We start from the raw sequence: 111,542 nt of genomic DNA, 5'->3' as shown, positions 1-111,542 counted from the left end.
CCTGAAATTGGGAACACTCTTGGCATGATCAAGAAATAGCAAAGAGTTCAATATAGCTGAATCAGAGCAAATCAGTCAAAAAGGGAAGAGGTGGGTTGAGAAAAAGCTATCTTGGGCCTCGTTGGTCATCTTATAAGTGTTGCCCTTTCCTCTCTGACTGAGATAGGAATTTGTCAGGTGATTCCTAACAAAAGTGACTCGGGTTTTAACAGGATCACCCTACCTGCTGAACTAAGAATGGGTTGTGGGGCAGCAGGGAAAAGGCGTGGAAGCTGTGGGGTTTTGTAGGTGGATGGGAATGCTCTAGTGGAGAGACAAGAAGGGATGCCCCGAGGAAGAGAAGGTATAACCGCTAGAGAAATGTCCTTGAGTAGGCAAGAGGGGCATGGCTCTCATGCCCTAGTGAAGGGGCTGGGAGCATGACAGGGTCACTGGGCGGTCATAGAAGAAGCCAGAGCTTATGAGCATAGACGAACCCAAGGGAGCCGACGTGGTGGCAGGAGCTTGTGTTCTCTCCGATTTGCCTCAGCTTCCCAATGAAGTAGGAAGCAAGACCACCAACTGAGAATGAAGGTGAAGCAGAAGGTATTGCAAATGTGAGGAGAAAAATGATAATCCCTACATGAATGCATCTTTAAATAATCCCTGAAAAACTCCTAAAACAATACACATAATGCTAAAATTTTGGCTATAGATGTGGTTCCAGAAAAAAAAAAAAAAAGACCAGAAAATATTTTTACACATACAGCATATGTAAAGCCATCTGAGTACAACAACATGTACAGACGAAGTGACATGATTTGGCACATTTCCATGAAGCAATGAAAACTGTAAGTCAATTCTCTAAATTCTATCGAGATTTGAATCAGGCAAACATCTCTTTATTACTGGAAGTCATTTAAATGTAGGTCACTGCATCAGGAATTAAAGACTGTTGAGTGAAACACGTGTCCGGAGTTGAGCAAGTGAGAAACACCAGCTAAAGAACATGACTGTAGGCTTTATTTCCTGCCCCCCCACTAAATTCCAGCTGCTTTTCTCACTGAGGTCTGTGTCAGACCTCCCACGGAGACTGGGAACCTGGAATTCCCAGGATTTTCTCAACACTGCCTTCTCTGTTCCACGATAGAAGAATACACTCAGCATCACCTCTAGGTTTCAGCAGCTGGGTGAGACAACTTCGGAGCGCAACACACAAACCGTTAAGGTGAATTAAAAACCCAAACACAACTGTCTATTGGGGTCTTTTTTAAAACTGGAACATTTTAAAGCGTGGTGCACTTTCTTGGTATCTTGGGAGCCTGTCCTCCAGCTCAAACTTGGACAACATCGTTCAGCATCCAAGGCTGGCTGATGGTGCACCGGGCTGGGCTGCATGCCGCTGCTGTCCGGGGTAGGGGAGCAGAGCCGTCCCACAGCACAGACAGCATCTAATCAAGTGGACAAGGGGACATGGGGGGAACGAGCAGGGGCAGGGGCAGGCAGGAGGCTCTACATCCTGGCACTTGGCCGTCAGCAGTCTGGGACTCACCTTGGAAGTGAGTAGCCTCATCATGGAAGCTTTGGAGGTATGGAGGTATGGAGATGTTAGCCCTAGAGTTGGTATCTCTCATCCATTTTTACTTTCATTTTTAACTCCACGGATTTCAACTTTTTAAATTTTATAATCTCGTGGCTTAACCGCCTCCTCCTAACATACTATGTTATTTATCTTCAGAATATCTTCCGGCCTGTCAAGGCCTTCCTTTACCTTAATCATACTTCATCTCTTTTGGCTTCCTTACTATTTAATTTTTACATTTGAATATTTGGAACAGTACTCAGAAACCTATATTTTACCTAGTTTTCTAGTCACTTTCAATTTTTTTACCCCTTTTCATAATAGCTATATTTATTTGTTCTCTCTCTCTCTCTCTCTCTCTCTTTTTTTTTTTTTTTTGCTTTAACAATACTGCTTCTGACTACTTAAGCTTGTCCAATGGCTCCCCTATTTTCTTCCGGTTTTAGCAGCTCCTCCCCCCCACCCCCGACTCCCAGCGAAAGCCTTTAACCCAGACCCAGACAATTCAGGAGATCCGACAACCCCGATTCCTTCCCCGGACCACAAACTTCCTATTCTAGCTGCACATACTTGCCCATTTGGAATGGGATTTGTTTCTCACACCAGGTTGTGATGTCCCTCTGTGACGTCCTTCTAGAATCCGTGGTCTCTACTGTACAGACCAATGGGTGGAAGCAAGAGAATCAGTATATGCAGCAGGAGGGGAAGGGAGGCGCCAGCTTTCTTTCAGAGAGGAACCTGGACCTGCTGTCCTTGGACTTACTTTAACAAGGGGGTTTCAAAACTTGTAACCGCTGTCCTAAGAAGGAGCCACATAAAAACCCACCAAACCCTCAAACTACAAACTCCCTCAACTTGCTGTAACTAATAGCATTAATATGTTTTCAAGTTTTGATGTAAAAAACTCTGCTGGTGAGCAGGTCTTCCACCTCCGTATTTAAGTTTCCAGGAGTAATGAGCTCTGGCAGGAATTATCCCAAACGGGGTTTGGGTTTGGTTTTGGGTTTGATGTTTCATAGGTATACAGACCTAGGTATGTATGTATGTATATTAGATTCAGCTATTCTTTTGCTTTGAATAGGAATCACTTGGAGACCAGAATCTTAGTAAGCAGCCTGGGGGTGCTGTGAACCCCAGGGCCCCACAAGAATGTATCATCTGCTTCTTTCCTCGACTAAAAAATGAGTCATTTTTCGACCAAGGAAGGACTAAGGCAAGATGCTTACTAGCCTGTGCTCAGTTCCCTAAAAGAAAGCAGGATGCCATCTTGATTAGACCTGACTTTCTAAAAACAACCTGATTAATTATTAGGACCTAGATCATGTCCATTATTCCCCTAAACTAGGGGAAATTTCACCAATTAATTTTCTACTTACTTTGCCTGAAGAATGTGTTTAAGCAAGAACCCCTCTCCCCCCACCCCTACACGACGCACTCAACCAATAGTGTTAGCCACGTATTTCCTTTCCTTGCAAAACTTTGTTTTGGGCGTAGAGCCTCAGCCTTCTCATGCCGACATGTGACTCCTGCCTCCGCTACTGTCTCGGTTTGTACTGCTGTGGTTCTTCTCCAATGGCTGGTTCAGGGTAAAGGGACCGCCCCTGGGTGCCTACTCGACATCCACTGGTCCCTGGTCTTCACCTCAGTGAACTGTTCATTCGTGCTCTGCCTTATGTCCCTCAGCCGCGATGAGCCAAGTCTAGCCAGTTCTGATTCCCATTCTTAGCCGGCAATGAAAGATCTGTGCAGCCCTGGGCTTCATGACACTCCACTCATGGTCATCTCCTGCCAAGCTCGAGAGGTCCCCAGGAGCATGCCCACAAATGACAGAGGTGTCCCTCCTATAGTGGGACCAGATGCCTTGTATGTTTTAGTATGTCATGCCATTGACCAATCCAGATTCTAGGGGGGAAAAATTCTCTCATTTGCAAGAATTGCAGCCTTTTTAATTTTCTTACAGAAGAAAATGACAGAGAAAAGAGTCTATCTAATTTAAAGCCATGTTAAAGGGACTGTCACTCATCTCCCAGGATCGTTTATCGACGCCTGATTCTGCTCTCCCATGACATGAGCATGATAGGCCTTGTGTCTGTTCTGCCGGGATGCACAGACTGCTCAGGTGCCTAGCCTCTAACAGATGCGAGAATTCTCTCTGAAGTCTGTCATGTCAAAATTGGCTCCGGAAGATGGGTTGGGCCAAAAGGATTATTTCCACATGGCATGGGCTACTTCTCTACAGAGCAGTATTTTAACCTAGGTGAAAAAATCCCCTGCCAAGCGCATCAGTTTCACCAAATATTGCAGAAGGGTAGTCTCTGGTAATGAGTTTAGTATAAATTTTTCACTTACTTCTCAAGTCTCTTGCATTTGGGAAGGTAGAAGGGAAAATGACTAAAATATATGGCAGGTGAAATTTGAAGTGTTACAGCCTTTTGTTGTTGTTGTTGTTGTTGGAAAGCAATCTGGCAATATCTTTCAAAATGAAAATTATGCATACTCTTCAGCTCATCAATTCCATTTCTAGGAATTTATCCTTTGGAAATAAAAGTGCCAATATAAAAGGATGCCAAGAACTGAAAACAAAGTGGAAATCCACCAGGGAGGGTGGATGGCCAAATATGGTGTGGTAGGCTTGTGGAATACCACACAGCCATGAAAAAGTATGAAGTAGAGCAGTACAAGATGATCTGGAAGGATCCCATAAGCAACTTTGGAAGGAGAAAAGCCAGAAACACAAAAAACTAAAAACAGAAGAAAAAAAACCGGAAACACAAAAAAACTAGAAACAGAAAAAAAATGTGTAGAATATAATTTGTTCCCATTAAAAAAAATTACCTAAAAAAATCTATATGTTACAGATACACTGAGAGATATGATATACCTATATAGAATTATATGAATGTTGATAAATATATAAATAGACATTTGCTAGGGATTTACATGGGTCACTCGGAATGGTCAGTGATGAGAAATGGGATACTAAAGTCTAGACAGGGTAGGATGATAAGTGTCCATGATAAAAGCAATATATGATATAATACTGTTCATGTAAAGTCATACATATATTTTTAACTTTTATTTTTATACATATTCCTAAAATAACACGTTAAAAACAATGATCACCAAAGGGAATACTTATCTCAGAGTATTAGAATTTTAGATGAACTTGACTTCCTTTTTTTTTGGTTTATTTATTTATTTGAGAGAGAAAGTGTGTGTCAGTGCATGCACATGCGCGTGAGCGGGTGGGAGGGGCAGAGGGAGAGGGAGAGAAGCAGACTCCCCACTGATAGTGGAGCCAGGCGGGCTCAATCCCACGACCCTGAGATCACATCCAGAGCTGAAACCAACTGACTGACCCATCCACGCACCCCTCTTTTTTTTTTAAAGATTGTATTTTTTTTTTTTTTGTAGCTTGAACTTACAACCCTGAGATCAAGAGTTGCATGGTCCACCGACGGAGCCAACCGGGTGCCCCCTTTTTTTGTTTTTATATAAAGTTGCTTGAATTCTTTAGGGAGAGCATGTGCTAGCCACTTATATTTTATACAAATTTATTTATATATTATATCTCTGGAAGCAAAGACCAACCAAAGTAGAAAAGCAAAGCCTACTCACTCAGAGCTTGCTCCAGCAAGGGAGACAGCCACCAAGATGAGCATTTTGGCAGAGTCAAAGGCAGGCAGAGGGAGTGGGGAAGCTTTATAGTGGAAAACAGGGAAGGCTTCAGGGTGTGTCCTGATTGGAGGCTGTTGGCATAGGGTAACGGTAGACAGGCTAAGCAGAGGGGAGCGTCCTATGTGATCGGTTAGGAGTGAACATTTGGCTTTCTTTGGTTGGTGCCAAGTTGGAAGCAGGGGACAAAAATCAGGGAAGCTGTTAGTTATTAATCGAGTCCCCCCTATTCTAGAGTGATTGTTGCAGAAGTTATTGTTTCGCTTCACGGATCTAGAGATAGCAATCTGGCCTCCTGTGAGTCTGACTTACAGCAGGCTGGCTTCCTGGGCTGATTTTATAGATAAGTGGGTTGCTTCTCTGAGCAGGTTCCTGCAGGTTGTGGGTCAGCGTTCTATTTTTGTAGATGGTCTGGCCATTCGTTGTCCGTATATTCAGTCTCTCATATTTTATTATATTTGTAAGTAAATGTATTTTTACATACTGACAAATAGGTTTTGTAGTCTATAATTTGTATTTCATATAAAATGGCCAATTTACATTTTACATAAAAATAAAGTTATTTAACTGTGAAAAACAGAGCACAGAAAAAATTTTTAAATAAGTAGGCTAATGAATTGTGTAAAAGAAAACAAGTCCCGTCTTCTTAACCCTTGTCATAATGGGGTAGTGGTTCCCAAACCTGTTTGTGCACATTATTGTACCATGTAAAATAGGAGTTTAGAGGCTCCTGGGTGGCTCAGTCAGTTAGGCATCCGGCTCTTGGTTTCGGCTCAGGCCATGATCTCAGGGTCATGAGATGGAGCCCTGCATCAGGCTCCACACTGAGCATGGAGCCTGCTTAAGATTCTGTCTCCCTCTCCCTCTGCCCCTTCCCTGCTCCCATGCACACACACTCTCTCACTCTTTCTAAATAATAATAATAATTAATAGGAGTTTATTAAACTGAAAGGGAAGAATGTTCCTAATTCTGTAGTAATCTTGTTTTTAACTAGAAGACCTTCTAAATCCCTGTTCCATTTGCCCTGCCTACCTCCTATTGCTGGGCTGTTCACTGCGTCACCCTCTCTGCGGGGTTTATGAGGACAGTTACAGAGCAAGAACCGGCCTGGCTTGGTTAGCAAGGTAAAATGGACCATTCCATGATGTGCTAAGCTGGCCTGGAAGCACCATGATCAACCCCCAGTCCCTTGCCCCAAGTCCTCTCACTGGGGAAGTTAGAGGTAAAAACCACGCACAATGGGGGGAGGCTGGGGCAAGGGAGCCAAGGGCTACTGCAGAGCGACCGGTAGTTCCTTAAACAAACTTAGGGTCCTTGGAATGTGTCTTTCCTTTGCAACCTGAAGGACTCAAACTAACACAAGTGGGCACTCAAGAAATACCTTAGATTTAACTAAAAATATATTTATTTCATAAAATAAACATAATAAATCAAGATAGGAGAGTCTATGCTTGGTTTGTATAACTAATTATAGAGACGTATTTAGGACAGTCTTCCGCTGTACAGCTTTCAACAAAAGGAATTGGAAGCACAAAATTAAAGTCTAGAAGACCTATTTCTTCCAGCTTTATAAATCTGAAGTGACTTTGTAGGTTTCAAATTCCAAAGGTTTCATGTACTCTAAGCTCTTCTCACACTGAACCTGGTCTTACAATTCATCCAAACACGCCTCCTACATTGAGGTTTAGGGTGACTATTCTTTGTCGCAGAGCCATTTAGTTCCTACGCCACCATGGACAATGTTACAGTCTCATCTCATTAAAAAAAAAAAAATCAGAAAAGAAACATTTAAGATTGTGGACTGAATACCTGCTTGAGAATAAGTTTGTATTGTTTCTCGTCTCGTTCTCCCTGAAGACCCCCCCCCCCCGAAGAAAGGGGGAAAGCTAGAGATTTAGTGCGACAGCCCTCAGACCCGGGCGGGACGGCAGGGTTTGGGTTAGGCCACCGTGAAAGGAAGATGTAAGGATTTCGGGGAGCCACACTTGCAGGGGGAAATGGGTGGTTAGAGTGGCCACCTGTAGAAGGGAGAGCAGAGCACTATTATCTGGAAAAGTGAGTGAAAGGAGGGAGGTGAGGTGACTGGAACTAGGAAAAGGGGAGGACGAGACAGTTGTGTCTGGGGATTGGATGCCCGGACCTCATTCCCAAGAAGGTCCTAGATCAGCCGGCGTTACCGGGGAGAACCACTGCGTGGGGCACCGTGCGGGAGCTCTAAAGCTGTGGCAGGCTGAAAGGAATATTAGAGTCGCCAGCACGTGGCAGGAGAGGGCCCCCTCTTGTGCACACCAAGACATTTGGTCCCATTCAGGTGACCGCACACCTCACTCCAGGACACACAGAAACCACTACCATACCTGGCCGGCAAACGTAAGGAGAGGTGGTCACGTCTGGATTTGGGAACCAGATACTGGTTCACTAGAACCACTCTGTCCAGCAGGGAGAGTACAGTGCATACATTCGCTACTACTGCTGACAACGTCTGACGCCTCGACACTGCCCTTCTCTTGTGGAATCTGGGCACATGCAGGAACTCTGGCTACGTGTGCTCACGCCAAATGAGGGTGGGCACAAGTGGTCTCCTGACAAGTCAGACAATAATCTCTAGCGGTATGTGTTCTGGCCCCACATTCATAATTTGAAGTTACTTTAGACGATCAGGAGGGTGTCCTCTCTCATATATAACAAGAAGACAAGTATCCTCCCTCACGCGATTAATAATGTTTTATTATGAACCAGGGGACGGATTCGTAAACAACTGGCCTTTGATTCTATTGCCAGAAAGAGAGGCTCAGTATTAATTATGCCAGAGCTAAAAATATTGTCTTTGATAGCCTCCAAAGTTTAACATAAATAACGACTTACCATTAATGTGATTTGTTATCTGGAGATATATTTAGCTGTTAGTTTATACTGGAAAATACCCCAGGAGAACCACTGTAAAGCTCTACAGTCCACCTTCCTCTTCATCAACTGTGCCACTCTCATATTCTGTAGCATCTCCTGATTGGACAATTATAACTGAGTTCCAATGAGTCTCCTTGCTTCTGCTCTGTCTCATCCTGGCTACTTCCAACGAACCCATTCTGCCCACAGAAATGTGTGAAAATATGTAGCTGTGCTTAAGAAATGTGTGAAAATATAGAAGCCCCACCACATAACAGTCCCACTGCAGTCCTGGCTTCCATTCTTGGAATTGTGCAGGCTACCTCCTGTCCCCTGTATTCTAATCTGGTACTCTTTACTCTTGTCTCTTCTGGGTCCCTGGCCCCAGCCGTGATGGGGCCCGTTGGACACTCCACTCCAACTCAACCCCAGCATCTCTCCCAGACATAATCCTGGTACTCATCTTCCAGCATTCGCTACCTAGCACTTGGGTAAGAGACACTTCCAAACCTACCCCCCTACCCCGCCACACACTCACACACCAGTCTGTAGGCAGCTATGCCAAGGGAAACTGGAAAGTTTCCAGTCTTATCTCCTTCTAATCTATCCTCACTGAAGCCAGATTCGTCTCTCTAAAATGAAATTTTTATAGTGTTTCTCCCCTGCTTAAAATTCTTCAATGGTTCACCTGTGGCCTTCAAGATGAAGTCCAAACTCCCCATGGCAAACGTGGCAGACAAAATCCTTTTGGACACTGCTCCAACTACCCTTTCCAGCCTCTTATTCTCACCCCCTCTATACCCACTTTTCATCTTAACCATCATTATATACTTGCATTTCCTCCAGTTTGCCATGATTTCCTGCCTCTATATCCCCCCTTTCTAGAAAGTTCTTTCCTGCACTGTTTACCAAGTGACCTCTAATTCAGTCTTCAAATATAAATGCTTCCTTTTCTAGAAAGCTTTTTATAACTTCTCAGACCAGAGCTTACCATGTCATTCCTGAAAGTCCTACAGTGCTTTTTACTAAACTTATTATATATCACTGTAATCATTTCCTTTTAATGTTTGTTTTCCCACTAAGTGGTCTTTGAAGCCCTAGTCCCTTGCATAATATCTGACCTATATTTATTGTTGAGTGAAGGAACAAATAAACAAATGAATTAAGGAATGTTAGAGTGCATCCAAAGCACATTCTTGGGAAAATTTTAGCATTGCTTTCGGATGTCAAATTCTACCAGAGTTGGGCAATATCACTGATTTTTTTTTTTTTAATGGTGAAAGAGAAGGAGAAGACTGTATTCTATAGTTTGAGCCCAACGTTGTGAGAGTTCCTCCAGGACCCTGATGATTCCTGACCATTCTCCAGGAATTTTGATATGGAAGAGGTTGCGATGAGAAAGGAAGGAAGGAGAAGAAAGAAATTTAAAAAGACAGCAGCTGATAGTTTTGCCAAGTTAAAAAAAGGGGGGAGAGGGGGTGCTTGCACTTTGATAACATTTTTGATAACATTTTCAAATATATGAGTTACCAGGTAAGAAACTATAACCAACTAATTTTGTACAAGTTGGGAAAGAAGGAAAATTTGCACCCAGCAATGTGGGTCTGTAAGTGATGCTGTGAGGAAGTGTCCTGGCGGGCAGGCAGGACTTCCGCTAGGAAGAGCTATGGACTTCCACTAGGAAGAACTGATGCCATGGGATTGTTACTAAGTAATTTAAAATTATGTTAATTGTTTTCTGTCTTAATGAGTGAAAAATAAGATTTTGGAGTGTGTGTCATTAGAAAATAAATAGAACCCTGAGATCTGTCTTGCAACCGACACAGCTGATTAAATATGCTTCTGATGGTTCTATTAGAGTTTTAATTTTTTTTTTAGTTTTTTTTAAGATTTTATTTATTTATTTGACAGAGAGAGACACAGTGAGAGAGGGAACACAAGCAGGGGGAGTGGGAGAGGGAGAAGCAGGCTTCCCGCTGAGCAGGGAGCCCAATGTAGGGCTCGATCCCAGGACCCTGGGACCATGACCTGAGCCAAAGGCAGACGCTTAACAACTGAGCCACCCAGGCATCCCTAGATTTTTAATTTTTAAAAAAATTCTAAACAGTTGGATGGGGAAGAAGAACAAATTCTCCCCTATCCATGTCTCATAGAGGCTGTACTCATGATTCTCTGATTCATTTCCATGTAGAGGTAGAAATGATCATCCAAGAGTGTACTGAACGAGCTTTTATATTAATAATAGGATGACAATCTGGACTCTGCTGTTTTTACTTTCAAAGTACGTATCAATCTCAGCCAGCCACAGAGACCACTGATGTATCAAGCCCTGAACAAAGAAGACAATCTCCGCTTTGTCCTCCTACCTCCTACCCCCAGCTCCAATCAAGAACCTCTGGTGAGTGGTATTATTTAGAAATGATCTCCTATGATACACAATCCCTCTGATCTTCTATGTACTATGTTAGATTGTTGAATCACTTCACACTGTCAAATGAGATGTTTATCAACAAAACCTGCAAGAAACAGTCATATGAAAGTCCCTATTTGATTTGCTATAAAAAAAAAAATCACTGGGATCATTAATGACCGTCCCTAACGGAAAGTTTCATGTGTAATATTTCTTTAAAATAAAGGGAAAAGAGGGGCACCTGGCTGGCTCAGTCGAGAGAGCATGTGACTCTTGATCTCATGGTAGTGAGTTCAAGCCCCACATTGGGTGAGAAATTACTTTAAAAAAAAATTAAATCTTTAGGGACACCTGGGTGGCTCCGTCAGTTAAGCGTCTGACTCTTGATGTCAGCTCAGGTCATGATCTCAGGGTGGTGAGATCAAGGCCTGCATTGGGCTCCATGCTGGGTGTAAAGGCCTGCTTAAGAGTCTCTCTCTCCCTCTCCCTCTCCCCCTTCCTACCCACCATTCTTAAAAAGGTTTAAAAAATTAAATCTTTAAAAATAAATAAAATAAAATAAGGGGGGAAAAAAACCAACAAGACTCAGACAGTTTTAGCTACTCTGAGAGAAGTTGTATAGCGTTCCTTCTTAACGTCAAAACTGCAGCCCAGTGGCTGACTGCTTTGGGTCCTCTGAGCCCCGTTCATGGTAAAAGCTCTATTTGAGCCATTCCCAATTAATATGGCTATTCTAGCCCTTACTTGCTGTCTCTTGAGCTTGTAAGCCACCTTCTCCATCTCTGCTGTTTTTCTTCTATTTTCTTTAAGCATAAGGCTTCCCTAGTAGGAAATTTTGTCCCATTCTTTTATTCATTCAACAAAATGTACTGAGAGCCCGCTATGTGCCAAATACCGTGTCACGTATCGGAGATTGTGAATAAGACAGAACCAGTCATGGAGCTTATGAGCTAAGGTAGGAATCAACCCAGGCTAAGCCATCTTTAGCTCTTCGATAGCTCCACGATTTCTCTGGCAAAAGCGGCAAGCTCTTTGCAACTCTCTCGGCTTCCAGCTGTGGTCTCTCTGGGCTGGGGGACTCTGCAGACATTACCAGACACGTGCACATCAAGAAGCAGCAGGCGATGAGACGTTCCATTTGCAACCCCAGCTCCCAAGTTCATAAGGGCTTTTGAGGGAGATGTGGTTTAACAAAGGTGCAGATTCTGCCAGAGGTTACCGACTTTTGAGAATATTCTGATTCCCGTGATACCATCCCTGTCTACCTCTTCTGTGCCCTTTGCAGACGCTTCCATTTACCCTTCCTTTGCCAACCTGTTCATCTGCCATACTCCTGTCATTCAAATCATCGCTTAAGGAACACCACCTCCCTGATGCCTGCTGGCCTCCCTCCTCCCTTCCCCTTCCTCTCCTTTCCCAAAGTAATCCCTCTGTCTTCTGTACTGGGGAGGTATAAGGCAATGGTTTCTAGCTGAGTCTCTGAATTTTAACTAATCTGAGTTCATCTCTTGGCCCTACCACTTAGCAACTGCGATCTTGGACAATTTATTTAACCTTTCTGGGTCTCAGTTTCCTGATCTGTAAAAAAAAAAGGGGGGGGGCAATAATAGTATCTATGTCATATGGTCATTAAACAAGGTAAAGAAATATGAGTACTTGGAACAGGTTCTGACGCATAGTAAGTACGTCTACCATTGATCAGGTCACATTGGGGTACAGTTCTGTGTTTCAGTTTCATTTCACCCCACTCGACGGGCAGTTTCTTAAGAGCAAGAATCATGTCTAATTTATCACTGGGCCCAGCATATAGGAAGTGCACAACCAGTGGGTTTTTAGCTGAACCTAATAGTGGTATAAAATATGAATGTCATAATTCCTTGCAGTTCAATGCAATTCAGATGCAAGGGGTTTTGGGTGACTCATACTGTACTAACTGCAGTTAGAACTCCTCCTCTTCCTCCCATGCTCTCTTTAAAACTGCCTTTCCATTTACGGCTTAACTTCAGTCATTCAACAATCGTCCGTCAGGTGCCTACTCCATGCGAAGCACTGTGCTAGGCCGCGGAGATTTCTTAGTGAACACCAGGCGGTCCTAAACCTCTAGAAAAGAGACAAGGGAACGAGCTTATGCAGAGGAATCCTGTGACAGTCACAATGATATAGCATACACATGCCAAGGGAAAACTTAAGGAAAGGCAACTATCTCATTTTTGAAGTCAGAGAAATGAAATTTGGCTGAAATTAGGAGAGCGGGGTCTTTGGGAGGCGTCCTCTGTATCCACCAAGTTAATAACTGACCAACCAGCTGCCTCTTCTTATCACCGGCAGACTCTAGGGGACTCTGGGGGACAGCACCCTAGGGTCTGTAGCATCCCTAGCTTCCTTGCAGCATGACTTCCTAGAGAAGATTCAATCCTTAGAAGTGAGTGTGCTTGAAGGCAGGTATGTCTGGGCAAGCGTGAGCTGCCTGGGGCTGTATTATCTGGAGCCTCTGAGACCTCCTAGAATTCACACACAATAATTCCTGCTTTATTCAGCCACATCTCTTCTTGGAAGGATCCAGGTTTTTTTTCAGAACACCTGTTAAAATTTTACACGCATACATTTTTTTTTTTTAATTATGGTCAGAAAGACCTTAATTCTCTTCGCATGTCACCTGCGCGCTCCATCGAGAACATTCTGAGCCAGTCTCTCCGTTCTTTCATTAGCCAAACGTTTATTGGACATCTACTGGGACAACATGACTATTATAACTACCCCCGGGGGTTGGCATATCTTGACTTTTTAAATTATTTGTTTCCTTTCTCGATTATCTCACACTGCGTTTTCCCACACCTGTGGGTTTATTTATGTAGTGAAGTAATTTGGGGGAAGTGTAAATACACTGAAGAACATGAAAGTCAACAGAATCCTTCACCAGGGTTTTAAGTGGCTTCGGGCCACTCCACGGGCTCCAAGGGCCAGAACATTCTGGAAATCCCCGTCTGGTGAGCAGGGGCCCCTTTCTTTCGCTGAGTGTCACAGTAGGGCAGCTCTCTTTCGCTCACACTTTTCCCTCCCATGTGAATTACAGCACTTTCCGCCCGCCTATTACCAACAAAATATAATTCTAGATGTTGAATTTGAGTTAATTGGTGAAGGTTATGAGTTCTGGATGTGAGGCAGAACCGGGTTTGAATTCTGGCTCCAAGCCATTAGCGGAGCTGTGTGACTTTGGGGAAGTTACTTAACATCTCTGGACCTAGTTTTCTCATCTGAATAGAGTTGTTGTAAAGATTAAATGAGACAACATGTATAAATAGTTAAACTAAGCCTTGTTCTAAGTGCTTTATATGTATCAACTCATTCGCCTCTTACAAGGTGCCCATTCCATAGGGATCTTAGGGGTAAATATCATGTCACCCTTTCATAGCAAGTTCTCCCAGCCCACGCCTCCCTTACACGCCACATTCTGCACTTCCCAGGCGTAGAATAAACGCAGCTTTCTTGCCATGGCTGGCCTTGAGATGTTACCAGCCCCAGGCACCCAGCCCTCGAGCCCTTCTGAAGGGGGCCTCCAACACACTGGGTGTGGCTGCTTGGCTCCGAGAGGCAGCCTGCAGCACTTTGCACTAGCTGCAGATACGTCTTGCATTTTAATCCAACAGAGTTGGCTTTGCTGACATTAGGGACGCGGTACAAAGCACAGCTCTTTAGTTTCCAAATGAATGAAAATGACACACTGAAAGCGAGGCTGGCCACAGCATCTAGCTGGAAAACAATAATGAGTCACAGGAAACACAGAGACTGAGTAAGCACCAACGAAAGGCCACTCAGCCCTTCATTAACATCACTTGGGAAAATATGGTCTCACTATGGAAAAACCAGAAACATATGGACAAAAATCTCCCCGGCTTTTGAGGACAGTCTAATTCCCATCTGGCTTATCAACTGCCTACCTTCCAAATTAGCTACACTGAGAGTTGACAGAGGATGCACAGGGGCCATGGGTATAGAAACGTTAAGCTGTGGCACGCGTCTGAGTCCGGAGTGGCATTGCTAATCAATTGTGAAGTGACTATTAGATAGCTTTAATAAGCGAGCTTATTATTTACAGTCTAGATGTTGGGCCACAAAAACACTCCACTGCTGATAAAGAGAGATTGAAGCTTCCTTCTGCATCTATATACCATCAGAGGTCTGGGCAGAAATTTTAAAAAAATATCTAAGCATAAATCAAATTTTTAATGTGCTACTCTCTCCTTGTTTATTATTATTATTATCACCAGGTGATGCATATCTTACACACAAAAATATAATGTGCAAGCTTTTCCTTCAACCTATTCATTATGTTTACGAGTGATCATTTATTCAATACATGAACATTTATCTTTGTGCAACGAAAAAAACACATCTTGATTTATAATGCTAGTAGATGTTCCCAATTTTGAAGTAAAAAACTATTTGCATGATATCCCACAGGGGAAAAAATTGCCTAGGTAAAAGGAATGAATCAGTATTGCTTTCACTTCCTTGGGGGCTTCTCAGGAGTTGCCCACAAGGACTAGGAGCTAAAAGGAGATGCCTAGAAGATTGGGAGTTGTAAGCTAAAATATCTTGTATTAACTAAATCAAGGGTCTGGTCACCAAAATCAAGCATTCTTAGAAGACATACCTCATATGCAGTTTTAATGTTTGTGGCTCCCCAGCCTCGAAAGCTCTTCGCCGGACTTGAGAAACCTTAAGAGGCAGAGCCCAGCTCTCGCTGAAGAAACCGAACATTCCAGGCACTAGCTCGCCCAGCCTCCTTTGCAGCTCCAGCACTGGCACATGGTCTAAACTCTGACTGGTTGCACTCATGTCAGATTGCAAACCAGCAACTAGGGACCAAAGAAAGAGAGACCTCATAGAGTCCATTCTGCCAAAAATAATAGCAGAGCCAGAAGCTGCATTCTGTCTTCCAGAGGCACAGCCACTCCAGTGGCCCCTTCTAGTGCCCGTATTGGGGTGATGGTGGGACAAGCTGTGGGGTCTGTACCCACCAACAGAGACATCGGTACTTTCTTGGAATCCTTCCATGGTGTGATGTTGGGCATGGTGCCCGGCTCTGTAGCCTGCAAGCCTGGTTTTCAAGCCCGACTAGAAATTATGTCAGATACCAAATGTTCTTTCATAAATTCTATCATATGAGAGCAAACTCCTGGCTCTTTCACTGTACTTCCTTTTTAAAATACTGAACACACTCCTCCAGCTATACATTGTAGTTTGAGAAGGAGGAGAAGCAGCATTCTTCTAGATCGAGAGAGAAGGAAACACCGAAGCGTAAGTACCACAAGGCAGCTGACAGCCTTGGGAACACGTTTGCTGTCAGTTTGGGGCATTCTCACTCTCAATTCCAGAATGTACCTTCCAGGTGGCAATGACTAGGTATGGTCATGTGATGTGAATCAGCATTTAACTGTTCCCTCTCACCCATCCTAGAGTCTTCACACCCATACTATGGCTTCCAGCCTGTTCTCCCGCCACCCTGAGTGGCCCACTCAGAGTGCTTGACTGGCAGCCATTCCCATCCACTGAGAAGAGCCTTGAGGTCCTAGGCCAACTTTCGTGTTCCACTGGGCTTTCCCTTATTGTACTCATTCTCTTTGTACTTTCTTCTTAGAGTCTGTTAGTCTGCTGCTTTGAAGAGGAGCCTTGATTAGCTCTTCTATCCCATTTCTCCTACCTGTTAGGAGGTAAATGGCAATAAATTGTGCATGTGTAGACCGTCCTTACTGGAGTTAGCCACACTCTCTCTCATTAGCACTAAGGAATTTCTTCTTCCGGTACCTCTGAAAGAAGAGAAAATCTTTGTGGGATTTTATATCTTTGTCCTACCCCTAGAGAGTCGTGCCACTTTAAGTAGTATCTTAACAAAGTTTTCAGCAATGAACTTAACAATTCAATTAAAACCGTATCTCCTACAGGGGCACCTGGATGGCTCAGTCGGTTAAGTGTCTGCCTTTGGCTCAGGTCATGATCTCAGGGTCCTGGGATTGAGTCCCATGTAGGGCTCTGCATTCAGCGGGGAGTCTGCTTCTCCCTCTCCTGCTGCCCCTGCCCCTGCCCCTGCTCTCTCTGTCTCTCTCTCAAACAAATAAGTAAGATCTTAAAAAGTAAATAAATAAATAAAACCATGTCTCCTACCAAGAAAAAAGGTGACCTGGGACCTGGGTGATTCAAGATGGTACAGCTCACAAGGAGCTTTCCAAAGCAAACATCTCTGAAGTTATATGCACATTCACTTAATAAAGGAGAAAGTTAGCATGAGAGAACTTTACTGACTTACTCAGAGCACAGAGCTGGTAAGTGGGACTAGATTTCTGAGACTCAAACACCAGGCTCCAAATCTCGTACCCTTCCTCGGTGAAGCTGCAGCTCTCCACTGTATGTGTCTTCTGTGGTTCCCGCCACATGCAGAGCCCAGAGCCACTTCCAAGGGAACTTGCTCCATCTTGAGCCCCTGCTGACAGGGCAACACTTGGCCAACCCTCTCTGGCTTCTACTGATTGGACAGCAGTGGGCAGCTAACCCCAAAGGAAGCCAATCCACAGACTGGTCAGCAGCCTATGAGGTGGTCTGACACGAGTTTTGACTCAGCAGAGGTGACCTGAGTCAACCAGATTCTAGCTGATTCTTATTCCTTCTAACCAGGAGACCCTAATTGACTCAACCTTTCTGTAGATAGTTGTAAATGCTATTCCGATGAACTGATTGCCTGGAACAAACTTGTTCAACTTTCTGTTTTACCACTTTTACGTAAACATGTCCTGATAGAACAGGACATCACATGTTTGGAAGTTCCCAATCTTCTTAATCTCTGATAACTACTTTTCTTTTAGAAACTTTGTTCTGTGGATTCCTTGGTCCCATACAATCTTGGTCCTCTCTCTGCGTCTTTGGTCTCTCCTTCCTCTATATGCTAGGCAGCATTTTGAGTGCTTCACAGAAATGATCTTATTTAAGGCTCACAGCAAGCCCATAAGGGAAACAGTATTCATATCTCCATTTTACAGATGAAGAACGCAAAGCACAGAGAGATGGTGGTGGTTTGGATCAGGGTGGTGCTAGAGGAGAAAAGAGGGCAGAGTAACAGATATATTTTGAAAGTAGAACCAACCAGGCCTGACCGCTGAATTAGAGGTGGAAGTGAGGGAGGGAGGAATCACGAGTGATGCTTAAGTGGCAGAGGGAATCATGCAGCCATTTGTCCAGCCTATTGGTCACCTCTGGTTAGACGTTCCAGAAGCCTTTCCAGAAGACAAGTTCACCATGTCTAAAACTGAATTATATCATTTTTCCACAAGACCTACTCCTCCTTTTAATATTTTCTTTTTCAAAGAGTATCACCATCATGACTATTAAGTAGCAGGTACCTTACAAAAAGGAATGCAAATGAGAGAAGCAGTTAAAACTACAGTCAAGATCCTTCGAGGTGTTCCAAGTGTTTTCTCCAACTTATTCAGATATTTACTAGACTTTTAGCCCCATCATTTGACCATAAGCCTCTCAGGGGCAGAGATTGTGTCTGTAATTAGAGCTGACAACTACCGAGTATTTGCCAAAGGCCAGGCCTTAGGTTCAGTCCTTAGAATGCATCAGCCAGGGGCACCCGGGTGGCTCAGTTGGTTGGGCGACGGCCTTCGGCTCAGGTCATGATCCTGGAGTCCCGGGATCGAGTCCCGCATCGGGCTCCCCGCTCAGCGGGGAGTCTGCTTCTCCCTCTGACCCTCCCCGCCTCATGCTCTCTCTCTTTCTCTCATTCTCTCTCTCAAAATAAATAAATAAATAAAATCTTAAAAAAAAAAAAAAGAATGCATCAGCCCGTGTAGTTCTCTCAACAGCCTTAACAGGCAGGGCCCAGGGCACCATGGCTAAGAGCCTGGGTTCAAATCCTGGCTCTAGCACTTGATTTGGGGGAAATTACTCAACTTCTCTGTGCCTTGGTTATCACACGGAACTCTGGGAGAATAGAGAGAGGACATCTAACCCAGAGAGACAAGACCAAAGAAGGGTTTCTAGAATGAAATGAATTGCTCCCCTGAATCTTTGTTCTCAAAGTATTAGGGGAAAGGTGTTGCTGGCAGAGAGCGCACTCTACATGAAGGCCCGGGAATAAACCATAGCATGGAACCTTCTGATAACTGCCAGGGCCGTTTACCAAGAGCAAGGAAGGGTGACAAATTCAAGTACCTACGAGAGCCAGGCAGGTACAGTAAATATGAGAGGCAGGCCAGGGATAAGATAATGGGAGGACGTGAGGTCGGGGGCAAACTGGAGAGCAAGAGACCATCCACTGGGGCCAGCCTCTATTCCCGCTACAGACTCCCCGTTCTCTTCCTTGATCCGTGCGGCTTATAGCGCCTCAGGCCTCCTGCACTTGCTCTGGCCTCTACCTGGAATGCGCTCCGCATGGGCTGCCTCCGCGGCATCATTTCAGCTCAAATGCGATTTGAAAGAAGGCTGCCCTGGTCCCTGCCCACAACCACCGCAGACCCGCTAGTACCCCACTCCGGTGTCTTCAGAGCACCGACTAGTATGTGGAATGATTGTGTTCATTTATTTGTGGCTTTCATCTATTTGCGTAATTGTATATTTTTAAAGATGAGCTCTATCAGAGCACGAAACTTTTCCAGCACCTACAGCAATGGCTGACATAGGAGGAGCCCCCAAAAGGCCATTCATTCATTTTGAATGAATAAAGGTGCTTTTATTGTGCACCTACTCAATGCCAGGTACTATGCGCTACAGAGACGGATCTGACAATCATCAGAATTTAGGTAGTACTTAATGCCACAGGAATGGGTGAGGAAAGCCAGGACATGTGTGTGGAGCCGAAACATACTGGGTCAGAGAGGAATTCTTTGTAGGAGTAGACAGAAGACGTAGCAGGGAAGCTGGCATCACAGAAACCAAGGGAAAACAGAGCCCATGATATAAATTACAACTCGATTGGACAATCGGCTTCTGGCTGATTGTGATGCGCAGCAGATACTTGAGATGGCTAAGATTTCTTTCATGACTTTGTCTCATTTTTGTGCCCATTGGGGGACTCCTGAAGAAAGCCTCTTCTACAGATCTACCTCCTGTCTGGGTTTCCTAGGATATATCTCTGTAGTGATGTCACGTCTGTTCTCCTTTTACCTTATTCAAGTAAACTTTCCAGAATTTTCATCTTCAGATAAACAAACTTCCATTTAGGTATGTACGCATCCTATCTGGAAATTGAGACCTATATCTATATATACCAATATCTCTGGTGTCCACCTGTCTACTTCTGTATCTATGTCTACCTCAGGTGATTGTAAGTGCTAAAATAAAAAAAATTTTAAAAAAAAGGCAGGGTCAGGGGATAGATAGTGACCAGAATACATATGAAGGGAGGCTACGTGTGACGTTCCGGATAGTGTTGAGAGATGGATTCTCTCATGAGGTGACATTTGAGCAGAAGTCCGAAGGACATTAAGGAGCAAGCCTTGTGGATATTTGGGGAAGAGCGTTCCAGAGAGAGGGGACTAACCAGAAGAGCAAGAAGGCCAGTGTGGCAGGTGGAGAATGTGCAGGGGAGACTGGGAGGAGACATGGGGTTTGCAGGGCCCAGAAGGGACTGAAGGAAACAGCAATGGCCTTCAGCTTAGGAATTCTCCAAGGCTGCTTTAGGAAGTAGGGGGATATCCCAGCGGTGCCTAGAACACAACAGGTGCCCAAGAAGCACTTGTTCCATGACTGAGTCCCTAAGGTGGACAGAGAATTATTTTGAGATCTGCATCCTGGGGATTGCAGCTCATTGAATGAGTCCTTCACAGGCAAGTTTAGCACTTGATTATATTCAATTTAGTGGGTTTTTTTACGGATTTTTTTTTCAGACGTATGTCTTATCTTTCCTTTAAAATTTTGGTTTATTTAGGATATGGGCCATGTCTTTTATGATCCAAAGTCCAGTGCTGGAACTCAGCAAACACATGTTTGATTGAATTAAATCAAGAAATGTAGTGGAATAGATACAGAATAAAAAAAAATTTTTTTAATTGTAAGGGTTATCTCTGGGTGATAGGATGAGAGAGGATTTGTATATTTTTACATGTCCTAAAAACTTTCTACCATGAACATGTATTCTTGTGATAATTTAAAATAATACGTTAGAATACTACAAGGTCCTAGACATTAAAGTCAGTGAAAACCACTTCCATTAACCCTTGTTCAAGATCCATGAAGCTGAAGTACTTGACCTTCAATTTCACTACCGGTCAGCTACATATCTTACAAAAGAGCCTTGGAAAATGTCAGCCCTCACTTTTGTATATAAAAAACTGACCACCGGGACAATACAAGTTATTGTACAGAGACCCGATCCTACCGAACTCTAAAATTTCTTATGAACACATATTTTAGCAAAGTAAACAAAGCAAAGAAAGTGGTGACAATACATTTCATCAAGACAGTGTCTTCTAGTAAAAAGTTGTCCTTGCCAAAGCTTACTGAACATTTAACTGCCTCGTGTAGCTATCCAAAATAAAATACATTCCTGAATTCCTCTAGCAAGTTCTCCATTAAAACGTGGGGACTGCCAAAGACAGATAATGTTCACTTTTTAAAATGGATGCTTGTAAAGATGACCCAGAAGGCCTAGCCCTTTTCAGTAATTCAGGATTCTGTGTGTAAAATTCAAAAGCTGGAAAAACATTTCAGGGGAATATTGACGTTTTTCCAAATAAGGTGAATGTTTTTGGTTTTGTTTTTTTTTTTTTTTTAAAGATTTTACTTATTTATTAGAGAGAGAGTGCACACCAGCAGGGGGGAGGGGCAGAAGGAGAGGAAGAAGCAGACTCACTTCTGAGCAGGGAGCCCGTTGTAGGGCTCCGTCCCAGGACCCCGAGATCATGACCTGAGCTGAAGGCAGACACTTAACCAACTGAGCCACCCAGGCGCTCCAAAATAAGGTAAATGTTTTGACCCAAATGAAGGACCGTGAGACATAGGAGTCGATAAACGGCTGATGTCTATGCCACGGTCTAGCCTGACTCCACCTCTGCCTAGTAAGCTTAAACCTGTATGCTCTGGACTGACCACAGGATGGATAAGACAGAAGACAGCTTCTCTACCATGAGAGCTCACCTCCACCGAAGGCTTGAGGGCGGTCTGTGACCTACCAAAATCATTAAAGGCCATCAGATAGTTGCATTAAATTTCTCTCTTTCGCCTCAGTCCTAGTCCTGGAGCAGTCACTTAGGGGACCCGCGGAGATGTGCTTAAGGTTTTCCGCCTGGCTGGACCCTTCATTTCTGGCTCCTGGATGCTCTTTGACTGAAGATCCCCTGGAATGTCTATAGCCGGCAGTGGAAATTTCCCTGTGACTTCCCCTCTGAAGGTTAGAAGTGAATACCTGGAACCAAGTAGGTTGGCCGTTTTCCCTGCATCCCTCTGACCTTAGCCCTGAGGCTCACTTACCTGTCCCCTCTCCTAGACTCTGAAGCCAGCCTAGATAGACCCTAAATCAAGGTGACTTTCCCAACTCAGTTGCCCAACTCCAGCAGTACAGTGACTCAGCAGCAAACATGCTCTGCTGAGAATCCTGCTTTCCCTGTAAACTGCAGCCCTAATCACGGGGCTCTGTCTTCTTCTCCTTTATTGTTGTGTTCTTAGCTGTTTGGGGCAACTGTCTTGTTTTAATTTGTTTGTGATTGGTTGTTTTCCTTTTTTCCTTTTCTTCCTTTATTATTATTATTATTTTTTTAAACCAAGCCCCTACCTTGTTCTGCTATTCCGTAGTTGGCTCCTTGCCTTGTCCTTCTAAGTATTCTTCTAATGCCCCCGTTCTTCTGAGATCTGAATTCTGCTTGGCCCACGCTTTCAGAGACTGGAGGCCTGAACCCTGGCTCCCCTGGCCATGTCAGTACTGCCTGCTAACAGATCAATGCCTAAATAGGCAGCCACAGACTGGAGAGTCATGGGCTGCTATGGTCCCCCCAGGACGGAGCCAAACCGCGTGCTTTCCACACGCTGGGCACCGAAGACCTGCGGATGCTCCAGGGCGCAGGACGGAGCTCCCGCCTTCGTAGCGCTTACATTCTGATGTGGGGAGACACAATAAAACAAATAAATATAATTCTCGGTGATGAGTATCATCTGCCCCCGGCCTCCTGCTGACTTTCTGTGAGGCCAGCAGCTTACACGAACTTCTCCTGTATCTGCTCGTGAGAACGTCCCAGAACGTTCCCTTTAGGTAAAGCAGTCCCATCAAAAATTCTCATAGAATCTGAGCTTGGAGCCTTTGGCAGTGAAGTTGTAAAAACACTGCCTAATCCAGCTAAAGTTGGCTGGGAATCCTTTAGCAGTTTGCGGACCGCTCCTTCCACGTGACCATAGGTATCTTTCCCTCGCCTGGGAAACCCCGGAGCGCACACATGCAACTCACAGGACTCCCGCAACTTCCTCTTCCTTGTGGCGGGGGAACCTTTTCCAAAAATAGTATCTGCTTATTTATAAAATCAAATAGAAAGGGGTGGACGGTCGCGCACGTCACGGATAAATGTGGACTTTAGAAATACGTTTTTTAATAGCTAATTCAAGGCCCCAATTTAAAAGTCAAAAAGCTGGGGCTCCTGGCTGGCTCAGTCAGTAGATCATACAACGCTGATCTCGGCGTTGTGGGTTCAAGCCCCACATCTGGTGTCGAGATTGCTTAAAAAGAAAATCTAAAAAATAATAGTATTAATAATTAAATAAAATACAAAAGCTATAAATGGTTATAGAATAAAAAGTGAATGTCTTTTGCACTCTTCCTTCCTGATAATCGTCCAGTCCACCTGCCCAGGACAATCAGCATTACCAGTGTCTCGTGTATCCTTCCAGAGATAATACAGGGCACATATAAGCCCACGCAGAGATTTTCTTTGTCTTTCACACACATGGTAGCATACTAGATACACTGGTCCTTACCTGACTTCTTCAAGAACAATTCTATACACATAAAGCCACTTCACTCTCTTTAATAGGTGAATGACATTCTAATGTATACAGATACCACAATTTCTGTAGTTTCCTATTAATAGATACTTAGGTTTTTTCCTTTTTTTTTTTTGCCTTTGCCAATAATGCTGCAATTAATATTCTCCTGAGAGCGCCTTTTCACATAGGATGCACTCTAACCTGAAAATTCCATAACCCCGTCTCCAGCTAGCTCAGTGGTATACATTTGTAATTCTGTGTACCGATTTCCTTTTAAAACAATAGATGCTTGCAGAGGTGATGAGGATGTTTTTGGTGTGCTTGAAATTCCATGTTAAAACAAAAAATTGTTTTACATTTCTGAGCAAGGTGAGCTACAATGAAACATATGGCCCTTGTGAAAATAGCCAAGCACCACCTTAGCAACATTTTTAAATTCAAGACGAAGTGTTTATTGTTCTCAAAATTCCTATGTTGACCCAATGTCGTAAATGAGGGGAGCCACACTGTCTGGTTCAGGTAGAAAACCAAGCCCATGACTGTATGATACAGCATATTGAAACCCTTGCTGTTCTGCTCTCTGTTGGCCTCCCACAAATGCTAGGGGGAAAAAAAAGAGTCATGCTGCTAATATGGAATCTTGTGGTAACTCATCGAAAGGAAGAAGTCCTAGGATTGGCCAACAACACATATCTTGTGTCCTCTAGTTTCCTTTCCCTGCAAACTCGGCGTTAAAAAGCAACTCTAAGCAGTCACTGAAGGACATGGGCAAGAATGTGTTTTATCCCTCTGTGTCTGTCTTACACAGATCATGGGCTTAGGAAATGGTTGTGTAGGGTAATGCTAGTAAGAAAACTTGACATTTCCCAGATGGTTGGAATTAACCAGGACTTCTCTGGAAGACGTAAAAGAAACTGAATGAGAAATCATAGTAGTCATCTGGCTATGGGTATGAAGCTCGTCAACTGAAGGAAATCAAGTGCTGGCCAAACAGCTGGAGATGAAGCACGTAGAAGGGACTCTTGACTTTGTCTCAACTAAGGTAAGTGTTTTGGTAGAAATGGTGGAGGCAGGAGAAACAGTTCTCTCACATCCTCAAGTGTATCCTCTGGATACACACATTTCCAGTGAGTTCTCTCACATCCTCAAGTGTATCCTCTGGATACACACATTTCCAATGAGGAAACACCCAAGGACACCACTAGGAGAGCTCTGGGTAGAGTAGAAGCAGTTGCCAGGGGGGTTGTGCCACTTTTGAATCTGAGGGTGACTTATGGGTCATCACTTCTGAAGTCTCCGGAGGTCTTAGAGAAGGTGGCTGGCCATTGGAAGGTCCAGCCTGAGGCAGCCAGGTGGGATGTGATGGCCATCTGAAACTCTTGTCTTTTGAGGTTCAAACGTGAATGTAGGTGTGGAGCAGTTTACCTGGGAGCTATATATTAGAAAGAAGTGCTGCTCTGGCAACCATTCTCTCTACCCTCCCCCCCACCCCCATCCCTGCCCCCAGCCCCAAATCTGTTCTTTTTAAAGCATTTGCTTTTAACTGGTGAGGCTGTTCCAGGGCTTTGCCTACTATGTAGCCACAAGCACTCAAATTCTTTAATTATGTGCAATTCGGAGTCACAATTCAAGGTCCAGCCTTGATTTTATAACTAAAATACAGGTTGGTTGTCTCTCCAGAATTGGTAACAGCAAACATGCCATATCTGCCTAATGCCTATTTTGAAGTTTTATTGTCAGACATTCAAAATTTGATCTTCATTTTCACCAACTGCAAAATGAAAAGTGGGATCGAATGAAATGATCTCCAAGTTTTCTCTCATCAATCTTACGTTTTCTGAACTCCTTGGAATTTCTTTTCTATTTATTCTCTTTTTCTTTTAAGTAAATATAACTTGGAGTCAAGAAAAGACGATTTCCCTAATGCTCATTTGTCTCGGAGCCATAGAAGCATTTTATTTTTGTGAGAGATTTTCTTTCAATTCTGGTTTACCTAAGATGAACAACCATGCTTGGTTATTACTATAACAGTGAGCATTTAAAGTTTTCATACCATCTCAATAACATAAAAGTCTCATTTACCCAACTCTTTGTCTTTTCTAGATAATACTATAAAACATTTCCACATGCATATCCCACCGTACCACAAATACATGCCTGAAACCAAACTATTCTAAACATTTGTTCAAAAAAGTAGTTCCTCTATCCCTAAACTTCCCCTTTTTCTCCAGTTAGCATCACTATAGATTTCATATTCACAATCGTGAAGTTATTTTGGACTTCTCCCCTTTCTTAAGTCCATCTTCGTCAAGTGTATGCAATCACTCGGTGCTTTTCAGGTCCTTCTATCTCACTAAACTGTCCCTTCCTCTCCTCCCTCGCTATTTACTTCCATAGTTCACGACCGTCCTGCCATAATGGACGTCAGACATATTTCCCTGTTCCAGTCCTTCCCCTTGCAAAACCATCCAGTAACCATCACAGTATTAATTTTCCTAAAATAGGATGTTCTCCATGTCACCCTGCATTCAAAACCCTTCTGTGTACAGGCTACACTGAGCTCAATCTCCCTGTCTGTCTCCGTCTCTGTCTCTGTCTCTGTCTCTCGTTTGCAGGTCATCTTCTGTGTGTGTCTTCTCCACCACTTCAACTTAAGACAACTCTTCTGTCCTCTGAAACTTCATTGCATTTATTACCCATGACACATATTTAACACTCCTCAGGTCTCTTGTCTTCTTAGTTTTCTTTGAACTTTTGTATGTTTTTATCTCCCCAAATACATAGTAAGGTAACTAAAGGCAGTTACAGTATCGTAGTCACATAATGGGTCCTGAAGCTAGAGCGAGACTGACTCTGTGCTCAACCGTGCACTGTTACTGACCATAATCTTGGTCTGAGTTTTCTCATCTGTGAAATGGGAATAGTGATAGTTATTCAATCCCTCACAGGGGTTTTGTGGTATTAGATGAGAGAGCACATGCAAAGTGCTTAGAATGGTAAGCATTCACACAATGTTGGCAATTACAATAATTATTCATGTCTCTTAGCTCCAAAGTACCTAATGTAGTGGCTTGGTCTATAACCACACTTAATCCATACTGAATGGAATTCGGTTGAGTCAAATGAGGGAACTAAGATAGACTGTGTGGGTGATATATTGTGGACTAGGGGATCTGCTGGCATCACTAAAATCATGCCACAGATGCTGTCACTTATTGTCAGCCAGCCAGCCTCTTTTTAGGTCCCTTCCACTCCCTAATACTGCTCAAGAGATTTCTGAGGGTTTGGCTCCATGAACAGGGGAGGATTTCCCAGAGCATCCCTCCCATCGTGCCAGTGGAAGCTGGCTACAGAGAGCAGGTTGCCAGACATCCTAAGGGTCTTAAAGATGATACCAGAAAAGTGGACCAGAGAGCTCTCATGGCCCCAAGGAAGCCTACCAGTCTGCTATTTCACTTAATAGGGCCCAAGACTGGCCTGCTGAAGTGGAAAGCAGGCTCAGCAAGATGCACCCCTTTCATCTTCCAGTATTGAGGATGCCCATGGGTACCAGCCAGCAGGATGCTCTCATCTGGGACCCCGTCATCAGTAGCAAAAGGGCTGCAAATTTTGGCCAAAGAAGTGGGGACATCTGTGCTGCTCAACTGAGCCATAAAGGCAGCCTTTTTTTTTTTTCAATTTTTTAAATTTTTTTAGAGAACTGGAAACTATAAAACTTTAGGCCCGGTAAGCATTATGGCTCTCAGTACCACTAAGTAGCCCAAGCAAATTCAACAGATCCAGGCTTAAACCATATATACTCTATTGAAAACAATTCAGAGAGGCAAGAAATAATTGTATTAAAGGTGAAAAGTTGCCATCAAGGGCATGAACGCTGGTCCAATGAAACAAGTATGTACTTTGGAGGCAGACAGACCTATAATTCTTCATATTCAAACTGTGTCATTTCAGAAAATTTTTCTAACCTCAATTTGCTGAGGGATAAAGGGGATTATAACACCTAGCTCGCAGGGCTGTGGTGACACAAAAATGAGATAATGCATTTAAAGCAGGCTACCTAGTCTGGTGGCACATGCTAGGGGCACAAGCCACATAAATTCCCTTCTCTTTCACTCCCAAAGCATATGCATCCTGCCCAAGGCTAGGCGTGAGGCACCTGGTGATAAAGCCACAGGCAGGTGAATACGATTATTTGAACATTACTGAAATGTTGACCTAAATTGTACCGGGTGTTGGACAATTGAAAGAAGGAAAAAAAAAAAAAGCCTCTCTGTTCTCGGTGCTTTTCACACTTGCAACTCAGTGCAGAGGGCTGTCTCCTCCCAACCACTAGAAAGAGATCTGGATTTATCCTGGGCTTAACCTCGATTTTGACATCTTGCCATTTCCAATAAGGCCAGTTTCCTTGCCGAAAGAAGTCCCTGGGTGAAATCCCAGCAGCTTCATTTGTGTAAGTTCCCTTATTGGTCTTGCTAAGGGTGTGGTTTTTCCTCATTACAGAATATTGATAATAAGCAAACAGCCACGGGAAACTCGCCCTAAGTAGGCAGCCTCTCGGTTCCCTAGACTGCCTAGGGAATGGTCCGCGTTATTGCTGGGAGGACGAGGTGTAGCCGAGCGGAGAGGCGCCCTCCTGGACGGGGCTGGGGGAGCGGGACCGGAGGCCGAGACCCCCGCGCCGGGGAAGGGGAAGGGGTGCGAGGGGAGGAGGCGCGGGAGCGTCGGTGGAGCCCGACAGGTTCTAGCGGCTCCCCTCACCCCTTCTCCACGCCTCCCGGGTTTTCCCCTTGGCTCGGGGTTTCCTGTTTCAGTTCTCGGTGATCTCCAGCAGCAGGTGCTGGTTTGCCAACCTCGGCTCCCGAGGAGGCGAAGGAGGAGAAGAAAAAGAGGGAAGGGGAGGAGGAAGCGGCGCGGCGGCTGCGGCTGCGGCTGCGGGCGGGCGGGCGGGCGGCCGAGGAGCGAGGCGGCCGGCGGGAGAGCCGGGTTCGCTCTCGCCCGCGGAGCAGCGGCGCGGGCGGCGGGCGAGCCGAGGCCCCGGCGTGCGGCCGGCCGGCCGGCCGGGCGGGCGGGCGGGCAGGCATGGGGGAGCCTCCCGCTCGCCCCGCGCCCTAGCGGCGGCCGCCCAGGGCGGAGGCGAGAGGCGGCGCCCGGCGCAGGGCCCCGGGGCCGCCCCGGCTTCCAGGGCATGTTGTGATGGCCGCTCAGAAGAGACCGCAAGTAGGTTGAGCAACAATTCGGTGTGCGCGCGGCCGGGGCGCGAGTTGTGCAAAGCCGGGGGAGGGGGCGCCGGGGCCGCGGCCCGCGGGGAGGGAGGGCGCGCGGGCGGGCGCGGCGCCGCGCGGGGAGGGCCGGACTGGCCGCTGTCGCTGCGGGCCCCGCCGCCGGCTTGCCGCTTCCTCGCGGGTCGGCCATGCCGGGTAGCGGCCCCCAGGTTTGTCCCTCGGGCGGCGGGGGAGGGGGGCCGGCCACGGCTGCGCGGGGGGGGGGGGACCCTGAGGGAGCCGCGCGAGGTGGGGGTGGTGGGGGGGGTAGGGCGGCGGGGCCGGGAGGCCGCGCCCGAGCGCCTGGCGGAGAGGCCGGGGGCCAGAGCGGCGTCGCGGGGCGAGCTCCAGGCCCGGGCGGGTCGGGGGGCCCCCTCCGGAGGTCGAGGGGGGCCCGAGCGCCCGCGGCTCCCGGGGCTCCGGTGGGGCCGAGCGGAGAGCCCGGCTCGCCGGGATCTCGGGCTAGGGGAGGCCGGCGACCCGGGCCCCGCGGCCTAGGGCAGCGGTCCACTCCCGCCCGCCCCGGGGCACGACCGCCGAAGATGGAGGCGAACCCGGGCGCTCCGGACGGGAACGGACCCACAGCGCTGCTTCTGCGGCTCCGGACGCCGCGCGCTCGCGGGGTGAGGCATCCTCCGGCACCTGGGATCCAGCCCCAGCCATTAGCGGACCCCGGCGGAAAGCCCTCTCCAGTCCTCGCCCCTCCCGCGCCCCGCACCCCGCAGGCTCGGGCGCACTCCCCATTTTCACCCAGCGTTCATGGTAGATCGGCTGCTGCTTCCCATTTTCAACCCCCTACACCGACGTGTTCCAGATCGAACTTGGAGAAGCGAGCCCCGCTTTCCTTCCCGAAACTGTCTCCCCCTTCACCCCTTAAAATCCTTCAGAAACAGCCTTCGCTTCCAAGTACTGATTACTCTGACTGGGAGTCTTGCCATTTGGGTAACCGTTAACAATACTGGTCTGTGCTCTGTGTTTGGTGATAAAGAGATGAAATACGAATCCAGATTTAGGGAAAGTTTTCCTATTGGTTGCAGGACTGTTAGAGTATCCCCAGGCCGGTGAGGCGCTTATTGATTCAGATTTTTTTTTTTTTTTAAACCATCTTAGAATAGTTATAGAGACACTTGGGGCTAGTATATTTAGAAATTTGGCAAAGTTCATCAATTCTTTACTCATTTCCTCGTTTAGTTTTTCTAGTGAATATCATAAACGGAAAGCAGTGGATGTGTCTCAAACACTTTTTGGGCTTTTCCAAGAACCACAAGAAGTCAGCAACACAGCGAACTATATATATATTTTTTAAGTCTTAATATATTTAGGTTGTAGAAGGTATGACTTCCATTTATTTAATCACTCACATATAAATTACTTTTAATAGCAGTTGTTTTAATGGTGTCATCCAATGTTTTACTATAAACATATCTTCACCAAATATTTGTAAAATTATCTTACCATCTTATCCCTCTGTTCACCTGTTTTCTTCCAATTTGGCATTCTTTTTTTAAGTTACCTAAACCTGTCTATTTGAAGGTACCCTTAAATATCAGAATGATCTAGTAACGGTGTATCTATAATTCAGAATGTTTGAGTATTTTTACTTAGTTTAAGAATGGGTTTTACTTGCAAAGTACGTTTACATTCTACCTCGCGCATCTATCTGGTCATCACTAAAGTGCTCAAACATTACAAGCAAAGTAAAATGAACTTTTTAACAAAACAACAACAAAAAGGCCAGTATTTTTTAAACTGCATTTGATAATGAATGTCTAATGAAACTAGTTTATTATAATGGAAAATATTGAAGAATAGGAAACAGAAACTTGGAATGTTTGTATGCCGATGGGAGTTTTTATTAGTCACTTCCTTTTACTACACATTTGTTTTAATTACAAGACTAATAAAAACATCCTATTTTCTATCACTGGCTTCTCTAGAGCTATGTTTTCATGGATTACATTTGCCCAGTTGGACCCCAGGTGCTTCATGGAAATTCTATTTTTAAAATATTTTCCTCATTCTACAACTGGGTTACCTTGTTTTCATTCTAGCAGACCAGGATGGTTTTTACATTAATTTTAATTACTGTAACAGATGTAAAAGTGTTGCTATCATTTTATAACTTTTAATACCATTTCTATGCCCTTTTATATCTTTTTGTACTCTTTCTGGGCTTTTCATTGCTTTTGTAGACAAATTTGGAAGAGTTCTCTCATGCTGATTTGGTAGCAGTTTCAAAGAAACGAATATAAGGTACTAAGAGACCGTTTTTGTCCTTTTAGTGTTAGAATGTAGGATTGTAAACTAATCTGCAGTTGTTGCTCACTTCACCCTGGTAAGCTTTTATTCCCTCAGCAGAAAATTAATTTAGTATCGATCTAGGTGCTGCATAAGGCCCCTGACCTCTATAAGAAGAGAGATTATGAACAGATAGAACATAATGCTAGGTGAACTGTACTAAGTGGGACAAGCAAAGAATAAGAAATGCAGGTACTGTAGTAGGGAAGCCTGCATGCCAGTTCTGAAAGATAAGATGCAAGCTGGTAGAGCTGGGTAGGAGTCATTTCCAAGTGAATAATGCCATGAGTCAAGGCAAGCAGGGAGTGGGTGGGCCAGTGTGTCTGGAACATGAAGTAGGTGATAGGAGTAGTGAGTGATTGAAGTGGCAAACATGGTTTCGGGATATAGTTTTTATTGGAAAGAGAAATATTAAGTGAGAAGGTCAGGGAATCACAAAAATGTATTAAATCAGGTTTCCGAATTTAAACCGAAGTAAAACCAAGTTAAAAATACTGAGATTCTGGTGTTTGATCTCAAATCTACGAAATGTTGTTAAAAAAAAAATGTGTTTTTAAGTGCTAACATTCCTCATGAACCTACAACGTAGAAAATCTCATGACTTCACAAAGCTTGGATTTTAAGATTTACCAAAAAACGTGTTCTAATTATTACTGCTGTTTCACTAGTGACAATTCAGAGAAATGATGAATTGAGAATATAATTTGTGTACTCTTATTTCATCCCAGAATATGTCTCCAGGATCTTGAAAAAGAAAACTTTATAGGATTCTTGAGCTATTTAAATGAGATAGCATGTGAAAAGTACACCCTGTCTGGCACGTAGTAATTTTGGTACTTGATGGCATAAGGATGACTTTCAGATCTGTAATGTGGAGGTTATCAGTTCCCTATCTTTACTACAGTTTTTATGGCTGACATAATGATAGCTATTATATACCAGGCACTGAGATGCCAGGCACCATGCTTATGCACTTTTATTATCCTTGTTCTGTAGATGAGGAAACCCAGACACAGGAGTTTAAATAGCTTTAAGTTCCACATCTAGAAAGTTGCAGAAGGGAGTTTGAACAAATGCTGTCTGGCTTTAAAAACCATGCCCTTACCCATCAGGCAGGTCTGCCTCCCTGTGACTCAGTTTTTACTTTGTTCCCTAAAAAAGCGTGTCCTTGTGTGTACGTCTGTTGACACACATTGTTTGAAAATTAAGAGATGCGTGATAATTAGCGTTATGGGACTGGAAGACAAGAGAGGTATGTTAACCTTTTCTCTACAAAGTACTCCAGTGACAGGACAACATGAAATCCTGTCTGGCCAAATTGTTGGAAGGCAAGGAAGGACCTTGTCTTTTCAGCAGGTTGCTTAGGTCCATAAGAAGATAAGCCTGAACATAGTTTTAGTGTGGTATGGCATATGTTTAAACAGCAATGTAGTTCTACCAAAGGGAGCTTTTTTTTTTTTCGGCAGAAACCTCAAAAGGTTTTTTATGAGTAGTAGCTTTTATTGATTTTTCCAACATTTATCTCCAGCTGTAGTAATGTAATGTACTTAATTGTGGAGAACTTAGAAAAGGTAGAGAAATGTAAACAATTTTTAAAACCCCTGTAACCCCAAGATAACTAACAACGTTTTGATGGATTTCTCTCTTTAATTTTAATATACATTGGCAAAGGATTGTTTCACTTGCTTAAAATAGAAGATAATCCCCCCTAAAGGATAGTGCACATGGTTCTATGTCACAACACTGACAGTAATTCTTAATGCTCCGTGAACTAGCCCACAAGCAGATGTCTGAAAATACAAAGTGTTCTGCCTTTGAGGTAGTTATCAAATCCCTAAGGGTGGATAGGGAAAACGTAGAAAAATCCCAAGGTTCTCCTCTTTGCCTGGAACATTTTCGCCTAATCCCCCTTTACCTTTTGCCTGGCTCACATCCCATTGTTGAGGCCTCAACTTAGACCTTACTTAGTTTACTCTTGTGCTTTTAAGATTGGTAACAGTAGATAACACTTAATTGTGCCCGTCATTGTTCTAGGTGCCATACATATATTAATGCGTGTAATGCTTACCGCCTCCTCATTCGTGGGAGTTTATAAAACAATAGATCTTTTTCTTGTATAATTAGAATGATACTGTTTACAGAGCCTGGTATCCCACATTTCTACCCCAGTTAGCATGCACTAAGGATTTTCTCATGATATTAAAAATATTTCAGGGCAGGACGCCTGGGTGGCTCAGTTGGTAGAGTGTCCAACTCTTGATTTCGGTTCGGATCATGAGCTCAGGGTTCTGGGATTGAGCCCTGGGTCAGGTACTGCGCTCAGTGGGGAGTCCGCGTGAGATTCTCTCCCTCTGCCCCTCCCCCGGCTTGCGCCCTCTCTCTCTCTCTCTAAAATAAATCTTTGAAATATTTTTTCTTTATTTTTTATTTTTTTAAACATTTTCTTCCTAAGAACATGTCACTTTATTTAATCATTATTCTATTTCAGTTAGACATCTGTTTTTTCCCCAATATTCTAATATCATAATACATTAGTTGAATGTCCCAGTAAGAAAAAAATGGTTTCTGCATCTGTGTTCTTAGGATTCATAGAAGACATGATCAAAGAGAATGAGCTTTAAGGTTTTTGATGGCCAAAAGGCCTTCTGGAAAAGTTGTATGGATATGTACACCTATTAGCAAAAAGCGAGAGCCATCTGCGCTTTGCTTACATTATCTGATACAGTTCTGCAACAATTCTGTATGATTTATACCGTTGTTTTGCCTGTCTTCCAGGTGATGGGACTGATGCCTAGAGATGTTAATTAACTTGGCCAAGGTTATCGAGATTTCTGGTTTATCTAAAACTAAAGAGCAATACTTATTATGCTTTTTTTTTTTTAAGATGGTGGAGGCAGCAGGACCTAATGATTTACATTGATTTATATCAATGAATTCTTTGGTCTTTTCTCCTTGCTGTTAGCTGTTCCTTGCTGATGTTGTCACTCCTTCCTTCTAAGCTGCTGTGCACTGTGAAACTGAACGACAACAGCTAATATTATGTCTAAAATAAAAGTGTCTAGGCAGTGATTCAAGGCCCCTACAATGCTCAGATGGTCTAGGTTGGAGAACTGAGAGATGAGGCTGCACAGGGAAAGCAGGGGGGAGCTCTGCAAGCAGATAGATGGGGGTTTGCACCTCCGCTGTGCCCTTTCCTGCCTGTGACCTGAGGCAAGCTTCAATTTCTCTGTGACTTCTCATCCATCACACACTGTGTATTTTTGCAGAGTTGTTTTCACCGAATCAAGATAATGAGTGTAGAAGTGCCTGGCACATGGGAGGCACTCGATGTTATTATAAAATAATTTAGCAGTATCCACTGATTTGATTGGACAGAGACTTTGTCTGTTTTGCTTTTCTGTCTGCTTATTCAGAGGCTCTAAATCGTGTCCTGAGTAATTGGGGTTACCAGATATAAAAATTCTGTGAGATCAAGTTTATTGTTATTGCTTGTAATATGTCCATTTATATTTTAGATTTTTCCAAAGGGCTTTCAGATCTATCGCTTCATGTTTTTTAGGGTGAAGCTAAAATTAGTTTTTGTTCTTTGTTCTTAGTCATCTGTACTCATTTACTATTCAAAATTATGTGGGCTTATTTTTATCCTTATTCTGTGACTTAGACTGTTTCAGATCTTGGCTTTTACTTTATAGCTCATTTTTGTTGTGTACTCACAGGGAGCCAGTTTCCCATATAGTTGAGGCTTTCTCCTTGTTGACTGAGACATTTTTTGTTCTACCTTTGAGTTGTCATTTTTGTTAATTGCCTCACTGGGATGGTGATTTTATGTATTAGATACTTTCTGGAATTTTGCTGTAATTTCAAATGATTAGTACAGATTTAAAAGGCTTAAAATGTGCAGTAAATCATCTATTTTGATAAAGTAGGTATTATTTCTGTTGTTGCTAAGATAGAAAAGTACCTTAAGCAACATAAAAGTCATGGGCATAAAAGTATGTTAAAATTGGCAATAACATGCATAGGGGTAAAAACAGTTTTAAATGGGGGAAATGTTTCCTAAACTGCATTTCTATTATTTTGACTACTTCATTTTATCTTTTAAAATTAAATTTTGAGTTTACTTAACACATTCACTTTATCACATTTTTAAAATCCAGAAAACATCGAAAATGATGCTGAAAATCATCTACAGTTCTCACCTAGAGGTAGTTTTGGTATCGGTGTTTTCATTTTTAAAATCTTCTAGTCAATATAAACACAACCTTTAAGAAATGTGTATGCATATGTAGTTTTATTTATTGCTCTTCATTTAGTATGTTTTCCTGTGTCATTAAATATCTTTTAAATGCTTATTTTCAATTGGCTGAATGGCATCGTATTCAACTCCTGCAATTTAATCAAGTTCATATCGTTGAATATTTAGAGTGTGACCAGTCTTTTTTATTGTTATAAACAACAGTGTGATAAGTGTCCATGTATATGGATCATTTTACACATTGATTCTATTTTTAACAAATTCCTAGATATGCTCATGAAAATTGCTTTCTAGAAAAGTTACACCAATTTATATTCTTATTGACACTGCATGAGTGAGTCCATTCTTTGCACCTGTCGCCATTTTCCCATACAGCCTATCTTTGTTAATTTGATAGACAAGCTTGGGCATAACAGTGTAAGAAGCTCATTCTGTCAAGAGTCCCGACTGTTTGAGTTCCTTTTGTGATGCTTACTGGCTATGTAATCTTGGGCAGTTTTCTTATAATTCCCCTAAGCCTCAGTTTGTTTGTAAGATTGTGAGTAGTACCAGTGATCATGGTTCTGTCATCTAATATTACGGGGTGGAGACTAACAGGTGATGTGTATTGAAGCATAAGTCCTTGAGAGATGCTAGCTACCATTATTTATTATGAATGAGATTTCATAATAAATTTTTATGATTAGTATTTTGTGATTTGGTATTTTGTGATTTGGTATACCTATATTTTATACCTGGTCATAGCTGGTATAAAGGAAAGTTTTTGTGATTTGGTATACCTATATTTTATACCTGGCCATAGCTGGTATAAAGGAAGGTTACTTATTTTTAAGTAACCATCTAGCCACCTTACTGAACTCTTTTATGTACTGTTAAATTGTAGGATTGAGTTCCATCACCTTTTCGGTTGAATCTGTTGATTTTCAGAATGGTGATGTAATAATTGATGTAATAATTTGTGATGTAATAATTCAATTTTTTTCAATATTTCAATTCTTTTTTCTTTCTTATTGCATTAGTTGAAGTTAGAGAACAGTGTTGATTGATAGTAGGCACTTGGGCCGATTTCTGATTTTAATGGGACTTCCTCTCTGGTATTTCACTTTTTGAATGTCAGTGGCTGTTGTTTTTTTTTTTTTAAGATTTTATTTATTTATTTGACAGAGACACAGAGAGGGAACACAAGCAGGGGGAGTGGGAGAGGGAGAAGCAGGCTCCCCGCTGAGCCGGGAGCCCAATGCGGGGCTCGATCCCAGGACCCCAGGATCATGACCTGAGCCGAAGGCAGACGCTTAACGACTGAGCCACCCAGGCACCCCAGCTGTTGTTTTCATACATAGCTGTTCCCTGCACACACACACACACACACACACACACACACACACACTCAGACACACACTCACACATATTCCAGCAAATAACTACAAAAGTTAAATGTGAGAAACTTGAAAATAGATTTATATCTTATGGGAGGATTCCCTTAAGTTTTAAATCCTTAAGTATCTTTTAGGCACATCTTCAAAAATATTTTTTTAGTGTTTAATTTATATTCTCTTCCTTTTTAATTGAGCATGCAGTCAGTTTAAATCTTAAATTTCAGCAAGGCTGAAATATTACTGCTTTCAGTGTACTTAATGATTCTGTCCTTGTCTCAGTGATATACACTTCAAGACCTGTTCTTTTCACTATTGTCCACTGTTACATCATATTTGTAAAATATGAGTAAAAGCAAATGAAACAATTTTTGCTCCTGGAATAGAACCTTTTATTCAAATGAAATCTTAGGAGCAGGGTCCCAGTGTCCTCCATATTCAGCCTCATAGGCATTTTTTTAGAGCACGGTTTGAAAACTACTTCCCCTCAAAAAAGATTCAAATAATTTACAAATCCCCAAAATGACAGTGCTGCTAAACCTGAAGTTTTCAGTGGTTAGCAGGAAAACCACCTTGTGATGTCATGAGGTTTTTATTAGATAGATTTTGTACTGAAGACCAAGTATGGCAATATGTGCTACATGAAAATAGGGTATTCACAAATCTAGGTAGTCTTTTTCTATCATCAGGTTACTGAAATTTTGGTCCTGGCGTCTCTTCTTTTTTCTAGTCTTCCATCCATCCATTATTGTATTTTAAAATACCATCATCATGCCAGTGACAACGTTCTCTCTCTCTTCTGTGCAGCTGTCTTGGGACAGCCCCATTTGTATAGCTATTGGTATCTGAAATGAAAATGATCTAAAACAATTTTTATCCTTCCGAATCTTTGTCTTTCCAAGCCTTCCCCACTTCAGTGTTATCTTCTTCTCAGCTGTTCAAGCCAAAAATCTAGAAGTTCTTGATTGCTCCATCATTCCTCTTCCATAACCAATCCAGTTCATGAGCCTTTAATTAATACATGGAGTGAATTGAATTAACAGGGTTGTTCAGGGGTGTCTGGGTGGCTCAGTCAGTTAAGTGTCTGCCTTCGGCTCAGGTCATGATCTCGGGGTCCGGGATCGAGCCCTGCATCGGGCTCCCTGCTCAGTGGGGAGTCTGCTTCTCCCTCTCCCTCTCCTCCCCCCAGACCCCACTCATTATCTCTCTCTTTCTCTGCCTCTCTCTCTCTCAAATAAATAAAATCTTTAAAAACAATTGTTCAATATTAGAAATATCTATTATCATAGACTAAAATCCACCTGGTTCGTGTGTATTATTACAATTTGAATATGCTACATAATTTACTTTTCTTATTTGTAGAGCTTTTGTGGGTAGTATAAGTAAGGTTAGGCATATATTTGGTTAGTTCTTGTGCCATCTTTTTTAGGTTTCATCAACAGAATTATGCTAGCCTCTTAAGCCACTGACATGTTTTCCATGTTCTTCAGTGCCCAAAAATCTAAGTGAAGCTGGATGCTTTGAGGTTTTGCTAGAACACACCCATTGAACTTACATCCTTTATCAGGAATGGAATAGAGGATATAAATCTTGCACAGTTTTGTTTCTTCCATGGTATCAACACTTGTAACCTTTTCTTAAGTCAGCTTTAATTGTGGATTCTTAATTTATTGGCATGAAGATTTATGGGGAGAATCCTTTCCATTTTATTGAACTTTACGTTTGTCTTGTTATGAATTTGCAGAACTCCCCACCTCTTGGTCACATTTTAGGATATTCATCATTCATTCGTGCGTTCAGAACCAGCTCCTCATTTTATTAACCAGTTCTACTTTTTCTTTTTCGCTTCCTGGTTTATTTATTCCTGCTTTAAATTTTATTCCTTTGTTCACCTTTATTTGGTTCGCTTGCTCATTTTAACCTTTCCAGTATTAAATTCAGTCATACCATTAATTTTTCTTTGAGTATCAGTTTGGCCACATCCCCTAGGTTATAATTTTATTTTTTATTTTTCTTTAACTATGCAGTTCTTTGGGAGAGAGTTTTAATTTATAGATAATTGGTTTTTAAAACTTGTTTTTGGCTACCTGCTGCTAACTCCTCTCTGTGTATCATGACCAGAGTATATTTCCATTCTCTGGGTTTGGATTTTTACTACATGCCTTGGAAAGAAGGTGGTCTAGTGTAAATGTCCACCTGTATCTGAACTTTGAAGTCAGGCAGTTTTGTGGTGAATTACTCTGTATTTGAGATAAGGGTCATTTTTATTATCACTGCTATTGCTTAAATTCATATAAACCCTAGAGTTTGATGCCATCATTTAAGTCCTGTGAATGAGAGAAGTAAATCTAATGCTTTGGATTGTCGGGGCTTTCTGTCATCTTTGTGTAAGGATAGGATGGTGTTAACTTTCAAAATAAGCTGATTTCCCAGTTTTAGAAGTATTTGAGTTCCTTAAATGGGGCTTCTCTGCTCCTGGATCTGCACACCTCTGAGCCTGGTGTGTTCCCCTCCTGTGTGTTTGCTAGGACGTCCTGGGGGTGGAAGTTGAGCCAGTGGCTGTGGTTTCTTCATGGTCCTCACTGTGCTCTTTATCAGTTGAATTGTGCAATAGGGAGCATCTTCCGAATCCTCCCCACCGTCCCCCTCAAGATTGTAAAGCTTTGGAAATAACTATCTGTTCTTTCCTGACCTGTTTATGGATGGGATGAATCCAGAGGAAGGGCAGAATCATAGAAATTACTCTACATTCTTAAATACGGGGAATGGTGGCAATTCTGGTGATTCCTGTGAGAAAATTAACAAATTACTCTCTTTTCTGGAGAACAAAATGCTTCAAATGACTGCCTTTTTATTTCCCTGGTAAGCTCCCTATTGTTCCGTGTTCTCTGAGGTCTTCTGATTGCGTTAAAGAGAGAGCCGCTGATTGGTCCCAATGTCTGCACAGAGACTAGATTCAGAGTACAGGGAGCATGTTTAAAGTATGATTTTGAAGAAACACTTGGAATCCACTTGTAAGGAAAAATGTCACAAAATCGCTGTTGTGACGTGGGTTGAGGTAGGAAGTTTTAGTGCTGGCCTAGGTGGCTGGGAAGCAGGTGCCAGGTTGGCAACTGCCACTTAGCCTCGAGACCACCCCGTGCTGCGAGAGCACCTGAGTGAAGCCATGGCAGGTGGAGAAACACTTTGGAGCTCCGGAGTGACCGCCAGAAGCCAGAATGCCGGTTTGGCAAGTGTGCTGCTGGGTGCTGAGTCCTGGGTCTGAGCATCCCTCAGAATAGCAGGTGGATCTGCAGTGTTTACTTCCCACCTTGGTAGCAAATGAGCGCTTCAGTTTGATGTGCATTTCAATAGATTTGAGTACTTATTTGTTGATCGGCACCTCATCTAAGCAGGACAGTTCCACCTGGATTTACATTTGACCAAAATCCTGAACTAATTTTCTTCCCACTGTGTGATAGCCTCTCACTCAGCTTTTTGTATGACCACCGAAAAAATAATCAGCACTGGAAATAAAATAAGATTATTTATTTATCTTAGAAATACTGGTTCCAAAGTTGCCAAAGCTGTGCTTTCCAGTAAAGTAGCTCTTTGTTTACCAAACCAAGTGGATTAGGAATCTCTCCTAAGAGTGAGAAACGGAGTAAGCTGATTCTGTCCTCCCTGCACCCCCTTTTCTCTGTGCACATGCACATGGCGTGCACACGCACAGCAGCGCAGAGGCGGAAAGGTGCAGGGACAAGGAAGGAGGTCCAGGGCCCAGCAGTGTGCGAAGACTCTTATATTTAGTAGGCTTTCATCAGTTTCTTTATCTAGGTAGTCATTTGGTTTAACGAGCTGTCCTAATAATATTCGTTGCACCTTCACCCCTTCCCCAAGAATCTTCCACACTCAGATGTCTAATAATTACTTTAATTATATAAGCATCCCAGTACCCAATACCCTCACTGATCTTTCTTTGGGAGTTTTGATTTTGGGTGGAGGGAGTCTGGAAGCAGCCACGAGAGGAGTCTTTAGAGTGGATTACTAAATGGCAGCGCGAAGCCTGTGGGTACCTGCAGGGCCGGGACAGAAGATCGACGACGGGTCAGAAGAGAAGGTGGGAGAGAGCAAAGGGAGCGACGCCCCCACCCGGCCCCTCAGGTTCCTGCCAGAGATGCTTCCCCTGACTTCTGGTCCTGACCCCTGGCGTTCCTGGCCCCCTGAGTCGCATGGAGGCAGGGAGGGCCTGCAGCGTTGGGGTGATTTTAACAGACTTACTCTCAGTTCGTTCATAGACAGATGTGCACACCTTTTCTCTGCCCCACTGAATCCATTCTCCTGGCTCACACTTCTTAACAAAAACCTTATCCTTCCCTAACACACCCCCCGCCCCAAGCATCTTTGTCTTACATCTTTCCTGCCTAATTTACTAAAAGAAACCATGAGCTGTCCTTTCCTCTCCCTCACACACTTGCTCCAGAGCTGGGACTTGCCACCTGCACTTTTGTGGTTCCCCAGAGGACCTGTGGGTAGAACGGGGGCCTTTTGTGACGTCGGACAGGGAAAAAACTTACATCTTTATAATCCTGTCCTCACTGAAGTTGAGCATTTCCCTCAATTATGAACGTAATACATCCAGTATCAATAACAGCCTGTATGACTTTATCACCCACAGAAATCATAAATGTTTCCCTGTCGTGTCACAGTTGAAGTAAATACTCCAAAATACCATTTTCACTTTTAGCTACTTCAAAATCATGGTAGTTATTAGAGCGGCTCCTTCATCTTGTTCTTTTCCTGGGTTCATAAAAAAAAAAAAAAAAGTGTCACTAAATTCACAATTTCTACTTATCTCGATGACTATATTTTACTATATTTGGCTTCTTTGTAATGCCGTCTGTGTTTTTACTTTACGTATTTAACAGCATTACTTTGGAATGAGGTCTGTAGCCTTCAGGAGCCCGAGAAGAGGGTGTATGGTCCAGAAACTTGGTTGAGAACATCTGCTGTCCATCCCTCTCTTCATCTCACTGAGATAGCTCCCCCTGGGGCCACTGAGCGCCTTTACCCAGCGTCGTCTTCTCAGTCATTTTGCAGTGTATGTGTGTCATTTGATGCCATCAATTTCTTTAATACTTTTAAAAATATTTTTGTTTTACTTCTTTATCTTTTGTCTGGACCCACTGGCTTTATCTTAGATAATATATCCTATTTGTTTCTTTTTTTTTTTCTTTATAACTTTAGATACCAGTCACCTTTTGTTTGAACTATTAAATACCTTCCTAATGCATCTTTTGGTTTCTGGCCCCTCCCCCCAAACTAATGCAGCTGGAGTTATCCTAAAATGGAGTTAGAAACACGTCATTGGCATTGCCAGAAACTCTCAGGGGTTCCCCATTACCTTTCTAAAATGTGGGTAGAAATATGCCATTCCCTTTTTGAAATTTCAATTCCAGGGTAGTTAACATACAGTGTAATATTGTTTCAGGTATACAATATAGTGATTCAGCACTTGCATACGTCACCCGGGGCTCATCACAATACGTGCCCTCCTTCATCCCCATCACCTGCTTCACCCCTCCCCCGACCCAGCTCCCCTCTGGTGACCAGCAGTGTGTTCTCTAGAGTCCAGAGTCTGTTTCTTGGTTTGTCTCTCCTTTTTCCCTTTGTTTTGTTTCTTAGATTCCACAGAAGAGTGAAATTATATGGTTTTGTCTTTTTCTGACTGCCTTAACTTCACTTAGCGTTATACCCTCTAGCTCCATCCATGGCGCATGTATCCCTTTGAATTAGTGTTTTTGTATTCTTTGGGTAAATACCCAGTAGAGCAATTTCTGGATTGTAGGGTAGCTCTATTTTTCACTTCTGGAGGAACCTCCAGACTGTTTGCCAGAGTGGCTGCACCAGCTTGTATTCTTCCCACCAACAGTGCACGAGGGTTCCCCTTTCTCCGCATCCTCGCCAACACACAAACCTTGTGTTTTTTATTTTAGCCATTCTGACAGGCGTGAGGTGGTATCTCATTGTAGTTTTCATTTGCATTTCCCTGATGATGTGAGGTTGAGCATCTTTTCATGTGTCTGTTGGCCCTCTGCATGTCTTTGGAGAAATGTCTGTTTATGTCTTCTGCCCGTTTTTTAGTTGGATTATTTTGTTTTGAGGTGTTGAGTTGTCTAAGTTCTTTATAGATGTTGGATACTAAACCTTTATCAGATATGTCATTTGCAGATAACCTTCTCACGTTCAGTAGGTTATCTTTTAGTTTTGTTGATTGTTTCCTTTGCTGTGCAGAAGCTTTTTATTTTGATGTAGTCCCAATAGTTTATTTTTGCTTTTGCTTCCTTTGCCTCAGGAGATACTACCTAGAAAAATATTCCTATGGCCAATGTCAGAGACATTACTACCCGTGCTCTCTACCATTCCCTTTTTTGAAAAACTTTCAGTGGTTTCCCCGTAGCAAAGTTGAAACTCTGGTATGGCTGGCATTCAGAACTTTTCATGAACTAGCTATATCCCGACTTTCTAGCCTCTTCGACAGCAGTATTAATCGCACGGTGTTCTGCATATTTTATTATCTCTAACATCTCTGGGCCTTTGATCCTGTTGTTCTCTGGGCAGAAATCCTTTCTTGCCCTACCTTACCTTGCTCCGCATCTTCCCCCAAGCACAGGGGCAAACACCGTAGTCCGGGTGGGACTGTGTTGTCCCCATTGGTCTCCCCTCAGCTTATACACCACCTCTCCAAACCTCAGATCATAGCCAGTGTCCTTGTCTCGTGTCCTGACGGATACTGCTGTTATTAGCATTAATTGTGATATACCCTGTACTTTCTAGATGTTCATTTATCTGGTTTCCCTAGTGCAATTTTGTATTCCTTAGGGTAGCACCTGTCTGCGAGTTTATACCGTCTCTCATCTTCACTCAGCATTATTCCTTTGACAGAGCAGGCTTTCAAATACATGTTTCTTGAGTGAGCACATCCGTTCACGGCGTACTGGCTTAACCTCTCGTCCAGTTTGGTTGGGTAATCATGGAACATGCTGCTATTTTCCTGCCTGACACCAGAGTATTACTTCTTAAATGTACACAGTTTTAAAATGAAATATGATCAACTAGCTAACATTTATATATAAAAATGCCCTAAGAACTGAGGTATTCTGTAATTAATGATACTACTCTTGGTAAAATCCCTCAGTCATAAGAATCTCTTTTTTTCATAGAAGATTTTGTTAAATAGCAGTTATTTAAGGGGAAAAAAATCTTCATGGCTTTAATTTCTCAGTAGTTAATAACTTCTAGATCTTAGGAGAAAGCTAACTCAGAAAAGTGTAGCAATTTATTACTTGAGAGAGTTCTGTGGCTAGAAATTAAAATGTTAATGAAATTATGTTATGAGAGAGGTGGGAGGGGGTGGCTGCCCCTTGTCTAGAGCCATTTATTTTAAAATACTTTTTCACAGCCCACCACCTCAGTTGTCTCATTTTCTACCAGAAAAATCCTTGCTTCCTTTCAGGTGTCTCTTACTGTTTCTTTTTTCTTTTTTTCCTAATTATATTTGCATTTTCTCCCTCATCCCTTTACTCCTGCCCACTGTCAGACCAGTGTTTTTCTTCTGAGTCGCTGGCCCCCAACCACTTTAATGCCCATGTTCCTTCTCAGCTTTCCATCACCATCTCCTGATGATGATCATTGGCCGAGGTGTTCGTGACCTTTACACCTTCGGTATGTTTGGCTTTTCCAAACTAATGGTTACACCCCCCCCATTCCCTCTGAGAAACATCGCTCTAAATTATTAATTTAACAAGATTCATATGGCAAGATTATGAACAAAAGCACAGCATGGGGCATTTGAACTCCAAATGGCTTGAGTTTTTGGTTGTATAAACACGTGGTGAGAAGAGCTAGCAGGACACCAACATAGCCTTTGCCTCCATATTCTTTCTTGTCATTAGTAAAGAGGGAACTTTTAGAATTACATCAGTGAGAACATAAAATAATGAAAATCAGGTTTTCTGTTTTTTTACAATTTCACTTTTCCCATAAACTTTAAGATAATATTTAGCGTTTACTATGTGCCAAACACTGTTCTAAGTTACCATGTATATTAACTCATTTAATCTTTATAACAACCCTGTGCTGTTGGTGGTGTGTTCTCTAGTGGATAAAACTGAGACACAGCAATTAAATAACTTGTCCAGGTTACTGAGTTGTTGGAAGAGGGTATGGTATGGTGTTGGTTTTTCTATTCATAAATTATAACATCTTCCTCTTGCTCATTTTTTCTTTGGACCCCATGCTGGAGTAAGCTCTTCCCTGGAATTTATATAGTAAAGGTTCAGGGATATATTTCAGAAGACCACTAAATCAGATCTCTAGAAATTGCGGTGCCTTTATAGGAAAGCATGGCCCAGTCTAGCTAGTCCAGTTGTACCTGGTACACTGAGTAATTGGTTTGTCACTGAGAAAAAGTCTAGGTGGAGTACCATATCCCTTTTCTAACCTCAAAATAGGGGTGCCCAAATATGGCAAAGCAAATACATTAAGGAGAGTGATAAACCAATCTTATGATTATTGATATAAAAATTCTTGGGGTAATATCAGCATATATAATCCTCTCAAAATGTAATCATGTTTCTATATTAGACCGTCTATTAATATAATTGACAATGTTAGTTTAAGAAGAAAGTATGATCATCTTAATATCTTACTGCTATCCACATTCCTTATTTTTTTCCTAAATCTTTCATGTAGGAGGAAGACATATTTCTATAAATGACTTTTCAAAGGCTCTAACAGTGTGGTGTGTATAGATACATATAAACATAAAGTTACATATAGCTAACACTGCCTGAGTGCTTACTGTGTGCCTGACATTGTTCCAAGTGTTTTATATTTATTAGCTCATTCGGTTTCAAAACAATCATATTCTTTTTTTTTTTTCTTTTACAATTGAGAAGTGAGGTACCGGGAGGTAAACTTGCCCAAGGTGATGTATATTTTTGTTGTCTGTCTGCGTGTACAGCCTAACCGGCAATCCATATAATGCTTAATAATGAAACCCTAGAGGCGTTCCAATCAATATTGGGAACAACGCAAAATCTTTTGCCATTAATACAGTATGATTAGATAAAAGTATGGAGTCAGAGATATAAAAATTGGTAAGGAAGAGGCCATCTGATGACTTTATGTTGTTATATATACAGGAAAATCCTCAGGTCCTCCATGAAGCCCTGCTAGAGACGTGAAGAGTCATGGAGATACCTGGTTCACTAAAGCTTTATGTGAATAAAATAGTGATTTTTTTTGGACACCAATAGTAACAGTAGATATAATGAGAGAAGAAGAAAAAACTTTCATTCACAGCAGCAAGAACAAAAGCAAAGTATTTTAAGACAAGCTTAGTAAGAAGTTTATGTCTCAGAAATCTAGAGAACTGTATTGAAAGAAAAAATTTCAGTTAAGTTCTTTTTTACTAAGGTATAATTTACAACAATATCCTGTGAATTTCAGATATACATCAGTGGTGATACAGTATGTTTATACATTACAAAATGATCCCCACGAGAAGTCTAGTTACTGTCCCATCAGCATACAAAGTTAGTACGGTATTCTTGACCATACTCACCTCTGAACGTTGTATCTCCGTGGCTTACTCATTTTGTAGTTGGAAGTTTGTACTCCTTAATCCCCTTTATCTCTTCCACCACCCCAACCCTCCTGTGTCTGGTAAACTGCATTTGTTTCCTGTTTATGAGTCTGTTTCAATTTTGTTTTGTTTTTTAGATTCTGCATGAGTGAAATCATATGGTGTTTGTCTTTCTCTGACTTATTTCACTTAGCATCATACCCTCCAGGTCCATCCATGTTGTTGCAAATGGCAAGATCTCCCTTCTTATGGCTGAGTAATATTTGTGTGTGTACCAAATTGTTCTTGATGGAACAGTTGAACAAATCAGAGTGCTTTTTAAGCAAGTATTATGGTAGCACGGTCTCCATCAAACTCCCAACAGCTTTTTGGTTAAAATCCATCAAAACAATTCTAAAGTATTTGGAAGCATGTACGTGTAAAAATAGCCAGGATAAAAATATGAAAACGAAGAGAAAACATGTAACGAAAGAAGACTTGCACATGCAGGGTTCCCAATATATTCTGAGTCCACAGTCTTAATATATGGTACAGGCACAGAGCTGGAGGAAGGTCACTGGGACACAGTCGCAAGTGCGGAAGTAAACCCAGGCTTACGAGGCGTTAGTATGACGTCGGGTCCTATCACTCCCTCTGCTCAAACTCTCCAAAGGTTTTCCATCTCAGACGATAAGCCAAGGCCTCAGTGTGACCTACGGTCATGCTTCTCAACTTAGGATCCCGGGGCCCACAGCAACGGCGTCAGCTGTGAGCCTGTTAGGATGCAGCATCTCAGACCCCAGCCTGGACGTCCTGAATGAGAATCTTCAAGATCGTCACGGTGCAAATGCTATGTGAGGTCTGAGAAGCGCTGCCCTTCGGAGCCCCCATGACCTGGCTTCTCCTGAGGCTGCCTTCCTGCCTTCCATCTTTTCACTGCTTCCCCTGCTCACTTGCCACCAGCGTGGCTGGCCCCATTGCTGTTCCACAGACAAACTCACCTGTCAGGGCTTCATACGTAGTCCTCCCTCTTCCTGTGCACATCTCCTTTGCTTCCTTCAGGTCTCTGCACACGTCACCTCATCACAGAAGCCTCCCCTGACCCAGAGTTTCTTTGTCGCATTCACCATCACCTGACACGGATGTGTTGCTCAGATTCTGTCTCCCCCCCCCCACCCCCACCACTACACGGGGACTTGCTTCGTTCCTGCTGTATCCCCAGCCCCTGGCCCCTAGGAGGTGCCCTATTGCTGAGTGAAACTGGTATTAGAAATTACGAGTAAGCTCTCTTAAGAGTTCTGAGGAGGGAGAAACGACACCCAACTCTTGTTTTTCACTGTAGTTCTGTTATATGAAGTTGCTGCAAATACTGACCCGTGGCTCCCAGAGAACACACAGGAGTCCGTTCCTGTGAGCCTCAAGTCAAAACATTTTCAGGGACCGATCAACACATAACCTTGTAGGCGCGTTGCTGTTTAAAGACGCCTTATGTCCTACTGTTGATTCGCAAATGCCGAACTCGCAGCCGGCAGCGCCGTAACTCCTGCCCCCACGGGCTCGCGGGGCACGCGTCTGTTCTCCGTGAGGCGCCTCGCGGCCTTCTCGCCCTGACAAACACTGGCCAGCACCTCAGGGCTAGGCTGGGGGGCCCGGTAAACCCCACATGCGCCGACAGAAAGCACAAAATGCGAAAGACGTAGCACCAGATGGTACTTTTTAGGACGCGTGTTTACGGTATGAGAGCTTCGGCAAGGAGGCGAGGCCTCACTTTGTTCAGCCTCAGCTGGAATGTGTCCTCGGGCAACTCCGATGTTTCGCCTCTCTGCACACGGCCACGGGACGACTGAAGCACCACGAGTATTAATTTGGAGGTCACAGATACATTTTTACAAGTAGGCCAATCTGCAAATACAGAATCTGCAAATAATGAGGACCAACCACACATCATTCCCTCAATAAATATGCCTTCCTGTGTGCTCTGCTCCCAGAATTATCCACCACTCAGACGTTTATCAAGTCCTGGCCTCGTGCCAGGCCCTGTGCAAAACTCCAGTAATCCGAAGACAAATTTAACCGTGTTCCAGGGAAGGCTTCCTGGCAGAGGGGTCTTAGCTGAATCTTCGGTAATAGTGGGTAAGATTTTAATAAGTGAAGCCGGGGAGAAAAAGGTATTTTAGAAGAAAGATCCTGTAAGTCACTGGTCTTCTTAAACTTGGGTACGCATTAGACTCACCTGGCCTATGGCCAGTGCAAAAATAAACATCTCTAGGTATGAGACTCTGGCATCAGTGTATTTTAAATCTCCCCAGATGACTCTGGTGTGCAACCAAATAAAGCATTGCTGTAAATACTCATGTTTGGGTAGGATATAGGTTATGTGAAGAGAAGAGCAAATAAATCTGGAAAAGATTTTGACCCAGGTATCGAAATGCCGTCATTGATTTAGCACATACTTGCTAAATGCCTGTTGTGTGCCAGGCACTTCGCAGGGTCATGGAGACACATCAGAAAACAAGACCCAGGCATCCCTGCCTTGTACGAGTTTACAAGCGAATGGTGTTGGCATTTGTTTAGAATCACTCACGTTCTAAATTTAACTTATTATAAGTATATGGTGATTTGTATTTGGAAGGAGTCTTGTCCTTAGTGCTCAGAAATCTAAATTTCCTATTGAAATTATTACATCGCCCTCTGATATGAACAGAACGCTATAAAGAGAAATTGTTATAAACCTCTGTGCTGCTTTCACGCAGCATTGTCTAACACAACCACACATTGTGTTAGCCTCTCAGTGGTTTCCCGCTTCTTGCACACCAGGACAGTTGTCTAAATCCAGTCGTATGCAGGAATTTAAAATCACTGCTATGAGGGCCTCTGGGAGTATTAACTGAAGCAATTCATTTTGCCATCTTAGAAAGAATTGGTAGGTAAGGCACTGTCTGGATTATCAATGAGAATTTAGATAGAACTCCTAATTAACAAAGAACTTCGGGTCATAGTTGGTTCCTAGTTGCTTTTGTATCGCTTGCTGCATATCATGCTTTTCTTTCCTGTTCCTTTACACAGTACACTCTGACACGCTCTTCTAGACCATTAGTAAGAAGAGACAGACCTCCTGATAGAGCTTTCTTGTAATCTATCTGATGGTTACTCTTTCTAGCCTGACACTGCCAATCTCTCTTTTCACAACGCTCCTGACCAAGCAGTGTTTGAATTAGTTTGCTTAGTAGACTAATTTAATGCCTAAAGAACAAGCCCCCATGCCCGACCTTGGCTTTCGGCTGGGGATGCACAGCCCAGAGAGAGCATGATGGACGCAAACGAGCACACATCAGGTAGAAGGCGAGGAATGGTATAGACCGTGGGACATAAAGGTCCGCAGCATCAGGAGAGAAGAGTTAAGTTCTGACTTGGCTTAGATGATGAGGTTGCCAATATTATCAGTACTACGTAGAGGCCAAGTGTCACTAAGTTGTTAGAATTCAGAGAATATCTTGTCTATATTTTATAGAAAATTACCCACTTTTGGTCAGCTTTTCCTCAGTTTCAGTTTACTTAGCTACTTTATTAATATGGATATCATGTGCTTTTTATACCTCTTTTAAAATCATTTATGGCCTTTTTCCCTCATGAATTTTCTCTCCCTTCCTCCCTTATACATGAGCTGTTCTAGTAACCTGTTTCATTGGCATTTAGGATGTCCTTTATATTCTCTGCGCTTTTCTAAAATTCCTTGATTATTTACAAGTTTAATGAGAATTGAAGATCATCTTTCTAAAGACTTAGTTGTTTAATGAATTTTTAAAAATACTGAATGGGAAGTTAATACTGGGAAATAATTGAAGTCTTATGCTGTGGGTTATGGTATCACAAAATGACTACAGAAAAGTTTTTAGACTACTGGGAAGAAATAACTGTTTTTGTGGATTTATTGACTATTTGTCTCTGAACCCTAAAGAGAATTGAGGTTTATTTGCTCTTAGTGATGTGGCACTGAAAGATCGTCAGACCCACAGAATTTTTATTTTGAGGAACATTATCTTCCCTCTTTGTTACGGAATTTTTTTCTTTATTTTTTTAACCTTTCCCTTCATATATGTTTTAAAAGTGTTCTGATCAGAGTTAATTTGTGTGTTTTTATCATTTTTTCCCGTAATAGTTCTTTATAGCAAAACTTTTGTTGAATGTTTTTCGAGGGGATGTTTTTCCTGCCTTAGTTCTGAACCAACTGAGAAATAGACAAAGGAGCCAGGCAGATGGACATCAAAATAGCTTTCTGATGGAACTGTTGCAGGACATGACTTAAGAGCCCGGCTTAAAGAGCTTAACGACGTTGAACCCTCCAAATTAGAAAGCTTTAACCACCCAATCTCAGGCAGTGCTGGGGAGCAAGGCAGCCTGGGCAGATCCCAAAGAGAAAAATGCAGAGGAAAGGGACCGGGCTTTGCTTACAAAATTCCTCTTCCCAGACTCACCCACTGGATAAGTCATCCTCCAGTGAGGAGGCAGAGGCCGGGAGGGTGGGTTGCACCAACGGAGGCCACTCTACTTGGGAAGCTGAAGCCAGAGCAGGAGACCTGCAGGAGGAGCTTCCCATGCCAGAGAGGCTGGAGCTCCCTCAGCCCACAGCGGCTGACAGCAGCCTCCGTGGAGGGGGTTACAGGAACACTGCAAAGAGCTGAGGGCTCTTGGAGGAGCTCACCTTGTCATAAAAGAGAAATAAAACCTGCCCCCGGGGCACTTTTGTTCACATGTTAGTACCCGATTGATTTTGCTCCGTTCTCTTCCACTGTGTGTATAAATTAGGGTTTTTGTTGGTTCTTTTTTTTTTTTAATTCTCAAAAATAATAAAAGGTTTTGCTGAAATTTTAACCTTTCAACCTTTGGGGGACAGTTTGGGAAATTTGATAGAACAATTTTGCTTCCGTGGTGTTATTGTTAGGATCGGGAGAGATTGTATATTAATAGGGGAACAAATCCATATTAAGAGAAAGGTACCAGGAAGTGGGCTTGGGTCACCAGCGATGAAGAGAATTGATTCCCAACAGCAGAGGCAAAGCCCACGTGTTTACGTTCAAATTTCAGCGGACGTACAAGGTCCTCTCATGTGGTTGAAGCTCCTGACATTAGACACACCCGTTGGCACTGACGGATGACCGTGTGCACCCAGAACCCTACACTGCCTGGTTTTCTTCTGTCCTCAGGGCCCACCGAGCTCGGCCCTCTACCGCGGCGCCCCACCCAGCCCAGGGTGGGAAGCGGACTAGGGCCTGTGACTAGGAAAGCCAGCCGGGCTTTTCACCTACAGATGTTTTAATGTGCTTAACATTATCCAATACCAGCAACCAAGGTAGTCTAAATACCACAGCAGGATCTGATTAGCTTTTTCAGATCACTGCCTTTATTTGCTGTTTGCAAAAAAGCTTAATCCACTGCTAGAGATCAGGCTTCCTGCTGAGCCCTTGGGTAGTTTTCTTTCCTTTGTGTTCACCGGTGGCTGGAATTAGTGAGAAGATACCTCCTCCTCCTCCCGAACTAAAGCTATAAAGTAGTAACTATAATAGCAAGGGATAAAGAGAAGAAAGAAAACCCAGGGCAAAAGAGAAGACTTGCAATTCATACTAAAGAGTTTACTTTTTATACACAAGAAAGTTTTAATATGAATTCATAAATACTGACCTCACTGTCTCTGATCTCGTCAGTGCGTTGCTTAAGTTTTATTAGGTTTTAGTTGTTGGAATCGTTTTGCATTAATGTATGTTTTATTTTTATCTTACTAAATCAAACTCAGTTTTACCAAAAGAAGTACATTTACTCACTGACTGGCCTTGACTTACATTCCTCACTCCTTTTACTCATAAAATTTCAAAAAGAAATACCACCACACCACTTAAAAAAATAAATTTTAACTCTCTTCGTTTCTATGTTCATATGTTTACCCAAGACATAAAATTTGAATTCTGGGTGATTCACTTTATAATTTGCAATAAACTGTAATATTAGAGATGCTTTATCTTTAACGGGCTTCTGACATCAGACCATAGGCTTAACCAAGGCAGAAACATTCCTGCAACCCTTGGTCGAAAAAGAACAGTTTTGCTTTAGAAATTAGTGTGACATGCAAACCTAATAATAATGACATTCAGTTAAAAAATATTTTCACAGATTTTGAAATTTTCTAACAGTTTGGGAATGATATACTGTCATAAAAGATTAAGCTCTTTGGAGGAAAAATACAGACCAATGGTGATCTAAAGCATACTTGGTATTTTTATTTTATTTCCGGTAACTGATTTTTTTTTTTTTAGGCTTTTAGTACGCATAAGGAATGTTTTCTTCCGTGAGATAACTGAAAAATTTCAACTATGTAGAGTAGGCCTTCTTCCCCTTGTGTTGTAAATGGGGAAAATCTCATTTACACGTGAGTGGTCACAATTAAGTCCCCACCGGCCAGGAGTCCCAACAGATACGCCTGTTCCCCAAGTAGTCACAAGGGACCCTAATCATGAGTAGCCTCGGTATTTGTGTATATGTAAAGAGAGATTGATTTAGATGGTTTGGGGTGCTTTACCCAAATCTCGTATCTTGGAAAAGCCTGGGCCCTGCGTAATTCAGCCTGTATCAGAAAGTCATAAAAGCTGCTCTCGCCTTCGCCCTTCTCATGGGCACTGGAATGAAGAGTGGATGCGCGCCCGTGTGGGCGGGTAGGGGGCGCTCTTTCACCAAACTAGGTCGTAGGACAGCTGTAGATGTCTTTTTACTTTTCCTTGAGCAAGGGAGATCCTTTCACAACACCTGATGGTGTTTAAATTTTGGTTGAACTTTTGTAATAATCAGAGGCCACTCGAGATGGAACTTACGCAGCCCTCAAAAGCAAGTAGTCCTTAGCATTATAAATACTGTGGTCTGGCACTTTGGACATAAATCGGGAGGTAAGAGGCTTCCTCCTCGAGGGGCCAATTTTTTTTATATACCTCAAAAAATACCACCTTACTTCCTCATACGGTTAACTTGTCCCTGAGCTGAAATTTGAGTATTACATCTGAACAAATTTTATGAAAAAATCAAATGCTTTTAACAGGTATAGTATGTTGTATATTAGAACATAATGAAAGCCTTTATTTAGTGACATGAGTAACTAGAATCCATCATAAAAGAATTTTATTTTACATTGCTATTGGGCATACAAGGTGGGCTATGCTGGTGGTTTAGGTTGAAGTTAAATAGTTTTGTCTAAAGATAACAGTTTAGAGGACACATTCGGCACACGATTGGACCACACTTGTTTTATCTTCCTACGCTATGCTTTTAGTGAAGTTTATAAAATTCTGTTTGTAAGCTCTTAAACCTTTGTCTCTTGCGGTCTTACTTTCATTACCTCTCTCTCTCTTTTTTTTTTCATTTTATTGCCTTGCAACAAATTAACCAATATCTAAGAATATTTTGGATTTCCTGGTGCTTCCAGGGAAATAGTGGGACTATAGCCTTCTGTCCCACTTCACTACTGACTCATTTATTAAAGAAAAGGGATTACTGCAGTAGCAAATTGCTACTTTGACACACCTCATGTCCTTTATTTCTCAAAACTCAAAAGCTAATAGACGGGGAGGATAGCCTCAACTTTTTGGAAACATGCAACTTTTATGACTTGAAAATATAATTGGCTTCTTTGTTCCGCGCATGAAAAACAAGGAGGAAAAGCCAAAGGCTGCCCAAGCCAGGTGTTTCTTGTTGGCAGCCTGCTGCCTGATGACTGGGCTCCCAATGAGCAGCTGCCAGAGAGTCGGCTTTGTCTGGCCTATTGTTGGAGCACACCCCTCGTTAATAGTACATGCTGCCCGGGGCAGACCCCGAGAATGACATCAACTTGCTTATCTTAGAAACCTGTGAACCTGACCCAGGGTGCTGAGGTTGGCTTGCATCTGCCCGGCCAACTCATTGTGAGCTCTCTGGCCCATGATTGGCTGTTACTCCACTCGGTAATAGGTTAAGCAAAGACACTGCCATTTCCATCTGTTCAGCCATTCATTGTTCTTCCTGCCTGCCTGCAAGTCTGCAGCTAAAACTGTGTTAAGGAGCTACTGCTGAGGCTGCTACAGAAACCAATGTCTTTGTATTTTCCTGCTAACGTGAGTATCTGTGCTACTTCACGCCTTGCAAGTTAAACTTTGCTAAATATTGAGAGGATTAATTTGAACTCTGTAAAGGACAGGAAACCCCTCCAGTGAAAGGCTACAAATGATTACATGGCGCCAAAATACAAGAAAATTCTCTCTGTAGACTTATGTCTGGAGTCACATAAATAATTACAGCCTCACGAACATTTGCAAGGCGTTAGGCATGGCATGGGATCATTTGGTACTGAAGGATGAGTTCTGACACGTTCTGATGTTTTGATAAACAATGAATTTGGGTTTTACCACATTCTTGTGTTTCTTCAAGTGTCACTGTCAGACTTAGGCGCTGTGAACTGGTAGTAAGATCTGATAGATTTTTTTCCATTGTCTTAAAAAAGCCAGCTTGGAAGAGATGGATTGATACACAGGTAGATGTTTCAGACAGCTTATTGTAAATATGATGATTAAGCATTCACCTGCTTTGTCAGCAGTTTCGATAGTCACGTACAGTTTCTAATTTCTCCCACCTTTTCTTAAATTTTTTCCCCTGCATTAGTTTCAAATATTAGATTGAAGGTGTCATTCCAAGAACTGCTTTCAGGAGTTCCAAAATGGGGAAAGGAGGAGGAGACAAAGACTTTCATCCATCAGTTGGGAAGGAAAGAGCGAGCATGAAGGGTTAAAAAGAGGTTTTCATTTCTACCACATGCCCTATTGTGTGAACATATGCATGAGTCTATTGAAAGTTTTCAGAAGATGGGCAGGCCACCAGTTGCTGGTCTCCTGCAGTTCCAGTAGGACATCTGTTGCCCCAGAGCATTAACCAATCTGTTCAAAGGGACATCCTTCCTTTGTTAGCCAGAGGGATGCAGACAACAGCACTCCCTGAAATACAATGGTAATTAAATACACAGAGACTACAGCAGTGGGTATTTATTACATATTCATTATTTTATTTTCATTGTTCTCATGGTATTATCATTTGGATAACAACCAGAACCCGCTTTATGGCATTGTAACTTTACATTACAAACAAACAAATTGATGTAACAACTTTGTGGTCTAATATTCCTAATTAATATGAGGCTCTTTAGAAATAAAAAAAATTTTCCCCCACTGGATTTGAGGTGAAGGATTATCCAAGTCATCTAATGAGAACTTTCAGAGATCTCACCAAATGGGGGAATTTGTGTACCTACAACAAATTTCTAGTAGATAACCATATCCTAAGCCTGCTTTCAGCTAATACAGTTTCTTTTTGACTATTAAAATAATTAGTTACACTTCATTGTCTACAAAATTAGCATGAAAATTTGGGTCTTTTTCAACAAATATTTGATTTTTTAACGTATTAGGCCTTTAGCCAGAAAAATTATTTTAGTTTCCAGTACAGTATCTGGAGGGAATCTTTAGTTTTGTAAGTGTAAAAATCTGTGTTCAGACCATTATATTTTTGCCCAGTGCTTTCTGTGTTCATGAATATAGTGTGTGTAAAGGCCAATTACAATGGATTCCTGATAGAAAGCTTAAAAGTTAAGCCATATTTTTTGCAGTTTGGTAGTTTTTTTGATAACTATGGGAGTATAAACACTGACCTGTTTTGTGTGTGAAATTTTGTCTATGCTGCTGCTTCATGAAATGAGGAAAATTATCCTTATTAGTTAATAGTTGATTAATTTAAAGATGACTTACATACATTTGCATTTGAGTAAATGCAAAACTTAAAAGTCTAATAAATGATTTAGAAAATAGGGAGAAAAGTATTTTCTACCTTACCTGTAATAATAAATTGGTGATGTTATTGGAGCCTTTGCTATCTTTTTCAACATTATATTGATCATTTTTAAGGCACTGAGCAAAAATAAAGATCCTCTACTTTTCTTTGTCCTAAGATTTCTTATAACAATTCCTTGTAAGTTTTTCACATGACATTACTTTAACAAGTACTGCAGCCTATGAAAATATTTTTTTTTCAGCTCTTAAATCTTAAGACTGGCGTTTAATTTTTTATTGAGTGATTTCAAGATATTGTGGGGAAAAAAATTTTAAGTGTCATGTTGAGTCAGGGCAATCTTTTACTAATTTCAAGTGGGTAAGGAAGTACTTCAGATTAGTTTTAAAAACCAAATGTTTCCCATCTGGTTACTACAAGTAAGGTTATTTCAGATTTGGATTATGTAACGGAGAAGATCTAGGCCTGGTAACTGAACTCCTTTGCCCGTATTCGTACTATTTCATACTTAGTCTGTTGATCGGTAGGAGCTAAAAACAATTATTTAACTGCTTGTTGAGGACAAGATGACATTGGGTAACTTTCTCTCAAGTAACCAGTGAAGTATGGAACATGAAGAGAGGCCTGTCACTGTGGGGAAAAAGTTCAACCAGAGTATCTTAAAAGAAAAAATATTGTGCCTAACCAAATTAGATGTTAATTTTTTTTAAAGTAGGGTAGATCAGTATTAAAAATCATGTTAGCCCAGTTATTGTAAACTTTTTACTTACATAGTATCTATAATTAGATGAATTGTAAATTACAAGTTAAAGATGTGTGGTATTCACTAAATACATTCATGTATACAAATGAGTTTTCTCTGGTTTAATATTATAGAAAGCAAATTGTTGATAATCTCATTTTTCCCTCCCTGTTTTATCATTATAGCTATATAACAAAATTATATAAGAGAGCAGATGTACATAGTACCGTGAACACTTCTTTTTTATTAGACTGAAGTGATAAAGATTTAGGTACTTGCTTAGGGTAGATAATTTTTAGTTTAAAAACTTTATAGTATTTGGTTTTGTTTCTTTGAAAACTGTGAGAATTAATAATTTCACTTATTCTCTAAACATAACGTTTCATTTCCATGTTCCCCAGTGGCTGTGTTTTCATGCAGTGTTCATCTTATTTGAAAAGGTCCAAAAGGAAACCACTTCAGCCCAATATTAAAATAATATTTCCTAGTTGAAGTCAGGGATTTGGTCAGTGAGTCATTATCTTGAAGAATTATCTCACAACAGCACTTCTGCAAAACCCAAACTTTTCAGGGGAGATCAGAAATGTTGCCCATTAAATACACTTCCTGCAGTCGGAGCAGATTGTGGGGTTTACGGAACAATGATGTCGGAGCTTCCAGATTGGTTTGGCAGCTGCATTGTTCTCGGAGGGTAAACCAGACGCACTTAAGTCCCAGTCTCTTTTATAGGCTTTTGTTCATACCAAATTATTCTTTCACTGTGCTAGCATTCATGATGGCGTGTTAAAAGAGTGCAGCTTAGCAACCAGCTTCTGGTTGCCAGGCAGCCCAGCTTCCAATAGGTTTTCCTTGTTCAAGATACTTTTGGTGGGAGCTCTGCGAAGGCCACAGTGCAGATTTTTCTTTTAACTGTATCCCTTCATTAGGATTCTGTTGTGATTTGTTACTTGCATTATGGTGTCAGTATATTACAGTAGTTAATAAATCACAAAGTGTAAAGATTTGCTTTCAAAATCCCTGCCTTTAATTCTAAATAATTGGGCTCATGCATATCCATATTAATAGGAAAAAAAAATTGAAATGGATACAGCTCCCTAATAGAGCATCTGCTAAGGAGTATTTCTTTTTATCAGTTGAGCAGTCTGGAGCCAGGAAAGCTTGATGTTTCTTTAAAACTAATAAACGAATGCTGCATTAAGAGAACAATGTTATCTGTCTTCTCAAGGGATAAAACCTGAAGAAACTCCTGTAGAATGTGTAGGAGTTCTACACTGATGAAATTTTAAATGTGGTGTTATCAAGCTAAAGATTCCATGTTCTAGTCTTTAGTATTTACCATACTGAATATAATTTGTTTCATTATAGGAATACTCCCCTCTCTAATAAGTTCACCATAATGCATTCAAATGTGTGACTTCTTAGAAAAACACTTAGCATTTTCTCTTAACATTTATATAATAACTCCTTTCTAGTGTAAATAAGATGTTGAAGAGCTTTAGAATAAAATGTTTTTGCAATTTCCTTTTTTAGATGATTTAAAGAGGTGTTTTATGACAGTCTCAAATCCAGCCACCACTGCCTGACTAATGTTATCCCTGGATAGAACACCAGAGTTGCCTTAATAAGTAAGCCACTGGTGTGAATATAGTCCTTACACTAAAGCACAAGAGCAGATAATTTTATTCTGCTAACCTGTTCCTGGTGTAGAAAGAATAATGAATTCCCCAGTAGACTTTAAGGAAAATTAGCAAAACAGCAAAAGTGTTTTAAACAGTGAAAGCATTCCTTGGGGTGGGGGGGAAGCAAAGTGGGGGAAAAGATGACTTTTTAACCAAATGTGGATAATGGGTAACTAATTATCTGATGTGATACAGAAGTATTTTCTTACATTAAATTCAGGAAATTAAGATAACACGTATTCGGGGCGCCTGGGTGGCTCAGTTGGTTAAGCGACTGCCTTCGGCTCAGGTCATGGTCCTGGAGTCCCGGGATCGAGTCCCGCATCGGGCTCCCTGCTCGGCGGGGAGTCTGCTTCTCCCTCTGACCCTCTTCCCTCTCGTGCTCTCTATCTCTCATTCTCTCTCAAATAAATAAATAAAATCTTTAAAAAAAAAGATAACACATATTCAACGTACTTTATTTGCTGTTACTTTTCTGTGAACTGTACCATTTCTCTGCTTTCTATAAATGTGCAGAGAATAAAAGCACTTTATCCCCCTGGAATAAAATAGATGGTAGTGTCCCTGACACTTAGTAAGGGTAACATAACATTAAAATTTGTCTTCTGTTACTGTGCTCTGTATCCACAAAATAAAGATTGTTAGGGCAAAACTATGCATCTCCTCGATGGAATATAATTCACTTTGTGATTATTTCGTTCTTTGTTGGCTGTTGTAGAACTGTGCTCTTTTAGCACTCCACCTAAATTATATCTGGAATGTCTTTAGATTGTTGTTAAGCTTGATCCAAATTAATGTCAATTTTCCAATTATAGTAAGTTAACGTTTGCCTTTCTTTCCATATGGCTTTCCCTTCAAAATAATCTTTACAAATGTTTATGAATTCTTTTAGAGAAAATGTATGTAACCTATCACAGTTTATCCAGAACATGCTTTTTGGTAATAATGTAGGTGTCACTCTGGAAACATTGGCCTTTCTGACAGTGGAAAGATCTCTTCCACGAAAGGTTGAGAAGCAGCATGATAGAATGGGGAAAGCACGGGTTTGGGAGTCACGCAAAACTGGGTAAAAAAAAAAAAATCCAGTTCCACTAGTTATTTTCTTTGTTGCCTCAGAGGAATTGCATGACATTCTACTTCCTAACTTCTTCCTCTGAAAAACAGGGCATGATCCTATCTGGGGCAAAGGTGTTACGAGGGTTGAGAAGATGCAGAGAAACCGCAAAGTTGAATATTCGGTAGTTGGGCGATATTCTTTCACCTTTACTGGAACAAGAATGAACAAATAAATACAAAATTCTAAATGTTTTACGTTTTTTCTTCTAGGAATACGGGGTGCTTTGCATTCAGGAATACAGAAAAAATAGCAAAGTGGAGTCAAGTACACGTAACAGCTTCATGGGCTTGAAGGATCATCTGGGGCACGACTTGGGCCACCTTTATGTGGAGAGTACTGACCCACACTTAAATACATCTGTACCTTGGTCAATGGTAGAGAAGCCAACAATGGATAAAGTCAATTCCGGGAAGGAAGAAAAAGAGGTGTCTGAAGAGAATACAAGTTCTGGTGACTCCGAAGAAAGCACACATTCTGATAATGAGTCAGAACACTTGAGGAGCATTTCAGTAGAGCCATGCTTATTAACCAAGACTCACAGACAACTGTGTAGGTCTCCCCGCTTAGAGCCTCACATACTCAAACGCAGCGACATTTTGCAGGACTTTAAACCTGAGGAGTCCCAGACGACGTCCAAGGAAGTGAAGAAGCCCCCTGATGTGGTGCGAGAATACCAAACAAAACTGGAGTTTGCGCTGAAGTTAGGCTATTCGGAAGAACAGGTTCAGCTCGTGCTCAATAAACTCGGTACCGATGCTTTAATCAACGACATCCTGGGAGAGCTCGTCAAGCTTGGAAATAAAAGCGAGGCTGAGCAAACAGTGAGTACAATGACCAGCGTCCCGCGGGACTCGTCTTCCCTGGAGTCTCAGCGGTCTGACTCTCCGATGCAAGAGAGCACAGCGGACGATGGGGAGAATCTAAGGCCAGTTGTCATTGACGGTAGCAATGTGGCAATGAGGTGAGTGGGGAGAGCGTTGCTCATTCTTACCATCTTTGGAAGGTCTTCCTAGTTTCGCGCCCATTTCTTTTCTAACAGTTGGGAAAGTCAAGATGATTCTGCATCCCAACAGTGGCTTACGTATTTCTAATTATGTCCCTTTTAGTTTTCTTTCAATCTATTTCCAGGGCGGTCGGCCATTCTCTTAAAAAGAGACCCTCTTTCTCCAGACAAGTCTCTTTTTTCCCCTCATCTGGCTAAATTACTGTGGCATAAAAATTAGCACACGTTCCTGGGGGACTCTTAACCGCTGGTTTTAAATGAAGAACTTGAGTATGATGATACTCAACAATTTTGGAATCTAGTCAGATAAATAGTCTATTTCTGTGTGAAGTCAAATAACCATAGGGAAAAACACCAGTTCTTTTAGAAAAATATTTTTATTGCTTTGGGAACAAATCAAAGTTATAGTTTCAAATTTCTTTTGTTTCACTTAAGAAATGTAAATTCAAAAATAACTCCTTAGGAACTGGGGATAAGAAAAGAACAACTAATATAAAATTCTTTTTACGAATTTTGATAACAACATTTTAAGTGCCTCTAAATTCAATTAGTATAAAGTTAATTTCCCACAATATTCAGAGCACTGTGGGGGATATAAAAATATGTAAAGGTGTCAGTTCTTTCAGAGAGCTTAGAATTTCATATATTGTTTCTTAGAAAGTGATCTGAGGATACCTACCACAGGTATCATCTGGGGAAGCCTCCTATCATCTGGGGAAGCATCTAGAGCAATGCTGTTCAACAGAAATATAATGTAGGAACATACATCATTTTAAATTTTCTGGTACCTACATTAAAAAATTAAACAGGTAAAATTGATATGAATGACATATTTTATTTAGACTCATAGAGCCAAAATATCATTTCAACATGTAATCGATAATGTGATATTTTGCATTATTCTTTTGATATTAAGTCTTAAAATTGGATATCTTACACTTACAGCACATCTCCATTCAGACGAGCCATACTTCGAGTGTTCAGTAACCACCTGTAGCTAGTGGCTACCATACTGGACAGTGCAGTTCTATAGACCTGCCAACTCCACACATAGACTTACCAAGTCCAGGTCAAGGGGTAGCTCCTGCATCACCTTTTGTTACAAGTACCCCAGCTAATAAGAATATGTACTGAAATTTGAGAGCCACTGGTTTTTAGCAGGTGAGAGTAAGGACTCGTACCCGGGACATGAGAAGGACCAACTTCTAATCCTCAAAATAACCTTTTCAGGTGGAAACAGTATTATCTTTCTTTCATTTATAAGCATATGAGACTTGCAGGATATTAATTGCTTACCCAAGGTAAAGCATAATTCAAACCCAAGCATGTCTGACTTCAAAGTCCGTACACTCTTTATTGGATAATGAGAGAGAGAAACAAGTTGAAAAGGTTCAAGCCAGGCCTTTTGAGGCCTTGAGTGACAAGCTAGAGAATTTGAACTTGACCCTGATCCAAAGGTAACTGAAGACTTTCGAGGAGAGGATATAAGAGTAGAGTTGTGCCTTATACTGATAACCTGGCAGTGATGCTTAAAGTGGATTATAGGAGGTAGGAGATCAATTTGGATGCATGCAACCCTTTCTGATGAAGTGAAGCGGGCCTAGAGTGTCCTAGAGGTATGAAGCGTATGTATGGCCTCGAGAAGTCTTTCAGTAAAATAACCTCTCTCTTGTTCAGACTTTCCCAAACTTAGCCACAGAATGATTTTTTTTTTTCCTTGTAGTCCAGAACTTGTGAACAGTTACCTCAGCAGAGTGATAACTTGTAAGGCCAAAACATCATGAAATCTCCAGGAGAGAGAGTAATGAGAGAAGGTAATAGGATCTGGAGGAACACCTATACCTGTAGGCAGAGATCAGAATCACCAGGGGGAGTCTCAAAAAAATACACCTTCTCTCTACTCTTGGAGAATCTGAATCAGTGGGGCTATGGTAGAGCCCAAATAATAATCTATTTAAGTGCCAAGGTACTTTGATGCATAGCCAGTGTCAAAAATCATTCAGCATGAAATGTGAATATTTACAGGTCGGGAGGGGAAAGAATAGTGTGAAAACCCCGAGGGTTAGAAAAAAGTATAGTGCTAGAAAAACCAAGGACCTACAAATGCCATCAGGACTGGAAGAAGAGAAGGCTTTAAGGAGAGAATATCCTGTGGGTAGTACTGAAAAAAGATCAGAGGACATGGCAGCCAGGAAGTCACTGTCTTCAGGAATGCCATATGGCCTTAAAGGTAGAAGCCCAGTTACAGGGATGTCAAGAAATGCAGGAATAGGGGCGCCTGGCTGTCTCAGTTGGAGGAGTGTGTGACTCTTGATCTCAGGGTTGTGAGTTCAAGCCGCACACTGGGCATGGAGCCTACTTAAAAATTTCAAAAAAAGAAAAAAAAGAAAGAAATAGAGCTAGACCGGTATTCTAGGAAGTTGACAGAGGAAGGGAAGAAAGAGGAGGAAGAAGTGTTGGGGGAGGATTTTGTTTAGTTTGGGGTTTAAGAATGAGCCTGTCTAAGCCCAGGGGACAGGGAAAGGGTGTCCACAGGAGAGGGAAGAGGAAGGCAGTAACCACGGGACAGTTGAACTTTGGAAGCCGAGTTCTGAAGGGGGTACCAAGAAAGGTACCAGTGGAGTACTTGGCGTTGGAGGTAAATGCACTTCTGGACAAGCACAAACAGACCTTGGAAGGGGAAAAGGGCATGAGATTTCTAAAACTTGGAGCCCACAGAAATGAATTTCCAAGATGGATGTCATTTAGATAAATGATGTCACAGTAGGATCAGCCTCACATCCACTCCCATGACTAACACCTAGTTCCCAATGGAAATGAAGATTTCCACTGGAAATAATTGAAAATTTACGTCAGACTCTAAACTCTACTTACCACACATGGTGAAAATCATCCACAGGAAAACTGTGCTACAAAAATAGACGGCATCAGGAAGGCATGTGAACAGTCTATTCTTAAGTAATTAGGAAAACAAACTTCTGCCCCCACACTCGTGTGGCGCCACCCCGTTTCCCTTGCTGGACCGGTGGGACAGTGCAGAGCCTGTTCTTCTCGCCATCATATATTTTAATCTGACACTTAAACTGAAGTGCTCCAGGCATTTCAGGACAGAACAAGTTGACAGGAAATTTTTATTATAGCAGCATTATACTGTCAGTCACAATAAAATGTTGTACCACGTCCATAACTCTGAAAGTGCCAGAGCTCATGAAAATTCATAGTAAGCTTTTATATTCTGCCATTTATAAGATCTACATAAAGTAGGGGAAAAAAGTCATTTAAAAATACCTATCTACTTCAGATTCAAAATCTTAATTTAACAAAAAATGCAGACAGATTTCACCCATTTCTTGTCTCATAAAATAAAACATGCTTTTACTTTTAAAATTAATTGCCCACTCATACTAAGTTAGGCAAAGCTATTATATAATAAATTTGTACACATCATGTTAAAATAACAAGTAAATATGGGGGTGAGTTAAGAATAGAATACTATTTTATTTTCTTTCTCATCTCAGGCAGAAGTAGTCCATATATAAGATGAATATATTTTGGTTTCATTTATTTTTTTTTAAGATTTTATTTATTTATTTGAGAGAGAGAGAGAGAGAGCACGTGAGAGGGGGGAGGGTCAGAGGGAGAAGCAGACTCCCCGCTGAGCAGGGAGCCCGATGTGGGACTCGATCCCGGGACTCCAGGACCATGACCTGAGCCGAAGGCAGTCGCTTAACCAACTGAGCCACCCAGGCGCCCATATATTTTGGTTTCATTTAAATGCCAGCTATAGAACTGATAGAAAATGATTCTTTAGCTAGAATTTAAAAGTAGGAAGGCAAGGGCATTTTTATTAAAATTACCAAAGTAGACTTTAAAAAAAAAAAATGAGTTGTCTATGTACCACCTTTGTGATTCTAAGTAAGTTGTTAAAACTTTCCAACCTTCCTTTTCAGAATTGTAAAAAGGAGAATTCTTATCTTACAGGCTTGTTATGAGAATTAAAGGTAATTAATACCAAGTGCCTGGCATGTCCTAGATGCTCAGTAAATTACAGTTATTGCATTAGAGTTAGATTTTGTATTTCAATCCAGAATATAGTAACTAATGAATGCTTTGTTATCCCAGGGTTTGGTTTGGTTTTGTTTGTTTTTTTTTTTCAGTATTTAATAAGCATAGCAATTTCGCAGTCTGTTTTATTTGTATGATTTATGGGAATATTTTAATTCTTGCTTCAAGTTTATATCATCGGTGGTTTTCAGTGATGATTTCTACGGCTTCATAAAGGAGACTTGGGCTCTTAGATCCGGGTGACTTCAAAGTCACGCGGGGACAAGCCATGTAAGCGAGACAGACACCAAAGGCCCTGGGGTTGCAGGGACCCTCCCGTGGTGCTGTGGAGGCCGCATGCTTTACTTCCCGTCGATTAATCTGCTTTTCAAAATGTGCCACACTGATAGAAGTTGTGGGTACGTTTGTTGAATAAGCAAGTCACCAATAATTGACAGTGACCCAGAACTTGGTCCAGCACAATTTGTGATACCTGTTTCACTGCTGAGTGTGTAGGGCGTAAGTGTATTAAAACAGAAAGGTAAACTAAGCTTAGGGAAAGCCCTAAACGTTTACATATAAAATATTAAGCATTTAGTACGTGTTTGGTTTGTGAAATATGTCCCAGAATGAAATTTATATTTAGTGGAGCTGGACTAATAAATCCTGACAAGAAGTGCAGTTGATTTTAATTCCTTTAAAAAAACCGACCAAACAAACAAACAAACCTGCAAATTGGTCACTGAGCAAATAGGCCTCTTTCCTTAAAGGGACAGATGCTGGATAATATGGATGCACCAGGTGCTGTATGCCCCAGATATGGACACAGAAATAAAGCATGAGTAATATTTATCACATTTCTGAAATGAAATTCTGAGGCTATTGTGATGTTTATTTCCTCCAAGTAGCTTTATAATTTTTCAAACCCTGTGATTCTATTCAACTTAAGGTAGCTCGGCAGTGAGTATTGAACTCGTCTCTGTCCACATGTATCCAGTAGTTTAAGTTCATGTTTTTCCTTAAATCCAGTGCTCTTCATTCACATGTGGTGTAAGCTTCCGATGACTCGTCATGTCATTAACGGTGCAGCCCTGTGCGCCACCGGGATGGGAGGAGGATAAGATGACTTGTGTGTCTGTGCACTTTGATTACTGAGAGTCCTCAACTTTTTTTTTTAATTGAAATATAATTCACAATGTTATAGGAGTTTCAGGTGTGCACCGTGTTGACTTGACATTATTCACTGTTCACCATGATAAGTGTAGTCACCAAATGTTATTAAAATAATACTGACTATATTCCCAATGTTGTATTTTTCATCTCCATGACTTACTGATTTTTTGGTCCGAAAGTTTGTGCTTCTGAAGCCCCCTTATTTATTTCACCCACCCCTACCCCCCCACCAGCTTCCCCGGTGGCAACCACCAGTTTGTTCTCTGTATTTAAGTGTGGTTATTCTTTTGTTCTTTGTTCATTTGTTTTGTTTCTTAGATCCCACATACTTGTCTTTCTCTGCCGAACTTATTTTCCTTAAGCCTGATAGTCTCTAGGTCCATCCACCTTGTTGCAGATGGCAAGATCTCATTCTTTTCTATGACTGATACTCTGTGTGTGTACCCTTCTTTATCCATGTGACTACAGATGAACACTGAGGCTGCTTCCATGTCTTGGCTATTGTAAATAATGCTGCAATAAACATAGGGGTGCAAATGTCTTTTTAAACTAGTGTTTTCCCTTTCTTTGAGTGAACACCCACTAGTGGAATTACTTCATCATGTAGTAGCTCTATTGTTAACTTTTTGAGGCACCTCCACACTGTTTTCCACCGTGGCTGCACCAGTTTGCATTCCCACCAACAGTGCACGATGGTTCCCATTTCTCCACATCCTCGCCAGTTTGGTTTTTTCGTATGGAGTTGTATGAATTCTCTATATTTTTTGGATACTAACCCCTTGTCAGTTAAATGATTTGTAAATACCTTCTCCCGTTCAGTAGGTTGCCTTTTTGTTTCGTTGGTTTCCTTTATGCAAAAACTTATTTTGATGCACTCACAATAGCTTATTTCTGCTTTTGTGAAACTTATCTGGTCCTGGACTTTTGTTTGTTGGCAGTTTTTTGATTACTGATTCAATTTCATTGCTAGTCATCAGTCTGTTCAATGTTTCTGTTTCTTCCTGAGTCAGTCTTGGAAGATTGTATGTTTCTGGGAATTTATCCATTTCTTCTGGGTTGTCCAGTTTGTTGGTGTATAGTTTTCTCATTATATTCTTTTATAATCTGTACTTCTCTGTGGTGTTCATTGTCACTTCTCTTCATTTTTTATTTATTCATGTCCTCTTTTTTTTTTTCTTGATCAGCGTGCCTAATGGTTTATCTTTTCAAAGAAGTAGCTCTTGGTTTCATTGATTTTTTTTTCTATTGTTTTTTTGGTCTCTATTTCATTTATATCTGCTATAATCTTTATTCTTTGCTTCTTTCTAACCTCGGGTTTTGTTCTTCTTCTTCTGGTTCCTTTAGGTGTAAAGTTAGGTTGTTTATTTGAGATGTTTCTTTTTCCTTGAGATAGACCTGTATCAGTATAAACTTGCCTCTTAACACTGCTTTTTCTGTGTCCCAAAGATTTTGGACCATTTGTTTTCATTTTCATTGGTCTCCGTGTATTTTTTTAATTTCCTCCTTAATATTTCAGTTGACCCATTCATTGTTTAGTAGCACATTTTTAAGTCTCTGTGCATTCTTGTTATTTCCAGATTTTTTTCTTGTAACTGATTTCTAGTTTTATACAGTTGTGATCAGAAAAGATGCTTGATATGATTTCAGTCTTCTTAAATTTATTGAGGCTTGTTTTGTGGCCTATTGTGTAATCTGTTCTAGAGAGCGTCCCATGTGTACTTTAAAAATCGTCTATTCTGCTCTTTTTGGAGGAAATGTTTTCTCTGTATCTTTTAGGCTCATCTGGTCTGTCATTCAAATCCACTCTTTCCTTGTTGGTTTTCTGTCTGGGTGATATATCCAATTGATGTAAGGGAGTGTTACAGTCCCCTATTACTGTACTGTCATTTTCTCCCTTTATGCCCTCCCTTAATATTTGCTTTATGTAATTAGGTCCTCCTGTGTTGGGAACATAGATATTTACAATTGTTATATCCTCTTACGGATTGATCTCATTATCATTATGTAGTACCCTTTGTCTCTTGCTACAGTCTTTGTTTTAAAGTCTTATTTTGTCTGATATGAGTATCGCTACCCCGCTTCTTTTTCGCTTCCGTTTGCATGGGGTATGTTTTTCTACCCCTTCACTTTCAGTCTGTATGTGTCTTTAGGTGAGTCTTTTACAGGGAATGTAGAGATAGGTCTTGCTTTTTATCATTCACTGACCCTCTGTCTTTTGATTGGAGCATTTAGTCTATTAATATTTAAAGTAATTATTGACAGGTGTGTACTTACTGCCATTTTCCTCATTGTTTTCTGGGGTTTTTTTGTTTGTTTGTTTTTTTAGTTCTTCTCTGTTCCTTTCTTCTTTTGCTCTCTTCCCTTGTGGTTTGATAACTTTCTTTAGTGTTGTGCTTGGATTCCTTTCTCTTTAGTTTTTGTGTTATCTATTATAGGTTTTTGATTTGTGGTTATCATTGGGTTGACGTTTAACATCTTATGTGTATTAACAGACTATATTAAGTTGATGGTCACTTAAGTTTGAATATATTCTAAAAGCACTAAATTTTATATTCTAAAAGCACCATATTTTATATATAGATGTCATATCCTACATCTTTTTTATTTTGTGTATCCCTTGACTAATTTTTGTAAATATAATTGATTTTACTACCTTTGTGTTCAAACCTCCATACTGGCTTTGTAAGTGATTAATCTACTACCTGTACTACATATTTGCTTTTACCTGTGAACTTGTTTCCTTCCATAATTTTCTTCTAGTTGTGGCCCTTTCACTTAAAGGACTCCCTCTAATTTTTTTTGCAAGGCTCGTTTAGTGGTGATGAACTTCAATTTTTATCTGAGAAACTCTCCTATTCTGAACGATAATCTTGCTGGGTAGAGTATTCTTGGTTGTAGAAGGATTTTTTTTTCTTCCTTTCTGCAGTTTGAATATTTCATGCCACTCCTGCAAAGTTTTATCCAAAACTTTATCTTGCCTGCATAATTTCTGCTAAAAAATCAGCTGATAGCTTTATGGGATGCCCCCTGTATGTAACTGTTCTCTCTTGCTGCTTTTAAATTCCCTCTTTATCACCATTTTTTGCCATTTTAATTATTATGTGTCTTAGTGTGGACTAATGTGGGTTCATCTTGTTGGGGTCTCTCTGTGCTTCCTGGATCTGGATGTCTGTTTCCTTCCCCAGGTTAGGAAAATTTTTGGCTATTTTCTTATTAGTTTTCTGCCCCTTGCTCTCTCTCTTCTCCTTCCAGGACTCCTATAATGCAAATGTTATTACACTTAGTGATGTTGCTGAATTCCCTTAAGCTAGTCTCATTTTTTTATTATTTTTTTCTTTTTGCTCTTCAGCTTGGTTGCTTTCCATTACCTTATCTTTCAGATCAGTGATCTGTTCTTCAGTGTCTTCTAATCTGCTATTTATTCCTTCTAGTGTATTGTTTAGTTCCATTACTGAATTCTTCAGCTCTGACAGGTTCTTTTTTATATTTTCTACCTCTTCCTATAAGTTCTGAGATCATCCACTCTTCTCAAGTTAGTGTCTTTTAGGATCATTACTTTGAATTCTTTATTAGGCATATTGCTTATCTCCATTTCATTTAGCTCTTTTACTACTGTGATTTTGTTTTCTTTCATTTAGGACCTATTCCTCTGTCTCCTCATTTTGTCTAACTCTCTATTTGTTTCTGTGTGTTAGGTAGGTTAGCTATGTCTTCTGGTCTTGTAGTGGTCTTGTGTAAAAGAGGTCCTGTGATGCCTTGTGTCCCGTTTTCAGCCCAGCAAGCTGCAATGACCCGCTTTGCCTGATGTGGGCCTACTGGGTAGAGTTTGGTCCCAGGCTGTTGAGAGGCCTGAGACAACTGCCATGGTTGGATTATGGGCAGGCCAGCAGTCAGAGTAGGTGTCTGCCATTAGCCTCTCTGCCGCATCTGCAGGTGCACCAAAGGGCAGGGCTTACTCCCTATGCAGCCAGCTAAGAGGTTGGGCTGCTGGAACTGTGGGCATGCTGGTGTGCTGGGACATCTCTCCCTCCCCAGACAGGAGTCACTTGGCAGTTGTGCTGGTCCCTCTGGGGTTGCCTGCAGGGTATGGTGAGGGCAAGAGCTGCTTTGGAGGTATGCCCACCAAGATGGGTGGATTAGATGGGACAGGTCCGCAGGGGAATGTCAGGGCACGGTTTATGGTGCTCGCAAGGTAGATGGAGAGTTGATAGGGCTGACTGCTACAAGCATCTGGCTATCTGGGCGGGGGAGGGTGGGGATGAGAAATGGCACCCACTGGCACTTTTGTTCTTGGAGAAATCTCTTGCGGTTCTCTGCCCCTCCCTCCATCACATAGTCTAAGATCAGTCAATAAAGCTCTTACGTGTATACCCCAGGCACTTTTCAAACTGCTGTTACTATGCTGTGTCTCAGTGGAGTTATTTATTACCCTGGCTCTTTAAGGGCAGGGACTCAGTTTCATATTGCCCTCTGGCTCTCCTGCCATTAAGCCCACTGATTTTTTTTTTTGGTTCCCTGAGTTGAGCCCCGATGATTTTTAAAGCTCCTGAAGTTAAGCCCCACTGGTTTTCAAAGCCAGATGTTCTGTGGGCTCATCTTCCCAGTGCAGGTCCCTGGTGCCAGGGGCACCCGCCATGGGGTCTGATCCCCTTGCTTCTCCCTCCCATTTGTGGTTATTCCCACCAGAGGTTTGGCTCCCAACCAGGGCTCCACCCCTCCTTGCCTTTGCTGTAAAGCTTCCTTCTTATGAGTCACTGTAAAAGGTCTGTTCTGTCAGTCTTCAGGTCATTTTCAGGATTTGTTATAAGGATGTAGCTGTCATTGTATCCGTGGGTCAAGTTGAGCTCAGGATCCTCCTCTTCTGCCATCTTCCCAACTCTAGTACTTGATTTCTTTAGTATGCTTCCATGACCTGGTCACCTGACTTCATTAGAATTAACTGTATCTCTGTATTTTGCTTTAGCTTCTACCCATTATATGAGTAGTAAACAAGAAAAACCCCAGAGCCTCATCACTCCCCCTACATGATGATGTACCACAGAGTCTCCTGTCAAGTAGAATGAAAACTAGGCACACCACTCTTCTCTTTCTGATATGAACGAATTATTCAAACTCCTCCCCACGCCTTCCCCAATCATGGCAAGTCCTCTATCTTGGTCATGGAACCAAGATTTCTGGATTTGGGTCAAATCTCCTGACTAGCAGATGGGCTTTATTGTTGCATGCACGTTTGTGCAGAGTATTAGGATAAATATTTTCTTTGCTAATAATGTCAGCCGGACCACTTTTGGCTAGTAGGATCCCTGCTTGTATTGCCTCTCTGATAATGATAAGAAGCCACCAAAAGAATTCAAGCAGGGGAAGAGGGGCATATCAAATATGCCTTTAAAAAAGTTCACTATGGGGTGCCTGGGTGGCTTAGGCAGGTGAGCATCTGCCTTTGGCACGGGTCATGACCCCAGGGTCCTGAGATTGAGCTCCCTGCTCAGCAGGGAGCCTGCTTCTCCCTCTGCTGCTCCCCTGGCTTGTGCACTCTCTCTCAAATAAATAAATACAATCTTTTTTAAAAAAAATTCACTGTGTAAAGAAATTTAGAGAAGGATTTCAGCACTAAGATTGCAGACAAGGAAGCCTACTTATATTTGAAAATAAATGCAAAGGTTAAATTGTGGGCAACTGGAAAAAAAGATGAACTAAAAATATTCATTGCTTTTGCATACCAAACAGCAGGGAATGGAGAAATTAACCGTTTCTACCTCCACTCCTAAAAAAGGCTTGTGATAGGAACCAGCTGGTGTTAGTACAAATCTGTGTTAACAGGGATGTACACAAACACTCCAGGTGAATGGCTGAAAGTTTGAACAGAAATCAGACATAGATTTTAGAGTATGAGCAGAGAAAATGTGTAAGTTGTGATCACTTTTCTTGATATATACCAAGACTAGTGGGGTAAACCCAGATATTTATAAAATACGAGCAGAGTTTAGCAATCTATATAATGGGATTTAGCTTCTGATCTTGAAACGCACAAAGGCTTTCATGTATCTAATCTGGTTTGTGAGGCTTTGTGAACTTGAGAACTCGTTTCAATGTAAATTTGAATATTGAAGGTCATCTTAGCTAGGCTCTAAAATGTGCCTCCAGTTATTTGGTGGATTTGCTGTCCTATTGCCTGTTTCACACTTAAGTACAGCCCCAATATATAGTTAATAAAATCCTCCTGGACACCTAGTCCACACATGTTTGGTTTACACGAAGAGAGAGCTTTCATTCAAATTTGGTTTTGGTTCTCAACAAAAATTAATCAAAATTCTGTGCAGCGGACCTATGTGGTCCAGCATGGTGACTACTAACCACATGTGGCTTTGAGCTCTTGTAGTGTATCTAGTCCAAATTGAGATATTCTGTAAATGTAAAATACATACCACATTTTGAAAAAGTATGTGAAATATATCAATAACTTTTATGTTGGTTATGTCTTAAAATGATAATTTTTGGTAAATTGAGTTAAATGAAAGATTACTAAAATTAATTTCAAACAAAATTAATTTCAACTGCTTTTTACTTTTTTTTTTTGCTTTTTGCATTTAAAAATGCACTGTGCCAGATTATTTAAAATTGTGTATGTGGTTCACATTATATTTCTATTAGATAGTCTCTCAGTGGAATGCTTTTTATGCCCCAGCTTAATTGGGGCTTACCATTAACTAAAGGACAGCTTAATTTCCCCCTAGGTGAGTATCCTAGGTATTACTTACAGGTTAGTTGGCGGTGTCCCATTTCTCTTACTGTTGTAAAGAAAGTCCTTAGAGATTACAAAAAGAAACAATCATGACTAGTTTTTTCCGTTTTTAATTATATCAGTATGGAGTATAACAAAGACAAATATTAGTAATATTCCACTGCATCTCTTTATAATCCTAAATTCACAATTCTGGATGGCATCAACCATGAATTTTAATAGGCCAGTAGTCAGTAAACTTTCCTGTTATCTCAAATGTGTTTAAACCTTACTGTAGGAATCAGCAACAGTAGTAATCCCATTACATATGAATAAAGTTAATTACAGATCCCCCAAGTAGTGTTACCAATTATAAGAAATGGGAAATGTTTACCCAGTTATAAAAATAGGAAAATGTGATTAGGGTCTATGTTTTCTACTTTTGCTGAAATTGAAGACATTTTTATAACTGCTTAACAGATATGTTCTCTTCAACATCTTTAGACTAATGACCCACTTGGATCAAGGTCAGCTAGATGTGCTTCCTAATTTTGGCTTCAAATTATGGACCTTATAAGGTCAACACAGTCTTTCCCGTTTCCTTCTTCCTTACGGTTTTCCATTCTCAAGACTCTCTTGACCCCACTGCTCTTATATCCATAACCAAGTGGAGGGCGATCGTAAACTGTTTTACATTTCATATAGTTTCATTATTGTAAATTGGTGATTTTTCAGACTTTTTTTTTCTTAAGCGGTATAATCCTGCAAATCTTGGAAGCACTTTTTTTAAACAGACAAAATCAGAATTCTGTTTGAATTGAGTGCTACAGGTGGGCTTTGTTTCTACTTAAAAATTCCCTTCCCTGCTGTCTAGAAGTGTCTCTGAGCCACCGTGTGGAAGTTTTGAACACAACTTGATGAACCCTGATGAAATGATCGCCAATAACGGAGTATAGATTTAGTTTCTGGTGGTACATTCAGTGTTCAGCACCATAACAACTGGGTTTAGCTTCAGAGTGCTCTTGGTGTATGGGAAAAAAGATCAGAGATCCTAAATCTGAGCAGCTATTAGAGTGACAAAATAGACTTCATTCAGTTGTATGAGTCTGCAGTGTAAAAGAAAATTTTGGATTCCCATAAGGCAGCACATGAAATTCATTATACATTATCACACAATATAAAATTTAGACTACAATGATAGAAAGTAAAATTTTCTCTTATTTCCATATTCAGGGTTATATCCAGCTGCACTCCTTTCTCCCTATTTAAGGAACATAGGATAGATGTGAGAATATCTTTTAAACAATCCTAAAACATTGAAAAAATACAGGATCAGTGAAGAAGGTCTTAAAGCCATTTTTTAAAGAGTTCTTTAAAAGTAAAATATTTTCACATGTCCAACATGGTTTGTGTATGATCAGGCCTAAAAATTGAAAAAAATACCAAGTTATGAAATATTTGAAGAGCACCTGGGTCTGTTAATAATTTAGTGTTCAATATTTTTATTAGTGTTCTTATCATGTTACAGTTACTCTGTGATTAACATCCAGTGCACCCCGACTTCCTGTGATGTAACGAAGCTAAATCTAAACTTGAAGGAGTTGGTGCAAAAGATTCAAATATGGTTCTCTGGTTTAAAGGGGTACCTTTGACTCTTAAATTTTTCATTGTAACCACTTCACTGACAACCCTGGGAACTTGTGTTCTTACGGGTAGCTTAATGTAATAATGGCCCATTAAAGCCACTGGAGTTTTATAATCATCCTTGCACCTTCAAGTGGAGAATAGAGCGTACTTATAGGTCACATTTTTGACTTAAATAAAAAAGGATATATACAAGGTTATTAAAAAAGGCAATTCTCTTTTCAGTCCTCTGGTTACCTTGATTACTTTTTGGTTTCAGTTTAGTGATCTCCAGACATCAAATATATCGTTCTCAAAATCACAATTTACTATCAGTGGTGAGATTAAAGCTAATAAAGATTTTATTGGTTTCGTTTTCATTCCAAAGCAAGTTTCTCCATGTTGCACAAATTAGGACTACAAGGTCATGAGAGAGTAAAGGCACTAATAACTCTGTGTGTCCTGGGCGCGCTGCTGAGCACCTTACAGACGCTGCCAACTACCATAATAATTAGCTATGCTAATGTATTACTAGTATGACATTCTAGGTATTATTTTTATAATTGGATTTTAGATCAGTTATGGAAAGATTGTTTTAAGAATTGCTTTCCTTGGATCATATAAGTAATATACTTGCTACATAAATGTCAAAACGAGAATGAAAGTCACCAGTGATTTCCAAGTATTTTTTTTTTCGTAAGTTCACCATCTTTTTTTTGTTGAAGTATAGTTGACAGATATTGTATTAGTTTCAGGTGTACAACATAGAGATTCAACAATTATGTGCGTTAGAAAATGCTCACTACAGTGAAATGCATTTACCATCTGTCACCATACAAAGTTATTAAAGTATTATCGACTGTCTTCTCGAAGGTGTACGTTCTACCCCTATGACTTATTTTATAACTGGAAGCTTGTACCTCTCAGTCCCCTTTGCCTATTTCAGCTATCCCCCTATAGCCCTCCCCTCTCGCAGCCACCAATTTGTTCTCTGTATTTTTGAGTCTGATTCTTATCATTTGTATGTTTGTTTTGGTATTTTGTTTTCTTTTTTAGATTCCTTATATAAGTGAAACCACGTGGTGTTGGTCTTTCTCTGTCTGACTTATTTCACTTAGCAGAATACCCTCTGAAGGGTGTCTCGGTGGCTCAGTCGTTAAGCGTCTGCCTTCGGCTCAGGTCATGATCCCAGGGTCCTCGGGTCGAGCCCCGCATCGGGCTCCCTGCTCGGCGGGAAGCCTGCTTCTCCCTCTCCCACTCCCCCTGCTTGTGTTCCTCTCTCTCTCTCTGTCTCTCTCCGTCAAATCTTAAAAAAAAAAAAATACCCTCTAGGTCCATCCATGTTTTCATGAATGGCAAGATTTTATACTTTTTAAGATTAGGTAATATTCCATTGCATTATCTACACCACATCTTCTTTATCCATTCTTCTACTGGTAGACAGTTAGGTTGCTTCCCTATTGTAAATAATGCTGCAGTAAACACAGGGGTGCATATATCTTTGCAAATTAGTGTCTTCTTTTTCTTTGAGTAAATACCCAGAAGTAAAATTACTGGACTGTATAGTATTCCTGTTTTCAATTTTTTGAGGAACATCTATACTGTTTTCTGTAGTGGCTGAACCAATTTATAATCCTACCAGTAGTGCTTGAAGGTTCTCTTTTCTCTACTTCCTCACTAATATTTGTTATTTCTTGCATTTTTGATACTAACCATTCTGACTTGCTTGAGGTGATATCTGATTGTGGTTTTGATTTGCATTTCTCTGACGATTAGTGATGATAGGCATCTTTTCATGTATCTCTTGGCCATCTATTTCTTATTTAGAAAAGTGTCTGTTTGGATCCTCTGCCAATTTTTTAATCAGATTGTTTGTGAGGTTTTTGAGTTGTGTTTTTGTTTGTTGTGTGAGTTCTTTATAAGATACATCATTTTGCAAATATTTTCTCCCGTTAGGTAGCTTGCCTTTTTATTTTGTTAATGGTTTTCGTTGCTGTGCAAAAGCTTTTGAGTTTGATGTATTCCCAGCCATTTATTTTGGTTTTGTTTCCTTTACCTCAGAGACAGATCCAGAAAAATAGTGCTAAGGTTGATGTCCAGGAGATCATGGCCTAAGTTTTCTTCTAGTAGTTTTAGGATTTCAGGACTTACATTTAGGTCTCTAATCCATTTTGAGGCTTGGGGTTTTTGTGTATGGGGTAAGAAAGTGAGTGGTCCAGTTTCCCCAGCACCATTTATTGAAGAGACTATCCTTTCCTCATTGTATATTCTTGCCTCCTTCATCATAGATTAATTGACCATAGAAATGTGGGTTTGTTTCTGGGCTCTCAGTTTAGTTCCATTGATCTGAGTCTGTTTTTGTGGCAGTACCGTACTGTTTTGATTACTACATCTTTGTAGTCTATCTTGAAATCTGGCATTGGGACACCTGCAGCTGGTTTGTTCTTTCTCAACATTGCTTTGGTTATTCGGGGTCATTTGTAGCTCCGTATAAACTTTAGAATTAACTTGTTCTAGCTCTGTAAAAAAATAATATTGGTATTTTGATAGGGATTGCTTTGAATCTGAAGATTGCTTTGGGTAGTATGGACATTTTAACAATATTTATTCAGGTCCTTTATCTGTGTCTTACAGTTTTCAGAGTACAGGTTTTTCACCTCTTTCATTGAATATCTTCCAAGGTATTTTATTCTTTTTGATGCAGTTGTAAATGGGATTGTTTCCTTAATTTCTCTTTCTGCTAGTTCATTATTAATGTATAGAAATGCAGAACTTTATTCCCTGTTTCTTCCAATTTTTTTCATACCCTTGTGCTCAAAAAAAGATGCTTGATTTCAATCTTAAATTTGTTGAGACTTGTTTTGTGGCCCATGTGTAATCTATCCTGGAGAATGTTCCATGGGCGCTTAAAAAGAACACGTGTATTCTCTTTTTGGAGGGAATGTTCTGTCTGTATCTGTTAGGTCTGTCTTGTCTAAGTGTCATTCAAAGCTACTGTTTGTTGATTTTCTGTTTGGGTTATGTAAGTGGGGTATTAAATTCCCCTATTATTGTATTACTGTCAATTTGTTTTATGTTAATATTTGTTTTACATTAATATTTATGTATTTAGGTGCTCCTATGTTGAGAACATAGATATTTACCATGTTTATATCCTCTTGTTGGATTGATTTATCATGTAATGTCCTTTGTCTCTTGTTACAGTCTTTGTTTTAAAGTCTATCTTGATATAAATATTATCCCAATTTTTTTTCACTTCCATTTGCATAGTGTATGTTTTTCTATCCCTTCAAGTCTGTATGTGTCTCTAGGTCTGAAGTGAGTTGCTTGTAAGATCATAGAGATCAGTTTATCATTCAGTGGCGCTATGTCTTTGGGTTGGAGCATTTAGTCCATTTACATTTAAAGTAATTGATAGGTATGTACTTATTGCCATTTATCCTTTTGGTCATTGTGTTCTGGTTGTTTTTATACTTCTCTGTTGGTTTCTTCTCTTGCTCTTGCCTTGTGATTGATGACTGTCTTTAGTGTTCTGCTGTACACAATCAGATATCACTTTCTCTTATGTGTATTTATTACAGGTTTAAGTATATAGCAGTTTATATGAAGTTGACGGTCACTTAAGTTTGAACACATTCTAAAAGATTATATTTTACATCTTTGAGCCCCTTGCCTAGTTTCTGTAGATAGAATTTTACTACTTTAACCTTTGTACTAGCTTTATAAATGATCTGCTACCATTATGTTTGCTTTTACCAGTGAGGTTTTTTCTTAATTTTCTTCTAGTTAGGGCCTTTTCTTTTCACTTAAGGAAGTCCCTTTAATATTTCTTGTAAGACTGGTTTAGTGGTGGTGAACTCCTCTAACTTTTGTGTGCCAAACTGTTTTTCCTTCAGTTCTGAAGGGTAATCTTTCCAGCTTGAGTATTCTTGACTGTAGGTTGTTCCCCTTTCAGCACTTTGAGTATATCCTGCCCCTCTCTTCTGGCCTGCAAAGTTTCTGCTGAAAATCAACTGATAGCCTTATGGGGTCTTCCTTGAATGTAATTCTTTTTTCTCTTGCTGCTTTGAATATGCTCTTTAATTTTTGCGATTTTAATTAGTATCTTGGTGTGAAACCCCTTGGGTACCTGCAGGAGTTGCCGCAGTGTGCCCCAGGGAGGAGGCATGCTCAGGATCCTTTTACTACTTACATCTTCCTCCCGGTACCTCCAACGTTCTTTACGAGCATGGCAGGCAATATGTTAGTTCAAAGCAAATACTCAAACCAAAGGTAATTAAAAAGAAACTCCTTTGGCTTCCCTTTTTTTCAGTGCCATTAAAAGAATTGAAAAGAGGCAGTCCCTGTAATAGATGCCTTGTTCCATTTTCGGATTTCTCCATGTTTTCGGGTACTCTTCATGTCTATCACTGGATGATAAGTTATAATTTTAAAGTAACCCTTCCCATCCTTTGGTTAACCCAGTTAATGTGTGTATATATAACTTAAGGAAGTGTAGGAAATCCTCTTTCCTAGATATGGCTGATGGAATGGCTGGCCCATTTCTCCCTCTTCTAGGTCCTGTTTTGAAGCGAACTACATGAAAATATGTACTTTCCTGAATTTTTCTCTGTATTACAAAATATGCCTTTATACCCCATTAACCCTCATAGGTGACTAACCTAATGCCACGTTAATAAGCAAGTAAGCTGCAGTCCTCCATTGAGAAGTATACATTGTGTTGTTACAGCAAATCATGTTGAGTGCTAATGGAATTGACAAAAAAGTTGAATTCGTGTACTTTTCAAATTTGTTACAGAAGTATATATGGTTAGAGACAGTGAATTTACAGAATGAAAAGTTAGGATAGTGAAAGTCTTATCAAGAGTATGTTTTCAAGATACTCTGTGTTTATTTTAGTCCCCCTGGTTTCCAGTTTCTAGTCCACAGGGAGTTGCTTCTGTGCGTGAGTTAGAGTCCCTCTGTAGAAGTATCAGGGTTACCCCAGCCAACTCAGTAGCCCTTTCTGCAGCTTGGTCTGCAAATTAATTTCATGTTACTGTCTGGTACAGGCTGTACAATGAATTACAGAATCTGCTGGGGAAGTTGCAATGACTAATAAATCCGCAATTAGTTTCCCTTGTGGTTTATTAGTTGCCACTGACGTTCTGAAGTCTCTCTTCTTCAGACTTTGGCCCATAGCCTGGCAGCTCCCTAGCACACATTTACTAACTCAGATGCCTTGTCTCCCAGAAGTTTCAAAAATACTCTAACTGGAGTAGAGAATATGGTAGTTTATACAGCAGGTCTCTTCGCAACACATTAACCCTCACTGGGAGACAAGAGGTGACCTCAGATCCGCTCGGGAACCTCACAGGTGAAAGAGTAGGGGAAAGGTGGTCTGGGGATTCTGGGTGAAACATGAAAAGCAAGAAATTGCAGAATACATTGCTCTAGGATCCTTAAGAAACAACAGGAAATGATTAAGGTAGGAGGAAAAAGACACCTTTATAAGGCTTGGTAACCCTGCAGTCTTGAGTTTCCTTTTGCCTTCACCTCTCTCCATCTTTTCCCAAAACTCTGGGAAAACCTCTTTCCCAAAGCCAGTCCCTGAGGAACTGTGTATGCTTACCATCCAAGCACCCCGTCTCTTCCTGGTGCTTGAATCCCACCCACAGCAAGGCTGACAAAACAGCCAGGGGGATTAGGGGTCTATTCTGATCTGCCCCCTACATGGTCAGAGCTGCCTGAGGCCACGGCACTCCGCTTTGAGGGGGCTCGGCCTTGGCCCCCACCATGTCTCTTCCCCGCGTCAAACCTCCACGCAAGCAGCCGGTATCCCTCTTCATGCGTAGGGCTGTAGGACTAAAGACATGTGATCGAGGACCTTGGTACATCCTTGCAGATCTCTCCGGAGCACTGGAAAATAACTCTTAAGACAGAGAATATCAGGGGCGCCTGGGGGGCTCAGTCAGTTAAGCGTCTGCCTTGGCTCAGGTCATGAGCCCAGGGTCCTGGGATCGAGTTCCCACATCAGGCTCCTTGCTGAGCCAGGGGTCTGCTTCTCCCTCTGCCTGCCTCTGTCTCTGATAAATAAAAATCTAAAAAAAAAAAAAAAAATATATCAGCTAGGAACGGGGCACATATACTCCTTCCATATCTGATCCACCCAGCAGTCCTGGCTAACTTGTAAAAGGCATCGGACTCCTCACAGCCCTCAAGGGATCAGGCTGATTTTCCTCACCCTAAGGTGAAAAGTTGGTTCGTATGGCTCTCTATACTGTTTAGTAGGCTGACTCTTTTTGTTTCCCCTTCCTTCCAAGTCATCAGGGCAACTATCTGCCAACCGGATGCTTTCATTCTAGGACAATCTCTTATCCAAATTCTCAAGACTCCTTTTTCCATTATCTTCATCATTTCTGCTTCCCTAGCTATGTTGTGCATGTTGAATGTAGGGGATCTTGGAGGTAGAGCTCACATCAGAACATTCAAGTAAGGCTAGCAAGGGAAGTTATTCTCAGACCCTAAAGCCATTGGGAAGTATCTTCTCAGTCCCAGGCAAAGAAGGCAAAGGGAAGTTAGGGGGAGAAGAAACAACAGCAAGAAGGCTTGAGAACCAGGGGAAAGGAGCCTAGAGTTTAATTCATTCTTTCTGACTGTCCCAGTTCATTCTTTTATTTCCTGGTATTCAGAGATACAAATAATCCTTTTAAGTAGGGCATTTCTAAAAATCCCTATAAATCAATTTGCCTACTTCAAGTGAGCCTTTCTCTGGTCATTGCAAAGCAGGATTTTTATAAGCATGCTTATTCCAAACATGAACAGAGTAAAATAAGCCTTTTAAGAAAGTTACCTGCTGGTAGACTTCTTGTATTCTTCTACCATTAAAGCCAGTGGTGAACCACATGCCAACTTTGAGCCTGTGTTATATAGGAACTCAGAATTTGCAGTGAGAATTTGGAATTTTCCCTGCGAACCCAATCCCACTGAGTCAAAGGACATGTTTTATCAAACATTCAGGGTCTCTTACCTAATCAAAGGTGGCCACAGATCTTCCAACAAATTCAGCATCAGAAGGACTCACATGAGGTATACCATCTTTATTGCCAAATTGTTGAAATAAAAAAGAAATCAAGGCCCAAAAGAACATGCCAATTCATAAATATAGAATTAGCTATTTTTACTACTGAGAAAATGCATGCAGACATAGCCCGTAAGTGACTACAGAACTATAATGAATTTTCTTCTCTATTTATATGGAATTAAAACTTCAGTTCTTAAACATCATCCTACTTATTTTAGTAAATACTCAACTGATAGTTCATTTGCACCAGGAGCTGCAGTGTGTTTGCTCTGATGTCCTGTTTTTATAATTCTTTATCAGAACCTCCTACAAGTATTGTATCCAGCACATGTGATGATGCACATCCTTCAACACGCCTCAGTAAGGGGAGATTAAGTTCATTCTCCTAAAGCTCTCCTAGTCTGGAGAAGTCCCAGCTGCAGTTTGGAACCACCAGTCATTTATCTGCTTGGGCTTTTAATATTTCTGGGGATGATTCTGGGCCTTGGTAGCTGGGAGGCACTTCCAAGGCAACAGCAACCATTCCAGGGTTTTCGTGGTTAGCACTCATTTCTTTGGTCTGATCAGGAGGAAAAGATCGTCTGGGAAAGTGTCAGAGACTCAGACCCCCTCTACACATCCACCCTTGCCTGCCTCTCCCGCCCCCACGAGCCCCGAGCCTGGGTCAAGCATGAGAGCCCATTGCTAATTGCATTGAACCTGATTTCATATTAGTGTGGGGTGTTACTATACCTGGATATGGAATTACTATGTTTTAGAGAAAGCACGCCTTCAACTTTATAAAGTACTGCCAAATTGTTCTCCTGAATAGTTACACCAATTTACACTCCCACCTGTAACGTATGAGTTCCTGCTTTCACACATCCTTGGCAACATCTGGTGTTTGCAGACTTTATTTTTTCCAATCTTATGGGTGTGAAGTGGTGTCTCATTTTTGGCTTTAATTTGCATGTCTTCACTATTGAGCATCTTTTCATATGTTCGTTGGTCATTTGGGTTTCCTCTTCTGTGAATTCACTGTTCATATCTTTTGCCTTAAAAAAGTGGTTACCCTTCTCAATGTATAGGAGTATTTTATATACTGAGCACCACCTTTTCTTTGGTCCTATACATTGCAATACCTTGTCCCAATCTATGGCATTTTTGTTTATTCTTTTGTATAAGCTTTATGTATGCAAATCTTTCAGGCTTTTCCTTGATGGCACATGATTGTGTGTCTTCTTTAGGAAGTATTTCCCCATCAGGGCACCTGGGTGGCTCAGTCAGCTAAGCCTCCGACTCTTGTTTTCAGCTCAGATCATGATCTCAGGGTCATGAGATTGTGCTGAGCAAGGAACCTGAAGCGGGGCTCAGAGTCTGCTTGCGGTCCTTTCTTCCTCTCCCTCTACCCCTCCCCCTGCCCACACCTGTGCACACGCTCTAAAATAAAACCTTAAAAAAAAAAATTCCCCATCCTAATGTATGTCCTATAATTTCTTTTAAAAGTTTCACAGTATTTTTCATATTTAAATCTTTGATCTACAGTTTATTTTTGTGTATGGTAGGAGATAAAAACACAGTTGTTTTCCATATAATCAGTTGCCCTAGGACCCTGGTAAATGGTCCATCTTCATTAATTTCTAATGTCACTTATACACATGTATTACCTTCAGCTCACTCTTGTTATATGTTTTGTTTTTTAATCTTTGCCTGTACCAGTATAACCTTGATTGGATTTCTGTAGTTTTATACTACGTATTGCAACTAACAGGAAAGTTCTTCCTCTTTTGTTCAATATTGCTTAACCATTCTGGTCTTTTGTTTTCTCATAGTAATTTTAGGATGAGCCTCTCAGGTTCCCTGAAAATCCCTTTGAGGACTTTTATTGGAATTGCAGTGGACTTACAGATTAATCTGACAATTGCCATCTTCATAAATAAATAAGAGTCTCGCCATCCATGAAAATGATACATTATTGTTCCTTTCATTCAGGTCCTCACTTATGCCCTTCAATACAGGCTTTCCATTTTGATTTGCTCCATAAAGCTCCTGTCTATCTTTTCCTCTTTAGATTTTAGTTTTTGTTACTTTCACAAATGGGATTTTTTTTTTTTAAGATTTATTTATTTTAGAAAGAGAGCAAGAGTGAGAGGCAGAGGGAGAGAGAAAATCCTGAAGCAGACTCTCTGCTGAGCACAGAACCTGACACAGGGCTTGATCCCAGGACCCTGAGATCGTGACCTGAGCTGAAATCAAGAGTCAGCTACTTCATTGACTGAGCCACCCAGGTGCCCCTACAAATGGGATTTTTTAGTTAAAATTTTAAATTGGTTTGCTAGTGTAGAGCAATACAAATTTTTGAACTAGAACCTTGTATCTTCAATGTAATAACATTGTCCAAGAATATTGTCTGTATGATACAGTTTCTTGCTGTCTGTTGTAATCTGTTCTGGGGCCTAGTACATAGCCAGTTTCATGAATCTTCCACATGTATTTGAAATGATTTTCTCATTTTGTGCAGGTTTCTGTGTATGTCCATTAGGTCAAGCTTGTAAGTGATTGCCCTAGTTATCTGTATTCTTAGTACATTTCCTGCTTCATCATTCAACTGATATTTTCTTTCTACTAATCCAGTCATCTTTTGCATTACTCGTTTGGAGACTCAGTTCACAGTTATAGCATCCTTGTGAATTCTCTTTTTACTATTATTTGATAGCTTTTTTGTCCTTCTAACGTTTTTACATGAAAATACACATTCATAGAGCTTTCCAAGTTTTCTTTAGCTACAAATGATAGAAAACTTGCCTACAGTTTCTTAAATTGAGAGGAGGTATTTTTTTCTCAAATAACAAGGTAAGAGATAGGTGTGGATCCATCTGCTCAGAAACCCAGGCTCTTTGTATGTGTCTGTGTATCGTTCACACTGTGATACCTTTCATCCTCTTGCTGGCTTTCTCCCTATGAGGTATTGTTGGATGGGAGCACGGGGCGGGGGGTTGTGGGGCAAGGAGAGGGCAGTAACAACCTTTACCGTCAGTAGCAGATGGGATAATACCTGTTTCAGCATCTAGAGAATCTTTGTCCCATGACTGTAAATGATTTGCTGTTGCCACACATCTTGTGAACATTCTTTGCAGAAATGGAAGATCTTATCTTCTGAGTCAGATGTGACCATTTCCCTTCCCAAGTGAAGTCACCAGGGAGAAAGTGCTGATGCAGTTCTCTCTTTAGAGCCAGAAACAGTTAAATGCTCAGGCCTCAGGAAACCACGTGTCATTAACGACTAGCAAGGCACAATATACTTAGATTTCAAAGCATTAATACAAGATAAAAATATGGTCAGGTGTCAGTGAATGTTTGTATTTAGGAATAATATGTATAGTCTCTCAAGAGATGCTACCAGTCTTTTCTGTAGTTTTTCGGAAGACTGATTGTAGTATTTTCTATGAAACTCAGCATCACTGTGTCATTTGCTGGGGCATTGGCAGGGCCATCGAGCAGCCTGAGTTACCTAGGAACCAGGACCTCAAACTCCTTCCCTTATCCCTCCCTCTGAAGCTTCCACTGCATCTGAGTCCACCTGTCACCTTGCCCCAGAACATTCTATAGAACAGGAACAGTCTATGTGGTTTGCATTTATAGGCTTCAGGATCTACAAAGCAAGCTGGGCTTTCTGTTTTGTCCTTGAAATGATTATTTAGATGGTGCTAGTACTTCCCAAGGGGTCTAGTAGAATATGTTAATACACCTAATATTTGATTTGTGCTAAAAATTAACAGAGCATTTACTTACCTTATTTCCTTCACACCGAGGAGTAAAGAATATCTGTCTCCATTATGGAGCTCAAGCTGCAAAAAAATACAAAAAAAAAAACAGTTGTTATATTCAAAGCAGGAGACTGTTTCTTTTAAAAACATTAGATTCAGTGTTAATTTTTGAGTTACAAGGTTAAAGTGCACAGGCAGAGCCTGGTGCTAGCTAAGTATTTACTGAGTGACTACACTTTCGTCCGAGCGTTTTCTTGTAGGCGCTAAGACTGCTTAATCCAACTTTGAGTGCCCTTTTGTCATCATTAATCCTTGTCTGACACAATATTGTTAAAACCAGGTGTCTTTTCATTAAAGGACATGGGAAGTGTTTCTTACAGGCAATTAAGCACTGTGAACATGATTTTCCGTTTATAGATTTTTTTTCTAGGTGACTTTTTCACATTTGACTGAAGTTTTTGCTTGTGGTGGAGACCCCTTCCTTTTCTCCCCCATCCTGATTAAAACTTTCAGACTAGTTAACCTTTACAGCTTGATGCTGGGAAACCTCTTTTCTTTATTCTCCCCACAAGAATGATCCCAATTTTCATGTTTCCTCACAGATTTTCAGCTTTCCAGGTTCTCTGTGTTTCCCTGAGCTGTACAATTCCATCTTAAATTTGAAGTCCATTACTATTGTAATTAGGTGGTCATTTCTGCTGACAAAATTGAATCACGTTGAATTTAGATTTTGTTGTGTCTTATGTGTTCTAAAATCATCTTTCAGCCATGGAAACAAAGAAGTATTTTCCTGCCGGGGAATCAAATTGGCAGTGGATTGGTTTTTGGAAAGAGGCCACAAAGATGTTACAGTTTTTGTTCCGGCTTGGAGGAAAGAGCAGTCCCGGCCTGATGCTCTCATCACAGGTGAGCCCTGGGAGTGGTCTGGTCATAGCTTCAGATGTACCCGGGCAGGTCATCGGACGCCGTCAGACGTTGCACTGATGAAGATGATGTCCATCAGCTCTCTGATGATAAGGAAACAGTAATCCTTGCTCCATAAACCAATGGTTTGGGGTTTTTTGTTTTCTTTCTGCAATTTGGAAGCTTTTCACTTCAAATTTCGTAAAATTTTGACTTTGGGACAGGCGTAGGAGTCAGGAGACCTAGATTAAAATTCTGGTTTTGCCACTTACTAGCCATTGGACTTTGAGCAACATGCTTGGACCTCGGTTTCTCTTTCTGCAATACGAAGTCAGTGACGTAGTTCACAACAGACCTGCAGGACCCTGGAGCTCTGCTCTCTGGGGTCAAGTAGAAGGAAGGGACTCCATCTCAATACAGTGTCTGTATTTTGTGTTATTTTGTAATTTTAAAATGTGTGCGTTTCAGGCACAAACTGTTAATGATTGTTGCTGAAGTTAACCCTTCCTGCCCCTCTGCCCACCTCCAACATTAACAAAAACTGAGGAACTTGTGTGAAGAAAACTATACTTTTCAAATCAAAAACAGAGACCACAGACCACATACCTGAAGGGAAGATTAATCATTAAGTCATTACTTGAGCCAGGGTAGGAATAGATAGGCAAGACATGGTGGAGTCCAGAGCTGTGGAATCACCCTAGTCTGTATAAACTGTAAAGGGAAGAAGGTGCCAGAATTCAACCAGGAGCACCAAGACATTAGATAACTCTTGGAAAAAATACACATATTTAGATCCTTATCTTCCACCATATAACAGTAAATTCCAGATGGTTGAGGAATTGTCAAAAACACTAGTCTTTGAATGGCTGGGGAAAACTTTAGTAAAGTTAAAATTTTTGGAGGAAATTACAAGATAATTTTCATTGCATGAAAATCTAAACTTCCGTATTTTGGGAAATTTTCTTTAAAATGAGAACTTTTATTTGCCTAAGGGGAAAAATATACGACAAATAAAGAATCCATGTCCTTAACATCTAAAGAGCTCGTAGTCGCTGGGAAAACAAACACAGAGCTCTCCCCAGCATACAAATGGTAACGTGGTAGGAACAGACAGCTCACAGAATGCAGGTGCCCAATAAGAGAAAAAAATTCAGCCTCATGAGCAGTTCAAGAAATGACAAATTTAAACAACTCTTGTATTTCACCCATCAAATTAGCAGATTGAAAAACTGGTAAGCCTCCGGGACCTCTTCCTTCACTGCTGTGGAAACGAATTGATACAACCTTTCTAAAAAATAGTTGGGTCTTAAAATATTAATATTCTTGGATCTACTAGTTCCCCTTCTAGGCATAATTCCTCAGAAAATAAGCAGAGTTACAGGCAAAGATTTAGAACCACAAAGACATCCAGTGCATTATTATTGAAATTTATATTCACTAGAATGGTTTGAGAAGTTAGAATATGTATTAGAATATTTAGGCAGAATTTCTAATGATCTGAGGAAGTGCCCTTTTCCATAGAAGTGTTATTATTGTGTGCATGTACACATATGCATATTTAGACCTAGACCAATGATGGCAAGAACAGAATACACAAAAAATGACTAGAAGGAAATATGCCAAAGTATTCACAGTAATTGACTCTGTGTCGTGACTTTGAGGTCTTTCTCCCTACTTCTGAGTATTTTCCCTTACTTTCTTAATTTTGCTTAAGGAACTTAGAATATTTTTAATAATCAAGGGGAAAATAAATCGAAAAAGAGAAAACAATATTTAAACATGTAAATGACTGGAAAGCTTGAACATGAAAGGAACAGGAGCCCAAGAAGGGAAAAGGATCAAGGGCATGGCAGGTGTGTCTGAGTTTAATTTTTAAAATACCAGCACACCAGGGCTCTGGAATGCATCAGGATGCAGTGTGCTTTGTAAACTGCATTCAGCTCCACTTGACCCTCGAACAACACAAGTTGGAACTGCCTGGGTCCACTTACAAACGGACTTTTTACCGCATAGTGCTGTAAGCATATTTTCGCTTATGATTTTCTTCATAATAAGAATACAGCATAGAATACATATAACACAAGACGTGGCTTCCATGTGGTGGTTAAGTTCTGGGGCCTCAAAAGTGAGGGGGTCAGCACCCTAACCCCTGCCTTAAGGGCTGCTCAAAGGTCCGGAGCTGTTTTCTCCCCCTGGGTAGTAATTCTAACTAAAACCTTCAACCAGATAAAACCTGGTAAATTGAATAGTCCATTATTTTTTCACTGTACAAAAAAGGAAACTTGACCCATATTTCAGGCTCTCCCATAGAGATTCAGACTAGCACTTTTTCCAGTGAGATAACACCGATTTCATAAGCACAAAGCTCTGTCTCAGGTGCTGTGCTAGGAATTAGAGATTCAGTTCAACTTACTAGCCATACTGAACCCGTATCTATTTAAGTTAGGATTATTTGTACTGATTGGCTATTCTTTTTACCTCATTAGCTATTCTAGAAAAAGCAAATGAAGCAAGATGATGTTGACCCTTAGGCCACCACACTTACTTCTCTAATAGCTTTGTGGCATATCGTGTATGAGTAAACACTGCCACAAATAAAGTAGCATGGCTTATTCATGAACATAGGCGCCAACCTGGGATCCATCTCTAAGTGCCCCATGCATTCATTCTACAGACATTTACTGAGTATCTCCTGCTGTGCTTCCTGGGCCGAGTGCTAATGGAAATAAAGATGAACATTTTGAGGGCAGGGACCACGTTTCATTTATCAGGGCAACACACAAAAATAATTATAACATGACAAATCCTGTAGTTGAGACTGAGCTTTTCAGTTTGTCCTGGTTTTCTGTGATTAAGAGATCAACAGTTACATCTGTTAAAATTCAGTTGAACAGTGTTGAGAACTTGCTCGGCTCTGTGCTAAGTGCTTACGTATGTGACGGCTCCCTGACTTCCAGCCTCCTGACTGCCTCAGAGGCTCAATAAGGGATGACTGCCAGATATAGAAAATGCCAGAACCTGAGGTTTCCCCATAATTTGCTGCTTCTAATACCCACATTTCCTCCAGTTCTGCTCTGGTGCGCTTCTAAACCAATGTTCTGGTCCTGATGAAATCATGTCAGGAACATCATGAAGTCTATATGCCAGCTTCGGAGCCAGCCGACCCCTAATCCCTCCCTGTTCCCTCCAAGGGACCCTGGCTCATCCCCAGTACCCTGTTGTGGCGATTACAGCCCTTGCTTACCTAATTTGCGTGTCTGTCTGGTGACTGACACCTTCTCAAGGAGAGGTCATTCTTAATGTTGGTGACCATTAATACTTGGCACGCCATACCTGGTCCCTGAAGACAGATTTTTTAAAAATTAGCAATTGCAGTTAATAAACATGGAGAAGTAGCTTTTCTTTCCTTTTTTTTTTTTTTAAATCATGACCCTCCTGACTCTGGGCCAGAATATACAATGGTGGGAAGACAGGAGGTAGAAGAGCCCAAGTAGGAAGAAGGGATGGTGGAGAGAGAACTTTTATCATTAATCAAAATAGGAATGCCAGCACCTTTTAAAAACAAAACAAACCAAACCAAACCCCCACTAAACAAGTCAGAGTTACAAAGTGCTGAAGAACATGCCCACAGAAGACAAGGAGCGTTCCTCTAACTAGCCTTACTCCGTCTGGGCAGCTTTCCCCTCTCCTCACATCTGAGCCCTTCCTCAAGCAGTCCACCCTGTGAGGATGCTGCCCTTGTTGCCACGTGTTTCCTAGGAAAGGACCCGAAACAGGTGAGGGTCATGTCTGTAGCGACAGTTCTGCCTCCACTGTGTCCTCCATGAAACTTCCGCATCGTAAGACTCTTCCCCTGCCACCTCGGGGGCCTCTACTAGTGCTCCTCAAACTCTCCCCCATCACCTCCACTCGTCAGAAAACAGAAGAACAAAATAAACGGGCTTTGGCGGGGGGAGGACGCGGGCGCCCCTGAACCCCACACAGCTGCGTTGTCAGAATGGCGTAATGAAAAACATCACTGAGCAAATGGATGTTTATTCTGTTAAAGTTTTAAACCATTTTTAATGACTTTGGGGGCTATGTTTAAAGCTGTTATTATTGCAATCCTCAGGGAAAAAATATTGGGAATTAAAAATGTGTTCTATCTGCAAACTGTAAATCATAATCCCTAATGAAATGAGGGCATAAATCCAGTTCCTCTCATAAAAGCTCACGTTGTATGCAAGTTGCCCCACGTGTTACGTCTGTACTTACTCGTGAAATTCTGCCCCGATCGTCCTTGCAGATCAAGAAATTCTGCGAAAATTAGAGAAGGAGAAAATCCTGGTATTCACACCATCCCGACGAGTCCAGGGCAGGCGGGTGGTGTGCTATGATGACCGGTTCATCGTGAAGCTGGCTTTTGAGTCAGATGGGATCATTGTGTCCAATGACAACTACAGGGACCTGGCAAACGAGAAACCGGAGTGGAAGAAGTTCATAGATGAGCGATTGTTAATGTACTCCTTCGTCAATGACAAGTAAGTGAACCCATTCACTGACGGTGGGGGGGGGAGGGTTCCTGCTTCCCTGCATGCAGAGGCCTCGCTGCGCCTGCCACGGGCCAGACCCAAGTCACATCTCTTCCCGCAGCCCCGCAGCCTACTTCCCCTCTGATCCCCGGGCCGGCGAGGGGGAGGGGGGTCGGGAATCCGTGCGGGAGGGACAGGCCCCTGCGCTGTAGGACGCGAACATGGCACATCTGTCAGAACGGACAGGGACGGTTCTGGAACATATCGACCCCCCAAAACACTGCCTTTCAAAATCTACCTAGAGCCTTGATCACTTAAATCTATTTTTAAAATACATGATTTTTGTAAATATTATACCAGTGGTAAGACTCCAGTCATGATTAAGTTGATAAATGGGCAGAGAATAATAAAAAGTAGGTATCCTGAGAAATAAGTGTATTTCCAAAATGGGAAATTCACCTGTTGATAATCAAAAATGTGAACTAAATTTACAAAGTACATATTTTTTCACCCATTTAAATCACAAAAATATTTTTGCATGTGCTCTGTGCTGTTAAAGATAGAGTGAAACTGCGCACACAGTTTGGCATGGGTCAACAGAAGCCTTGGAAATACGTATACCTTCTCAGGCCCATCATCTCCTTTCTGGGAATATATAGTCTGAGGAGAAAAAGACCAGATATGTTCATTTCTGTATTTTTTATAATTGCAAGAATTCAGAGGCAGCTGAAGGTACAACAGAGAAATCGGTTAAGCCGCTCTGCATCTAGCAGAATATTTTCAGCTCTTCAGCATTATGAGTATAAAGGCCATTGAGAAACATGGAAATTTGTTAGAAAGACAAAACAAAATTATATTTGTGTTTGGGAAATGTGTATGCATACAGAAATGACTAAAATGCAACACATAAATGGAAAATAGTTGTATTAAGATCGTAGGATTGAGTTACTCTTCTGTTCTTAATGTTGCCACATTGTTTTAACAAATAGTAAACACCGTATTTGCTAAGTGTTCTTAGCCACGTTGACACTCCCTTAACATTGTTCACGTTTCCTGGGTAACTCCTTGGCCCATTTCAAGTTCCAGCATTGACATAATGAGTAGAACTCTTCAGTTGTAACTTCTTCCTGTTAGGCTCTGCATGCCGTGAACTCTTGGATCCGGGAGATTTTTTCCATCTCTCTGCTGAGGCGCAAAGAGAGTGGGCTGTGGGGTTCGATGCGGAATCTCAACTGTGCAGTGTGAACTAAGATCAAAGTCACTTAATTAGGAAAGTGTATTAATCTGCAAAAATTAATTGCAGGGCCCAAAAATTAACCTGAAGGGCCCACTGTCAGGAAGAAAGGAGAGGGGGTATGCACGTTCCCAGGCCGGGAGCGGGGTTGGTCCGGTGTCCGTGTTCCTGTTCACTGCTCCTCGCTTACCCGGCCCCTATACTTGACAAGATCGAGGCTCACGGAATCCCCCTAAAATGGCAGTGTGTTGTTTTCTGAAGTCCTTACAAAATCCTAAGCATGACAGGAAGAAAGAATTCATGAGAACATGCAAGGCTCAAAACTTACTTGACTAAAAACCAATACAAGTTCGGCTTGACACATTTTACTTTTGTGTTCATTAAGAAAATTCTGTGTACTGAGATTTTTTACCCCATAAATGCTGAGTCAAAATACTTGATTAAAAATGTTTTAAAGGCCTTAGAGTGAATCAGTCTCTTACCTTCTGTCTTCGGAATTAAATGATCAGCCTCCTACATCACTTTGTATTCTTTCCCTGACAGGTTCATGCCCCCCGATGACCCGCTTGGCAGACACGGCCCAAGCCTGGATAATTTTCTGAGGAAGAAACCTATTGTTCCTGAACACAAAAAGCAGCCTTGTCCATACGGTAACTTTCCTTGTAATTATTTAACATACGCCTTCAGAATACAGTCTGTTGTTAAACTTTTGGTAATAAAAATAAACATGTTATATTTTGGATGGCATAGTACGTAGTTCTTTGAATTGTAATCAAACATCTTAGCCGTGGGAAAAAAAAGTAATTATTTTTACCTAGTTGGGTTCTATGCAAATGCATTTCCCAGAGTTAAAACATGGGTTCCAAAAACTCCGCTTAATCAGGCAGGTACAAATGTGTTCTGGCATCAAGCGACACCTCAGATGGGCAGGGGTTTAGCGCATTACCGCGGTACATTTTGCTCTTCAGAACAGAAGGTCCTGATTGTGAAGCCAGACTGGAAGCGTGTGGGCAGGGAGGAGTTGAGGACACAGGGTATGGTATTAACCTACACCTCTGGAGGTGACTTAATCGCCCAGCCAGTGTGTCGGTCACTCTAGAGAGGACCGAAGCGGGGAGGACTGCAAGGGAGCAGGTCTCCAGAGGAAGGGACAAAGGAGCGACTCAGCTTACCTTCCATTTCTGCCTTTGTTTCTCTCACAAGTTAAAACCCTGAGCTGCCAGGGTCTGGTGGAACGCTCCTTTGCCTAATTAATGTTCCTCTTCGTAGGAAAGAAGTGTACCTATGGACACAAGTGCAAATATTACCACCCCGAGAGGGGCAGTCAGCCACAGCGGTCGGTGGCCGATGAGCTTCGTGCCATGTCTAGAAACACCGCGGCCAAAACCGCCAACGAAGGAGGACTGGTGAAGAGCAACAGTGTTCCCTGCAGCACGAAAGCGGACAGCACTTCCGATGTCAAACGAGGTGCTCCAAAGAGGCAATCGGACCCAAGCATAAGGACCCAAGTCTACCAAGACCTAGAGGAAAAGCTTCCCACCAAAAACAAATTGGAAACCAGGTCTGTACCTTCTTTAGTTAGTATCCCGGCTACTTCTACTGCAAAACCCCAAAGCACTACATCTCTAAGCAATGGCCTTCCATCTGGAGTTCACTTCCCACCTCAGGATCAAAGACCACAGGGACAATATCCTCCAATGGTGATGGCAACCAAAAATCATGGAACGCCAATGCCTTACGAACAGTATCCCAAATGCGACTCGCCTGTTGACATCGGATACTATTCCATGTTGAATGCATATTCAAATCTGAGTATCTCAGGCCCACGCAGTCCTGAAAGGCGTTTCTCCCTGGACACAGATTACAGGATCAGCTCTGTAGCTTCTGACTGCAGCAGTGAAGGGAGCATGAGCTGTGGGAGCAGTGACTCCTACGTGGGGTACAACGACCGGTCCTACGTCAGTTCTCCTGACCCTCAGCTGGAAGAGAATCTCAAGTGCCAACACATGCGCCCGCACAGCCGCCTTAACTCCCAGCCCTTCCTGCAGAATTTCCACGACCCCTTAGCTAGAGCTCAAAGCTACAGTCACGAAGAACCAAAGTACCATCACAAGCCTCCTCTGCCACACCTGGCCGTGCATCTGCAGCACCCAGCCGTCGGGGCCCGGTCCAGCTGCCCCGGCGAGTACCCCTCCCCTCCGAGTTCCGCGCACCCGAAGGCACCCCACCTGGGCCGCTCCCTCGTGGCCACACGAATAGACAGCGTTTCGGACTCCCGGCTGTACGACAGCTCTCCTTCCCGACCGAGAAAGCCTTACTCCCCCCAGGAAGCGCTGGGAAGCTGGGATCGGCAGAGCTACGGCGTGGACGCGTACAGCTACCGGCAGACTTACTCCTTGCCCGACAGCTCCACGCAGCCGTGCTACGAGCAGTTCACCTTCCAGAGCCTGCCCGAGCAGCAAGAGCCGGCGTGGCGCGTGCCGTACTGCGGGATGCCACCAGATCCTCCAAGGTACCAAGACAACCGAGAGAAGATTTACATCAACTTGTGCAACATCTTCCCCCCTGACCTTGTGAGAACTGTCATGAAAAGGAACCCTCACATGACAGACGCCCAGCAGCTCGCCGCGGCCATCTTAGTGGAGAAGTCACAGCTGGGCTATTGAAAGATGATGCATCTTTGTGGTGTTTAGTAGTTTTTTGTTCAGCTCAAATGCTGAGGGAGGTTTGCTACAATAGCACACGTGATCTCCTTCTCGGCAAGGAGGTTATCTAGTATCCATTTATGTGAAATACTGTATCATGGAATCTGTATGTATAGCCCCACGTAGTGGAAGTATCACGGGATTGCTTTACATTCAAACTTTTTTTTAAACATTTCCTTTTTAAAGCTCTCTCCTTGGCTGGAAATTTTTCCAGTTTGATTTATTAGATGTCTCTGTGATCTTTGATATTAATCTTTGGTGCATCAGGGGTTTATATGCAGCACTTTTTATCCTTGTTTCGTGTTTTATTAACTTGGTGTTTGTCTATCAATTGCAAGCAATTACAATACTTTCAGAATGTCGAACATTTGACTAGACCCTAGCCGACTATTTTTGCAAGCCAAGCTTAATTGGAATCTTTTACAGCTTTTTAAGTTATTTTTATTTGGGGGAGGTGGGCTTCTTTGTGCTGTAATCATTATTTATAGAAACAAAGATATACGACAGCACTGACTTTATATTTTAAACAAAATGTAAGTTACCGGTTTATATGGAAATGGGTAACAGTCTATATTAGAATGATTTACAACATGGCACTTTTCATTGTTTTATTTTTGTTCGGGTTTTTTTTTTCTGTTAAGTAATTAGTTAATTTAATACGGTTGACTTAAAGGAAAGCAGATGCAATCAATGGAAAAAATTGTTTCCATTTTTTTTTTAACGAGTAAGGCAAAAGCCGTAACTATTCCAGTTTAGAGCTTTGTTATCCAGCTATGATGTGCTTCTAGACGGTAGAAAATGGAATTGAATTCCCAGATTCTCATTAACCTGTATTTTTAATGTGTTCGTCCTTCTTGTTTCGGGGCACAACAATACTGGATAAAAGAACCCTTTCACAGTACTTGCCTGTTTTTAATGAATCTAATTATTCTCAATGCAACTTTTATATTTAATATACTCTTTAGCGTTCCCGCTATTTATCAAGGCTGGCCTGAGGTGGGTGTATGTGTTGAGGATATGCAAAATTTATCGATACTGCACTATAGGAATGGTGGTGGTGGAGGTGTTGTAAGTGGTAACTTAAAAATGTTTGTAAGATAATGTATATTTTCCATTTTCCTGAAGGTAGTTTTTTGGGGGGCCTGTTATATTATTAAGGCCAGATTCTTGCCACAAATAGTGTAGTTTTAGCTACAGACTAAAGTCTGTTCTAGTATTAGTAAGGGATATTTCTGGTTTCAGAGTCACGGGTTTTGCTAGATGCGAATTCATTTTTGTCCTCAGCAGACAGACCCCGCATTGAGGGGCAGTCGGGTGCCTCACATGACTTGACTGTTGCCTCCAGGCTCCGAATTTCGCTTCGTGCGACAGACTCCTCCTGATCTGTGTCTGCCGTCTGCCTCGATGCCCGGGGTATTCCGACCATTCTCCATGCTGCAGTTTGAAGGAAAGCCCTGAAAAGCCAGAAAGTACCTTTTACTGTTGATACAAATTGTATCTTTTTAACTATAAGAACTATTTTGATTTGTAGATCTAGTGAAAACACAAATGTGTAACTATGATTAGACTTTTGGGCAACATTTTATCCCTTATTTAAATACAAAATTTTAAAGTAAAATTGAGGTCTAGGATAGGGTAGAAGATAAAAGTAACAATTTAGGTAAGTAAAAGTGTCTGTCTTAGTTCTATAGAATATATTAAAATATATTAAATACATTTATTGGCATTTTCTTTCTCCTAAAACTTATCTAGCGAGAACTTAAAAATAAAGGTAAAATGCTGCCTGAAAATAATGTCCAAGCACCTTTGACTAGGATAACATTTTCACTACTTGTGTGACACTGTGTGTTGCATGAAGTAGGATTTGGGTATACAGTAAATGCTTCTAAAAGGCATTGTGCATATTGACATATCCAATAATCTGAACCGTGTTCAGCAAACTTAATTCAGGAAAGTGGTGTTCTACACAATTATTCTGTTGTTGAGGTGAGTGTGGCCCTCCTCTGTACCCAGAAACCATGCAGACGGTGCCACGCAAACCATTCTGAGTGATGTCTGGGTGCGACCCTGCTCACTTTGTGAATCTCTTCTCCGATTTCGTCCGTCACTCTCTGTAGAACAAGTTTAAGTGTAGAAGTAAACTAGTGCCAAAAATAGGGTTACAGATGTGGAGTACCATTTATTTTAGTCATGTTCTAAGCCTTTTTTTTTTTTTTTTTTAGTATGAAGTCCTTTTTAAATTGTAGGTTTTGGTCCCATTTTCTTCATGTTAGCGTTTTCGCTATCTGAAGACTCTGCCAAACTTTACTAAATCTATTTCAGGAAGATCTTCAGTGACTTGTGTATCATACTTTCAGTCTGAGCTTCTCATGTTTTTAGCTAACTATTTGTCATTTTCTCGTGGATTTTTAAACCATGGAAAAAGAGTGTAGCTCGCCACTACCTGTCCTGAAGTTGAATAGCTCTAAACTGCTCTCACTGAAATCCTTCAGTATAATGAAATGACCTGTGAGTGAAGAAATACCAGTTTTCTTAGGTCAAGAGAACAACGTGTCCCCTCCCCCCCCTTTTTTTTTGTTTTCAAGCACCCATGTTGCTTTCAGAGCTTAAGAATGAGATATTTGGCAGACTTTAGATACAGCAAATCCTTAATTCTCTCAAGCAATAAGTAAAAGGATCCATCACTAAATTAAATCCATAGCTGATCCCAAACCTTCATTGCAGCCAAAACTTTCACCTTAATCTTTTACCAGATTTGCTAGCAGATAACTGGAGAGGGAGGTGTTAGCAGAGAAACTGCCCAGAGCGGTCAACTGATAGAAGAGAAAGAATTCAGATTGGAGCATTTGGCCCCTGACTGACAGCTGGCTGTACTTTACCCAGTAATGAGCCAGTGCACAGTCTCTGTGTCTCAGTACAGAGGGAGTAGCATCCAGCGGCCCGACTCTTGGCCCGCACGGCTTCCTCCCTGCACGTGATATGTCCGTTTTCCGTCCGTTTACGATCTCTGTATCCTGATAGAGTTTGTCATTGACCTCAACATTTGAAAGAAACGCACACCAGTATCAAATGTGTGATACTGGTAGAAACTTGAACTTTGTGCTTTTATGAAATTTCCTTTATGAGAATATGTAATATAACTTAAAAAAAAACTTTTATATGTATATATACATACATGCCTACATACTTGTCAAAGTATTAAAAACGGGAGAGGATGTTACGCTATTGGTGTCCGACCTTCCCTTGGCTGAACTATGTCTGAGTTGTGGAGGACCAAGCCTGCAGCCCAGGTGACCAACGATAAGATTTTAGAACCACTTGAATGGAAAGCAACTCCTCAGTGGTTTTATTCCTGGTATTTTTAAAGAGTTATTTTGATAATTTTAATAGAATGTGTAATTTTAAAACAAAAAACTTAAAGTAGTATTGATTATACAGATATTTAACATGTCTTTTACGGATGTATCTATGTATATGGACAGTAATATATATTTATGAAACAAATACACTTTGATTATGTTGTAGCTATTAGTTTGTGATAGGCTAGATAGGGCTCTGGATATGTATGTGTGTGTGTGTGTGTGTGTGTGTGTGTGTGTGTGTGTGTGTGTGTTTTGAAAACTCTCGAGCTGTTTTTCCCCCCCGATTTAATGGCACTGACCGAAGGTATATTTGTTTTCATTCTCATTTTTGCTACCCAACTGACTTATTCAAGATGAGCCAGTTCCTAGGTATATACCCACAAATAAAATGAAGTATAAAACCCATGAACTACACACGGGCATTAGCATCAGAGAAAGCGAGTTAATCCAAGCTAGAGAAGCACGCATTATTTCAGATCGGCCTCGGAAACTCCCTAGGCCCGGGACTGACCAACTCTTTCGGTCAAGGATCAGGCAGTAACTAATCCAGGCCTTGAGAATCATCTGGTCTCTCTAAACTGCTCATCTCGGCTGGTACAGCACAAAAGCAGCCGCGGATGAGAAAGTAAATGAGCAGTGTGGCCATGCGGCAATAAAACTTTACTTAGCCGCAGGCTAGCTGGGCTGGTGGGCGGAGTTCGCGCCTCCCTGCCCCCGAGGGAGAAAACCCAGGATTATTAAGCCGGAAGTCCTGATACATGTTAATATAAGAAACAAGAACTGTTTCAGTTGACATTCAAAGACAGTGTTATTACTGATGGCCTTCAAAGGATTGCAAGACGGTCCTATTAAAGCATCCTAATTCCCTTGTTTATTCTGTCGTATCCGTTACTTATTAGAGATACTTCTGTGTTTAACCGCACACCCAAAAAAAAGCATTCTGACAACAGATGTTTTAATAAGTATTGAAATTTTTTCATGAACTTTGTATTTCTCTTGACAAACGGGAATACCTTACCTACATTTAGTTTTTTAAGGGCCTCACGGACCAAAAATTCTGTTGTATTTTAAAAATTAGCATGGAATTAGCCACAAAATATTTTAAAGACTGCATTTGTCAGTTACATCTTTATGCTGGTTTTTTGACTTTAAAAAAATGACAGATGTGCCCTTCTTTAAAAATGGTTTTAAAGGAGATAAATATATTGTAATTTCACATACTATAGCTTTATTCTGTAAGATTAAAAATTGTGACTAGTGTAATTGTAGCTATAATGTGCATTTGCTGTATTGTGACTTAAGAAACCAAGCGTATCCCTGCTTTCCCTGTCCAAACCTTTAGTATAGATCTTTTTAGACACCTTAGGACTGTCCTTGGTGAATGATATTCTTGATCATGTGTGATTTTAAATTCATTGAAACTACACACTGTTGAGCGTGTTCATTCACAGTGCTTTATAAACTGTGTTAACATTATAATATTATTTCTGTAAGAACATTAAATGGTTTTGAACATTACCATCCACTTCAGTTATACTTTTAAAATTGGAATACAACTCTAGCTTTTTAACAGTATTTACAGTTTAAAATGGTTATTTTTTTTTCTTTAATGCCATCTGTTAACCCGCTCTTTGTTGCAGTAACACTTTACGTGTTAGGAGGAGCTTTTTCCCTATGGTCCCTAATCTTGAGATTTAAAAACAACTTAAGGTTTTGAGCATTTGGCAGTTAAAACTTTTTTGAAAAGTCTGTCCATCTATTAATTTAGTTTGATAAAATTTGTAAAACTTCACTTTTAAACCATGTACCAAATCTGCCAAGTGTCTGTATAAAATAGTTTGGTTGAATAACAAATTGTTGTCCATTAAAGCTTTTGATCCCTCTCTCAAAGCAGTTTATGTCTCAAGGGGAAAAAAAAACATTGAAAAGCAATGGCTTGTTTTTACATAGTATATGTTTTAGATTTTCTTTGGTTTTTTGAAATTATAGGTTTTCTACATAATACAGAATCCCCACAAGCAGACAAACCTCCTCAGAGACATAAACCCAGTGCTGCTAGTGAACCAGATGGCTGATCTCATCATTTCCTGTTGGTTGTTCCCCCCTCCCACCCCCCAGACCCTAGTCCCGTGCTGATGGAATTTCCAATTTGGTTCCTCAGATTTTTCTTATAGGAAAATAAGGTACAGAATGTTTAGAACAACCATCTGACAAACTGATATGATTCTATTTATCCTCTGTTCTCTGTGTTTCTGTAATGGAATTTTTACAACTCCAAAAAGCAGTATTTTAGACTTACTGGAAATCCATATCAGAACAGCGATGTGAATCTGCCACTGAGAAAAAAAAAAATTAAAAATTTCATTTTTTTTTATGGTGGTTTGTTTTTGTGTCATGAAGCAGTTGACTTCCTGCAGCAGCACAGATGCTAAATAATCAAGGGCACCTTTCTCTTGTCTACATCCAGTAGTTAAGAACATAGGATATGCACATGTTCATTACCACCGTGGTAGAGCCATCATTAACTCATATGAAAACTGGAATTAAAAGCCAAAGACAACTAGTCATTCCTTACTATCCTAATAATTTCCCACCGGTGATTAACCTAAGCTCCTTAGGGCTTTCTGCATCATCTCGTGACCTGATGAGTTCTCGTGTGTAGCTCTTGTTCACTGAACCCTTCCTGGCACGAATCAAGCCTAGAATCCCACTAGCGCCCACTCTAAGTAGGTTCATATCCCTTATTTTATACCCACTGGGAATTGAAAATATTCTATTCCGTATGTAGTCACAAATCCAAAACGGCCTAATGATCTAGCATATTCATGTTCTATGTCCGTGTCTAAGAAACTTCCAGATCAGAGAGGGGGTTTTCTTTTCCTCCACTGTTTTTCAGGTTTTCATTTTGCTTCTTGGTTTTTTGGGTTTGGTTTTTGGTTTTACTAAAAATCATTTGTCAGGTGCCCCCCCCCCCCCAAGCTCTTTACCTGAGATCTGGATCGAGGTGATTATCTCCTCTCCGGCAGCAGAATGAACGGTGATGTTCAGCTGTAGTTGGCAGAGGACGCAATGCATTCCAAGTCTGGGTGAGGCGGGAGGGCAGGACTGAGCATCTAGGGAGGCCACACCGTGGGTTAGTGCTCCTAGTGTACTCCTCCCCCACCTCATTCCTTCATCTGCAGAGAAAGGATTCACACATCCTGATGAATCAAGTAATGCTGGGGAAAGCGAGAGGTGAAACAGTAGCTCGAATGCTGAGTTTATTCACAACAAAATACCTATCACTGGGTCTCTCGTTAGTTGAACATACATACACATCAGCACTTGTGCTTCAGCCTCAGATGCTGTTTTAAAGATTTGTTAATTTTTAGAGAAAGAGAGCAAGCAGAGAGTGAGGGAGAGAGAACCTTAAACAGGCTCCACACCCAGCATGGAGCCCGATGAGGGGCTCGATCCCAGGACCCTGAGATCATGACCTAAGCCGGAATCAAAGAGTCAGATGCTTCACCAACTGAGCCAGCCACCCAGGCACCCCTTGGCTTTAAGATTTCCAAAGCAACCTTTTAAAAAATGCATTCCTTTCTCTGTGCAAGCCTCAGGCCTGACGTTGGAGTACGGCCCCTAGAGGCTGAGTCCCACTGCACACCCCCTATGTGCAAAGATGGGCAGACTACAGAATGGAGAGAACCACCACCTCATCGGCCCGGTTGTCAGGACTGAGTTAGACCCTCTGCACAGGCAGATCCATGAGTTCACCTAGTCATGCAAATACATAGTCCTTTTCAGATATTCCCCTTAGAGCCTTCTTTACAACTGTGTTGTGGAAGAGTTTCAGTTTCAGAACACACGGGTGATGTGGTATTTTCAATGGTGGCATCTAGTTCAGGAAGGACATTTTAACCTGTTTAAAGAGTTCCTGGCACCCTATTTCTGTGCTACCCCACTGCGAGGCCCTTCTCGGCTAAAGTTTTCCATATATCCTAATAAGGAAATAAATGGAATGACAAAAATGACGATAAAACAGAAGGTAAACCTTCCAGAAGCTCACAGCTCAGTAGGTCATGGATGGTATCAACGCTCCCCCAACCCAGTTCTCCTAAAGTTGCCGCTCAACACTCCCCTTGGCACCCCTAACCCCTGACCTGGGTGAAAGGAGAGGTCAGTCCCTCCTGATGGGAGACTCCAAAGCCAGTCTGGACAGAACAGTAGGTGCTATGGCGGCTTGGGCGGACTATGCACTTTTCTGGGAAGATGTCCAATCCAACTGGGGGACTGTTTTTCTCTTTGAGCCCCTGCTCCTAGTTTTTAACTAACGGCTCCCCTCAGATTTAGAGAGGGCTAGTGGGGGCCCAATACCAAAGTGAAGTTAAACCACGCTCCTCTGCAATAGGCATTACCCCTCCCTTTCTAGAAATGAGAAGACTAAGACGCAGAAAGGTTAAAGCACTTGCTCCAAGGCAAATCCCTCTACTGCTTCCCAAATTCCTTTTTCTGTTTACTGTGCTACAGGACAACATTCGGAACGCGCACATGGCTATCCTCGATGTGGGTTATTGTGTAAAAATTTAGGAATGAACACCATGCTAGGACTTCACTGAGGGCAGGGAAAGACTAGGAAAAAACAGGAATTAGAATTTGTGTTTCTGCATTTTAAGAGACCCCCACGCATTCAAGACTCTGCTTTCATGAACCAAGAGTCATGACGAGGGGTAACTCAAGTTGCAGGGAAAGATGACCCGAGATCGGCCTGTCCTGAAGGCTTGTCTGGTGGCCCTGGCCCAGGACGCAGGCCAGCTGACCAGGGCTCCCTGCTCAGAGCCTCAGGAAAACCAACAACGCTGGGCAATTCTGTGCCAGAAGGATTGGAGTCTGGACTCCTGTGTCCACCTCCCTCCCCCAACCCCCTTAGCACCCTTGTGGTCCTAAAGAGTAGAAGGCAATACATTCTTTTCTAATGCTTCCAATCATGCACAGCCCCCTTCTTGGGTGTCCTTTGCAAAGCCCCACTTAGCTTGCAGACTCTCACAATTGCCCACTGCAAATACAACACCTTTCATGCGAAGGGGCTGCCATTTGCAGTTCCCAGGCCTTCTATTTGCACAAATCCAGCATGAGATTAGAGCCAGACAAGTTTAATTAGGTGGCCCAGCAGATTCTCTTCCGTTCCCCAGGAGAGCTCAGTGAGGGGCAGGAAGTGCACAATTGAAAAGCACATCCCACTCACCCAACGCCCTGCCCTTCTCCCGTCCCAGCCCGGCCACCCTCCAGCCCCGTGAGCCCCGCCAGCACCTAACACTGGGTCCCAGGACACAGGTTTCTCCACCCCCAGCCTTCACAACTCCTCTCTCTACACTCCACTTTCCAAACCTGTAATTAATCGTTCATTCGAGTAACTTTTGAATGTGCATGTGGAAAGATTCTGGGAGATGGCAAACATAATTGTAACCACATGAAAAGCTATTCAGTCCACCCCGGGGGAGACTTGTGGGTTTGCTATGCATGCTACCACATTAACAAGGCGAGGACAAAGCACACTGCAAGTTGCGAATGCAACGCGCACTAAAATGAGGTGAATCTGAATCTTTCAAGGGAGATGCAGAGCAAAGGCATGTTCTTCTAGTCCAAGCTCAGCTGCGTGGCCTACATGCACTCGGGTGGCCCACAGCCATGGGCGGGGGCCTGAGCGGGACTGGAGGCCGCCACTGGCCCAAGGGCAGCAGAGAGAGGCTCCACCAGCCCCAGGTTCTGAAAAACCTCATGGCCTCCATCAGGCCCCCGTCTTCACACGCTGCCCTCCCCACCCCACCCTCCCTGGTTCCCAGTCATGCAGAAAAGTCAGGCTCCATAGCTCTGCTCCTCCCCACCCCCTCCCACCCCCAGCCCCGCCGCCAGAGGCTGCCTGGTGACACTGAGCAGCTCACCAGGTGGCCGTGGTCATGGGGGTGGGGAAAGAGGACAAATGGCCTTGGAAGATCCTGATCCATCAAATACGAATTTAATATACAGACTTCCAATGCCACTTTCTGGATGGGGAGCAGGAAATGCCTCGTGGTTAAGGGGGTGATGCAGGGAACGTTTGAATCCAGGCACAAGCTCCAGTTATGTTGCAAAGATATACATGCATCAAGGGTCGAGCAGCCAGGCTCTAGAGGTCCTAGCAGAAGCCAGGGGACAGTGTCACAGCTGGCTTTCTTGCAGGGCTGTTTGTCCATCTCAACGGGCAGCACTGCCCCCGGGCTGCCTTCCAAGCCTTCTCCGCTAACCTGGGGGGGACAAGCACAACCCCCCACCCCCCGAGTCAGCCTCGGGTCAGGGTCCAGCACCCCCTGCCACCGCCCGCTAAGCTCTGCCCACACAGCCCTAAGGCTCACTGTCCTCCCAGAGGAGAAGAGCGCATTCTGAGAGGCCCTGGCTCTTTCCGGTTGTAAAGCAGAAGACGGAAGTTCACAGCAACACTTGGGCAAAGCAGGAAAAGTAGCTGCGAGGAGAGCTGGGTGGAAGGAACTGGAAGCTCCTATGGAAGAATTCCCCTGTTCCCACCTCCAGCCGGTGACACCAGAACTGGCGAGGGTCTGCCTCCTCTCCGCTGGGGGAAGGTGAGGTACTGGGGTGCAGCGGGAAGCGCATGAACTTGGCAGCCAGACAGACCCTGGTACCAATCCGATGCCCCCATGCCACACGCACGACCTTGCACTGCTAAGTCCTTTATCGTGAAGCTCACCCACTTCCTCTATTGAAACGGGAGAGCTTTTCCCCAAACTTCCAGGGCTGTCAGTATAATAAAATACCTGTGTAGAATGCCCAGCGCCAGAGGCTGGGACACAACAGGGGCTGAAAGACACAGTTTGCAGCAGGAGACCTGCACCTCGCACCCCGCTCTCTCCTTCCCTCACACCACGCGCACGGCAGTTCCCAAGCCCTCCATTCAGCCCTCTTGGTAGAGCTCACGTTCATCACCTCCTGCCCCCCAACTCCAAACCCCTGCTCTGACTCAGGCCCCCGGGAGCCACAGCCTCCCAGCCTCCCTCCAACCCTCCCTCTAGCTAAAGTTAACCTTCTACTGACACGCTTCCTAGAAGCCTTTGGACCCCCACCTCCAGCTCATCCCCAGCACATACACTGCCTGTATGATGAAGACAGAAAGCCTTATGATAGTCAAAGTCCACCCAGTCACAGTGACCTCCAGATGCCCCATCTCACCCCACACCCATCGCAGACGCTAGACCCCTGACCCTTCCCAACCAGCAGCTGGCAAGGCTCCCAGCCCTCCAGGCAGCGGCCTACAGGCATCCCTGCTTCACCGGCCAAGACAGAATGCTTGGCTCCACATAAACGCCAACATCTCCCTCCAGCCTTTCTCACAGAAGTGAGGCCCACACTCTCTTCGGACAGACCTCTGTGGGGTGTTGGATTTCGAGGAGTTGGCTAGCTTGCCCATGGTCTTTCTCCCTTGGCCCAAATCAGGTGTACCACAAGAGCGGTGGCTGTGTCGGGTTCAGTTTTTTTCTTTGACTCATTCATTCATTCATTCATTCATCAATTGCTAAATTAGCTCTTGCTGAGGTAAGTGCTGACGAAGACAATATATGGAGAGAACTGATGGTTACCACCACCTACTTCACGTCCAGGGCTACACGTTAGCTATTATGTCACTTGGCTTCTGACCTGGAAAGATCCTAGTCCAGGGAAAAGGGAGCAAGGAGCAGAGAACATAAAAGTCAGAAGAAATGTGCACAGAGAGAAGGGGGTGTTGTCAGAGCACCTTCCAAGGACAGAGGGTTGAGAGTGGCCAAAATATTTTTTTTAAGTGGGCTCCACACCCAGTGGGGAATGGAGCCCAACTCGGGGCTTGAACTCATGACCCTGAGATCAAGCCCTGCGCCGAGATCAAGAGTGGGATGTCTAACCGACTGAGCCATCCAGGTGCCCCTAGACTGGCTGAGTTACTGAGCTCATGGGGAGCAAGCTAGGAAATACACAGAGGCCAGATGGTAGATGCCCCTGCTTGAGAAGCTCAGGACTGGGGCCCTCATCAATGGTCCCTCCATTTTGTCATGGCTGCCTTCTCAAGAATTGGGGTGTGGGGTCCCTGCAAAGAGCCAATACTGGGGCCAGTAAAAATACTGGAGGTTTTTAAACAGAAAGTAAATGGCGGATCACAATTTTGAGGAAGATGAAAAATCTAGAAGAGGGTCGGCAATGGGGGGCCTGCAGCAATTTCTCCTCCCTGTGAGAGGATCAATAAGACCAACTAAGGGGGTGGACAGGAGCCCATGTAAGGACCCACCTCCGAAGTCACATCAAATCAGACTTTTAATTTGGCTGATGCTGGATAAGGGTTTGGCCACACGGCCATCCAGGACACGTAAAATCCTGTGCCCATCACAAAGACTGCCAGTGTTCCGGGTCCAGGGCAGCTAGCCCAATGTCAATACCTGTCCGGCCCTGGCCTATAAAGAACCTCTAGAACATCGAGACCCCTTCTTCCCAATTCTTGTCTCCCCTGCCCCCTCGCCACCCAGACCCACCCTCCACATAGCTACAAGAATATTCTCACCACTGTGAAGAAGGTCGGGCACTCTCGTGCCGGAAACCCTCCAGTGGCTTTGCACACTCATCCTCTGGGCCTCACCTCACTGCTCCGGGTGAAAGGCATCCAGTTGCAAAATGTGAGGCCAAATGCCTAAATCTGGCCAGCCCATCAGTGCTCACCACCGTGAGAGCCTGCCACGGCCAAGGGCGTCCGGGTTAGCTGCCCCCGCGGACCTGGCCTCGGTCGTCCCCACTCCGGGCGCAGAGCTGAGGCTGCTCCCAGCACAGAGCGTCCCCCATGGGCGCATCTTCCGATGCCTCTCAGGACAGGTCCCACCCCGCACGGTCACCCGGCTCCCCCCCTGGGCGCTCCACAGGCAGCAAACCGCACCATCGTCACCCTCGGGAAGCAGGGTCTCTTGGGCTCTGCTCTGTGGAAATCCGGCCCCTTCACTGGCCTCCTGGCAGCTTCCCAACCCACCCGCCTCCCACCACCGGGGCACTTCTGCTCTCCGCTCTCTCCCCCTGCTCTTATCCCCACGTCACTGCATGTTTCCTTCCTGTACTTCTTCAGTCTGTCCTCAAGCAAAGCCTTCCTGACCCCAGCCCTAAAGTTGCTGCTCCAAAGTTGGAGGGTCCAAGATGGCAACTCAGAAGGTGGTGAACTCACCTCCTTCATGGACACGCCACATGATCATGAGCCACCCCAAATCTGCACCTGCATGTAGCAGGTCCTCTTGAAGAAGAACTGAGGGCTGACGGAACAGCTTCTGCACACCAAAGGACATGGGGACTGCAGAGAGAACAGTGGGGGGTACACAGCCCAGCCAGTATTGCCAACGCAGTGGGGAGAAGGACTCAGGGACCCGGAGCAGATCTGTCTGCCCTGGGGCACCCCCCCCCAAAAAAAACCTGAAGTTGAAAAGGATGACCAGAATATAAAGGAACCAGCCCTAGAGCATCTGCTAAACGGCAAGGGGGCTGCTGGGACTCTCTCCGGGGTCAGGGCTGCTGGCGAATACAACAGCTTGTACCCCCCCTCCACTCTGATGGCAGACACAGGAGAAGGGTTCTAGCACCCTCCCGCCCCCCCCCAGCCGCCCCTGCCTGCCACCCCAGCCAGCCCCAGGACCCTAGCCCACAGCCAGCCCCAGCTGTTTCCCCACGGCAGGCCCCAAGACCCCAGTGAGCAGCACTGTGTATGTACCCCCTCCACCTTGATAGCGCAGATGGGAACAGGTCCAGATGCCCCAGCCAGCAAGCCCCAGGCCCTTAGCCATATCAGCCCCAGATGCCCTGGGGCACAGAAAAAAGATGTGGTTTTAAAAAACAAGACCATAGGGCGCCTGGGTGGCTCAGTTGGTTAAGCGACTGCCTTCGGCTCAGGTCATGATCCTGGAGTCCCGGGATCGAGTCCCACATCGGGCTCCCTGCTCGGCAAGGAGTCTGCTTCTCCCTCTGACCCTCCCCCCATCTCATGTGCTCTCTCTCTCATTCTCTCTCTCTCAAATAAATAAATAAAAATCCTTAAAAAAAAAAAGACTATAAAAGATGCAGCCCTAGAGCTCTGCCAGATGGCAGGGAAGCTACTGGAGCTCTCTGTGGGTCAGAGGCACTGGCAAGCACCACTGTTTACATTACCCCTTCACCTTGATAGCATGAACTGGAGCAGTTCAGTGAGACCCAGGCCTCTAGGCACGCCAACCCTAGCCATCCCACCGAGACAGCCCCCGAGTGATCCACAGCGGGATGTCCATGGCCAGTACTAACTACAGCTCCCGCCATCTTGCCCAAGTGACACAGGCACAAAGCAACCCGGAACACCCAGGCCCATACTAGCTCAGCTTCAGACGACTCGCAGAGCATTCCAGAACCCCCCGAGCTTGCACGCACTTCAGTTTCAGCAATCTGGCCAGGATTGTGCCAGGATTCCCTCACTCACACCTACCTTGGCTACACCACCCTGCCAGGGCACCCCTTTTTCGTAGCATGCCACAATATCCCAGCCTGTAGCTGCATCAACTCCAGCCACCCCACAAGGCTGTCCCCTGTACAGAGTACCCGGGACACCGAGGCTTGCACCCACTCTGCTTCAACGGTACACCCAGGGCATCCTCAGCACAGAGGGCACCGGGACCTCCCTGGCCGGCACCCACTCCAGCTTTGTATATCCTGAAAGGGTGCCCTCTGTGAGATAGCCCTGGGACTACCCAGGTTGCACCCACTCAGGCTTCAGATCTCTGCGAGAGCCATGGGGCTGCCCAAAACATGTTCAAATTGGCTTCAGCTGTCCAACCAGGAACTCTCTGTGTGGAGAGCCCAGACATCACCTCAGCTCACTGCCAGGTCAACTCCAGCCATCGCACCATATAGGCTCTAGCACAGAGTGCCCTGGGACCCCCGTCCAGTGCCAAGCACAGCTCCGGCCACAGCCAGTCAAAATCGCCAGATGTACAAAATCTACGAACGGGACAGCCGTCCACAAAGCATCCCTTCAGTTTTAGCAATAGTAGCTATTCCACATAATTCATAGGAACAAACACAGATAGTCGGGCAAGAACGAGGAATGTGCTTCAAATAGAACAAGACAAAACCTCAGAAAGGAATGAACGCAACAGAGAAAAGCAACCTACCCAATGAAGAGTTCAAAGAAGTGGTCATAAAGATGCTCACCCAGCTGGAGTCAAAGGCAGATGAACCCAGTGACAGCTTCAACAGAGAGATAGCAAATGGAAACAAGAAACAATCAGAATCAAAGAATAACTGAAATGAAAAACACACAAGAGGTAATCAACAAAGAGACTAGAGAATGTGGAAGAAAGAATCAGTGACCTGGAAGACAGGGTAATGGAAAGCACCCATGCTATACAGCAAAAAGAAAAAAAAGAATTTTAAAAATGAGGATAAATGAATGGATCTCATGGATAATATCAAGAGAATATGCATGTTTTGGGGGTCCCAGAAGGAAAAGAGAAATAAGTGGGCAGAAAAATCTATCTGAAGAAATCAGAGCTGAAAATTTCCCTAATGTGGAGAAGGAAACGGACATCCAGCTTCAGGAAGCAGAGAGGGATCCAATCAACCTGAATGCAAAGAGGTTTAGGCCACAATGTATAATAATTAAAATGTCAAAGATTAAAGATGGAGAGAGAATTTTAAAAGCAGCAAGAGAAAAGCAATTAGTTATGTATAAAGGAAACCCTATCAACTGCTACACTATCAACTGATTTTCCAGCAGAGAATGCAACAACCGGAAAGGAATGGCATGATTACATCCAACATAAAAGAAAAAAAACCTACAACCAAAAATATGATCCTGAGCAAAGTTATTATTCAGAATCGAAGGAGAGATAGAGTTTCCCAGACAAACAAAAAGTTAAAAGAGTTTATCACCATTAAGTCAGCCTTACATAGGTAGCTCTTTCTGCCCACAGGTCCTGTCCCATGCTTTAATAAAACCATCTTTTTACACCAGAAAACAAACAAACAAACAAACAAACAAACAAAGCGGCCTTACAAAAACTGTTAAAGGACTTCTTTAAGTGGAAAGAAAAGGCCTTAATTAGAATTATAAAAGAAAAAAATTTCATGACTAAAAACATAGTAAAGGTAGTAGGTCATTCACTATGAAACTAGGATGAAGGTTAAAAGGCAAAAGTGGTAAAATCAATTATACCTAAAAAATTAGTTAAGGGACTTACGAAATAAAAAGATGCAAAATATGACAACATACACATAAAATGTAGAGGGGCATAAAAATGGAATTCTGTAAGAATGTTTTTGAACTTCAGTAATTATCAATTTCATATAGACTACTACAGACTTAGGATGTTGTCTATGAACCTCATGGTGACATCAAACCAAACCAAAAACCAAAGGTATATAAAATACAAAAAGAGGGGCACCTGGGTGGCTCAGTCATTAAGCGTCTGCCTTCGGCTCAGGTCATGATCCCAGGGTCCTGGGATCGAGTCCCACATCGGGCTCCCTGCTCCATGGGAAGCCTGCTTCTCCCTCTCCCACTCCCCCTGCTTGTGTTCCTCTCTCGCTGTGTCTCTATCAAATAAATAAATAAAATCTTAAAAAAAAGGAAAAATACAAAAAGAAACTCAAGCATAACATTAAAGAAACTCATAAATCACAAGAGAGCAAGAAACAGAAACAAAGGGTAGCAAAAACAACCAGAAAACAATTAAGAAAATGGCAATAAGTAAATACCTTTCAGCAATAAATTTAAAATTTTTATTTTTATTTAAATTCAATTAACATGATGTATCATTAGTTGCAGAGGTAGAGTTCAGTTAGTTGTATACAACACCCCCAGTGCTCATGACATCACGTGCCCTCCTTAACGCCCTCCACGGTTATGCCATCCCCCCACCCACCTCCCCTCCAGCGATCCTCAGAGCAGTAACTTTAAGTGGTTTAAATGCTCCAATCAAAAGACACAGGGTGATAGAATAGATTTTAAAAAGACCCATCTACATACTGCCAGAAGAGACTCATTTCAGACCTCAAGAAACATACAGATTGAAAGTAAGCAGATGGAATAAGATCTTCCATGTAAAGGAAAGGAAAAAAAGGCCGGGGTAGGAATACTTACATCAGACAAAACAGACTTTAAAACAGAAAGTGTAACAAGAGACAAAGAAGAGCATTACACAATAATAATCAATCTAACAATAGTGCATAACAATTAGAAGTTCACTCAATATTAAAGCAAATGCATGCATAAGGAAATATTAACAGACAAAAAGGGAGAAATTGACAGCAATAAAATAAAAGTAGGGGACTTTACAGCCCACTTGCGTTAATAGATAAAACATTCAGGAAGAAAATCAAATAGCAAAGAGTATCTATGCTAAAAGGAAAAACTCCGCAGCCAAGAATACTCTATCCAGCAAGCTGTCATTCAGAATAGAAGGAGAGATAAAGAGTTTCCTAGACAAAAACTCTTGACCACTAAACCAGCCCGGCAAGAAATATTAAAGGGAACTCTGAGTGGAAAGGAAAGACCATAAGTGACAGTACAAAAAGTAGGAAACACAAAAGCAATACTTATTTTTGTAAAAATTTAGTCAAGGGATTCACAAAATAAAAAGATGTAAAATATGACATTATATACCTAACATGTTGGGGTGGGGGGAGGGTGGGAATAGAGAATGGGTTCAAAGTTAAGCAACCATCAACTTCATATAGACCGCTCTATGCAGATGACATACACAAACCTAACGGTAACCAC

The 111,542-nt window shown here is 42.2% G+C and overlaps 1 protein-coding gene and 1 pseudogene across 2 annotated transcripts; one reads left to right on the top strand and one right to left on the bottom strand.

Annotated features, from left to right (window-relative positions):
• Positions 1–24,292: 24,292 nt before the first annotated feature.
• Positions 24,293–100,142, top strand: ZC3H12C (zinc finger CCCH-type containing 12C). Of its 2 annotated transcripts, none has more exons than XM_028105997.2 (6): positions 24,293–24,541; positions 59,890–60,641; positions 85,820–85,959; positions 90,242–90,476; positions 92,245–92,351; positions 92,971–100,142. In XM_028105997.2, exons 1-6 carry the CDS (start codon positions 24,500–24,502, stop codon positions 94,365–94,367), a joined length of 2,673 nt encoding a protein of 890 aa, XP_027961798.1. In that variant the 5' UTR covers positions 24,293–24,499; the 3' UTR covers positions 94,368–100,142. The 2 variants fall into 2 exon arrangements, with proteins under 2 accessions (XP_027961798.1, XP_087873852.1); XM_088017726.1 differs by lacking the exon at positions 24,293–24,541 and adding an exon at positions 28,678–28,716 and having other exon boundaries at positions 92,971–95,307.
• LOC148162697 (uncharacterized) lies at positions 27,641–28,564 on the bottom strand (annotated as a pseudogene).
• Positions 100,143–111,542: the final 11,400 nt, after the last annotated feature.

This window comes from Eumetopias jubatus, unplaced genomic scaffold (assembly GCF_037043125.1).
Source record: "Eumetopias jubatus isolate StellerSeaLion01/CBP00866 unplaced genomic scaffold, mEumJub1_p1.0 scaffold_13, whole genome shotgun sequence".
Classification (NCBI taxonomy): Eukaryota; Metazoa; Chordata; class Mammalia; order Carnivora; family Otariidae; genus Eumetopias; species Eumetopias jubatus.
This window is presented reverse-complemented; position numbering and strand designations above follow the sequence as displayed.

What these genes read in the sequence shown, in the direction of transcription:
- ZC3H12C (XM_028105997.2), top strand. Translation starts at nt 24,500, where the DNA reads ATGAAGCACGTAGAAGGGACTCTTGACTTTGTCTCAACTAAG. An exon ending in GGTAGCAATGTGGCAATGAG is followed by an intron (nt 60,642 to 85,819) that starts GTGAGTGGGGAG and finishes ATCATCTTTCAG; the next exon opens with CCATGGAAACAAAGAAGTAT. An exon ending in GCCTGATGCTCTCATCACAG is followed by an intron (nt 85,960 to 90,241) that starts GTGAGCCCTGGG and finishes TCGTCCTTGCAG; the next exon opens with ATCAAGAAATTCTGCGAAAA.